Here is a 130,469-nt window from a genome sequence, read left to right as displayed (position 1 = left end):
TATAAGCACACAGATTCCAGGGCAGAAAAATTACCATACCTGATATGTGTGCACGTATGATGTTTGCGCTTTAAAACCTTTCGATGAGTATTCCCTTCCTGGCAGTTTTGTTCATGGATTTCTAAAGACAAAAGAAATAGTATCGAAAAGTAAATTTAAATCTGAAATTCAACCAGAACAATAACTAAAGTCATGCTTGGTTAGCAATCTGTTACACATGTTTGCATCGTTCTATGATATTCATTGTATTCATAGAAGATATCAGCGCATATGTCACTGTCACTATTAGTTCTTCTGTTTTGACAATTTGTAATAGGCTACAGCGCCATTTTCTACTGCAGCATACATATACATCCCGCAACATACAGTAATTTGAGTGATTATTCTGTCTGTCATGTACGTTATTAACTCCAGTATTTGTGTTACCGTCGTGTACATTATTAACTCCTGTGCTTGTGTTACCGTCGTGTACATTATTAACTCCTGTATTTGTGTACGTTATTAACTCCTGTACTTTTGTAACCGTCGTGTACATTAACTCCTGTATTTGTGCTACCGTTGTGTACATTATTAACTCCTGTACTTGTGTTACCGTCGTGTACATTATTAACTCCTGTATTTGTGTACGTTATTAACTCCTGTATTTTTATAACCGTCGTGTACATTATTAACTCAAGTATCTGTGTTACCGTCGTGCACATTATTAACTCCTGTACTTGTGTTACCTTCGTGTACATTACTAACTCCTGTATTTGTGTACGTTATTAACTCCTGTATTTTTATAACCGTTGTGTAAATTATTAACTCCTGCATTTGTGTTGCCGTCGTGTACATTATTAACTACTGTATTTTTGTAATCGTCGTGTACATTATTAACTACTGTATTTTTGTAACCGTCGTGTACATTATTAATTCCTGTATTTGTGTTCACGTTGTGTACATTATTAACTCCTGTATTTGTGTTACCGTCGTATACATTATTAACTCCAGTATTTGTGTAACCGTCGAGTATATTATTAACTACTGTATTTGTGTTCTCTTCGTGTACATTATTAACACCTGTATTTTGTAACCGTCGTGTACATTATTAACTCCTGTATTTGTGTTCCCGTCGTGTACATTATTAACTACTGTATTTGTGTAACCGTCGTGTACATTATTAACTCCTGTATTTTTGTAACCGTCGTGTACATTATTAACTTCTGCATTTGTGTTACCGTCGTATACATTATTAACTCCTGTATTTGTGCTACCGTTGTGTACATTATTAACACCTGTATTTTGTAACCGTCGTGTATATTATTAACTCCTGTATTTGTGTTCCCGTCGTGTACATTATTAACTCCTGTATTTGTGTAACCGTCGTGTACATTATTAACTCCTGTATTTTTGTAATCGTCGTGTACATTATGAACTCCTGTATTTTTGTAACCGTCGTGTACATTATTAACTCCTGTATTTGTGTTACTGTTGTGTACATTATTAACTCCTGTATTTGTGTTACTGTTGTGTACATTATTAACTCCTGTATTTGTGTTACTGTTGTGTACATTATTAACTCCTGTATTTGTGTTACCGTCGTGAATTCAAACGAGCAGCACATCACAGAAAACAAACACAAGCAAGAACATATTAATAATCAAATACACCCTTAAAAACTTTAATATCACGGTAAAGAAATTACACCATAACTCATTCAGAAAATCTCACTGGGAGAGCTCACATCGCAGACCCGTGTACACCAGCAAACCTTACCAGGATACTCTACACCTGACCCAGAGCCATGGACACCTGCAAACCTTACCAGGACACACTACACCTGACACATGTCCATGTACACCAGCAAATTTTACCAGGACACACTACACCTGACACATGTCCGTGTACACCAGCAAGCCTGAACAGGACACACTACACCTGACACATGTCCATGTACACCAGCAAATTTTACCAGGACACACTACACCTGACACATGTCCATATACACCAGCATACCTGACCAGGACACACTACACCTGACACATGTCCATATACACCAGCAAATTTTACCAGGACACACTACACCTAACACATGTCCATGTACACCAGCCAATTTTACCAGGACACACTACACCTGACACATGTCCTTTTACACCAGCAAATTTTACCAGGACACACTACACCTGACACATGTCCATATACACCAGCAAAGCTGACCAGTACACACTACACCTGACACAGGTCCATGTACAACAAAAAACCTTACCAGGACACACTACACCTGACATATGTCCATATACACCAGCAAACCTGACCAGGGCAGACTTCACCTGACACAGGTCCATGTACACCAACAAACCTTACCAGGACACACTTCACCTGACACAGGTCCATATACACCAGCATACCTGACCAGGGCACACTTCACCTGACACAGGTCCGTGTACACCAACAAACCTGACCAGGACACACTACACCTGACACATGTCCATATACACCAGCATACCTGACCAGGGCACACTACACCTGACATATGTCCATATACACCAGCAAACCTGACCAGGACACACTTCACCTGACACATGTCCATATACACCAGCATACCTGACCAGGGCACACTACACCTGACACAGGTCCATGTACACCAACAAACCTTTCCAGGACACACTACACCTGACACATGTCCATATACACCAGCATACCTGACCAGGGCACACTACACCTGACACAGGTCCATGTACACCAACAAACCTTACCAGGACACACTACACCTGACATATGTCCATATACACCAGCATACCTGACCAGGGCACACTACACCTGACACAGGTCCATGTACACCAACAAACCTTACCAGGACACACTTCACCTGACACAGGTCCATATACACCAGCATACCTGACCAGGGCACACTACACCTGACATATGTCCATATACACCAGCATACCTGACCAGGGCACACTACACCTGACACATGTCCATATACACCAGCATACCTGACCAGGGCACACTACACCTGACACATGTCCATATACACCAGCATACCTGACCAGGATACACTACACCTGACACAGGTCCATGCACTACGGCAACCTAAGACATTTGATTTTTTTTATTTGGTGTTTTACGCCGTACTCAAAATCATCCATTTGTTGCTAGCAGACTTTTTGCGTTCGACCGGAAAGGAAGCCAGCACGAGCTGGACTTGAATTAATACCGACTTCATTGATGAGAGGCTTCTGGATCATGGATTATCGGGGAAGCTTAACACCTCGGCCACGGTGGCTCCCAAGACACTCTGCACCTAATACAGATGCGTACCGACGATATTTATTATAGGTTTTTAATTTCTCTAACACAAAAATACGAGGTAAAAAGTTTTTTGTAGAAATATACGGCTGTTAAAGTCAAGTTTTACGGTTTAATGTATGACTATTGATAGATGTGAAATGAGTAACTGCATGCAATGTATATTCAATTGAAACTGTCCATGAGAATTTATAACTAACAATTTTTAGGAGCTATGAAAGGCAGTTGTTAAAGCACACCCTCGAGTTGGGGTGTCACCTGGTTAACTCAATGGTGTGAAATGCTGCTTTTCTGGAGTTGTCCAGCAACCATTCAAATGCTTTTCACTAACCAACCAGTACTGGGTGATTATGCATACTTGCGCCACGGCTTGTATACCAATGCGAACTCAAGCTCTTATCATAACCACATTCCTACTGTCATAACAACTTACTAAGCTGTACATGCCTAACAACCACTCTCTGACACAAATACTCATTTTATTTGGCAGGGTGGACAGCTTCTTTATGCATTTTGAAGTGAAAATAAATAACGTGCACTGCATGACCTTACAACCTGTATGCTGCGTCATGTGAGAAGGTGTCTGATTCCCCGTAGGCCTGCTGTCGTCCTCAGGTGTGCTGATGTAACCATAATCACATGTATGCATATAACCCATGGTATTTATCCCCAGTATTTCGAGCCTGTCGTGAAAGAACTGAGAGAGTTTCGGGCAGCAGAGGAACACCTGCAGAGGCTTACACAGACAATTTATTCAAAATTATATGAAAGACAGTTATCTTAATGGTTACTCAAATGCCAAGTTCTTGAACACTGCTAATACGTTCAATGGTGACAGAGCCTACAATAAATCTTACTTCAGTTTGGAAGAAAATGACAGTGTATTAACGGGTGCATGGCGTTTTTTCTATATGCACTCTTTTGGACAATATCGGTTAAGGTGACACGCATGTGTACCTCCAAATACACTGCTGATGTCAGAGATAGGTATGGCTAACCGCATGTCACTCGGAGATATTCAAAAAGTATCAGGAAGCCTGTGATATTAGCCCTGAACAAGCAGTTGAAAAGTTGAAATCTTTTAACATTAAGAAAGCTTCTTGTCCAGATAACTTATAGCCCAAGATAACCAAAATGACGGCCGACACAGTTTTACTTGAGTGTGCAATATAATAAGTTAGTACATTAAGCACAGAAGACATTTGAAAATTTGTAAGTGCTGTTTCTGTCAAATGTTAGCTATAGTACCATGACATGATGCTTTTGTTCCTTAAATAAACCGACGTCACGAAAGAGCCATACGCTTTGTATCCTCTGACCCTACTCCTTGTGGAGAACCTACACGTATTTAGTTCACAACATCAGTACATGCACGGAATTTCAAAGGAATGACATTAGCTCTGACGCAAACGTTTATTTTCTGGCATTTTATATCTTTATAATCTTTCAGACTGTCAGTAAATGTATGTCTTAAGTGCTATACCATAGTCTATTTCTTTTAGCCAGTCGCCCATATTCAGCTGTGTGTAAAATCAGTCACACTCGCTACCCAAATTGCCCTTGGTCAGTGACACGTAACATCACAAGCTGCACACGTTGATATGCTGTAGACCTACCTTTATATTCCGAGTAAAATGCGGTTAGAAAACTTTGTCTAATTCATTATGTGAAACTCCATTAGCCTGTTTTGACGTCAAGAACTCATTGCCTCGGGTGACATCATAATTATTTAAAAGCAAGTGGCATACTAAACAATGGGAGTGGAGTTAATTGCACCAACAAGCGGTGGAAGCACACTTCACTCAGTAACACAGCCTACACGGCTGCCTCAGAGAATAGACTGCACTGTTTTTACAGCATCCAGTTCTACAATTATACTGTCCTGACATCATATACTACAGGAAATAAAATTCATTTATGAAGGTTGTATTCACTAAAACGTGCGAATAGTGCCAAATATGGCAATGTCAGAAACAGGGTTTAGATTAAGTTCGATAGCAGTTTAGGAAACTGCTATCGCCTGTCCTCTAAACATATTGAAATTCGCCCAATGCCCAGCATGCCACTAGTGTTTTAATAATTATGACGTTTACTTCATGAATTAGAGTGAGTGAGTGGGTGAGTGATTGAGTGAGTGCTTGCGGTTTAACGTCGCATGAATTAGAAAAAGTGTTCTAATTTCGTTGTGTGTGCAAAAATATGGTCTTCTAGCATATCCATGCGTATAGCGTGTGTTACATGTGACTGACGAAAGGCAATTTTGGTAGCATTTTTACAGACAGCTGAATATAGGGGAGTGGCTAAAAGAAATAGACTATGGTACAAAACACTGTTTTTGAAATAATCTCAGCGAAGGTTGTACAAAATCCGCCTAGCCATTCGGTTTGGTACGGAGGCATGCAGTCTTCTTGGTATTGAATGTACAGTCATGCTAAACAGATCGTGCCAAAAGGGAGAGAAACGAGTAATAGAAAATATATGAGGGTTTAAAAAAATACCTCGAATGTTACCTCCTATTTTCGGGCCAATGAAAGATGTGTCAATGTGAAAGATGCATGCAATGAAATATCAGTATCCGTCACTCAGCAACAGCAGAGCAAATCTTAACAGCACACGCTTGGGTATTGAACCATATAAAGAGTAATTTCATAATAAACAAGACCTTGTGAGGAATGTACAAGTACATAACCTGGTAGATATACTGATTGTTAACATCTCTGGTTGTCCAAGAAAAACGCATGAATAAAAATCTCTTAGTTCCCAGGGTGCCAACTATCGAACCATTTCCCAAGTAACATGAAAATGGCAACCATTGTTGATGAATATACTGGAACTGAAACTGTACCTATTGGGTGGAGGTATAGTATCATTATCATATGCATACGCTTAACTACCTTACCTGCCCCCGTGCCTATCATATCCAACATCTACCTACCATACCCTGTCCGCATACATACCTCATGTGCAATCACTTACCTATCACCACGTGTACCCTATACCCGCCCGCATACCTGTCCTCATATCTATCCTATACGCAACAGCCTACCATCAGACTTAGGCCTAACCTATATACCATCCCGCATTTCTGCCCTCATACATACCCCATGGCCACACACCAATCTACCACACCTGTCCTCATACATACCCCATGTGTGCACACCTATCTACCACACCTGTCCTCATACATACCCCATGTGCACACACCTATCTACCATACCTGTCCACATACATATCCCCCTATCACCACGCGTATCCTATTCCCTCCCGTATCCCTGCCCGCATATCTATCCTATAAGCACATGCCTATCTACCATCAATCATAGGCCTACCCTATATACCATCCGGCATATCTGCCCTCATATAAACCCCATGCGCAACCACCAACCACGCATACTCTATATACCAACCCGTACACCTTACACATTCCCTACACAAAACCACTTACCTACCACCACAAATACCTTTTATAGGCCAACCCCAGCACCCCACTCCCGCGCATACATCCCTCAAAACTACCTTATGCAGATTACGTCATTACACGCACCCTATACGATCCCGCACACAAGTATGTACCCTGCCAGTGGGATGCAAATAGGAGGACAAGTAAACTTCGGCTTTAAGGTATTTGTACTCCTACTTTGGATTTCAGCTTGAAATGAGATAAATAAAAATGTGAACTAAAATATTTACCCCTTAGGGGTGTAGTGTCTTTAAATTCAAAAGTTTATTATTTTTTTCCAAAGTATCAGGCCGATTTTTACTTAGACAAAACACAACTGCAGCTATAACACTTTTTAATTTTTTTTTTTTTTGGTAATTTCTAGAGGGTTCGATTAGTGCAATTATAAGTTGTCTCCCTTGAATGATACACACACGTACAGTTATACCTGGGTGAAGTTGGTTACTACCGTTCCGATACATTACCTCCCCCGTGCCTTTCCCTAATCTCTCTGCCGTGAGGCTCAGGAGGATGAAGTCACATACCGGTGGTTTTCTGTTATAACATTTGCGTTTTCATTTTACGTGAATATGAAATCGGCCCCTAATTTGCCGTTGTTACATGGAAGCAACAATGCCTCAAGGACTTCAGCAAAGTTTTGTTAAAACAATTTATATTTAGTTTAAAGAAAAATGTTTGCGCTACCGAAGGTATGTTTACACGGAATATATTCCAGATATCACTAACCGTCCAGACATCCGTGGCTGTAGAGACACCACATGTACTTTGTATAGACAAATAACCTTCAAAGTTATTTTATTCAAATTCTTAACTGACCACAACAATAACGTGTTACACCAAATATTCCAATCCATTTCCAAACTAGAATACCGCTGTCTTCCAAAATATAGTTTTCCTTTCTTGACGTGTCAATATAGAAACATTTATTTGACACAAATTACACTAAAATGTATAAATAAAAGTATAAATAAGGTGCTTTTCTCTGCATTTAAAAATATACGATAAAAGAGTAGCGTTCCGTGTGCATATAAAATGTTCTCTCTTAAATTTAACGTTAACACTTGTTAAAACACAGGTTTAATAAAGTATCCACGAATGTATAACACAGACTGCTAACGTCACAGACTGCTAACTTCACAGACTGCTAACTTCTGCCATTCAAACAATGATTTTAGCTCCTCCATTCTAAAATGGTTACTATTTTAACCTTTTAATTAAACGTCTAACATCAAAACTCCCCACCCCACCCCCAACTCCGCACTCAACCCCCATACACACGCTCCCTTTTACACACATTAATATACATCTATTGTTCAACACAGAACTTCAGACCAGATCACATTGTAAACTCTCTATCTCGGGTGACGCCAGGGGGCATGTGCGCTGACTTGCTCTGGTGTTGTAGCGTCGACCGAGAATGTGTTGTTTCAATGACAGAATCGATATACGGGCCCGATCCGGCGTTGTTATCCGGGACTTATCCCTGTTTCCCGCAAAGGTGTAAAGGTTGGACAGACACCAAGGTTTCTGTCGACGGCTTCTTGATCGACGCCTCGTCGTTTGTCTGCACGGGAAACACCCACTGAATGTAGAACTCTCCGCCAGAGTTGGGAGACTTAAGTTAGGGCCGGAATTGAGACACTTCCAAATGCTCTGTTAAAGCGTATACGGCTCTAGGTGCGGACGCAGCCCCCACCGTGTCCCAGGCCGTCCCGAATTGCCCTCCTATGCTCGGAGACTCACAGGTCCATATCAATCCCATCCTCTATGTCAGGAATTTCAAAGTGTTCCTATTGCGACCAACCTTTCCTTTTTGCCATCAAAAAAAACAAACAAATGAAATAATGTTTTGGTTACAGGCAATAACAGTACATCGCCCTCAAACCATTAACCCAAAACACTACAGTGATTAATACAGAGTAACTCCAGGGTTATACAATATTGCTCAACTTTAACGCACGCGACTAAACAGAGAGTAGTATTTGAAGAACTGACAACAAACACCGAGCGTGTGTGTACTTTAAAAACCTAGCAAAGTATGCATCTAACAGAATGCAACAATCAACAAACCCTTACAGATTTAACATACAGAATTAAAATAGCAATCGCCATTGGAATTCACATATTTTACACCATGTCCCTTCACAGTGTGAATTACTATCGCAGTAGACGTAACCAAATGCATAACCTGGGATCTCAGGTATAAAAATCACAGACGTGACCCTGTGCCTACTCAGTGTGTAAAACCCGAGATCCCAGAAATATTAATCACACACGTGACCATGTGTCTACTCAGTGTGTAAAACCTGGGATCTTAGGTATGAGAATGAAAGAGGTCAGCCTGTGTCTACTCATTGTGTATAACTTGGGATCACAGGAACAAAAATTACACACGTGACCCTGTATCTACCCAGTGTGTAAAACCTGTGATCTCAAGTGAAAGAATCACAAACGTGACCCTGTGTCTACCCAGATCTCTGAAATATTAATCACACATGTGACCCTGTATCTACTCAGTGTGTAAAACCTGGGATCTCAAGTGAAAGAATCACAAACGTGACCCTGTGTCTACCCAGATCTCAGAAATATTAATCACACACGTGACCATGTATCTACTCAGTGTGTAAAACCTGGGATCTTAGGTATAAGAATCACAGGCGTGACCCTGTATCTACTCAGCGTGTAAAACCCGAGATCTCAGAAATATTAATCACACACGTGACCATGTGTCTACTCAGTGTGTAAAACCTGGGATCTCAGGTATAAGAATCACAGGCGTGGCCCTGTATCTACTCAGCGTGTAAAACCCGAGATCTCAGAAATATTAATCACACACGTGACCATGTGTCTACTCAGTGTGTAAAACCTGGGATCTCAGGTATAAGAATCACAGGCGTGGCCCTGTATCTACTCAGCGTGTAAAACCCGAGATCTCAGAAATATTAATCACACACGTGACCATGTATCTACTCAGTGTGTAAAACCTGGGATCTTAGGTATAAGAATGAAAGAGGTCAGCCTGTGTCTACTCAGTGTGTATAACTTGGGATCTCGGGAATAAAAATCACAAACGTGACCATGTGTTTACTCAGTGTGTAAACCTGGGATCTCAGAAATATGAATCACAGAGGTGACCCTCTGTCTACTCAGTGTGCATAACCGGGGTTCTCGGGAATAACAGTCACAAACATCACCCTGTGTCTACTCAGTAGGTAGACCTGGGGTCTGAGGAATAGGAAGTCAGAGGTCACCCTGTGTCTGCTCAGTGTGTTCAACTTGAGATGTCAGGGAAAAGAACCACAGAAGTGACCCTGTGTCCAGTCAGTGTGCATAACCTGGAATCTCAGAAATAAGAACCACAGACGTTATCTTGTGTCTATTCAGTCTGCATAACGTGGGATCTCAAGGAAAAAAATCATAGAAGTGACCATGTGTCGACTCAGGTTGCATAGCTTGGGATCTCAGGAATAAGGATCATAGACGTCACCCAGTGGGTACTCAGTGTGAATAACCTGTGATCTCAGGTGAAAGAATCACAGACGTGACCATGTGTCTACTCAGTGTGTAAAACCTGGGATCTAGGGAATAAAAATCACAAACGTGACCATGTGTCTACTCAGTGTGTAAACCTGGGATCTCGGGTGTAAGAATCACAGACGTGACCCTGTGTCTACTCAGTGTGTAAAACCTGGGATCTCGGGAATAAAAATCACAAACGTGACCATGTGTCTACTCAGTGTGTAAACCTGGGATCTCGGGTGTAAGAATCACAGACGTGACCCTGTGTCTACTCAGTGTGTAAAACCTGGGATCTCGGGTGTAAGAATCACAGACGTGACCCTGTGTCTACTCAGTGTGTAAAACCTGGGATCTCGGGAATAAAAATCACAAACGTGACCATGTGTCTGCTCACTGTGTAAACCTTGGATCTCAGGTATAAGAATCACAGACGTGACCCTGTGCCTACTCAGTGTGTAAAAGCCGAGATCTCAGAAATATTAATCACAGACGTGACCCTGTATCCACTCAGTATGTAAACCTGGGATCTCAGGTATAAGAATCACAGACGTGACCCTGTGTCTACTCAGTGTGTAAAAGCCGAGATCTCAGAAATATTAATCACAGACGTGACCCTGTATCCACTCAGTATATAAACCTGGGATCTCAGGTATAAGAATCACAGACGTGACCCTGTGTCTACTCAGTGTGTAAAAGCCGAGATCGCAGAAATATTAATCACAGACGTGACCCTGTATCCACTCAGTATGTAAACCTGGGATCTCAGGTATAAGAATCACAGACGTGACCCTGTGTCTACTCAGTGTGTAAAACCTGGGATCTCGGGAATAAAAATCACAAACGTGACCATGTGCCTACTCAGCGTGTAAAAGCCGAGATCGCAGAAATATTAATCACAGACGTGACCCTGTATCCACACAGTATGTAAAACCTGGGATCTCAGGTATAAAAATCACAGACGTGACCCTGTGCCTCCTCAGTGTGTAAAAGCCGAGATCTCAGAAATATTAATCACAGACGTGACCCTGTATCCACTCAGTATGTAAACCTGGGACCTCAGGTATAAGAATCACAGACGTGACCCTGTGTCTACTCAGTGTGTAAAAGCCGAGATCGCAGAAATATTAATCACAGACGTGACCCTGTATCCACTCAGTATGTAAACCTGGGATCTCAGGTATAAGAATCACAGACGTGACCCTGTGTCTACTCAGTGTGTAAAACCTGGGATCTCGGGAATAAAAATCACAAACGTGACCATGTGCCTACTCAGCATGTAAAAGCCGAGATCGCAGAAATATTAATCACAGACGTGACCCTGTATCCACACAGTATGTAAAACCTGGGATCTCAGGTATAAAAATCACAGACGTGACCCTGTGCCTACTCAGTGTGTAAAAGCCGAGATCTCAGAAATATTAATCACAGACGTGACCCTGTATCCACACAGTATGTAAACCTGGGATCTCAGGTATAAGAATCACAGACGTGACCCTGTGTCTACTCAGTGTGTAAAACCTGGGATCTCGGGAATAAAAATCACAAACGTGACCATGTGTCTACTCAGTGTGTAAACCTTGGATCTCAGGTATAAGAATCACAGACGTGACCCTGTGCCTACTCAGTGTGTAAAAGCCGAGATCTCAGAAATATTAATCACAGACGTGACCCTGTATCCACTCAGTATGTAAACCTGGGATCTCAGGTATAAGAATCACAGACGTGACCCTGTGTCTACTCAGTGTGTAAAACCTGGGATCTCGGGAATAAAAATCACAAACGTGACCATGTGCCTCCTCAGTGTGTAAAAGCCGAGATCGCAGAAATATTAATCACAGACGTGACCCTGTATCCACACAGTATGTAAAACCTGGGATCTCAGGTATAAAAATCACAGACGTGACCCTGTGCCTCCTCAGTGTGTAAAAGCCGAGATCTCAGAAATATTAATCACAGACGTGACCCTGTATCCACTCAGTATGTAAACCTGGGATCTCAGGTATAAGAATCACAAACGTGACCCTGTGTCTACTCAGTGTGTAAAACCTGGGATCTAGGGAATAAAAATCACAAACGTGACCATGTGTCTACTCAGTGTGAATAACCTGTGATCTCAGGTGAAAGAATCACAGACGTGACCATGTGTCTACTCAGTGTGTAAAACCTGGGATCTAGGGAATAAAAATCACAAACGTGACCATGTGTCTACTCAGTGTGTAAACCTGGGATCTCGGGTGTAAGAATCACAGACGTGACCCTGTGTCTACTCAGTGTGTAAAACCTGGGATCTCGGGAATAAAAATCACAAACGTGACCATGTGTCTACTCAGTGTGTAAACCTGGGATCTCGGGTGTAAGAATCACAGACGTGACCCTGTGTCTACTCAGTGTGTAAAACCTGGGATCTCGGGTGTAAGAATCACAGACGTGACCCTGTGTCTACTCAGTGTGTAAAACCTGGGATCTCGGGAATAAAAATCACAAACGTGACCATGTGTCTGCTCACTGTGTAAACCTTGGATCTCAGGTATAAGAATCACAGACGTGACCCTGTGCCTACTCAGTGTGTAAAAGCCGAGATCTCAGAAATATTAATCACAGACGTGACCCTGTATCCACTCAGTATGTAAACCTGGGATCTCAGGTATAAGAATCACAGACGTGACCCTGTGTCTACTCAGTGTGTAAAAGCCGAGATCTCAGAAATATTAATCACAGACGTGACCCTGTATCCACTCAGTATATAAACCTGGGATCTCAGGTATAAGAATCACAGACGTGACCATGTGTCTACTCAGTGTGTAAAAGCCGAGATCGCAGAAATATTAATCACAGACGTGACCCTGTATCCACTCAGTATGTAAACCTGGGATCTCAGGTATAAGAATCACAGACGTGACCCTGTGTCTACTCAGTGTGTAAAACCTGGGATCTCGGGAATAAAAATCACAAACGTGACCATGTGCCTACTCAGCGTGTAAAAGCCGAGATCTCAGAAATATTAATCACAGACGTGACCCTGTATCCACACAGTATGTAAAACCTGGGATCTCAGGTATAAAAATCACAGACGTGACCCTGTGCCTCCTCAGTGTGTAAAAGCCGAGATCTCAGAAATATTAATCACAGACGTGACCCTGTATCCACTCAGTATGTAAACCTGGGATCTCAGGTATAAGAATCACAGACGTGACCCTGTGTCTACTCAGTGTGTAAAACCTGGGATCTCGGGAATAAAAATCACAAACGTGACCATGTGTCTACTCAGTGTGTAAACCTTGGATCTCAGGTATAAGAATCACAGACGTGACCCTGTGCCTACTCAGTGTGTAAAAGCCGAGATCTCAGAAATATTAATCACAGACGTGACCCTGTATCCACTCAGTATGTAAACCTGGGATCTCAGGTATAAGAATCACAGACGTGACCATGTGTCTACTCAGTGTGTAAAAGCCGAGATCTCAGAAATATTAATCACAGACGTGACCCTGTATCCACTCAGTATATAAACCTGGGATCTCAGGTATAAGAATCACAGACGTGACCCTGTGCCTACTCAGCGTGTAAAAGCCGAGATCGCAGAAATATTAATCACACACGTGACCCTGTATCCACACAGTATGTAAAACCTGGGATCTCAGGTATAAAAATCACAGACGTGACCCTGTGCCTCCTCAGTGTGTAAAAGCCGAGATCTCAGAAATATTAATCACAGACGTGACCCTGTATCCACTCAGTATGTAAAACCTGGGATCTCAGGTATAAGAATCACAGACGTGACCCTGTGTCTACTCATTGTGTAAAAGCCGAGGTCTCAGAAATATTAATCACAGACGTGACCCTGTATCCACTCAGTATATAAACCTGGGATCTCAGGTATAAGAATCATAGACGTGACCCTGTGTCTACTCAGTATGTAAAAGCCGAGATCTCAGAAATATTAATCACACACGTGACCATGTATCTACCCAGTGTGTAAAACCTGGGATCTCAGGTATAAGAATCACAGACGTGACCCTGTGCCTCCTCAGTGTGTAAAAGCCGAGATCTCAGAAATATTAATCACAGACATGACCCTGTGCCTACTCAGCGTGTAAAAGCCGAGATCTCAGAAATATTAATCACAGACGTGACCCTGTGTCTACTTCATGTGTAGACCTGGGGTCTCAGGTATAAGAAGACAGAGGTCACCCTGTGTCTGCTCAATGTGTTTAACCTAGGATGTCAGGTAAAATAATCATACAAATGACCTTGTGTCTACTCAGTGCTCATAACCTGGGATCTCAGGGAAAAGAGTTGCAGAACGCTGCTCTTTTATCGTTCCGCTTAAATAATCGCAGGAGACTTCAACATTCGGCGAGGGATTGTAATGCTTTTATAATGGGACAATAGCATTTTATAATGAGTACAAAGGGAAGAAAAGCACCATATGGACACATACATTTGGGGCTTTTAACGGTTTAAAGCTTTATGAAATGGGAAGCTTAAGTCATCATATAGCATTACAATTTTTTTCTGTAACTTAGTAACCATTACAATGAATTGCTGTAGTCACGCATGGATATTTTTTTATTACACGAACGCCACAAACATTGCTTAAAAGAAGCAATATCGAAAGAGGCTTTATTTCATAAGATAGTACCATCATGAAATTTCACAATAATGACATTCTCTCTGATGCGAAACTTTATTTTCTGACATTCTATATCCTTATAAACTTTTACATTGTCAGTAAATGTATGTTGTAAGTACTTGTAGGAGACATTGACAAGACTTTTTGTAAGTAGTCTCAGTGAAGATTGTACAGAATTCGTATAGCCCTTGAGTTTGGCACAGAGGCATGCACTTCTTTGTGTTCAATGTACAATCACGATTAACAGAACATGTCAAATGGGAGGGAAACGAGTGGCAGATAATGCACAATTGGTAAAAAAATATATCTCTGATGTTACATTCTATTTTAGCCAAAGATGTGTCAAATGTATGCATATTAACAGAAAATAATGACGGGGGGAAGTTTCCGACCCTAATTAACACCAAAACACTCAGAAGTTCACAACAGAGCAAAGGTCTACAGCAAATGCTCAGGTATTAAACCATATAAAGAGTAAGTTCATGATACACAAGGCCACACCCTTGTTAATCAGCTAATTCCAATTAAGCGCAGTCCATATTATTTCATTATATAAATTCAGTGGTCAGTAGATCTGCGTGACTTGAAACTAAACTGGTAATTAAAAGTATGGAGTGCATACTGCGGGGCAGCCATTCAAACTAATTTACCCAATTAGCCTAGAAATTATTACAACAGCTATACGGCTATAATCATCAGAAAACGCCATGTTGCAAGTTTTATTTTTAACAACAACAAAGCTCTGCTGACAGATAACAATAACTAAATAAAGTATTCATACACTATGCCAGAGGACATTATCTCTTTATCCGTAACAATTACGTGTAAAACTAATCAAAAATTTTTTTCGAATTTCTCGATTATTTAATCACTTGGTAAGTAAGATTTTTTCTGTTGTAAAAATTTTCGTTTGGAACGTCCCTTCCATGGCACCGTATGCATCACTCGCCCTGAAGTCTGAAATTTCAAACATGTACGCCTCAAAATAAGACATTTTTATTACTTTCCTCTAAACATATGCATAATGATTTAGTAAAATATTGTTCCTCAATAGGTAGGACACATTGTATAATAAAATACGCGGTTATTTTTTGTATCTTGAAACTATTTTTGTTTCTTCGAATATTTGTACTTGATCAGTTAAAGAATATAAATCAATAATTTCATTAGTTCAGTATGTGGGCGTTTGACGCTAAACCGTTCTTTATGCACCATCAAAACGCATCCACTGAATGGTTTAACAGGATGTCACTGGTTGGCGTAAGTTTCAAACATCATCTCTACACCAGCCATGATTAGATCACAGTTTAATCATATGAGTTGACAAAAGACATGGACGTCTGAATTTAAAACTGCATCAGTGGAATATGCCCGTATTGTTAAGCAACTGTAAAGCCTGGCATATCTGTTCTATCTATCCCCATGCAGACGCTATCCTGAATGGAACTATTGCGTTTTTCATACGTCTCTCGTGTAAGCGTGTGTGTACGTGACCTCATCAAAAATGGCCTACATGATGCATAAGTGATCCGCTTTTATGCCATTGGCGAAGAATGCCATCTGAGAGTGATACTGACTACAGTCGCAGAAGGCAGCTAAGGCACCAGGGCGGAGAGCCCTTTAAGACCAAAGACGCATTAGTTTTTCAAAGGTGTTATCAGAAAGCGTTGAATCTTTTTCCGATCTGCCTGAAATGGTAGCCGCCCGCTTTTGAAAAGCAACAAGTGTGGGAGAGTCCACTCGAGTAGCTTTGCTTCTCTTGAGGAATCGTGTAAAATGCATTTAAAGCTATATTATGTCTGAAAAGGTGAAAATTGTGTTTTGTGATTCAGACAAACATTTGGTACATAGACCTTTGTCCTGAGTGTACATGGGTCGTATGACTGCAAGCTTAGACCTATATAAACTTTTACACATTCACCCAGATATACACTGTATTATTTGTGACCGTGTTAACAAAATTATAGTCAGTATATTTGCACGAATCATGCATCAAATGCACTATATGAAAGGCTACCATTTGAATAGAAGAAGCAAAAGCGCTCAGAAAACACACCCGAGTAGCCCAACAAATTTCTGCATGAATGTCATAGATTTCCTTTTCACACTCCTATTTTTTGACATACGGAGATTTCTTCTATCCCAAATACATGGTACAAGATAGTTCGACAGCTTAAAGAGAAGACAATATGCTGGCAACTGACTGATTCAAAAAAATATATTTATAAAAACTTCCTTAATGATACATGTACGAATAGCTTTATGTTCACGGTGATATATGAACGGATACCCTGAAGCTCACGACAATACATGCACAGATACCTTGATGTTCACGATGATATAAGTACGGACACCTTGATGTTCACGATGATATATGGACGGACACCTTGAGGTTCACGATGATATATGTACGAATATCTTGGTGCTCACGATGATACATGTACGGATACCTTGATATTTTCAGTTTGATATTCAAAGTCCCGGAATAACAATTGTCATATCACCGTGTGTCATCAAGAAACCAAACCCTAAGAAACAATGTATCCCTGCAAATTTATATAGAAAGAAATCAATAAAGTAGACCCTGATGTGTATATGTAGCTTACTAGTTAGATACGACATTTGTTCTGTGGAAGATGGTACATGTAGGTTATCACCACAACGTCAGTAATAAATATACAATTTTTCCAGGGCAGAAGTTATATCTGGCTTTCGAAACTGCCTATAGTGCATATGAAAACGATAGCGTTTGGCCATGGCCACAGTTATGGGCCATTTCTGAATATGCAGATATTGCAATACGCAGATGCAATTCCCATCAAACAGGCTTTAGTAAGCAGCTTAAGGAGGTAAAATACGTAGACACATGTAACCCACATGCGACAGCCCTTGTAAGCACCTATTAAAGTCACCTTCGAGTTCGAGCCCCGTCCATGTGGAGACGCAATAAAAATACACGTCTGTAATATACACGGTCATCTCTGACTGGATAGTGGTGTAGCTCGGCTTCCTGACTAAGTACACATATAGTATACACTGTTGTCTAACGGCTCTTGCTACTGGAACCTTATGCTACACATATCTGCTGTGGACACTGTCACTTTATCGTATTCTGCAGACACGTAACAAGTACGCAGAAATCTGCATATATACTTTCACTCAAGAGGCTTTTCTAGGCACCTCAACAGATACGCAGATATCGGCAAAATACGTATACACTGTGACTCAACAGGTTTTCGAGGTGGTTAGAGTGCCAGCACGGGATAATGACACCGGAGCTTCCCGAAAATCAGGTCTGCCAATAATCTGTGGATGGCGGCGGATTTCTCCCGAGATTAATCCAGTTTATGTTGAATAAAGTATGCCCATATCTATAATAAACACCGCCACCTCAAACGCTTTGGTAGACACAAAACAAATATGTAGGTATTTGCAATATACACTGTCACCCAACAGACTTTTGTAGTCAGCTTAAATAAATACGTACATGTTTGAGGACACCTTAAATAAATACGTACATGTTTGCGGATACCTTAAATAAATACGTACATGTTTGCGGACACCTTAAATAAATACGTACATGTTTGCGGACACCTTAAAAAAATAAGCAGATATCTGCACTGTTAACTTAAATGAATTTGTAAGCATATTAGCTAAGTACATACATATCTATAATCCATATTGTCGCTAACGAGTTTTTTTATTTGTAGCTTCGCTGAGACTTGTCCAATACCATAGGGCTTTCTGTTGCAATGGAGTAAAACTGGTGGACCATTGTATTATTTCATCACTGGAGCAGGTAAAACTTGGCACTGGTTTGCAAAATATTATAGCTTTATATAGCTAAATTATAGTTTTATAGCTAAATATAGAACTAATCGTAAGGAATCGAGCGGCTGGTAAGCAAATTGTGATAAACATCAAATGCGTTTTCTTTGGGTAGAGCCACCGTACCACTAAGGCAGACATCAAATGTGTTTGCGAGGGGTAGAGCCCACCGTATCACTAGGCTAGACATCAAATGTGTTTGCGAGGGGTAGAGTCCACCGTACCACTAAGGTAGACATCAAATGTGTTTGCGAGGGGTAGAGCCCACCGTATCACTAGGCTAGACAGCAAATGTGTTTGCGTGGAGTAGAGCGTACCGTATCACGAAGCTAGACATCAAATGTGTTTGCCGACATCAAATGTGTTTACGGAGTCCGCCATATCACGAAGCTAGACATCAAATGTGTTTGCGAGGGGTAGAGCCCACCGTATCACGAAGATTTCTCTATTCTGTTGAATGTACCACGCCTGACATGTTGATAATCCAGGTCTACATGTAGCACATGTTTCAAATTACTATTAAAGATGGTAATTTTACCCAAAATACCTGGCCACTCACACCACGAACAAATAAACGTATGTTTGCATATATAGACTACAACTTCGACATCTCACTGACTGATAGTTGAAAAATTAATTGAAATTTCAAAAACGAAAATAAAATTATCGTTTCTTTCATTTACGTTGTCTTAAACACAAGTGTTACGTATTAAACACTTACATTTTGGGACTGTTCATAGTACGATGGTACGACGATGGTCTTAACCGGCACCTACATATGTGAGTTTCTCTTAATGGAGTATTGTTGTTGAGAAATCGTCGTTTAAAACTATCCATTTTCATGAGCGTTAGCACTATTGACGGGGCCCCGATGTCCTGTCACTATGTTTTAGTAACCCAAATTAAGCTAACTATGCATATCATATCTTTTTTTGATTGCATATATATCATACAGACTTTTAAAGTCCAAAAATCTCAACCTTTGGGAAGCTATAGTTCTGCCGATGTCTACTGATATAGCACAAACTTATATAGCATCCTCACCTCGTGCCACGAAACTTTTGCCGGCTTTTCATCTTCTCTTTACAACTAACTCTCTTTATCAAAAACTCAATTTCTCAAGACTTAAATTTGTATAGGCCTCATTCCGACCCAAACTTGGCGTATAATTTTTTCAAAGAAGTTGAAAAAGCATAACTTTTTTTTGATGCTGCACCAGTTTTATCCAATCAGTTGCGAGTTATTTCTGTAAAAAAAACCTGTGTGATTCTATTTAGTTGGTTTTTTTTATTTCATCATGACCTGTTATTTCAAGTCTTAAATTAAAGCTTATCTTCTCATTTATTAAATTTAGACCTACGTATACTGCTGGCAGGCGTGACATGCGAAAGGCATAATAAGGCCTACAGAAACCTCTGATAGGCGTGAGACATAAATAGGCCTACATATACTGCTCACAGGCGTGAGACATAAATACACCTACACATACTGCTGGAAAGCGTGGGGCATAAATACGCCTACATACACTGCTGACAGGCGTAGGACATAAATACGCCTACATATACTGCTGGCAAGCGTGGGGCATAAATAGGCCTACATATACTGCTGGCAAGCGTGGGGCATAAATACGCCTACATACACTGCTGACAGGCGTAGGACATAAATACGCCTACATATACTGCTGGCAAGCGTGGGACATAAATAGGCCTACATATACTGCTGGCAAGCGTGGGGCATAAATACGCCTACATATACTGTTGACAGGCGTGAGCTATAAATACGCCTGTATATACTGCTGGCAGGCATGAGGCATAAATAGGCTTACATATACTGTTGACAGGCGTGAGCTATAAATACGCCTGCATATACTGCTGGCAGGCATGAGGCATAAATAGGCCTACATATACTGCTGACAGGCGTGAGGCATAAATAGGCCTACATATACTGCTGGCAGGCATGAGGCATAAATAGGCCTACATATACTGCTGGCAGGCGTTGGGCATAAATAGGCCTGCCGTTCATTGTTTATATGCTACTCTGCCGTTCATTGTTTATATGTTTACTCTGCTGAGTTCTCCTACTCTTTACTTATTCGCTCTTAAAATTTAGAATAAATTGTAAGATAAATTTTAATATCTTAAAATATTTAGTTTGCTTTTCTCTTTGTTTCCATGACTCTCGTTCTAATAGAAGCAATTCGCCAATTATATATGTATGCTAGAAACCTACTTTTGCTCAATTCTCCTGTTATTACAGGGATATCAAGTCCTGGTGTCTTCCACCACTTTAAAATTCCTCTGCACGTGCATTTGTAAACATCATTTTTTGGGGGGGCCTCCGTGGCTCAGTCGGTTAAAGCGCTAGCGCAGCGTAATGACCCAGGAGTCTCTCACCAATGCGGTCGCTGTGAGTTCAAGCCCAGCTCATGCTGGCTTCCTCTCCGGCCGTACGTGAGAAGGTCTGCCAGCAACCTGCGGATGGTCGTGGGTTTCCCCCGGGCTGTGCCCGGTTTCCACCCACCATAATGCTGGCCGCCGTCGTATAAGTGAAATATTCTTGAGTGCGGCGTAAAACACCAATCAAAAAAAAAAAAAAAAAAAAAAAAAAAAAATCATTTTTCTTCAGTGAATAATAAGAATAATGATTATCTCCGAGGAAGGTATTCACATGATATGCCGATGACACGACCAGGACGGCTACGCCATATTCACACGATATGCCGATGACACGACCAGAATGGCTGTGCCATATTCACACGATATGCCGATGATACGACCAGGATGGCTGCACCATATTCACACGATATGCCGATGACACGACCAGGATGGCTATGCCATATTCACATGATATGCCGATGACACGACCAGGATGGCTGCGCCATATTCACATGATATGCCGATGACACGACCAGGGTGGCTGTGCCATATTCACATGATATGCCGATGATACGACCAGGATGGCTGTGCCATATTCACATGATATGCCGATGACATGACAAAGATGGCTGTGCCATATTCACATGATATGCCGATGATACGATCAGGATGGCTGCACCATATTCACATGATATGCCGATGACACGACCAGGGTGGCTGTGCCATATTCACATGATATGCCGATGACACGACCAGGATGGCTGTGCCATATTCACATGATATGCCGATGACATGACCAGGATGGCTGTGCCATATTCACATGATATGCCGATGACACGATCAGGATGGCTACGCCATATTCACACGATATGCCGATGACACGACCAGAATGGCTGTGCCATATTCACACAATATGCCGATGATACGACCAGGATGGCTGCACCATATTCACACGATATGCCGATGACACGACCAGGATGGCTATGCCATATTCACATGATATGCCGATGACACGACCAGGATGGTTGCGCCATATTCACATGATATGCCGATGACACGACCAGGGTGGCTGTGCCATATTCACATGATATGCCGATGACACGACCAGGATGGCTGTGCCATATTCACATGATATGCCGATGACATGACCAGGATGGCTGTGCCATATTCACATGATATGCCGATGACACGATCAGGATGGCTGTGCCATATTCACATGATATGCCGATGATACGACCAGGATGGCTGTGCCATATTCACATGACATGCCGATGACACGACCAGGATGGCTGTGTCATATTCACATGAGATGCCGATGATACGACCAGGATGGTTGTGCCATATTCACATGAGATGCCGATGATACGACCAGGATGGCTGTGCCACATTCACATGATATGCCGATGACACGACCAGGATGGCTGTGCCACATTCACATGACATGCCGATGATACGACCAGGATGGCTGTGCCACATTCACATGACATGCCGATGACACGACCAGAATGGCTGTGCCATATTCACACGATATGCTGATGAGACGGCCAGGATGGCTGTGCCATATTCACATGAGATGGCGATGATACGACCAGGATGGCTGTGCCATATTCACATGAGATGCCGATGACACGACCAGGATGACTGTGCCACATTCACATGACATGCCGATGATACGACCAGGATGGCTGTGCCACATTCACATGACATGCCGATGACACGACCAGGATGGCTGTGCCATATTCACATGACATGCCGATGACACGACCAGGATGGCTGTGCCACATTCACATGACATGCCGATGATACGACCAGGATGGCTGTGCCATATTCACATGAGATGCCGATGATACGATCAAGATGGCTGTGCTATCCCAGTATGATTTTCTATACGACAAACTCAATAACCTGGTTATGGCTTTGTCGAAAAACAACCGGTTTTCTGGTATAAGAGGTGATTGACACAATTATTGTTAGGCAATGTACACTCCAAACAAGCTGAAAACCTTCGCGTAAGATATCAGATTTTTTTCGTAGAGGTGGAGGCGTGTCTTCATTAATATTCATGATTAACAAAGAAGTAAGACGTTGACCACTGAGCACTGAATTAAATAAATTCGAGCCTCCATGGCTCAGCTGGTTAGCGCTAGCGCAGCGTAATGACCCAGGAACCCGCCACAAACGCAGTCGCTGTGACTTCATGTGGCTTCCTCTCCGGCCGTACGTGGGAAGGTCTTGCGGCAATCTGCGGATGATCGTGGATTTCCGGCGGGGCTCTGTCCGGTATCTTCCCACCATAATGCTGAAGGCCGTCGTATAAATGAAATATTTGTATTCGTATTTGAGTATGGCGTAAAACACCAATCACTAGAGAAGCTGACGTTATTATTTGTGAGAAATTGACGCTCAAATAGCATATTCTTTACGGCAAATTCATTTTCTATTAAAGAATCAGAGACACTCCTTTGCTTGACCAGGCTGTAGTGTTTGTCCAGCGGTCCCAGAGCTCGACAGAGAGTCCGTCCTATAAGCAGATGTGAGGTATACAATTAATCCCCAACAAATGCCAAAATAATTATACCGAAACCTGCATTGACAAGCCCCCCTCTAACAACATGCAGAGGTTCAAACAGGTCAACTCATTCAAACCGACTTCTGCCAAAGAAATGAAACAACAACGACGATCTGTCTGAGCTTAGTGTCAGTGGGTTCGTTTCTACTGCATGGTCAATCTGAATTAGCGGTCTCTAGATCCCCATTTAACGGTTCACAGGGTGTTTAAGCAGGGCGTAGGATCCGACCCGCAATTTTGGCATGTTGATTAAATGCAAAATTTGTGATAACAATGTTGATAACAGCAAAAAGGAAGGGGTGGGGGTGGGGGTGGGGGGTGGTAGAATGCTTGCAATAAATTCTTAACATTGTGTATGAAGTTTTCTGTCGCTAACATTTAAAAAACCCGTGAAATGCGAAAAGAAAAATCGGAAACCTAGAAATCGGCAAGCTACCTTTGTTCTCGTCTAAACAGTGATAACTGGTCGAATGGAATCCTATTCAATAATAATAATCTCTTCAATAGGCCTCGTTACCAGGAAAGCAGACGTGATTAAAATGTATCTTGCATGATTTATTTATTTTATTTATTTATTTATTTATTTGATTGGTGTTTTACGCCGTACTCAAGAATATTTCACCTATACCACGGCGACCAGAGTTATGCTGAGCGATTACTGGACAGAGCCAGGGTGAAACCCACGAACATCCGCAGGTTAAACGGGTTATAAGCTGTAGTTATCAGAGTGGAGAAAATATGACAAACAGAAGTGAAAAACAGGATACAGAGGTTAATGTGAAAATCTTTAATCGTAAGACTAAAGATTAACAGGATGCAGTTCGTTTTATACGCACTAGTAACATTTTATACGCACTAGTAAAGATAAACGTGACCAGCGTTAAGTAGTAAGTCAGCATGAGCTTGATTTGAACTCACAGAGTCCGCACTGGTGGAATGTGATTTTGTACATGCAGTACAATAGCTATATGTACCCACAGGTGTAGCGTTTTAAGTCATTTGGCTTCAAGGTTAGCGGTTACATGACTCAGCATTTAGTAAGCCATGTATTAACATATTTTGCGAATTTAACAAGCCTGAATCTCAATGTTGATTTCCGCAAAGGTTCACCAAAGGATTGAATTGTTTTATTGCAATCCATGTAACTAGAACGATAATCCTTTCTGTAATTAAGTAATCATCGCATTAAATTGTTGTATTGATGGTTTCCTTATTATGCGAGGCTCGAAAGACATGTTTTCCACAAGCACAAGCACTGAAACACCGAGAAGAACATTAGCTCTGGTAAATAATTTTTTTCTAACATTCTATATGCTTATTATCTTTCAGATCATCAGAAATTATAAGACCTAAATGCGAGTAGGCATAGGCAAGAAAAGGAATTAGCTCACCCCTGCTAATTAACTTCTTCAGAGCCCAGTGATTGACGCGGTCAAGTGCCTTGCTGGCATCCAAAGAACATATGAATAAATGGCTACCATGAGAGCAAAAAAAAACTCATTAGTTCTTTCATAATATACAGTGGTCAGTAGACCTGCCTGACATAAAGCCAAGCTGGTATATTCACATGTACGTTTACATGCATCAAGGGCAAACTGACATTTATTCAAAATAATTTGCTCAGTCAGCTTAGAAATGATAACAGCTATAGGTCTCTAATCATCAGAACATGTTAAGCCGTTATAAGGTGCTGTTGACGGGAGTGCTGTTTCATTTGAGTTACGGACAATACATCACAGCTATAGTTAAAAGAAATCCCTAGCACCTTTGGAAAAAGCCGTTGTAATTTGGATTAGCCGGACTAGGACTAACGGGTGATTGTAGGCGGACACTCTGCTATTTATGAACTGTGACAATCTTGTATGCTTGCTAGAGGCTTTGTCGTATATTATCCTGTGCATTGCTATTTGCAGTTTAAATCATTATTTTCTGTTTGGTTTATTAAATTGTTAAATCGACCATTTGAGTGTTTCAGAGTGTTACTCTGTTTGACCCAGGTTGGGCTCGTTATCGGGAATTGATTTTGGCTTATTATAGCGATACCCCAACAAGACCATATTATCAAAAGGTTTGATTAGGCTGACGTGAAGAATACACATTACAACTTACCCCAAAAAGATCTGCTTTAAATGTCGGCGATTCTATGTTTATCAAGACTATTTAATTTTATAATAACATCAGGCTTGGTACATTTGGGTATACTGAATTAATCAAGCTTAGGTCAAACGTGGAAAGGTAACGAATGGTACAATGTGACCAACCAAAATTCTGTCATAGTATTTTGTTTATTTATTTGATTGGTGTTTTACGCCTTACTCAAGAATATTTCACTTATACGACGGCGGCCAGCATTATGGTGGGTGGAAATCGGGCAGAGCCCGGGAGAAACCCACGACCATCGCAGGTTGCTGCAGACTCTGTCATAGTAAGTTACTGCTGACTTGTCCGTATAATAAGGTGTCGTCAGGTGGAACTTCTCGCCGATTATTCCTTCCAGGGCAGAAATGTTGCCACTGTTGCAATTTATCCACATTGCAACTCTTCCCTGTTTACCTCATTTATTTTGACCGCATGGGTGGGGAAATAGTTAGGGCGTCCGCCTCAAGTCAGAAAATCCGGGAATTAAACCCGAGGTGGGTCATACAAAAGAGTTTAAAATGGTAATTTCTGCAGGCTCGTTTGGCGCTCAGCACTGAGGGACTAAAGCAAGGAAACAGGACTGATTGCCAGGTATAAGTATGATGTGACTGGGGATACCTAATGACTATACTCGGCTTGTATTGTAAAACCAGCCATACTCGCTTCCAAAATTACCTTCAGTCAATTACACTTAACAGCTCAAGCTCTACATGAGGATATATTGGAAGTCCCTATTATTGCACATAAAATGAAATTAGAACAATTTCGTAATTCATAATGCTAAATTGCATTAACTCATTGCCTCGGGTGACGTCACAAAAACAGTGCTATGCGCGATACGTTAAACCCTGTTTCTGACACTGCCGTATTTGACATTGGTTTGCACGTTCTTGCATAATATAATCTTCATAAACGAGCATTATTTTATCTCTGGCAGTATATGATCTCAGTATGATTTTAAAGTTGGATGTTAGGAAATTCTGTTATAAAATGTTGTTCGTTTCTCTGAGACAGTCGTGTAGGTTGTGTACCTGTGTGGAGTTCTGACAGCATGTTCATGCAGATAGTGTAAAACAATCTCCACGCCCCATTGTCCACTGTGTTTGAAAAATCACTCGAGGAGTTCTTGCCGTCAGAGCCGAGCTTATGCAGTCTAATATTATGAATTCTATAAAGTGTTCAGGCTTCACTTTCTTTGCAAGAATATGATCTTGCAGCATAGAGAGATGTGTAGATGTGATGTGTAGAGATGGTGTTGATAGGTGCCTCTAAAGATAATTTTGTACGCGAATATGACTGATTTTACAGTTGAAAAGCCACTTGAAAATAGGCGGCTGGTTAAAAGAAACAGACTATAGTTACATCAGAAGCAAAGTTGAATCTGTTTTCCACCTCTCCATAACCCATGCGCAAAAACAAAGTGTACAGAAGACCATTAAGTCCGCGCATGCACATGGATATTTCAATAAATAAAACTAACAGTCCATGTGCGTTAAGGGCATTTGCAACCAATATTTCATTACGCTCACAATGAAAAACACATCCAGAATGTTTTACTGGACATTGTATTCTGATCATTAAAGTTTACTGTATCCATTATCAAACACTGGTAATGTACAAAGTTGATATCAGGTATTTGCAAAGTATTTACCAAGAGGGTTCTGTATATAAGTGAGAAATAATGTCAGCAAAATAATAAACATTGTTTGCTGGTGACGTGTAAATATTGACGCACGTTGTTGGCACGACGTGTAAATATTGACGTACGATGTAGGCACGGCTTGTAAATATTGACGTATGTTTTAGGCACGGCTTGTAAATATTGACGTACGATGTAGGCACAGCTTGTAAATGTTGACGTATGTTGTAGGCACGGCTTGTAAATATTGACGCACGTTGTTGGCACGACGTATAAATATTGACGTACGATGTAGGCACGGCTTGTAAATATTGACGTATGTTGTAGGCACGGCTTGTAAATATTGACGTACGATGTCGGCACGGCTTGTAAATATTGACGTATGTTTTAGGCAAGGCTTGTAAATATTGACGTACGTGGTAGGCCATATAAAACGTGAGGCACGGTGCGTAAATATTGACGTGCGTTGTAGACACGATGTGTAAATATTGACGTGCATTGTTGACACGATGTGTAAATATTGACGTGCGCTGTAGGCACGGTGTGTAAATGTTGACGTATGTTGTAGGTCTTTAAATAGCGAGGTCCGGTATTGATGTAAAATTTGTACATATTGCGGCAGGGTGAATAATAAAATATGTGATATGGCGTGGGTGTAAAAACACTGGCGTACGTTGAAGGCGTATACATAGTGGGGTAGGTTAAAGGCGTAAACATATTGGGGTAGGCTGAGGACCTATACATAGTGGGGTAGGTTGAGATCTATACATAGTGAGGTAGGTTGAGTCCTATACATAGTGGGGTAGGTTGAAGGCGTATACATAGTTGGGTAAGTTGAGGCCCATACATAGTAGGGTAGGTTGAAGACCTATACATAGTGGGTACGTTGAAGACATATACACAGAGGGGTACGTTGAGGACCTATACATAGTGGGGTACGTTTAGGCGTATACATAGGGGGTAGGCTGAAGACCCATACTTAGTGGGGTACGTTGATGACCTATACATAGTGGGGTACGTTGAAGGGAGGTGTGGTGTCTAAACAGAGAGGTGTAGTGTGTAAACAGGGAGGTGTGTGTAAACAGAGAGGTGTAGTGTGTAAACAGGGAGGTGTGTGTAAACAGGGAGGTGTGGTGTGTAAACAGGGAGGTTTGGTGTGTAAACAGATGTGGTGTGTAAACAGAGAGGTGTGGTGTGTAAACAGAGAGGTGTGGTGTGTAAACAGAGGTGTGTGGTGTGGAAGCAGGGCGATGTGGTGTGTAAACAAGGAGGTGTGTTGTGTAAACAGAAAGGTATGGTGTTGAAACAGAGAGGTGTGGTGTGGAAAAAGGGAGGTAAATGGAGCGTAAGGTGTGGAAATTGTGTGTGCCTACAAATAGTTGGGTACGATATACATACATATATATATATATACAGGCGTATGAAAAGTGAGATATGGCCTATACATAACAGGGTTGGGTGCCCAAATAGAGGAGTACGGTGCTGAACTAAAATATTAAAGAGCGGTGTATCTCTATGTATAGTGAGGTGTGGAATAATGTATTGCATCACTGAATCAGACAACGCGATGTGCTATCTTTCACGTGCGGCTGCTTAGCACTCTCACTCCTTCGCAGGATGCTGCTGTATGCGTCAATACTTTTGATATTATTCGCTATCATTTACCATCGCTTAATCGTTATTATCATATATTGCTAAATAATTTCCAGTCATTGATAACTGAGTTATGACAACAATCAAAAAATATCACCAACGGTGACAGATCGATATAACACTCCTAAAACAATTCCCATCACCTTTTAAAGCAAACTCGAAGAGGACTACATAGCTTGATCCATGGTCATCTATGAAACAGAATACAAAGAACCAGAACCAATACCACTGATGTACTGACTAAACCGTACACATATCCACGGGACCAGAACCAATACATGTGCTGTACTGGATGAACCATCCAAATATCTACGAGAAAAGAAACAATACCGGTGCTGTACTGGATGAACAGTGCACATGTCTACGGGACCAGAACCAATACCACTGCTGTACTGACTAAACCGTACACACATCCACGGTACCAGAACCAATACCGGTGCTGTACTGGATGAACAGTGCACATGTCTACGGGACCAGAACCAATACCACTGCTGTACTGACTAAACCGTGCACATATCCACGGGACCAGAACCAATACATGTGCTGTACTGGCCGAACCATCCAAATATCTACGAGAAAAGAAACAATACCGGTGCTGTGCTGGTTGAACGGTGCACATGTCCACGGTACCAGAACCAATACCGGTGCTGTGCTAGCTGAACGGTGCACATGTCCACGGTACCAGAACCAATACCGGTGCTGTGCTAGCTGAACGGTGCACATATCCACGGGACCAGAACCAATACATGTGCTGTGTTGGCTGAACCATCCAAATATCTACGAGAACAGAAACAATACCGGTGCTGTGCTTGTTGAACGGTGCACATATCCGCGGTACCAGAAACAATACCGGTGCTGTGCTAGCTGAACGGTGCACATATCCACGGGACCAGAACCAATACTGGTGCTGTGCTAGCTGAACAGAGCACATATCCACGGGACCAGAACCAATACTGGTGCTGTGCTGGCTGAACATTGCACATATCCACGGTACCAGAAACAATACAGGTTTTGTACTGGCTGAACTGTCCAAATAACTACGAGAACAGAGACAATACCGGTGCTGTGCTGGCTGAACCGTGCACATATCCACGGTACCAGAACCAATACCGGTGCTGTGCTGGGAAACTGCGCACAATAAAGGTGCGCACAATAATAATACATATCTGCGCAGAATAATGGTGTAAGATAAATGGTCATTAACGGTTGTTAGAAAGTGCTATCGGGCCACAAAGAGAATGTCATGGAATCTTCAAATTGCGTGTTCAGTTAATGCCTGGTTTGAGCCTGTATATAAAATCTAACACTTGGCAGTGATGTTTATGGATAATTTTCGTTTTAAGGCACAATTCATCAGTCACATGAGAGTGTTGGGTTACAAATACAGGTATAACTTTTGGTCTAGCGTTTGGGTTTGGATCTGCGTCACAAGTGTGGTATTATAGTTAGAAATCTATGAAATACGTTCATGGTAAAATGGCAATAATCCGCCTCATTCGTATTTTGTGTCGCATATTCAATTGTTGATACTACAGGCCTTTTTGACTACCTATAAAGCAGGTAAAGTCACCTTTTCACATGTGTTTTAGTATTCGCACCTTCTTCTATAAACAGTGTAGGTGGCGAATATCACAGAGATGTGGCCACGCACCCTGGTAATGTCTCATCCACATTGTATACAACTAATCTTCCTATAATGAACACCTACCGGATGATATCAGCTTTTACATTTCAGTTTTTCTATTCTGAACACACACCGGAAGAAAGCAGCCTCTACATTTCAGTTGTCCTGTTCTGAACACCTACCGGAAGAAAGCAGCCTCTACATTTCAGTTGTTCTATTCTGAACACCTTCGGAAGGATATCAACTTTTACACTTTTGTTGTCCTATTCTGAACACCTACGGGAGGATGTCAGCCTTCACATTTCAATTTTCCTGTTATGAACACCTATCGGAGGGAATCAGCCTCTATATTTTTGTTGTCCTGTTATGACTACTTACCGGAGCTTTTTTTTATTTTCGTTATCTTACCGGAGGATATCAGCTTCTACTATTCAGTTGCCCTGTTATGACTATTTACCATGGATATCACCTGCTTCATTTTCGTTGTCTTACCTGAGGATATCAGCTTCTACATTGTTTTGTCCTATTTTGAACACCTACCGGAGGATATCAGCCTCTACTATTCAGTTGTCCTGTTATGGCTTCTTACCGGAGAATATTAGCGTCTTCACTTTCGTTGTCGTATTATAAACATACACTGGAGAATACCTATCCCTAAATTTCAGCTGTCCCAGATTTATTGCCCTGGTGAAAGCTAAAACTTTCTGACTTGGTGTCGTGTACTGAGGCTGTCCTTTAATCTCTTGATCCTAAATATCTGTGCATATTTTCACAATTCTTACAATGATTTAATGATATTAACAGCAATTACCCTGAATTCCAACGAGGGTTGATATGCATAGTTATCAACTTAAATTTAGGCTTAATTTTTAAACTTAAGGCAAGCTCAAAATCTTCCCTTGAGGTGATCGGGGTCGCAATGACTCCCGTAGTTATATGTTTTGTGTTGAATATGATCTGTGCATAAGAGCTGAGCTTGTGTTCATTATAAACACGTTGGCAACCCAGGTAAAACTTTCTGTATGGAGTCCATGTATATATATGGTGGATAAGCTCCATATCCCAACATTAAGTTAACCTGCAGTTGGGTTATTATATAACATACGGTTAAAGTGCTACATGTCTTGAGTCCATAATTCCATAGAAAATACGGAAAGCGCAAAACGAGTAGTTGGTTCGAAAAACATGATTTCCTATGTACAGGGGGATTCACCCGCAAAGACCATTTCTTTCTGTATCTGTCAGCCTATTGTTATCAGTCGTCAAAACTGAGCATTAAATGGTACTGTGTAAACAGTCTAATACAATCAGTCTCGATGCATTTAAATGTGTTGAGATGTTAAATTTAGACTGCTTAATTCAGGCATGAAGGTGTGCCTCCCAACATAAGTGTTTCATTTTCCCAGCGAGTGCGCTCGTCACGCTCTAATATAGGCTAAAGCGAGAGACGGCCCATTCCGCAAACTCTCTCAATACACCCAGTTAGGTGTGTCATGCGCTTTCACGTCCTGCCTTTTATCTGAGCCTCTCAGAGAAGCTGGTGAACCACTCTTTTTCTCTCTCTGTCTTTGTATTTTTCTTTTTCTGGATACACCCTCTATAAATCTGTTTGATGTCTGCACTAAAGGAAATATTTTCGTTTTGCAAGAAAACTATGAAACGATTGTGGACTCGTTGTCCCACCCAGTTGCGAGTTAACGAATCGCTGACCTCTTTAAGGATACAGTTGTCAATCAACATCTGGAGAGTAGCAGTTTTGCTTAATTCCCCAAATCATAGGGTTATAATAGACGATTTGGTGATTTGGGGGAGATAATATTTATACAGCTATTTTACCTGTCCTCGGTCTCTTTCCAACATATCCCATAAAGTTACGGGCTCGTATCGAAGAAAACATGTACACTACTGCGCTGCTTTACCTGGGTATATTGTGGATTGCCTGTGCCTATGGCCGTAAGTATTAAAATATCCATATAAATTGGTATGTGGCTGGGTATTAAGCTTATCTGCTACACTGGACTATGGCTAAATATTAAACTTACCTGACACACTGGACTGGGGATAAATGTTAAACTTACCTGACACATAGGACTAGGGATAAACATTAAACTTGCCTGATGTATTGGACTGGAAATAAATAATAAACATACCTAATGTATTGGGCTGGGGATAAATATTAAACTTACCTGATGTATTGGACAGGGGATAAATAATAAACTTGCCTGATGTATTGGACAGGGGATAAATAATAAACTTGCCTGATGTATTGGACAGGGGACAAATATTAAACTTACCTGATGTATTGGACTGGGAATAAATGTTAAACTTACCTGATGTATTGGGCTGGGGATAAATATCAAACTTGCCTGATGTATTGGACTGGGCATAAATATTAAACTTAGCTGATGTATTGGACTGGGAATAAATAATAAACTTACCTGATGTATTGGACTGGGAATAAATAATAAACTTACCTGATGTATTGGACTGGGGACAGATATTAAACTTACCTGATGTATTGGACTGGGAATAAATAATAAACTTACCTGATGTATTGGACTGGGAATAAATAATAAACTTACCTGATGTATTGGACTGGGGACAGATATTAAACTTACCTGATGTATTGGACTAGGAATAAATAATAAACTTACCTGATGTATTGGACTGGGAATAAATAATAAACTTACCTGATGTATTGGACTGGGGACAGATATTAAACTTACCTGATGTATTGGACAGGGGACAAATATTAAACATACCTGATGTATTGGACTAGGGACAAATATTAAACTTACCTGATGTATTGGACTGGGGACAAATATTAAACTTATCTGATGTATTGGACTGGGGACAAATATTAAACATACCTGATGTTTTGGACAGGGGACAAATATTAAACTTACCTGATGTATTGGACTGGGGACAAATATTAAACTTACCTGATGTATTGGACTGGGGATAAATAATAAACTTACCTGATGTATTGGACTGGGGACAAATACTGAACTTACCTGATGTATTGGACTAGGGATAAATATTAAACTTACCTGATGTATTGGACTGGGGACAAATACTGAACTTACCTGATGTTTTGGACTAGGGATAAATATTAAACTTACCTGATGTATTGGACTGGGAATAAATATTAAACTTACCTGATGTATTGGACTGGGGACAAATACTGAACTTACCTGATGTATTGGACTGGGGACAAATACTGAACTTACCTGATGTATTGGACTAGGGATAAATATTAAACTTACCTGATGTATTGGACTGGGAATAAATATTAAACTTACCTGATGTATTGGACTGGGGACAAATACTGAACTTACCTGATGTATTGGACTAGGGATAAATATTAAACTTACCTGATGTATTGGACTAGGGATAAATATTAAACTTACCTGATGTATTGGACTGGGGACAAATACTGAACTTACCTGATGCATTGGACTGGAGATAAATACTGAACTTACCTGATGTATTGGACTGGTGATAAATAATAAACTTACCTGATGTATTGGACTGGGGACAAATACTGAACTTACCTGATGTATTGGGCTGGGGATAAATAATAAACTTACCTGATGTATTGGACTGGGGACAAATACTGAACTTACCTGATGTATTGGACTGGGAATAAATAATAAACTTACCTGATGTATTGGACTAGGGATAAATAATAAACTTACCTGATGTATTGGACTAGGGATAAATATTAAACTTACCTGATGTATTGGGACTAGGGATGAATATTAAACTTACCTGATGTATTGGACTAGGGATAAATATTAAACTTACCTGATGTATTGGACAAGGGATAAATATTAAACTTACCTGATGTATTGAACTGGGGACAAATACTGAACTTACCTGATGTATTGGACTGGGGACAAATACTGAACTTACCTGATGTATTGGACTAGGGATAAATATCAAACTTACCTGATGTATTGGACTGGGAATAAATATTAAACTTACCTGATGTATTGGACTAGGGACAAATACTGAACTTACCTGATGTATTGGACTAGGGATAAATATTAAACTTACCTGATGTATTGGACTGGGAATAAATATTAAACTTACCTGATGTATTGGACTGGGGACAAATATTAAACATACCTGATGTATTGGACTAGGGATAAATATTAAACTTACCTGATGTATTGGACTAGGGATAAATATTAAACTTACCTGATGTATTGGACTGGGGATAAATATTAAACTTACCTGATGTATTGGACTGGGGATAAATATTAAACTTACCTGACACATTGGACTGGGGATAAATATTAAACTTACCTGTTTTTGCCAAATCAAAAGTAGCATACTTTAAATTGCACTTTAATCCTCTGAAACACGTTTTTTTATGTTTTGTTTTTGTTCTATGCTCATGGCTTTGTGCCAAACGGAGATTTTGTCATGTTGGAAAGCTGCCTTCTGAGACCTTATTATCTTGCAGTTAGGTCTCATGAAGTGGAACATCCTCCTCATGGTGGTAGAGACCGGCCTCCGATGGTTCAGTTTGTAGAGCGTCCGCTTCGCAGGCGGTAGATCCAAGGTTAATCATGGGGCGAGTCACACCTAAGACCTTCAAAGAGGAAGTTGTAACTTCCTCGCTTAGCGTTCATCATTAAGGGGATTAAGGGGGGACACGCTTTGGTCTTCCTGTAGACACAGTTGGTGGAGCGTCCGCTTCGGGACCGGTAGATCCAGGATCAATCCTTGATCGAGTCACACCTAAGACTTTAAAAGAGAAAGTTGTAACTACCTCGCTTAGCGTTCAGCATGAAGGGGATAGTGCAACGACTGGTTGACCCGTATCAGTATAATGGCTCGAGAGGGGCGGCTTACTTACCTTCGGTAAGGTGTCTCAGTGTGAAGCAGTATTAGATAAAAGAACTACGGAAATCTGTCCTGCAACAAGGAGGCACATAAGACTTACATACACTCTAAGGTCTCCTTCGTCGTCAATTGACTAAGAATTGTTAAGTATGACGTTAAACCCTAAGCACTCACTCACTCACTCCTGGCGGTAGAAATTTTGACACATTTGAAATATACCCCTGCTAGGTAGGGTATTTCGACAAAGTGAAAATATTGTTTAGACATCAAAGCTTTGTTGGGGGACTGCAGGCATATGGTGCTCTAAAATGTTATGGATTGTTAAGAACGAGAATCAATATATGCATATAATTATTATGTCGAACTTGGAAATATTCTATTCTACATCGACATTTCGGTGTGATATGAGCTTGAATTCTGACACGTAAACATCTAAAACCAGCAAAACGTACAATTGAAACAACCTCATTTGCGGCTATTTTGATATTTTATATGTAAATGTACATGTGAACTGGAAAAAGATTGCATCTGTGAGAGACCTTTATACCTAAGTATGACTTCCCTTAATGGTTTACTGAGCAAGAAGAAGTCAGAAGGGCTATTTTGTCACTGGCTGAGAAAATGGTGCAACTGTAGACTCTACACTGACTGGCGATTGTGAGTTGCTCAATAATTTTCTCGATCTTTAACGTGCTTTACCTTGGATTTACAATCATTTCGTAAAGAGAATCCAAAAACTCACTCAGGTATCTCTTTTACTACACATTCAAAATTGACACCTACAAATACTCCAAATGTGTTAGAAGAGGCTTAGTAATGGCTTTTGTAGAAAAAGTGAATGTTCCTTTTCATGAACATTAGGATAGATATTTCCACTGTGCGAAATAAAATTACAAAGAGCGAAAAGTCTTGCTTCTTGTCAACGTGTCTTCGAAATTCTCTCAGAAAAATATTTTTAATTTTTAGATAATTTCCCGCATAACACTGTGTTTTTGTTGACATTTTGACAGTTTTAATAATTGTTATTCAGTTGTTAGATTTGTACTTGTTATAACTTTGTTTAACAGAAAGTAGTTTGACAGTTGCTAATGCTAATATGTTAAGTCAAGATGATGGTTATATAGGGCCTACGCATCGCCTATTATTTAATGTTTGTCTATATTTTTCATGCACCTTGAACAGCTACCTGATATAGCTCCAGTCACTATTTCCCATGTACTTTTACAGTTGCTACATGTGTGTTTGCAGAACTTCCACAGTGCCAACAAGGCGCGCCCGAAGGCTATGAGCCCATACCGGACATTGAGAGGCGCGGTGTAAATATTCTGAACACGGGGAATCCAATCTGTGACGACGATCTGACAGACGGATGGTACCGGATTGACGAGGATTTAGTGGTGGGCAAGGTGGAAACAAACCTATGTGGGACTTTTGCCACAGCATATCTTGAAGGTATTGTATGATCAAATAAGTTGTACAATATAAGTTTTGAAAAATCGATTTACGTGTATATGTCTATGTAATCACATGAATGTGAACAAAGATAATGCTTTAAGGTGTAAATAACTCCCTTCAACATTCTTGTAAATGTCCTCATATAATACCCACCAGAGAACAATGTAAGACTACCTCAGTAAAACGAAATCTCATTGGCGCGTGTACATTATTTTGTAGACTGTTCAGAAATCTAAGAACAAATCATGACTTCAATTTAGCGATTGCTATTGCTTTGCTATGCCCAGGTGATCAGTGTAGACAGGTAGGGAATGGTCACCACAGTCATTAAAACCAGCAGTCTTCTAGATGCTATTTATTTCAACGCTCCAGAACCTTGGCAACACAGGGATATTCTGTGAGCAATGATTTCATGTAAACAAGTTCAAGGTATTTGGGAACATTTTCTCAAATAAAGCCCGCTCGTGCCCTACTCCTGTTTATCTGTCTGTCTCCATATACCCCACCGCCCAAAGAACAAGCTAGCATGGTGTGCACAGTTAAATGATCACGCACTATCTAGCAATTGATACCAGCATTATGATATAGTCATTCTAACAGATTGCTGAAGAAGGTTATAACCATAGCCAATTAGGATATCACGGACGTGGTTTACTTATGATAGTATTTCGCCTTACAATTACAAGACACGATACCGGATCACACAATAGATTCAGTACCTGACTGATCAATATCAGTCTGACTTCTGTCTGACCCGTACCTGGCTGAACGTCAAGTAACAAAATGCTTGACCGTTACCTGACTGACTGACCGACTGACCAGTAACAAAATACTTGACCGTTACTTGGCTAGCTGACAAGTAACAAAATGCCTCACCGGTATCTGACAGGCCCGACCAATAACAAAATGTCTGACCGTTACCTGACAGGTCCACCTGTAACAAAATGTCTGACCGTTACTTGGCTGGCTGACCAGTAACAAATGCCTCACTGGTATCTGACAGGCCCGACCAATAACAAATTGTATGTCTGGTGTCTGACTGGCCTACCAGTAACAAAATGCATGACCGGTGTCTGACTGGCCCACCAATAGCAAAATGCCTGACCGGTGTCTGACTGGTCCGGTCAATGAAAAAAATGCATGACCGGTATCAGACTGGCTCGACCAATAACAAATGCATTACCGGTGTCTGAATGGCCCACCAATAACAAAAAAAAATGCTTGGCCGGTGTCTGACTGGCTAATAACAAAATGCTTGATCGGTAACTGATTGGCCCGGCCAATAACAAAATACATGGCCGATGTCTGATTGGCCTACCAGTAACAAAATGCATGACCGGTGTTGACTGGCCCACTAGTAACAAAATGCCTGACCGTTACTTGGCTGGCCGACAACTGACAGAATGCCTCACCGGTATTTGATTAGCCCGGCCAATAACAAAAGTGCATGACCGGTGTGTGACTGGCCCGGCCAATAACAATATGCATTACCGGCACCTGACCGGCTGACCTGTAACAAAATGTCTCACAGGTATCTGATTGGCTCGGCCAATAACAAAATGCATGACCGGTGTCAGACTGGCCCGGCCAATAAGAAAATGCCTGACCGGCACCTGACTGGCTGACCTGTAACAAAATGCCTCATCGGTATCTGATTGGCCCGGCCAATAACAAAATGCATGATCGGTGTCTGACAAGCCGACTAGTAATAAAATACCTGACTGGTACTTGATTGGCCGACCGATGTCAACTGAATGACCTGCTCCTGGTTCACTGACTAATGCCTAACTAACGGACCACTGGCTGACTGGCTGACCAGTGCCTTAACGCATGACAGCTTTATTTACTGCCTAGCCAGATCAGGAATTTCTGACAAGTACCTGACTGGCTAGCCGGTACCTAACTGGCCGACCGGTGTCTCTCTGGCTGATTGGTACTTGACTGGCTGACCAGTACCTGACTGGCTGATCGGTACTTGACTGGCTGACAATTAGCTGACTGGCTGACTGGTACCTGACTGGCTGACCGGCACCTGTCCGGCTGACCGGTACCTGTCTAGCTGAACAGTGGTCGACTGGCAGACCGGTATCTGTCTGGCTGATTGGTACCTGACTGGCTGGCTGGTACCTGACTGACTGATTGGCTGATCGGTACCTGACTGGCAGATTGGTACCTGACTGGCTGATCGGCATTTGACTGGCTGGTTGGTACCTGACTGGCTGATTGGCTGATCGGTACCTGACTGGCAGATTGGTACCTGACTGGCTGATCGGCATTTGACTGGCTGGTTGGTACCTGACTGGCTGATTTGCTGATCGGTACCTGACTGGCTGATTGGTACCTGACTGGCTGATTGGCTGATCGGTACTTGGCTGGCTTACCAGTACCCGACTGGCTGACTAGCGTCTGACTGGCTGACCGGTACCTGACTGGGTGACTGCCAAAGCTTCATTACTTCCTTGTACTTTAAATAAACATCGAAAATTACCACTAACTTAAGAATTTCACTAAAATCAGACGTTACTAAACATGTTCAAACCAGACATATAAAACAAAGATGAACATGAAGTATTTAGTGGCGTGTATTGACGGTCTAGGAGTAGTTTGCTCTTGAGGTGAACATACCTGGAGTCACTCGCCGAACGTGCACGTTATGTACCGTGTGACGTCAAAACTATACAGCAAATCAGAGCATACAGTTGGGCTGAACTAGGCAGAGTGGAGCACGTGCATGGTGCCAATACATTTACATAAAACGCATTAAATGACATGAATGCCATAAAAACTTTGACATTCCAGTACATAGAAGGATGGCCTTTTAGAAAAGTATAATGCCAATAGATCTCAACGTTCTGTAGTTCAAGAAGTTCTCTGCAGATGTAAGCAAACAAGGAGTAAAAGTATTTATTTAATTCTAAATAACGCATTTCAATACTATATACCTATATATATTTGGTTGTCCAGCACTTATTTCATCCCCATTTGTTCTTGCGATGTGCGCCATTTACATTGACACCGTTTGTCCGTGCGGTCTGTGATTTGTTTAATACGTCGTTTGTCTATACGTACTATGACATTTATTAAAAACATTTATGCTCACGTTCTGTCTCATTTGATTCAGGGGCTGTGAGTTCAAGTCCAGCTCATGCGTGGCTTCATCTCCTGTCATATGTGGAAAGTTCTTGCAGCAACCTGCGGATGGTCGTGATACAAAAAATACAGTTTAGAAAAGTACGATATTGATGATTTAGTGCATGTAAAAATTGACTTACATTAATAACATTAATTAATAGTTTGTTTTGCTTTTTTAATCTAGACCCAACACCCGAAACCTTCGAGGAAACACAGGAACTCAAGGCATGTCGGAATCTTGGTTTTGGTGATGACTGTGATGTAAGCTTTAAGATAAATGTGACAAACTGTGGACAGTTCCGGGTATATTTCCTGATATCATTGGAATGTCCAAGTGCCTACTGCATTAGTAAGTATATCAGTCGTAATTGGTGTCTTATATGCACCTTATTCTACGTCAGCTGCATATTAAACACACAACATAGGCGTATTATTCATTACAATACCTGTGCTGCATTAATAAGGCCTTTCTACCTCCCTACGTGGCTATTTTCGTATTATAGTGTTAACAATTTGGTTTTGTTTGCACAGCTTACCGGAATAAACAATGAAAATAACCAGATTAAACTGCCGTCTGAATGTAGCACAGGGAGTCTCATTATTTATTATGATATGCTCCCTCCGCACATCAGTCCTTACTCAAGTTGTGCACGAAAATGCCAAGAGAACAAAGATGAATGTTAAAACATTACTTATTACTCAAGAATACACATGTATACATGTAAGTACAAATTCGTGCACGTTAAAAAAATAAACAATATATAAGCCCTTCGTTCATTCTTGTCACATTGCAGACGCCAATACTACAGGTAAGTTTACACATTTACTTTTATCACGGTTATCTTTTAGTACGTGTATCTACATTTTCATGTTTAAGCCTCTAACTACGCCTATCACACAGACCACTACCATTGTTATGCTTATAGTCTCATTGGGATTATGGGTTTATCATGTTTAGCACTGTCTTTTATCACGTTTGTCTCTACATTTATCATCTTTGTCATTACCTTTTATCACGTTTGTCTCTACACTTTCAATGTTTATCACGTTTGCCTCCACATTTATCATGTTTATCGAGTTTGCCTCTACATTTATCATGTTTTGCCTCCACATTTATCATGTTTATCACGTTTGTCTCTACATTTACCATGTTTATCACGTTTGCCTCCACACTATATATATATATATAACATGGTTACCTCCCTTATTGCACAACAGAGACTATAACGTAACCCGAGACCATTTTTTGAGGAGCCAAACTATGAAAAGCGGGACCTCGTCTATTAAAGCATGCTGTATGGTGGTTATGATACGATAATGACAAATATTTTCTAAGCAACAGGAAATGTGAGAAACATTATATCAGTTTTCAAGTTTCACACAGATGTCGAGAACTTGCCATTGCCTAACCACAGCTTACTCCTGATAACGCACACGTTTAACGGGATAACATTTATAACTATCGCTTATTATGCTTATCTACTCTAATAACGTTTTAATCACTGCTAATCGTCCTGTTCATCTCTACTCTTATAACGTGCATAATCATCGCTGATTACGTTTATCTTTATTAGAACGTATGAAACGTTTATAACCAGCTTCATCTTGTTTATCTCTAGTCTTACGATTAACGATTTTCCCGATAACTTCTGTATCCTGTATCACTACTGTTTGTCATATTTTTTCCACTCTTGTAACAACAGTTTATAACCCGTTTATAACCCGTTTAAACTTGTGGATGTTTGTGGGTTTCGCCATTGCTCTGCCCGGTCTCTTCTCACCATAACTCTTGTCGCCGTCGTATAAGTGAAATATTCTTGAAAAAGGTGTAAAACATCAAATAAATAAACAAATTAATAAATATAGCACGTTTAATTACCCGTTGTTTACGTTTACCTCTTTCCAATGACGTTTATAACTACCATTCCCAAGGTTCATCTGCACTCATGGCACGTGCGAGTTAAAGGCAAGATTGTGACTATTGACCCTTGTGTCAACCCAACGACATATACATGTAGCACAATTCGGCCGTACGTGTGAAGCTCTGTCAACAACCTAAAGCTCGTCGTGGGTTTCCACCGGCCGTTCTCCCTCCACCATCAATCAAGTAAAAAAAAAAAAATAAAAAAATAAATAAATAAATAAATAAATAAATAAATGTAGCACAATTCTATTCCTGATTTTAATAATAGTTTCCAAATCAGAAAAACTGCCAAAGCCATTGGCTTGACGCTTATATAGCTATCCACAACAGGAATATTCTGTTCGTTAAAGCACTCGCTAGCATGCGTATGCATAAGATATACTGTTTGATGGGGCGTTTTAAATGGTCAGTTCGAATCGTTAAACCACAAGATTTTGTCGCATATCCGGCGTTCAGGTGCCAACTACAGACTACATCTAGCAAGGCGGGTGGACGAGTCAGATATTTGTGGTACACAAACATTGGGAATTCACAACTACAAAACAAAGACATTTACATATTCGTATCTGAAACAGAGGTCAAGTCTGGTTCAGTTGTACTTTTCTTTTCGGCTAGGAGGACAGCTGCACTCTAAAAACCGATCTATTAAATCAACAAAATAAAGTGCTTTGTTCGTGATGGCAAAGTAATCGTTGACTTGACCCACAAATAAGGTAATTCAGTGGTATTTCTGTCTCCACTGAGATCTTTTTCTCATCTCCAATTGCATGAGCCCAAATTTGTCACGTAATCTCCATCACAATATGTTCCGTGTTGATATGTTCCGTGTTGTTCAGATTTTATTAAGCACCCTGAGCAGCAAACCAAAATTAAAACAGTTTTGGCTTTTTGAAAGCTCAGTAGTTTGTGGTGTTATCTAGGTGTGGCCAACGTAACAGCATCATTCAATGATGAAAATATTACTGTTACCACTGAAATGCCGACGACGACGGATGCTGATACAACGGCCACAACGGCTGACTCAACAACGACGGATGCTGACACAACGGCCACAACGGCTGACTCAACAACGACGGATGCTGACATAACGGCCACAACGGCTGACTCAACAACGACGGATGCTGACACAACGGCCACAACGGCTGACTCAACAACGACGGATGCTTACACAACAATGCCGACCAACAGTAAGTAAATGTGTGTTATGATAATGATATGTTACATCTGTTACATGTAAGATTAGTCCTAGATATCTGTTACATGTAAGATTAGTCCTAGATATCTGTTACATGTAAGATTAGTCACAGATATGGAGCCCGGGAGAAACCCCCAAGACCATCCGCAGATTGCTGGCCGACATTCCCACGTACGGCCGAAGTGGAAGCCAGCATGAGCTGGACTTGAACTCATAGCGACCCTCTGTTACATATAAGATTAGTCACAGACATCTGTTACACGTAAGATTAGTCCAAGATCAATCCTAGATTTCTGTGACATCGTGTTTAACGTCGTACGACAACAATTTTTCAGTCATATGGCGACGAAGGAATCCTTAGAGTGCATATATGTGTAATGTGCCACCACTCCCCACCGCTCTTTTATCTAGTGCTGCTTCACCGAGCCATTACGGTGATCACCGAACTGATACGGGTCTACCAGTCGTTGCACTATCCACTTCATGCTGAATGCCCAGTTACAACTTCCTATTTTAAAGTCTTAGGTGTGACTCGATCCAGGATTGATCATGGATTTACCGGTCTCGAAGCGGATGTTCTACCAACTGTGCTATCCGGGCCGGTGTCTTACGTGTAAGATAAGCGCTAGATATCTGTTGCATGTAAGATAAGCGCTAGATATCTGTTACATGTAAGATTAACCTTAGATGCTGCACTGATATCATCTATTGGGGTAAACATTAAATACTGACATGTGTTCGGCGAGCCAAAGATATCTATATTTATGGTGCCTCTGACACAGGCCCTAGATTTTCTATCTATGGCCCATCCATGGGTAAAACACAGGTACGTGTGTATTAGGCCACTAGAAAGCAAAATATGTGTACAAAAGACAGCAGTAGGCCTATATATGGCACTAGGACGGAGTATATCTGTGCAACAGATATCAGTTTAAGTGAGCACTAGACAGCAATATATATGATTAGTAGAAAGCAGCATACGTACATAATAGATAGCAGCAGGCCTTTATGTTGGCACAAGGAAGCCGTATACGTGCGCAGTAAATAGCAATTTATGTGAACAGCACATAGAAGTATATCTGCCACGCCTTAGGACAAGCCCTAGAAGTCGGTAGGCCTACATGTGACACTGTTATTGTAAGCCCAAAGCTTCGTTACATGGGATACCTTGGAGGCGAGCCCTGGATTCTACGGACTACACCCCGTGGTAATCAGACAAGTAGTGCCGGTGACTTACCGATATGACTCGTACAACTGTAGACACTTGACAAAATTCCATTCTAAGGGGCAGTCCTTCGTACCTTATCACTCTGACACCGTGTTACTTCACGTCCAGACCATGTAAAAACGTCTCATTTTGACATTTTAACCTAGAATACAGCGTTATTTATATCCGTCACACCACGTCACTTAGTTCATCTAATTTCCTCGTTTCAGGCAGCTGTTTAGCGAGTGAGTTTCGTCCGTGGGTGATCGGTTTTGACGGCGGGCCTTTCTGTGACATGAACGGAGGAGCAGACTGCTACCGGCCAGTGGTTCACCTGTTGTCGACTAGCCCTGTGCAGGACAGTTCTGAATTAATGTGCAGATTTAGGGAAGTTTTGGTAAGACTGTAATAACTTGTAACATATAAGAACCAAGTTACTTAAGGCTGAACTGTCAGGCAATTTCCATTCCGTACGTGTGGGTTAAAAGATGTATATTATTTTAGAGGCTCAACTTGTGTGCATTACCGTTTAATCTGACAAATCAGAGAAAGTCTTCAATTTGGCCTCGCACGATAGCAAAATAAAGAGATTTTGTGTACATCGCACTATCTCATCCCTGACTCTACACCAAAACCCCATACCGACTAAATGACTGTGTTCTTGCAGATTGACGATGCTGGGCCACTACAGACTGACAGAGAAACGACAGCACCGGCTATACACGTGGACTGTCACACAGTCATATGTCCCATTCCACGTGCTATGATGGAGGCAGCAGAAGGTCCTTACATTACCGCCTGGTTCGTGGCTGTTAGCAACCAGAATGAACTGTATGGAAAAGAGATGCTGTATTTCCCATTTGACAGCCGGTGTATTTCGTGCGAGTTCTCTCCAGAGGATATCCCTATGTGTCACATCAATGTCAGTATCTCCACCTCTTCATTTCTGATTTTAATCCTATTACAAGAAATTTTCTACACATATACATGTATGTCTAATCAGAAGTGAAACGCAAAATAGCTTATCGGCCTAATTGTTCTCCTTTCCATTGCAGAGTTCACACTGCTATATAAATGGGGAATGCTGGCTTGATGATGAGGTTAATCCGGACAACTCTTGTGGACTCTGCAACGTTAGTGCATCCACGTCTAAGTGGTCTCCAGCAGGTACATAGCGCCCTTATGATAGTCGTAAAGTTTGTTGATCGTATACTGAATGAATTCCACGTGCTCTTCACATCTTTTGTCGTGATTTTGGTAACCATAATCTGCCTAATTTTTTTTGGTAATAGCCTGCTATGCTCATAAGCAATCACCACAATGCTGATGCGCGTAGTCGTACATTTTACCAGAAGTTGTGAAAATCATGTTACACCCTTTGGTCTTCCTGTAGACACGGTGGAGCGTCCGCTTCGGGACCGGTAGATCAAGGATCAATCCTTGATCGAATCACACCTAAGACTTTAAAAGAGGAGGTTGTAACTACCTCGCTTGGCGTTCAGCATGAAGGGGATAGTGCAACGACTGGTTGACCCGTATCAGTATAATGGCTCGGGCGGGGCGTCTCAGTGAAGCACTAAATAAAAGGGCGGTGGAAATCCGTCCTGCAACAAGGAGGCACATTTCACGTACATGCCCCCTAAGGATTCCTTCGTCGTCACATGACTGAAAAATTGTTGAGTACGACGTTAAACCCCAAGGACTCACTCACTCACTCACTCTTCCTGTAGATATCTTGTTAAGAAAAATGACGTGGATTATGAACTTCATCTCATTGCTGTACGCCATTTTGTATCCAATATACATGTGAAGTATTTCCCTTTTAGGTGATACCGTGTGTATGGTCAATGGCACGTGCTATGCCCACGGGGCGATGGCCAACTGGACAACGTGTAAAGTATGCAACACTGATTTATCTACAACGTCCTTCTCAGCGGCCGGTAAGTCATAAGATAAGCTCCATAGTCATCTTTAGCCCTTTTCCTCGTCCCATCTGGCTTTGTTAAAATATAGTATGTATTTCCATCTCTTGTGTCCGCCAGTGATACAGCACGCTCAATTAAGACAATGTGCTCGAATTCACAAATTAGTCAGCGTTCTCGAGTCCACCAATAAGGCAATGTCCTCAGATCCACCAGTGAGACAGCACGTTCAATTAAGACAACGTGCTCAAATCCACCAGTGAGACAGCACGCTCAATTAAGACAACGTGCTCAAATCCACCAGTGAGACAGCACGCTCAATAAAGACAATGTGCGCAAATCCACCAGTGAGACAGCACGTTCAATTAAGACAATGTGCTCGAATTCACAAATTCGTCAGCGTTCTCGAGTCCACCAATAAGGCAATGTGCTCAGATCCACCAGTGAGACAGCACGCTCAATTAAGACAATGTGCTCGAATTCACAAATTAGTCAGCGTTCTCGAGTCCACCAATAAGGCAATGTGCTCAGATCCACCAGTGAGACAGCACGTTCAATTAAGACAACGTGCTCGAATTCACAAATTAGTCAGCGTTCTCGAGTCCACCAATAAGGCAATGTGCTCAGATCCACCAGTGAGACAGCACGTTCAATTAAGACAATGTGCTCGAATTCACAAATTAGTCAGCGTTCTCGAATCCACCAATAAGGCAATGTGTTCAGATCCACCAGTGACACAGCACGTTCAATTAAGACAACGTGCTCAAATCCACCAGTGAGACAGCACGCTCAATAAAGACAATGTGCTCAAATTCACCAGTGAGACAGTTGTTTATACCTTGTTTCACTCGGCATGATTCATGACTTCATTCACGTAAATTAAGATAAAAGGTGGCTGGTTACCAACCCTCTCCAGCATGACTGTGTGATCAGTTCACGCAAACTAAACTGAGCCAATGGTGTAACTTTTGTGTTGTTTTTCTTCAGACGGATACTGTCTTATTAATGACGAGTGTTTCGCTAACATGGAAAGGGACCCAGTGGACGAATGTCAATTGTGTGACACTGACCGGTCCACTAATGCCTTTGTAGCCGGTGGGTAACTCATAATTCTACACGTCTCTAGTCAGCATATACTTTTTTTGAGATAAGCATATCTGTTATGTTCTGTTATGTGTGTGTGCTTCAGTTTAAATAATTCTTGTATTTCAAAGCAACTTTCCATCAGTGGTTATTAAGTAAGATATTAATGGTGAGATGTCTGTCAGTGCAAGGGTGTGTAATGGTGAGGTGCTTGTGAATGCTATGGTGCGTAATGGTGAGTTGCCTGTCAATGCTAGGGTGTGTAATGGTGAGGTGCTTGTGAATGCTAGGGTGCGTAATGGTGAGTTGCCTGTCAATGCTATGGTGCGTAATGGTGATGTGCCTGTCAATGCTATAGTGTATAATAGTGAGGTACCTCTCAATGTTCTGTTTCGTAATAGTGAGGATTACACTGGTGAGATGCCTCTCAGTGCAGTGTCCACAGGCCAATACATGTGCATTGTTGTTTTTTTATAGCATTTGGTGTATACCTACAAGAGGCTTGTATTTTGTTAAAGTATACAGTTGTATACTTGTGTCTTGTTCGCGCAAAGTATTATGTGCATACTTGTGTCTTGTTCGGGAAAAGTATTGTGTGCATACTTGTGTCTCGTTTGTTGCAGAGGATCTTGTTTCTGCTTCTAGTTTATCAGTTCGAGGAACTTTTTTTTTCGTGAGGAGTATTTTGTGTATACCTGTGTCTTACCAGGAAGGGGCATTTTTAAATACGCGGCAGCATACAGTATTTTCTCTGACGTACATGTACGTCATGTGGAACTATGCCTTCTGGCGTATTTACGTAAACTTGTGGCTTGTCTCTGTCAGTGCGACGTTTTGTGCATTCTTTTCATTTATCTGCGTTTTGCCAGTTTTGTATGCATGTGACTTTTTTTAAGTATACTGTATGGGATTAAAGTTTATATGTTACACTGGGCATATGCCTAATATCGTTTATCTGTTCAATGCAATATATAGTGTGCTACCCGCGTATATGAATGTCCCAGCGAGCATGTTGATAGCAATGTTTCACCTCTTCACCGTGTTTCATGTATCTGCCTATAGTAGTGGGCCTAAGCCTAGCGAATACGGTAGTGCATTATAAACTAACCATCTACAACTGATATTGCACACATATGAACTTCACGCGTGAGAAAGTTCTTGAGTAACTTGGCAGATTGACCGCTGGTGTTTTCCTCCGGACACTGACCGTCGCCCTTGTAAGTGAAACATTTCCGAGCACGTCATTGCTCGGCAATCAATACGTAAGAGGATTACACTGGTACATTAGTAGAATGTGCATTGGCTCTGAGCGAGTTCATTTTTACAGTATATGGTGTAAGCTGCTTAGTTGTGGATTGATTACTTATGGCGTATTAATTGTTGTTATGGCAGTGCGTGTTGATTGTCCTGTGTTACAGCATTGTTGTTATGGTAATACGTGTTGATTGTCCTGTGTTACAGCATTGTTGTTATGGAAATGTGTGTTGATTGTCCTGTGTTACAGCATTGTTGTTATGGTAATGTGTGTTGATTGTCCTGTATTACAGCATTGTTGTTATGGTAATGCGTGTTGATTGTCCTGTGTTACAGCATTGTTGTTATGGTAATGTGTGTTGATTGTCCTGTGCTGCAGCATTGTTGTTATGGTAATGTGTGTTGATTGTCCTGTGTTACAGCATTGTTGTTATGGTAATGCGTGTTGATTGTCCTGTGTTACAGCATTGTTATTATGGTAATGTGTGTTGATTGTCCTGTGTTACAGCATTGTTGTTATGGTAATGTGTGGTGATTGTCCTGTATTACAGCATTGTTGTTATGGTAATGTGTGGTGATTGTCCTGTGTTACAGCATTGTTGTTATGGTAATGTGTGGTGATTGTCCTGTGCTGCAGAATTGTTGTTATAGTAATGCGTGTTGATCGTCCTCTGTAGCAGCATCGTTGTTATGGTAATGCGTGTTGATTGTCTTGTGCTGCAGCATTTTGTTATAGTAATGCGTGTTGATTGTCTTGTGCTGCAGTATTTTGTTATAGTAATGCGTGTTGGTTGTCTTGTGTTGCAGCATTGTTGTTATGACAATGCGTGTTGATCGTCCTCTGTAGCAGCATCGTTGTTGAGGTAATGCGTGTTGATTGTCTTTTGTTGAAGCATTGTTGTTATGGTAATGCGTGTTGAGTGTCTTGTGTTGCAGCATTAGTGTTATGGTAATGCGTGTTGATTGCCTTGTGTTGCAGCAGTATTGTTATGCAGTGCGTGTTGATTGTTCTGTGATGCAGAATTGTTGTTATGTTAATGCGTGTTGATTGTCTTTTGTTGAAGCATTGTTGTTATGGTAATGCGTGTTGATTGTATTGTGATGCAGCATTGTTGTTATGGTAATGCGTGTTGACTGCCTTGTGCTGCAGCATTGTTGTTATGGTAATTCGTGTTGATTGTACTGTGATGCAGAATTGTTGTTATGATAATGCGTGTTGATTGTATTGTGATGCAGCATTGTTGTTATGGCAATGCGTGTTGACTGCCTTGTGCTGCAGCATTGTTGTTATGGTAATGCGTGTTGATTGTACTGTGATGCAGAATTGTTGTTATGATAATGTGTGTTGATTGTCTTGTGTTGCAGCATTGTTGTTATGTTTATGCTTGTTGGGGGCCTCGGTGGCTCATTTGGTTATCGCGCTAGCGCAGCGTAATGACACAGGAGCATCTCACCAATGCGGTCGCTGTGAGTTCAAGTCCAGCTTATGCTGGTTTCCTCTCCGGCTGTATGTGGAAAGGTCTGCCAGCAACCTGCCTATGGTCGTGGGTTTTCCCCGGGCTCTGCCCGGTTTCCTTCCACCATAATGTTGGCCGCCGTCGTATAAGCGAAATGTTCTCCTGTACGGCATAAAACACCAATCAAATAAATAAATAAATAAATTATTGCGTGTTGCTTGTCTTGTGTTGCAACATTGTTGTTATGATAATGCGTGTTGACTGTCTTGTGTTGCAGTATTGTTGTTATGTAATGCGTGTTGATTGTACTGTGTTGCAGCTCCTGACGTGTGCAATATCAACGGGAACTGTGTCGCAGAAAATACCTTGAATACGGATAGTCCGTGTCAGATTTGTGATCCCAACAGAAGCCAATCGTCATTTTCGCAACGGCAATTTATACTTCGAAACGGTAGGTTGCATATTCCCAGAAAATGTCCAATTGCAACACACGTTCATTTTTGGGCGTAGAATCTGAACTCACAAATAATAATCTCCAGTCTCTTTTCAACTTTGTATCTGCCTACTGTTCCAGTAGTATAACTATGGTGCGTGTATAACACATAATCAAAGTTATCTATGAGGACACATTGGTTTGGCGTGTTATCCAATTTTCCCGACCATAAATGAGAGAAAAGTACTCCAATACTGAGAGAAAAAAGGATACCACTAAACAGATTTCCCATACCACTCGTGTCTATCCGTAAATGCCGTCAGTAATTTCAGCTGTTAAGAATAAACTGCAGTGGTTTTGTATTTATGGTAAAGATACTATAGAACCCTTCTCAAGCAAGATTCCGAATTTTGTATTCTGTAGCCAAAAATATCGACAAAAAAGTCATCTGTATAGCTGAAAAACTTTCTCTCTTTTTGGGGGTCTAGTTGAATACCTTGATTTTTAATCCAGAAAAACAGTTTTCACAGAATTTAATATTAAATTAAAACTTTTTTGAAAAATTTTGAAGTTGTTGATTACTACTAATACCTTTTGAAGCAAAATATATCAAATAGTTGTGGTTCAGGATAAATAGACAAAGCATTTATCTCCTTGTGTGCTAAAATTCAAAGAATTATGTTGAAAAATAAGTGAGAAAAAATGTTCGGCCACACGATTATCTCAAAAACAGAATGACAGAAAGTGGGTAAATGTCTCGAAAATGCTTACGTTTGAGGAGATTCGACATTAATTCGTTGGTTGGTTCTCACGTAACTCTGACTGAGAATGTTTCACTGGCTATCTGTATATGTTACTCTGACTGACAGAACATTTGATTGGATGTCTGTGCATGCAATTGACTGAATTGATATCTGACTGACTGCCAGTGTATGTGATACTGGAAATTCCACACTTACAATTTTGATTTAAAATCTTTTTTCTTTATACTTTCCTTAACAAAATAAATCAGGTTAGACTGATACACATTTCTTAACTTAGTTGTATAATTTTGGTTAAATATTGCATTGATAGGCATAATACATGTGCTGAAAGGCAGAGAAAACACTAAAATGAAATGTATTTCAGGTGAAAGGCCATTAAACACTGTCCATGAAAATAGTGCGATTTATTTTTTTGGAATTTTTCCAACCCAGTAAAATGGATTTAAAGACATTGAATTGAAATAGATCTACATGTATATGCATCTCGAACGGTGAAACCAGGCGGTGTATGCGTGTGATGTGGCAATAACTTGATGTGACATCACCTGTCCCAATATGGTCCCATAAAGTCTCCGTAGAATCAAAAGTTTCAAAAGGACTTTTCTGGCTTAAAAAAAACGAAAAAACAAATCCAACTGTTTTTGAGGACAGTATTATTGTTTTTGTTTTGTGTTGTGTTGTGTGTGTGTGTGTGTGTGTGTGTGTGTGTGTGTGCGTGTGTGTGCCTCTAAGCAGTTTATGTCATATATGTCAGATATAAGTGTAAACTATAACTTTGTTTTCTTTTAGGTAACTACATTTCCTGCGCTGACCTCTGCATGTTACTGACACACACTGACAGCCTTTTTGATAGCATTTGTGTTGTGGGTATGGCCTATGCTGCTGACTTCCTGAGACAGGCGTGTGCACTGAAGAATACGAGTGATCTGAATGAGGCGCCATGTGTTTCACAGGGACCTTCCATTACTCGTTACCAGAACATTTGTATTCACTATCCCAGTGACATAAACGCCGCGCTCAGAGCTGCATGTAACTAAATGAGGCACTAAGTGAGCGTACAGACGTAACTGTCGTCTCCTTGTATGTCTGTACATTATAGCATAATTTCATTGACATAATTTTAGATGTGTTTAATTCTTATTCTAATGAATAAATGACATCGCATCACTTCCTTGAGTCCGCCCACCTTACAGTTTAACTTTGATTGAGCCTTATAATTACTGTTGTCGGAAAACAGAAGTCCTTGGCCACTGAGATCGCCTCTTTACACAGTACACCTGGTGAAGTACGATGTTAACACAAGTCACCAGGTAAAGTGCGATGTTAACACAAGTCACCAGGTAAAGTGCGATGTTAACACAGTTCACCTAGTAAAGTGCGATGTTAACACAGGGTCACCTGGTAAAGTGCGATGTTAACACAGGTCACAAGGTAAAGTGCGATGTTAACACAGGTCACCTGGTAAAGTGCGATGTTAACACAGGTCACCTGATGAAGTTCGATGTTAACACAGGTCACCTGGGAAGGTGCGATGTTAACACAAGATACGTTGTAAAATGATGTGTGTTTTATTATTGTTGTGTTGTTATTGCTGCTCGTTTTTTTTTTAAAACCTACTTGAAGCTGTTATAAAGATATAGTTTTCAGTATACCAAAGGAACGATACACTAAACGTTGGTATATTGCCCAGAAAACTGGATGCATGACAAAATACCTAGAACACTCAATCTATGGTATATTGCCCAGGAAACTGGCTGCATGACAAAATACCCAGGGCACTCAATCTATGGCATATTGACTAGGAAATTGTATGCATGGCAAAATACCCGGGGCACTCAAGATATATATGGTATACTGCCCAGGAAACTGGTTGTATGACAAAATACAAAAGCACTCAATCTATGATATATTGCCCAGGAAACTGGGTGCATGGTAAAATACCCAGGGCACTCAAGCTATGGTATATTGCCCAGGAAACTAGGTTCATGTGAAAATACCCAGGGCATTCAATCTATGGCATTTTGCCCACGAAACCGGGTGCAAGGCAAATTACCCTGGGAACCCAAGCTATGGTATAATGGCCTTGGAAACTAAGTGAATGTCAAAATACTCAGGGCATTCAATTTATGGCATTTTGCCCAGGAAACCGGGTGCATAGCAAAATACCCAGGGCACCTAAGTTCTAGTATATTGCCCAGGAAACTAGGTGCATGGGAAAGTACCCAGGGCATTCAATTTATGACATATTGCCCTGAAAACTGCCTATATGACAAAATACCCAGGGCACTCAATTAATAGTGCCAAGGAAAATGGCTGTGTAGCAAAATATCACGGGCACACAAGCTATGGTATATTGCCTTATACCCGATGGCATGGACAGATCGGTTCCTATCAGGGCATTGTGTACGGTACTTAATAGACGAATCAGTTCCTCCCATAGCATTAGGTACTCAATGGACAGATCGGTTCTTCTCATGGCATTGTGTACGGTACTTAATGGACGAATCAGTTCCTCCCATAGCATTAGGTACTCAATGGACAGATCGGTTCCGCTCAGGGCATTGGCTACGGTACTTAATGGACAGATTAGTTCCTCTCAGAGCATTGTGTACGGTATTTAATGGACAAATCATTTCCTCTAGGGGCATTGGGTACGATACTTAATTACCTTAGATGGATAACATTTTCCGAAATGTTTACCGCTGAAACCAAATATCTACTCCTAGGCCATAGCCCCGAGCAGATCGTCCTATATACGAATCTATCACCATAGAGAACATTTGTCCCGAGGTAAAATTAAGAGAACTGAACAAACGTAACACTTTCGAGGCAAGGTGATGTTTGCAAGTGTTGTCGCGGAGTTACCAGAACATTCCAACGTTCCGGCAAAGGCATAATTGCAATTCATGACAGACGAAAGTTAAAACTACCTCACAAAATGCAGTATTTACATCTGTACCTACGTATAAGTGGCGGATGTGCCTTGCCTTGTCACACTAATATCATGTATGCAACGCTCGGTGCCGAGCAACAGAGAGTTGAAATCCGCCTGTTTTTACAGCCAAACAGTTTCATCAGCAGTTCGTGTCGGCGGTTGGAGCCGATCTCGGAGGTACTGGAGAGGCATTTGACGATCATGTAGTCACTTGTGATCGTCGACCATGTGGGTGGTTTATGGTGCTCCCAGTTTCTCAAAAGAGTCCTTTTGAGCGACTGATGGTGGAATGGCTCTCGTTCAAGTGTGCCGCCACTCCTGTGACTGATCTTCCGACATTGAACATACCAGTGGCTCGTTTTTAGCGAGACAGAGACAAAACATTGCCACATTTTGTCCACAATTGTGAGACGCGCGATACATCTGTTTCCGATCATGATGAAAGCAGGCGAATTTTTTTGTTGGAGCATAGTTGTCCTCGTTTATCTCGCTTTTACTCTAGGGATATATGGAAACTGAAAGCGTCTATATCGTTCAATTCAGAATCGAGTCAGACGTTGTCCTTTCACGGCACTGGCAATCTTGGAACTACGTATCCTGACCTACAGGTGCTGTAGGGAGGTCCACTGTCAGTATAATATTACAAAGTGAATCATCGTGTTAGCGCGATTGGGTCCGGTCTGCTACGCGGAAACACCGTGGTGATATTTGTATATGTGTGACAGAAGTAATGTTGAAAGCAACGTTATAAAGACACATTAAACAAAATGATGAACCTGTCACATCAACAGAAGTTTCGCTGAATGGTGATAAAGGCTTGTGATATATGCGTGCAGTCATAAAATGCTGTACTATAGTACACATAACGCTTAGTGTAGAGCATTTAATGTTTTGCGGCATTGCGGTAATACAATTCAGTGTCAATATCAAGGACATAACAAGTCAACAACAGCAGTAGGAATAAGTCGGCACTTGTATTTATTCATGGTTAGAATTTTGTACAGATTAATTTTCGGATAATGTAAAAAGAAAGAATGCTGAAATTAAGTAACAAGACTCCAAAGTGGCGATGATGTAGAGGAGACTGCGGAAAGAAAGCTGTTGCCATGGTTACGGCGGGCAGACGATAGGGTCATTCGAGGCGCTTATGGCGTTGGAATACTGACACATGGCCTCCCACCTCTGAATAGTGTTTTCGTTCCCATGACAAACATCTTGTGGGAGAGCGCTTAAATCGTCCACTCTGCACATATCCATAAGATTCTGGTTTGTGAACGCAGCTGGGGAGGAGCAGAGGAAGGGCAAGGTTGGCCCAATGAAAGTCGTAACGAAGACGCATAGATTTTCACATGTCATTGCTTGACCTGAAATAAACAACACACAATTTAGAGACAGGTAACTTTCATACTGCAGCAAGTTCACGCTTTCAGTGAATACATACATTCAGTACAATGTTATCAAACGCAGAGTATCATGGTTCATATTCTTACCAGGTCTTTTGAAGAAACAGGTTAAAATCCCACCATTCACTGATGGTGTGCAAAACATACACAAATCGCACACAGGCCGAACATTTTTTTCTAAAATACGACAGAGCGAGATGACTAAAGTACGTTCTTTTCCTTTGCACTTTCATGCTTTCGTCTTGCCCTTTCAAACTTTTGTTTTGTCTTCCGGTATTATGGCCTCACAATTTATCATCTCTCCTCTTTCTTTCGTTGTTTCGTGCTTTTCGCATATTTTTCTTGTACAAAGCATCAAAAGATACAAGCATGAGTGTACAAAAGGCAAATTTCCAGCAACAGACATATATTTGAGATTGTTCACATATTATGCGTCTTAATTCGCAAACATCCCATGCATAAAATGTATATGAATGCAATTTTTCACAATGGCTTTCATAATAACGAAAACATATTTCATCTTTAATTTATCTTCAATTTACTCATTTATATGATCGGTGCTTTATGCGTTACTCCACCTCAGTATAAACTAGAAGAACTTGGGATGAATCTGACTAGGTAAATATGTTTACTTTATATTTTCTGACGGGATTTTGTCAACTACTTCCACAACACAACTTAATCTAGATTCAGAATCGTTTCTCCGCGTTCTAGTGGATATATGTTTGCGCCATAAGGAACCCGGGTAAGTTGAGCTAAGTGGCATGTTGTTTAAGCTTTAAGTTTGTGATATGAAATCTGTTATAGCGTTACCAGTTTTGTAGGTCTCAGGAAAAGAAATAGTTGTGTGACAAAATGGGGGTAGGCTGAGCCATTCAACATGGGGTAAGATGAACTATGGAACAATTTACCACTTATGCTATTTTGAACTATTTCGACGTAAATATCTCAGTAATTTGTGGAACACCGTCAAGCAGCTTGATTTGTATTTTCTTATTTGACTGTCAAATATGCCTAAAATACCTAGTTTAGTTATTTCTCGAGTTGAGGGTAAGTGCGACCAATTCCGATCATGTCTCGTGAGTATGGGTATAAGAAAAGCAGAGGAAAAGGGCATAAATGAAGATGTACTTCCACAGAAAAAGTCAAGGCAGGTGGACACTGTTTTCCTTGTTCACAAGAAGGACGAAGCTGGATTCATAAATGAGGATATTGTTCGAAAACTCCTTTCTACCACCACACTTGAGGGAATGCCTGAAAATCTACTCTGCTCAAACTTCCGTGCTACTTACAGATGTGCAAAAGCTGCATGCATATTATCCAGTCATTGTCACACTCATAAATAGAAATCTGATTATTACAGGCAGATATCCAGTCATTGTCAAACTCAAGCACAGAAATCCGATCATTACAGGCAGATATTCAGTCATTGTCAAACTCATGAATAGAAATCCGATCATTACAGGCAGATATCCAGTCATTGTCAAACTCGTGCATAGAAATCTGATTATTACAGGCAGATATCCAGTCATTGTCAAACTCGTGCATAGAAATCCGATCATTACAGGCAAATATCCAGTCATTGTCAAACTCATGGATAGAAATCCGATGATTACAGACAGATATCCAGTCATTGTCAAACTCGTGCATAGTAATCCGATGATTACAGGCAGATATCCAGCCATTGCCAAACTCATGAATAGAAATCCGATGATTACAAGCAGATATCCAGTCACTGTCAACTCGTGCCTAGATATCCGATGATTACAAGCAGGTATCCAGTCATTGCCAAATTCATGAATAGAAATCCGATGATTACAGGGAGATGTCCAGTCATTGCCAAACTCATGAACAGAAATCCGATGATTACAAGCAGGTATCCAGTCATCGCCAAACTCATGAATAGAAATCCGATGATTACAAGCAGATATCCAGTCATCGCCAAACTCATACCTAGAAATCCGATGATTACAGGGAGATGTCCAGTCATTGCCAAACTCATGAATAGAAATCCGATGATTACAGGGAGATGTCCAGTCATTGCCAAACTCATGAATAGAAATCCGATCATTACAAGCAGATATCCAGTCATTGTCAAACTCATGCCTAGAAATCCCATCATTACAGGAAGATATCCAGTCATTGCCAAACTCATGCATAGAAATCCGATCATTACAGGCAGATATCCAAACAACAGTCCGAGTTTATGCACATTAAACTCACTATAGTCCATTTGTTTTAGAAAATCGCCTATATTCAGCTGCCTGTAAAATCAGTCACACTCGATATCAAACTTGCCTTTAGTCGGTGACACGCAACAAGATAAGCTCAAACACACATTGATACGTTTAAAAGTCACATTATTGCAAGGAAAATGAAGTTAGAACACGTTTTTTAATCCATGATGTTTCAACTCCATAAGCTCGTATAGATTGACAGAGGCATTACTTATGGATAACAACTCCTGGATTTATTGTGTTGGTGACGTTTCGATGTAGGTTCTTACATCGTTATCAAACCATATGAACATACAGAGATACAAGACAACATATATACAGTAAGAGAGTGAGTGGTGTCAACAACAGGCAACAATGTAACACAGATAGCAACTTCACGGTTAATGGCTTCAGGGTTTCAGGCGGTCACTGTCTAATCTGATGAGGTCATTGTAAGCGCTCGGTAGGTGGTACCCGCTGTCTCGGTTAAGCTGTGGATTGTGTCGTCGGATCATGATGGCTTCCAGCAGTTTCCTTCTTTTATAGTCTGACTGGTTGTTTTGTAGGGTATGAACTGTGTTCCATTGGAGTTGGTGTTCTGGATGGGCTATGATGTGGTCACTGAGGGCTGATTTTCCATCTAATTTTTCTGTTGAGGCCTTGTGCTTTGCAATTCTGATATTGAGTGGTCAACCGGTTTCTTCAATGTATTGCTGTCGACAATCACAATTAATGCAGTACACAGATCCTTTGGGTTCTTCCCTATGGGTCGGCTGTTTCTTTCCATAAGCTTGGTTTCGACGTCAAGAACCCATTGCCTCAGGTGACATCATAGTTATTAAAAAAAACACCTGAATATAGCCGACTCTTTAAAAGAAATAGACTACAGCAGTCCGACATTACTCCATCTCCACTTGCCAGCAGATGGACGCCAATAAAATCTAACTTACCAGCAGTTAGATATTATTTGTATCCGACTCCCATTTGCCAGAGAGGTCTCAAGGACAATAACACGCCAATGACCACAGACTTACCATCAGCCAGAAACTAAAGACCTCGGTCTTACGAGCAGTAGGACGTTAATGACACATGAGACCATTAGTGAGAGATCAAGGACTTCGGACTCACGATCAGTCAGACGCTAATGACCACAGGCTCACCATCAGCCAGATACCTAAGACCTCGGTCTTACGAGCAGTAAGACGCTAATGACACATGAGTCACCATTAGTGAGAGATCAAGGACTTCGGACTCACGATCAGTAAGGCGCTAATGACCACAGACTCACCATCAGCCAAACACTAAACACCTCGGTCTTACGAGCAGTAGGACGCTAATGACCCCCACACTCACCATTAGTCAGAGGAATCCGGATATCGCTCCAGGCGATGGTAGACTTGGTGACGTCACAGACTTGGCAGTCATCTGCAGCATTTATGGTGCCGTCGGTCAAGCAGGTGGTACTTGGGGGTATAATACAACCGCCTTGTCCTGCAGAACAAGATGGAGATAATTAACATTTGATTACGTTTGTCACAATAGTGGATAATATAGGCACGCAATATGTGTACATTCCGGGAATAATATTTTTGAAGCTGATGGTACCGGTTTTACGAGAAGACATTGCATTAACAAAAACCGTTACACAGCAGGAGGCTCTCTATCAGGAACAAAATTTTTTTTCGTACACAAAATAAAGCGATGGCAAGGGCTAGAAGGATGTGTTGGACGTGTCACGCTGTTCGTGCATCTAACTTCAACAAGTTAGCTAAGTTCTCAGCAGCCACATTGGCCACACGTAATCTTTGCTGAACATGTCACGTTGTTGGTGTGTCTAACTTCAACCGGTTAGCTAAGTTCTCAGCAGCCACATTGGCCAACCGTAATCTTTGCTGGACGTGTCACGTTGTTGGTGTGTCTAACTTCAACCGGTTAGCTAAGTTCTCAGCAGCCACATTGGCCACACGTAATCTTTGCTGGACGTGTCACACTGTTAGTGTATCTAACTTCAACCGGTTAGCTAAGTTATCAGCAGCCACATTGGCCACAAGTAATCTTTGTTGGACATGTCACGTTGTTGGTGTGTCTAACTTCAACCGGTTAGCTAATTTCTCAGCAGCCACATTGGCCACCCGTAATCTTTGCTGGACGTGTCACGTTGTTGGTCTGTCTAACTTCAACCGGTTAGCTAAGTTCTCAGCAGCCACATTGGCCACACGTAATCTTTGCTGGACGTGTCACGTTGTTGGTGTGTCTAACTTCAACCGGTTAGCTAAGTTCTCAGCAGCCACACTGGTCACCCGTAATCTTTGCTGGACGTGTCACACTGTTAGTGTATCTAACTTCAACCGGTTAGCTAAGTTCTCAGCAGCCACATTGGCCACACGTAATCTTTGCTAGACATGTCACGTTGTTGGTGTGTCTAACTTCAACCGGTTAGCTAAGTTCTCAGCAGCCACATTGGCCAACCGTAATCGTTATTGGACGTGTCACACTGTTAGTGCATCTAACTTCAACCGGTTAGCTAAGTTCTCAGCAGCCACATTGGCCACCCGTAATCTTTGCTGGACATGTCACATTGTTGGTGTGTCTAACTTCAACCGGTTAGCTAATTTCTCAGCAGCCACATTGGCCACCCGTAATCTTTGCTGGACATGTCACGTTGTTGTTGTGTCTAACTTCAACCGGTTAGCTAAGTTCTCAGCAGCCACACTGGCCACCCGTAATCTTTGCTGGACATGTCACGCTCTTGGTGAAAACAAATAAACAATAAAATTTAATACCTCCAAACGTTGTCGAGAGAAACCGAATCTAGCTTAGTCACAGAGCCCTGTAATCAAAAATGGCGGTTTGACGAATAATGGAAGGCCGCAGTCATATGGAATGCTGAGGACGGCACACTTCAAAAGGAAGAGCTGCACGTTTGCTGATGCAATAATGCAAAGGAATTTAAAGCAGCAAAGGAATTTAAAGCAGCAAAGGAATTTAAAGCGGCAAAGGAATTTAAAGCGGCAAAGGAATTTAAAGCAGCAAAGGAATTTAAAGCGGCAAAGTACATTTGTACCTAACTCTGAGCTGCAGTAAATCTTGGACTTAAATAAACTAAGTAAACTAAACAGCTCACCACTGGTTGAGAACACGGTCTGACTCTGTGTTACATCACAAGCAGAGCAGCTGTCCGCTGGGTTCACTTGACCGTCGGTGTAGCATGAACCGTAAATGTAACATTTGTTCGCAGTAAAACATTACACGCACCTTTATATTTAACGTATCATGACATGTAACTTCAATGGAACAATTCAGATACCTTTTAAAGACATGTAACAAGCGATAAGAAGGGAATGGCTGTTTAGACATATAACAAGAGGTAATGGTGGATCTATATATGTAGTGAGTTAAGACAATGTTAAGTTATTTATTATTTATTTATTTGATTGGTGTTTTACGCCGTACTCAAGAATATTTCACTTATACGACGGCGGCCAGCATTATGGTGGATGGAAACCGGGCAGAGCCGGGGAAAACCCACGATCATCCGCAGGTTGCTGGAAGACTTTCCCACGTAGGGCCGGCCAGACAATGTTAAGATAACACACGAACTGTAGTCTACACAATGTAAAGATAACAAAGGAACTGTAGTCGAGACAATGTTACGAGCTATCACACCGCTATCACATACATTGTACGTGTTTGTACATGAGGTGATGTTTCAAGCAGAGGTCACACACAGTAACACCGGAGTTTATGGTACGTGCTTTGGCAAAGTACAATATACCGCTAAAAAAATATAAAACATTTACTTAATCTATTTCTCTCACGTGTCTCTAACTTTTATTAAGCTGAGTACAAACTGACCTCACATTCAGTCGTATAGGCTAAAATACATGTATTATTACACTGGACACTGAGTACACAACATACAGTTAATTTGGGGTTTTTGGTCAATGCAGGTTCAAATGATATTCAACAAAACCTACTGTCCAACGAGTGTGCATATATCTTCGTGAGTGTATCCATGTCGTTGCACACCTGTATACACGTGCTGAAGTGCTCTTATGTGTACATATATCTTTGTACTGTAGTTTTGCATTCATAGGAGTATTAATGTGGCTGTACGTAAACGTGTACATGATGATTGTTACAATATTTCAGCCTAATCAGGTTGTCCCATGTGGCTAACCATATATATGTGTACTGATCTGGTTGTACGTGTATGTATACTATTTTGATATGTGTATATCTGTACCGATGCGGATATACTCTTATATGTGTCTGAATACTGATGTGTTTATACGTGCATGCATATTTCTCTACTGATGCGGTAATATGTGAATGCACATTATATCGGGTGGACCACAAAAAAGATGGGCCGTAGTTCGATGCTGCATTGCTCTATTAACCTTTGTTCAAATCCTTTCAAACTTTAAACATTCAAATGGCATCCTTTTCGTAATATACTGACCAATTTCTAAGGTCATAGCTTGAGTAGTCTATGCACTGGGTTAAAATGAAAACATAGCCTCGAAAACGCACGTTACGGTGACCCACATTGCATCCCCTGTCAGGTGTCATGAGTAGAGTGCGCGTTGCACCTGTGTGACACGCGTTAATCAAGTGTCGTCTGGAAACAATGCCTGGCTATAGTGTTAGAGAAACCTTTCTGCCAGATAAGTTTTGCTGAATCAAAACGTCTTCTCTGCGGACAAGGCATTGATCGCAACATGTTTCACTGAAAAGGGTTGGAGAGGAGAAAATTGTGAAAGAATTCAAAGTGAAAAACTGGAAAAAGTATCATTAACAATGTGATCAGGAAGTTAGAAGTACAGGTTCTCCAGAAAGGAAGGCAGGCAGTGGATGACCAAAAACTGCTCCTCGGAAGAAAATCTACAGTATGTGGAAGAGGCACTTTGTTCCCAGGAAGACAATCCCGGAACTCACAAATCGTAGAGACAGATTGCAAAGAACTTTGGAGTATCTCGTAATTCTATGAGAAATATGACAAAAGAAATCCCAGAATATGGGATTAAAATCGTACAAGCAAATATTGGTCTGTATTCTTAAAATATAATGGATTTTGAGTGTGTAAATCTTTAGAAGCTGATAAAAGAGGGTTTAGGAGGTATTGAGTGTCAAAGTACGGCCCATTTTTTATGGCCACCCGTTATAGTGATGTGATTATATATGTATGTGCACTGAATGTGTTCGTGTGTGTGTATCTGCACCAATGTGGTTATACTAGTACATATATACTGATGCGCCTGTACGTGTGTAGTTTTACGGTCATATGTACACTATAAACTGTTGTGGTTGTATACATGTGTGCACCAGTATTCAATACGGTTACGTGTGTATACCTGTGCCGATGTGGTTGTATGTGTTTATATGTACGGGTGTGTTTAAACGTGCACATCTCTACTCATACCGTTATACGTGTATACATGTGTACCAATGTGGTTGTACGTGTAAATATGTCTGGTTGTGTCTATACGTGTATATCTCTACTGATACTGATACGTGAATACATGGGTATCGATGTAGCTGTGTACATTGATGCGGTCATATGTGTATTTGGGAACTGAAACACTGCTTACCACAAAGATATCGGTTTCTCCGTGAAAACAGGAACTGTTACAATTAGTACCCTGTAGTGACCAGGTTGTATATAGGAACTGTTACAATACGTACCCTGCAGACAACCAGCTTCTCTTAACTAACCCGGTTGTACATGTACATGTACATGTATATAGGGACTGTTACAATACGCACCCATCTAGTGACCAGGTTGTCTGTCATGGTTTAGTTCTGCATGTACGTGTATATAGAACTGTTACAATAAGTATCCTGTGGTGACCAGGTTGTATATACGAACTGCTACAATACGTATCCTGTGGTGAACAGCTTCTCTGTACTAGTCTGGTTGTACATATACGTGTATATAGGAACTGTTACAGTACACACCCCTGTAGTTACTAGGACGTGTGTATTGGTGTGGTTGTACATGTAGGAACTGTTACAATAGGTACGTTGTGGTGACCAGATCGTATGTATTGGTCTGGTTGTACATGTACGTGAATATAGGAACTATTACAATACGCACCCAGTGGTAACCAGCTGTCTGTACTGGTGTGGTTGTACATGTACATGTGCAGAGGAAGTGTTATAATACGTACCTTCTGGTGACCAGGTTTTCTGTACTGGTGTGGTTGTACATGTATGTGTATATAGGGACTGTTACAATACGTACCCCGTGGTGACTAGGATGTCTGTACTGGTGTGGTTGTACATGTATGTGTATACAGGGACTGTTACAATACGTACCCCGTGGTGACTAGGATGTCTGTACTGGTGTGGTTGTACATGTATGTGTATACAGGAACTGTTACAATACGTACCCCGTGGTGACTAGGATGTCTGTACTGGTGTGGTTGTACATGTATGTGTATACAGGGACTGTTACAATACGTACCCCGTGGTGACTAGGATGTCTGTACTGGTGTGGTTGTACATGTATGTGTATACAGGAACTGTTACAATACGTACCCCGTGGTGACTAGGATGTCTGTACTGTTGCTGTTGTACATGTACGTGTATATAGGAACTGTTAGGTCTAGAACCCTGTGGTGGCCATGTTGTATACACGAAGTGTTACAATACTTACCCTGCAGTGACCAGGTCGTCTGTACTGGTGTAGCTGTACATGTGGGTGGATATAGGAAATCCCACAATACTTACCTTGTGGTAACCAGATTGTCTGTATTGGTCTGGTTATACATGTACGTGAATATAGGAACCCCTACAATACGTACCTTGTGGTAACCAGATTGTCTGTATTGGTCTGGTTATACATGTACGTGAATATAGAAACCCCTACAATACTTACCTTGTGGTAACCAGATTGTCTGTATTGGTCTGGTTATACATGCACGTGAATATAGGAACTGTTACAATACTTACCCCGTTGTGACTAGGATGTGTGTATTGGTGCGATTGTACATGTACGTGTGTATAAAACTGTTACAATCACTACCCTGTGGTAACCAGGTTGTATATACGAACTGCTACGATACGTACCCTGTGGTGAACAGCTTGTCTGTACTATTCTGGGTGTACATATACGTCTATATAGGAACTCCTACATTACGCACCCCTGTAGTGACCAGGTTGTCTGTACTGGAGTGGTTGTGCATGTACGTGTATATAGGAACTGTTACAATGCGTACCTTGTGGTGACCAGATTGTCTGTATTGGTGTGGTTGTACATGTAACGTGAATATAGGAACTATTACAATACGCACCCAGTGGTAACCAACTGTCTCTAGTGGTGTGGTTGTACATGTACGTGTATATAGGAACTTTTCCAATACGTACCTCGTGATAACCAGGTTGTACGTACTGGTGTGGTTGTATATGTACGTGTAAATAGGAATTATTACAATTAGTGTCATGTTATGACCAGGTCGCATATACGAACTGTTCCAATACGTAACCTGTGGTGAACAGCTTGTCTGTACTACTCTGGTTGTACATATACGTGCATATAGGAACTGTTACAATACGCACCCCTGTAGTCTGTACTGGTGTGGTTATACATGTACGTGTATATAGGAACTGTTACAATTATTACCCTGTGGTGAACAGGTTGTATATACGAACTGTTACAATACGTACCTTGTGCTGACCAGGTTGTCTTTACTAGTGTGGCTGCAGATGTGTGTGTATATAGGAACTATTACAAAGTGTACCCTGTAGTGACCAGTTTGTCTGTACTGGTGTGGTTGCACATGTTTGTGTATATAGAAACTGTTACAATACGTACCCTGTGGTGGCCAGAATATCTGTACTGGTGTAGTTGTTTATTTATTTTTTCATAGGAACTGTTACAATACGAAACCTGTGGTAACCAGGTTTTCTTTACTGGTGTGGTTGTACATGTATGTGTATAGAGAAACTGTTACAATATGTACCTTGTGCTGGCCAGGATGTCTGTACTGGTGTGGTTGTACATGTACGTGCATGTAGAAACTGTAACAATAAATACCCTGAATGGACCATATGTGCATATAAAAACACTGAGATTACGTACACTGTAGGGATCAGGCTGTCTACACTGATGTGGTTATTTGTGTAGATGGGAACTGTGAGATTACGTACCCTGTAGGGATCAGGCTGTCTACACTGATGTGGTTATGTGTGTATATGAGAACTATGAAATTACGTACCCTGTAGGGATCAGGCTGTCTACACTGATGTGGTTATGTGTGTATATGAGAACTATGAAATTACGTACCCTGTAGGGACCAGACTGTCTACACTGATGTGGTTATGTGTGTATATGAGAACTGTGTTATTACGTACCCTGTAGGGATCAGGCTGTCTACACTGATGTGGTTATGTGTGTATATGGGAACTGTGAGAATACGTACCCTGTAGGGATCAGGCTGTCCACACTGATGTGGCTATGTGTGTATATGAGAACTGTGAGATTACGTACCCTGTAGGGGTCAGGCTGTCTACACTAATGTGGTTATGTGTGTATATGGGAACTGTATTATTACATACCCTGTAGGGATCAGGATGTCCACACTAATGTGGTTATGTGTGTATATGAGAACTCTGAGAATACGTATCCTGTAGGAATCAGGCTGTCTACACTGATGTGGTTATGTGTGTATATGAGAACTGTGAGAACACGTACCCTGTAAAGATCAGGCTGTCTACACTGATGTGGTTATGTGTGTATATGGGAACTGTGTTATTACGTACCCTGTAGGGATCAGGCTGTCTACACTGATGTGGTCATGTGTGTATATGAGAACTGTGATATTACGTACCCTGTAGGGATCAGGCTGTCTACACTAATGTGGTTATGTGTGAATATGAGTACTGTGAGTTTACGTACCCTCTAGGGATCAGACTGTCTACACTGATGTGGTTATGTGTGTATATGGGAACTGTAAGATTACATACACTGTAGGGATCAGGCTGTCTACACTGATGTGGTTATGTGTGTATATGAGAACTGTGAGAACACGTACCCTGTAGGGATCAGGCTGCCTACACTGATGTGGTTATGTGTGTATATGAGAACTGTGAAATTACGTATCCTGTAGGGATCAGGCTGTCCACACAGATGTGGTTATGTGTGTATATGAGAACTGTGAGAAAACGTACCCTGTAGGGATCAGGCTGTCTACACTGCTGTGGTTATGTGTGTATATGGGAACTGTGAGATTACGTACCCTGTAGGGATCAGGCTGTCTACACTGATGTGGTTATGTGTGTATATGAGAACTGTGAGATTACGTACCCTGTAGGGATCAGGCTGTCTACACTGATGTGGTTATGTGTGTATATGGGAACTGTGTTATTACGTACCCTGTAGGGATCAGGCTGTCTACACTGATGTGGTTATGTGTGTATATAGGAACTGTGTTATTACGTACCCTGTAGGGATCAGGCTGTCTACATTGATGTGGTTATGTGTGAATAAGAGTACTGTGAGTTTACGTACCCTCTAGGGATCAGATTGTCTACACTGATGTGGTTATGTGTGTATATGGGAACTGTAAGATTACATACACTGTAGGGATCAGGCTGTCTACACTGATGTGGTTATGTGTGTATATGAGAACTGTGAGAACACGTACCCTGTAGGGATCAGGCTGCCTACACTGATGTGGTTATGTGTGTATATGAGAACTGTGAGAACACGTACCCTGTAGGGATCAGGCTGTCTACGCTGATGTGGTTATGTGTGTATATGAGAACTGTGAGAATACGTACCCTGTAGGGATCAGGCTGTCTACACTGATGTCGTTATGTGTGTATATGAGAACTGTGAGATTACGTACCCTGTAGGGATCAGGCTGTCTACACTGATGTGGTTATGTGAGTATATGAGAACTGTGAGAACACGTACCCTGTAAAGATCAGGCTGTCTACACTGATGTGGTTATGTGTGTATATGGGAACTGTGTTATTACGTACCCTGTAGGGATCAGGCTGTCTACACTGATGTGGTTATGTGTGAATATGGGAACTGTGTTATTACGTACCCTGTAGGGATCAGGCTGTCTACACTGATGTGGTTATGTGTGTATATGAGAACTGTGAGATTACGTACCCTGTAGGGATCAGGCAGTCTACATTGATGTGGTTATGTGTGTATATGAGAACTGTGAGAACACGTACCCTGTAGGGATCAGGCTGTCTACACTGATGTGGTTATGTGTGTATATGAGAACTGTGAGAAAACGTACCCTGTAGGGATCAGGCTGTCTACACTGATGTGGTTATGTGTGTTTATCGGAACTGTGTTGTTACGTACCTTGTAGGGATCAGGCTGTCTACACTGATGTGGTTATGTGTGTATATGAGAACTGTGAGAACACGTACCCTGTAAAGATCAGGCTGTCTACACTGATGTGGTTATGTGTGTATATGGGAACTGTGTTATTACGTACCCTGTAGGGATCAGGCTGTCTACACTGATGTGGTCATGTGTGTATATGAGAACTGTGATATTACGTACCCTGTAGGGATCAGGCTGTCTACACTAATGTGGTTATGTGTGAATATGAGTACTGTGGGTTTACGTACCCTCTAGGGATCAGATTGTCTACACTGATGTGGTTATGTGTGTATATGGGAACTGTAAGATTACATACACTGTAGGGATCAGGCTGTCTACACTGATGTGGTTATGTGTGTATATGAGAACTGTGAGAACACGTACCCTGTAGGGATCAGGCTGTCTACACTGATGTGGTTATGTGTGTATATGAGAACTGTGAAATTACGTATCCTGTAGGGATCAGGCTGTCCACACAGATGTGGTTATGTGTGTATATGAGAACTGTGAGAAAACGTACCCTGTAGGGATCAGGCTGTCTACACTGCTGTGGTTATGTGTGTATATGGGAACTGTGAGATTACGTACCCTGTAGGGATCAGGCTGTCTACACTGATGTGGTTATGTGTGTATATGAGAACTGTGAGATTACGTACCCTGTAGGGATCAGGCTGTCTACACTGATGTGGTTATGTGTGTATATGGGAACTGTGTTATTACGTACCCTGTAGGGATCAGGCTGTCTACACTGATGTGGTTATGTGTGTATATAGGAACTGTGTTATTACGTACCCTGTAGGGATCAGGCTGTCTACATTGATGTGGTTATGTGTGAATATGAGTACTGTGAGTTTACGTACCCTCTAGGGATCAGATTGTCTACACTGATGTGGTTATGTGTGTATATGGGAACTGTAAGATTACATACACTGTAGGGATCAGGCTGTCTACACTGATGTGGTTATGTGTGTATATGAGAACTGTGAGAACACGTACCCTGTAGGGATCAGGCTGTCTACACTGATGTGGTTATGTGTGTATATGAGAACTGTGAAATTACGTATCCTGTAGGGATCAGGCTGTCCACACAGATGTGGTTATGTGTGTATATGAGAACTGTGAGAACACGTACCCTGTAGGGATCAGGCTGTCTACACTGCTGTGGTTATGTGTGTATATGGGAACTGTGAGATTACGTACCCTGTAGGGATCAGGCTGTCTACACTGATGTGGTTATGTGTGTATATGAGAACTGTGAGATTACGTACCCTGTAGGGATCAGGCTGTCTACACTGATGTGGTTATGTGTGTATATGGGAACTGTGTTATTACGTACCCTGTAGGGATCAGGCTGTCTACACTGATGTGGTTATGTGTGTATATAGGAACTGTGTTATTACGTACCCTGTAGGGATCAGGCTGTCTACATTGATGTGGTTATGTGTGAATATGAGTACTGTGAGTTTACGTACCCTCTAGGGATCAGATTGTCTACACTGATGTGGTTATGTGTGTATATGGGAACTGTAAGATTACATACACTGTAGGGATCAGGCTGTCTACACTGATGTGGTTATGTGTGTATATGAGAACTGTGAGAACACGTACCCTGTAGGGATCAGGCTGCCTACACTGATGTGGTTATGTGTGTATATGAGAACTGTGAGAACACGTACCCTGTAGGGATCAGGCTGTCTACGCTGATGTGGTTATGTGTGTATATGAGAACTGTGAGAATACGTACCCTGTAGGGATCAGGCTGTCTACACTGATGTCGTTAGGTGTGTATATGAGAACTGTGAGATTACGTACCCTGTAGGGATCAGGCTGTCTACACTGATGTGGTTATGTGAGTATATGAGAACTGTGAGAACACGTACCCTGTAAAGATCAGGCTGTCTACACTGATGTGGTTATGTGTGTATATGGGAACTGTGTTATTACGTACCCTGTAGGGATCAGGCTGTCTACACTGATGTGGTTATGTGTGAATATGGGAACTGTGTTATTACGTACCCTGTAGGGATCAGGCTGTCTACACTGATGTGGTTATGTGTGTATATGAGAACTGTGAGATTACGTACCCTGTAGGGATCAGGCAGTCTACACTGATGTCGTTATGTGTGTATATGAGAACTGTGAGAACACGTACCCTGTAGGGATCAGGCTGTCTACACTGATGTGGTTATGTGTGTATATGAGAACTGTGAGAATACCGTACCCTGTAGGGATCAGGCTGTCTACACTGATGTGGTTATGTGTGTTTATCGGAACTGTGTTGTTACGTACCTTGTAGGGATCAGGCTGTCTACACTGATGTGGTCATATGTGTATATGAGAACTGTGATATTACGTACCCTGTAGGGATCAGACTGTCTACACTGATGTGGTTATGTGTGTATATGAGTACTGTGAGAACACGTACCCTGTAGGGATCAGGCTGTCTACACTGATATGGTTATGTGTGTATATGGGAACTGTGTTATTACGTACCCTGTAGGGATCAGGCTGTCTACACTGATGTGGTTATGTGTGTATATGAGAACTGTGAGATTACGTACCCTGTAGGGATTAGGCAGTCTACATTGATGTGGTTATGTGTGTATATGAGAACTGTGAGAACACGTACCCTGTAGGGATCAGGCTGTCTACACTGATGTGGTTATGTGTGTATATGAGAACTGTGAGAATACGTACCCTGTAGGGATCAGGCTGTCTACACTGATGTGGTTATGTGTGTTTATCGGAACTGTGTTGTTACGTACCTTGTAGGGATCAGGCTGTCTACACTGATGTGGTCATGTGTGTATATGAGAACTGTGATATTACGTACCCTGTAGGGATCAGACTGTCTACACTGCTGTGGTTATGTGTGTATATGAGTACTGTGATATTACGTACCCTGTAGGGATCAGACTGTCTACACTGATGTGGTTATGTGTGTATATGGGAAGAGTGTTATTACGTACCCTGTAGGGATCAGGCTGTCTACACTGATGTGGTCATGTGTGTATATGAGAACTGTGATATTACGTACCCTGTAGGGATCAGACTGTCTACACTGATGTGGTTATGTGTGTATAAGAGAACTGTGAGATTACGTACCCTGTAGGGATCAGGCTGTCTACACTAATGTGGTTATGTGTGTATATGGGAACTGTGTTATTACATACACTGTACGGATCAGGCTGTCTACACTGATGTGGTTATGTGTGTATATGGGAACTGTGAGATTACGTACCCTGTAGGGATCAGGCTGTCTACACTGATGTGATTATGTGTGCATATGAGAACTGTGAGAACACGTACCCTGTAGGGATCAGGCTGTCTACACTGATGTGGTTATGTGTGTATATGAGTACTGTGAGATTACGTACCCTGTAGGGATCAGGCTGTCTACACTGATGTGGTTATGTGTGTAAATGGGAACTGTGTTATTACGTACCCTGTAGGGATCAGGCTGTCTACACTGATGTGGTTATGTGTGTATATGAGAACTGTGAGAACACGTACCCTGTAGAGATCAGGCTGTCTACACTGATGTGGTTATGTCTGTATATGAGAACTGTAAGAATACGTACCCTGTAGGGATCAGGCTGTCTACACTGATGTGTTTATGTGTGTATATGGGAACTGTGTTATTACGTACACTGTAGGGATCAGGCTGTCTACACTGATGTGGTTATGTGTTATTACGTACCCTGTAGGGATCAGGCTGTATACACTGACGTGGTTATGTGTGTATATGAAAACTGTGAGAACACGTACCCTGTAGGGATCAGGCTGCCTACACTGATGTGGTTATGTGTGTATATGAGAACTGTGAGAACACGTACCCTGTAGGGATCAGGCTGTCTACACTGATGTGGTTATGTGTGTATATGAGAACTGTGAAAACACGTACCCTGTAGGGATCAGGCTGTCTACACTGATGTGGTTATGTGTGTATATGGGAACTGTGAGATTACGCACCCTGTAGGGATCAGGCTGTCTACACTGATGTGGTTATGTGTGTATATGAGAACTGTGAGAATACGTACCCTGTAGGGATCAGGCTGTCTACACTGATGTGGTTATGTGTGTGTATGAGAACTGTGAGAACACGTACCCTGTAGGGATAAGGCTGCCTACACTGATGTGGTTATGTGTGTATATGAGTACATGAGATTACGTACCCTGTAGGAATCAGGCTGTCTACACCGATGTGGCTATGTGTGTATATGAGAACTGTGAGATTACGTACCCTGTAGGGATCAGGCTGTCTACACTGATGTGATTATGTGTGCATATGAGAACTGTGAGAACACGTACCCTGTAGGGATCAGGCTGTCTACACTGATGTGGTTATGTGTGTATATGAGTACTGTGAGATTACGTACCCTGTAGGGATCAGGCTGTCTACACTGATGTGGTTATGTGTGTAAATGGGAACTGTGTTATTACGTACCCTGTAGGGATCAGGCTGTCTACACTGATGTGGTTATGTGTGTATATGAGAACTGTGAGAACACGTACCCTGTAGAGATCAGGCTGTCTACACTGATGTGGTTATGTGTGTATATGAGAACTGTAAGAATACGTACCCTGTAGGGATCAGGCTGTCTACACTGATGTGTTTATGTGTGTATATGGGAACTGTGTTATTACGTACACTGTAGGGATCAGGCTGTCTACACTGATGTGGTTATGTGTTATTACGTACCCTGTAGGGATCAGGCTGTATACACTGACGTGGTTATGTGTGTATATGAAAACTGTGAGAACACGTACCCTGTAGGGATCAGGCTGCCTACACTGATGTGGTTATGTGTGTATATGAGAACTGTGAGAACACGTACCCTGTAGGGATCAGGCTGTCTACACTGATGTGGTTATGTGTGTATATGAGAACTGTGAAAACACGTACCCTGTAGGGATCAGGCTGTCTACACTGATGTGGTTATGTGTGTATATGGGAACTGTGAGATTACGCACCCTGTAGGGATCAGGCTGTCTACACTGATGTGGTTATGTGTGTATATGAGAACTGTGAGAATACGTACCCTGTAGGGATCAGGCTGTCTACACTGATGTGGTTATGTGTGTGTATGAGAACTGTGAGAACACGTACCCTGTAGGGATAAGGCTGCCTACACTGATGTGGTTATGTGTGTATATGAGTACATGAGATTACGTACCCTGTAGGGATCAGGCTGTCTACACTGATGTGGTTATGTGTGTATGAGAACTGTGAGATTACGTACCCTGTAGGAATCAGGCTGTCTACACCGATGTGGCTATGTGTGTATATGGGAACTGTGAGATTACGTACCCTGTAGAGACCAGGAGGTTGGCGATTGCGATGGTTCACAAGTTTCACAGTCAATCATAGGATTCATTGTTCCTTGGTGATAGCATAACCCTTTAATGTAGCAATAACCGGCCTGCAAAAAAAAACAAAAAAAAACAGTGCTGTTGTTTCTGTTTTCTTTCTAATCGACAACCTATTCCACAAGGACAGCGGATACATAAGAAGGCCAACAGAGCCAGACCAATTCCACGTTAATATTTATAATGTTGTGGCAATTTGGATATTTTATCGGCACCAGTTTTTGTCACGCTTTCGCCTTCAAAAGTGAGTACGATATGACTTGATACGCCAGTCTTTGGTTTTATACCTAATTATAGGTTGGAATCAACCACACAACTAATCTAACACTTTCACCAAAACACGTGCGTGATGAGAACTAAGATGATCAGCAGTCCACCCAGCAGTATTCTTCCGTTCCGTGATGCACCTTTCACTATGCACACCTGTGGGGTATTGATAATTGGGCGTACAAATGACACTCTGCTGTCTATTAAAGCTTTCAACAAACACAGCACCCACGGTTCCGGCTTTAAGATGTAGAACAACATCAATATTTCACCTTAATCAAACGTTCCCATTTCCAGTCCCTAACAAGGGGATGTTTGGCGGACAATATGAAAGATCTTGCTGGATCTCTCTTTTCAAGAGGTTGGAGACGGCCTATAGATATTGCCGCTCATCTTTCAATTCGCCCACACTAGCAGTAAGTTTTTGGGGTTTTCTTTAAGCTTAGCTAATACGTACTAAATTACCCACCACACTAACCGTCCAGCTGAACACCAGTACCGAAGTTGGATTTTTACAAGTCACATAATAAGCTTTACTGACACTATGCTCACCGTCCAGCTGAACACCGTTACCGAAGTTGAATTTTCACAAGTCACATAACAAGCTTTACTGACACTATGCTCACCGTCCAGCTGAACACCGGTACCGAAGTTGGATTTTTACATGTAACATAACAAGCTTTGTTGACGCTATGCTCACCGTCCAGCTGCACACCGCTACCGAAGTTGGATTTTTACAAGTCACATAACAAGCTTTGCTGACGCTATGTTCACCGTCCAGCTGCACACCGCTACCAAAGCTGGATTTTTACAAGTCACATAACAAGATTTGCTGACGCTGTACTCAACGTCCGGCTGCACACCGGTACCGAAGTTGGATTTTTACATGTCACATAACAAGCTTTGCTGACGCTATACTTACCGTCCAGCTGAACATGGGTAACGAAGTTGAATTTTTACAAGTCACATAATAAGCTTTGCTGACGCTATACTCACCATCCAGCTGAACACCGGTACCGAAGTTGGATTTCAGAAGTCACATAACAGGCTTTGCTGACGCTATACTCACCGTCCAGCTGAACACCGGTACAGAAGTTGGATTTTAGAAGTCACATAACAGGCTTTGCTGACGCTATACTCACCCTCCAGCTGAACACCGGTACCGAAGTTGGATTTTACAAGTCACATAACAGGCTTTATTGACGCTATACTCACCGTCTAGCTGAACACCGCTACCGAAGTTGGATTTTTACAAGTCACATAATAACCTCTGCTGACGCTATGTTTACCGTCCAGCTAAACACCGGTACCGAAGTTGGACTTTTACAAGTCACATAACAAGCTTTCCTGAAGCTATGATCATCGCCCAGCTGAACACCACTACCGAAGTTGGACTTTCACAAGTCACATAACAAGCTTTGCTGAAGCTATGCTCACCGTCCAGCTGAACATCGGTACCGAAGTTGGACTTTCAAAAGTCACATAACAGGCTTTGCTGACGCTATCCTCACCGTCCAGCTGAACACCGGTACCGAAGTTGGATTTTCACAAGTCACATAACAAGATTTGCTGACGCTATGCTCACCGTCCAGCTGAACACCGGTACCGAAGTTGGATTTTTACAAGTCACATAATAAGCTTTGCTGACGCTATGCTAACTTTCCAGCTGAACACAGGTACCGAAGTTGGACTTTCACAAGTCACATAACAAGATTTGCTGAAGCTATGCTCACCGCCCAGCTGAACACCGCTACCGAAGTTGGATTTTACAAGTCACATAACAGGGTTTGTTGACGTATACTTACCGTCCAGCTGAACACGGTTACCGAAGTTGAATTTTCACAAGTCACATAACAGGCTTTGCTCACGCTATACTTACCGTCCAGCTGAACACCAGTACCGAAGTTGGATTTTTACAAGTCACATAACAAGCTTTGCTGAAGCCATGCTCACCGTCCAGCTGCACACCACTACCGAAGTTGGATTTCAGAAGTCACATAACAGGCTTTGCTGACGCTATACTCACCGTCCAGCTGAACATCGGTACAGAAGCTGGATTTTACAAGCCACATAACAGGCCTTGCTGACCCTATCCTCACCGTCCAGCTGAACACCGGTACCGAAGTTGGATTTTTACAAGTCACATAACAAGATTTGCTGACGCTATGCTCACCGTCCAGCTGAACACCGGTACCGAAGTTGGATTTTTACAAGTCACATAACAAGCTTTGCTGACGCTATGCTTACTTTCCAGCTGAACACAGGTACCGAAGTTGGACTTTCACAAGTCACATAACAAGCTTTGCTGACGCTATGCTCACCGTCCAGCTGAACACCGGTACCGAAGTTGGATTTTACAAGTCACATAACAGGCTTTGCTGACGCTATACTCACCGTCCAGCTGAACACTGTTACCGAAGTTGAATTTTCACAAGTCACATAACAGGCTTTGCTCACGCTATACTTACCGTCCAGCTGAACACAGGTACCGAAGTTGGATTTTACAAGTCACATAACAAGCTTTGCTGACACTATGCTCACCGTCCAGCTGCACACCACTACCGAAGTTGGACTTTCACAAGTCACATAACAGGCTTTGCTGACGCTATACTCACCGTCCAGCTGAACACCACTACCGAAGTTGGACTTTCACAATTTACATAACAAGCTTTGCTGACGCTATGCTCACCGCCCAGCTGAACGCCGGTACCATATTGGCTCCTGTACAGGGTAGAATTATGACCTGATTGATATTTTACTCACCATCCAGGTGCACATCGGTAGCGTATTGACACCTGTACAAGTCACACAGCGGCTATCATACGGCAGGTATATCGCCTCGTTACCGAACATGATGCCGTCGTCGCTGACAGACACGTACCACCCAGCCACAGCTCTACCGTCCAGCATGGGGATCGTGTCGTTTGGTATCAAGCAGGCAATAAGATTACAGGTAATGTAATGACCAGGTACTAGGGTCGTCGGTCCTGTGAACAGCGGGCCCATCTCATCCACCTGCAAACGGAGGTCACCATACTTGTAATTTGTTTTACAGTAGCTGCACCAACAGGGGGTTAGAACAAACTGCACTCAGTAACACAGCCTACACGACTGCCTCAGCCAAAAGACTACATTGTATTTTATAATAGAAACCCTAAAATCCAACGCTAGAACAAAACTATCATATATAACAAGAGACAAAATAAAATTCCTTTATGAATGTTATGTTATACTAAAACGTGCGAACATTGTCAAATATAGTAATGTCAGAAGCATTGTTTAGATTAAAGTCGATAGGAGTTTAGGTAACTGGTGACGCCTGCATCAGACATATTGAACTCCGCCCAATATCCAGCACGACACTGTTGAGGAAATGAGTTCTTTCCGTCGAAACCGAGCATATGCCGTTTAACGTTATGAATTAGAAGAAGTATTCTAACTTCATTTTTGAGCAGGAATATGGACTTCCAACACATCCCTGTACAGAACTTGTGTTGTTACGTGTCATTGACTAAAACACCATTCCCACATGTTTTGAAAATTCTGATCATTACAATGTGGGCTTGATAATTTAAGGTTTATGACAATTACTGTGTCAGTTACATGCCTTGAACTGGAATGTGATAGACACTGTGACATTTCCAAAGACATAGGTCGGGTGCGCTAAATGGACACATGAGATTGTTGCATATGACCATCTTAGATGTGAGAAACAAAAAGATATTTGCACTCTCTAACCCATGTCTTTGTCTCAGCACATAATTATCCTCCCCCCCCCCCCCCCCACTCCTCGGCCCCCCACCACTATCATCGATCGTTTCATATATTGTAAGCATTTTTGTTGTTTGATATTATGAGATTTGAGATTATGTTAACCTGTTAAGATATATCTGTGGTTGATTCCATATTTGCAAATATCAGACATCAGGAGACCCTTTACTAAAGTGCTGATTTGGAAACATTTCTTGACTTTAAGTTCTTTAAGTTACAAAATTCATTTCTTTTAGGCCCTACTGCACATATTTTCAAGTTCCGTCAACGACAGCGTTTGACTCAACTGGTGTGACGCCATCTACTTTGGGGGTATAATATGAACACACGATTAATCTGGTGATTCTGTTAAAAAATCTTTGCAAAAAAGATATTTTCTAAATTCCTAAAGGACCACAGTCGTAGCGGATCCGAGGTCACGTAAAAAAAGCGTAAACATGAAAATACACGGATTCTCACCACGAACTGCCTAAATCTACAGAGCAGGTCGGAGGTGTTGTGAACAGGTGTTCTCTCCAAAACTTCAACCACCAGCTCAACACACGACGATGAACTTGTGTCGCACGTACCACCACTGAGGACTTCAATGATCCAGGGGGCAGAACCAGTTTCACTACAGGTAACTTCTACTGGGGAGAAAAACCCAGACACATAGCATAACCAAATTACAATGTACGTTTGTAGAAACCCTCATATTGATCTGTCAACATTGCATATGGAGCTTTCCTGACTTCTCAGTCGTGAAAAGCATGGCTTCTAAGTCGTGATATAAGCCTGACTTCTCAGTCGTGATATAAGCCTGGCTTCTCAGTCGTGATATAAGTCTGTCTTCTCAGTCGTGATATAAGCCTGACTTCTCAGTGACGATAAGCCCGACTTCTCAGTCGTGATAAGTCCATGACTTAGCACGTTTATATTCATTCAGCGCTGATTCCGTTTTTCTTTTAATCGTAAGAGGTGTTCTACATGTACATGTAGTGACTGGCAAAATGGACCTTTGACGTACAAAACCAATAAAAGGGTGATTTTACACATACATGTGAAGGTGGTCAGATTTATTGATAAGCGAGACCAGTGAGCCCAGAGTTAATAATCCTCCTTGGGCACCTGAGAAACGTCCTGACTTAAAGCCACAACTTCATGCAGGTAGTAAGTAATGGGCCTTTGCAGACAAAATGCCTTACCAAATGCCTATCAAAATATACGTAGCATACATTATATGCAAACAGTTCGTATGGTAGAGGTGTCATATTGATGAAAAATCATACCGGTAGTAGTCCCTGTGGAGCCAGTGGGGGTAGTCGTGATTGTACCGTCAGTGGTTGTGGCCGTAGTTGTGGCGTCAGTAGTTGTTGAGAGATCAGTGGTTGTGGCTTCAGTGGTTGTGGCGCCTGTAGTAGTGGCGTCCATAGTTGAGGAGTCCGTGGTTATGGCGTCTGTAGTTGTGCCGTCAGTGCTTGTGGCGTCCATAGTGGTGGCGTCAGTGGTTGTGACGCTCGTAGTGGTGGCGTCCATAGTTGTGGAGTCCGTGGTTATGGCGTCTGCAGTTGTGGCGTCAGTGCTTGTGGCGTCCGTAGTGGTTGCTTCCATAGTTGTGGGGTCCAAGGTTATGGCGTCTGTAGTTGTGGCGTCCGTAGTGGTGGCGTCCGTAGTGGTGGCGTCAGTGGTTGTGGTGTCAGTGGTTGTAGTGTCAGTAGTTGTGGCGTCCGTGGTCGTGGCGTCTGTGGTTGTGGCATTAGTCGTAGTGGCATCAGTTGTTGTGGCTTCGTTGGTTGTGGTTTCGATGGTTGTGGTTTCGGTGGTTGTGGCGTCAGTGGTTGGGGCGTCAGTGGTTGGGGCGTCAGTTGTTATGGCTTCGGTGGTTGTGGCGTCAGTGGTTGTGGCGTCAGTAATTTTAGAAGTTGAAGTTATTATTCTAAATTCGGCACATGTTTCGCAGCAATCCATATACAATGTTGTGGAGTTGTAATTGGGACACTCTTCTTCAACGCAATCTTCAATCCGGTCTCCGAATTCACAACCTTTAAACAAAGAATGGTACAGTGATGTTGTGCTATAGTCGATTTCTTTTAGCCAGTACCAAAATTACCTTTAGTCAGTGATAGGTAACAACCCAAACTCTACACATCGATATAATGGAGGTGCATATCCTTAGACAAAAAACGAAGAACATGTTTTTCTAATTCATAATGTAAAACTGTATATTTCGGGCGACAGCATAATTATTAAAAACATCAAAGGTTCGCTGGATATTGGCCAGAGTTCAACATATTTTGACGAAGGGTGACACCAATTACCTAAACTGCTATCGACTTTCATTTAAACCCTGTTTCTCACACTGCCACATTTGACATTGTCCACACGTTTTGTATCATATAACCCTCATAAATGAATTTTATTTTGTCTCTTGTAGTATATGATCTCCCGGCAGTATAATTTTAGAGATGTTACAAAATTTTGTTGTTATTGTATAATTCTTTTAGAAAGTCGCCAATTTTCAGCCACCTGTAAAACCAGTCATACTCGCTACCATAACTGCCTTTAGTCAGTAATGCGTAACAGCATATACTCTACACATTGATATGTTTGAGGGTCACATTATTACATGGAAAATGATGTTAGAACATTTTCTCTGATTCATTATGTTAAAGTCCATAAGCTCCGATTTAACGGGGGGCGACACCAGTTTTGTAAACTGCTATTGATCTTGCTGCAAACTGTTTTTGCCATATTTGAAATTGTTTACACGTTTTAGTATAATATAGTCTTAATAAAATAATATAATTTTATCTGTTGTAGTGTATTATCTCACAGCAGTATGGTTTTTAAGGGGCCTCCGTGGCTCAGTCGGATAGCGCGCTAGCGCAGCGTAATGACCCAGGAGTCTCTCACCAATGCGGTCGCTGTGAGTTGCTGGCTTCCTCTCCGGCCCTACGTGGCAAAGTCTGCCAGCGGATGGTTGTGGGTTTCTCCCGGGCTCTGCCCGGTTTCCTCCCACCATAATGCTGGCCACCGTCGTATAAGTGAAATATTCTTGAGTACGGCGTAAAACACCAATCAAATAAATAAATATGGTTTTTAAAGCTGGATGATAGGTAAGTTTGTTATACAAAAACAATGTAGTCTGTTCGCTGAGAGTGTGCTGTAGGCTGTGTTACTGCGTGGAGTTTGTTCTTACCGCATGGTGGTGCACGTATTGTGAAACAAATTATACAAAACAAAGTCGAAACAAAGTTTTATGGAGTTTAACATTATGAATCAGAAAAAGTGTTATTTGATTTTCTTTGCAAGAAAATAAAGATATCAGTGTTTAGAGCGTGTGTTGTTACGTGTCACTAGGAAATTTTGGTAGCCAGTATGACTATGATTATATACTAGAATCAAAATTAGTCTATTCTCTAGTCAGTCGTGTAGGCTGTGTTACTGCATGGAGTTTGTTTTGATCGCTTGATGGTGCAGATATTGTCAAAGAGATGATCCCCAAGCCCATTGTCCAGCATGCCACTGGTTTCTGAATAATTATGACATCACCGGAGATAATGTGAGTGTGTGGTTGAAAACAGGCGTATGGAGTTAAAGGCGACTGGCTAAAAGAAATAGACTATAGCCAGGATGCTGTACAAGTAAGTATACTGTACCATGACAGGTTGGCTTATGTCTCAGTAAAATATAAAAGTATTCCCCCCAAACTAATAAGCTTATTCTCTTTGGCCTTGACTATTTTACCAGACTTGTTAAAAGTGGAAGATTAAAAGTAAACTATTCCTGCGTCTAACCTTCAGAGGACAAACTCGCACTTATTGTGTTGTTATTATTTTTTGTTTCATGATCAGGTCCCGCTTGATGTTTACCAAAGATTAGTGGCCGGTTGATGGCATAAAGTGGAACACATCAATCTAGTTACCCAGTCAGAATGGGCAAATGGGTGCAACAGTCCAATCCAATATACGAGAAAGCTAGATGAAGAACTACGCATCGCTAACTCTATGGCATTGCTCACTTTCCGATCCCTGATTAACTGCTACCACTCAAGTATTGCTTTCATCAAGTATTGTATTTGGTGAACTAGATAGCTAAAGACGACAGATGTGTGCGTAGTGGTGAAGAGTTCTGGTATTCGGTGCACTAGTTCCCTACAGACGGCAGATGTAAGCGTTGTGGTGAAGTGTTCTGGTATTTGGTGAACTAGTTCCAGACAGAAGGCAGATGTAAGCGGTGTGGTGAAGTGCTCTGGTATTCGGTGAACTAGTTCCCGACAGACGGCAAATGTAAACGTTGTGGTGAAGTGTTTTAATATTCATTGAAATAGTTCCCAACAGACGGATGTAAGCGTTGTGGTGAAGTGTTCTGGTATGCAGTGAACTATTTCCCGACAGACGATGGATGTAAACGTTAAGATAAAGTGTTCTGGTATTCGGTGGACTAGTTCCCGACAGACGACAGATGTGTGCATACTGGTGAAGTGTTCTGGTATGCGGTGAACTAGATCCCAACAAGCAGCAGATGTAAACGTTGTGGTTAAGCGATCTGGTATTCGGTGAACTAGTTCCCGACAAACGGCAGATGTAAGCGTTGTTGTGAAGTGTTCTGGTAGTGAACTAGTTCCAGACAGACGGCAGATGTAAGCCTTAAGGTGAAGTGTTCTGGTATTAGTTGGTTTAGTTCCCGACAGACGAGGCACTGTCTGCTGTGGTATTCGGTGAACCACTTACCGACAGGACCAGATGTAAGCCTTGTGGTGAAGTGTTCTGGTATCCGGTGAACTAGTTCCAGACAGACGACAGATGTAAGCCTTAAGGTAAAGTGTTCTGATATTCGGTGAACTAGTTCCCGACAGACGACAGATATAAGTGTTCTGGTATTCGGTGAACTACTTCCCGACAGGAGCAGATGTAAGCCTTGTGGTAAGTTGTTCTGGCATTAGGTGGCTTAGTTCCCGACAGACGACAGAAATTAGTGTTGTGGTACTCGGCGAACTAGTTCCCGACAGACGGCAGATCTAAGCGTTCTGGTGAAATGCTCTGGTATTCGGTGAACTAGTTCTCGACAAACGGCAGATGTAAGCGTTGTGGTTAAGTGTTCTGGTATTAGGTGGTTTAGTTCCCGACAGACGACAGATATAAGCGTTGTGGTATTCGGTGACCAAGTTCTCGACATGAGCAAAGGTAAGCGTTGTGGTGAAGTGCTCTCGTATGCGGTGACCTAGTTCTCGACAGACGGCAAATGTAAGAGTTGTAGTGAAGTGTTCTGGTCTTCGGTTAACTAGTTCCAGACAAACGACAGATGTAAGCCTTGTAGTGAAGTGTTCCCGACAGACGACAGATGTAACCGTTGTGGTGAAGTGTTCTGGTATTAGGTGGTTTAGTTCCCTACAGATGAAAGATGAAACGCGGTGGTGAAGTGCTCTGGTATTGGGTGAACTAGTTCCAGACAGACGACAGATGTAAGCCTTGTGGTGAAGCGTTCTGGTATTAGGTGGTTTAGTTCCCCACAGACGAAAGATGAAACGCGGTGGTGAAGTGTTCTGATATTCGGTGAACCAATTCTAGACAGACGACAGATGTAAGCGTTCTGGCGAAGTGTTCCCGACAGGCGACAGATGTAAGCCTTGTGGTGAAGTGTTGTGGTGTTAGGTGGTTTAGTTCCCGACAGACGACAGATGTAAACGCGGTGGTGAAGTGGTCTGGTATTGGGTGAACTGGATCCCGACAGACGACACATATAAGCGTTGTGGTGAAGTGTTCCCGACAGACGACAGATGTAATCCTTGTGGTGAAGTGTTCTGGTATTAGGTGGTTTAGTTCCCCACAGACGACAGATGTAAGCGTTGAGGTGAAGTGTTCCCGACAGACGACAGATGTAAGCATTGTGGTGAAGTGTTTTAAAATTCGGTGAACTAGTTCCCGACAGACGACAGATATAAGTGTTCTGGTATTCGGTGACCTAGTTCTCGACAGACGGCAGATGTAAGCCTTGTGGTGAAGTGCTCTGGTATTCAGAGACCTAGTTCTCGACAGACGGCAGATGTAACCGTTGTGGAGAAGTGCTCTGGTATTCGGTGACCTAGTTCCAGACAGACGGCAGATGTAAGCGTTGTGGTGAAATGCCCTGGTATTCGATAACCTAGTTCCCGACAGACGGCAGATGTAAGCGTTGTGTTGTAAGTGTTCTGGTATTCGGTGAACTAGTTCCCGACAGACGGCAGATATAAGTGTTGTGGTATTCGTTGAACTAGTTCCCAACAGGAGCAAATATAAGGGTTGTGGCGAAATGCTCTGGTATTCGGTGACCTAGTTCTCGACAGACGACAGATGTAAGCGTTGTGGTGAAGTGCTCTGGTATTCGGTGACCTAGTTCTCGACAGACGGCAGATGTAAGCGTTGTGGTGAAGTGTTCTTGTATTCGGTGACCTAGTTTAAGACAGACGACAGATGTAAGCGTTGTGGTGAAGTGTTCTGGTATTAGGTGATTTAGTTCCCTACAGGCGAAAGATGAAACGCGGTGGTGAAGTGCTCTGGTATTGGGTGAACTAGTTCCAGACAGACGACAGATGTAAACGTTGTGGTGAAGTGTTCCCGACAGACGACAGATGTAAGCGTTGTAAGTGTTCTGGTATTCGGTGAACTAGTTCCCGACAGACGACAGATATAAGTGTTGTGGTATTTGGTAAACTAGTTCCCGACAGGAGCAAATGTAAGCGTTGTGGCGAAGTGCTCTGGTATTAGGTGACCTAGTTCTTAACAGGCGGCAGATGTAAGCGTTGTGGTTAAGTGTTCTGGTATTCGGTGACCTAGTTCTCGACCAACGGCAGATGTAAGCTTTGTGGTGAAGTGTTCTGGTATTCGGTGAACTAGTTCCCGACAGACGACAGATATAAGTGTTGTGGTATTCGATGAACTAGTTTCCGACAGACGACAGATATAGGTGTTGTGGTATTTGGTGAACTAGTTTCCGACAGGAGCAAATGTAAGCGTTGTGGTGAAGTGTTCTGGTATTCGGTGACCTAGTTTCAGACAAACGACAGATATAAGCGTTGTGGTGAAGTGTTCTGATATTAGGTGGTTTAGTTCCCGACAAACGACAGATGTAAAAGCTGTGGTGAAGTGTTCTGGTATTGGGTGAACTGGATTCCGACTGACGATATATGTAAGCTTTCTGGTGAAGTGTTCCCTACAGGCGACAGATGTAATCCTTGTGGTGAAGTGTTCTGGTATTAGGTGGTTTAGTTCCCGACAAACGACAGATGTAATCGCGGTGGTGAAGTGGTCTGGTATTGGGTGAATTGGATCCCGACAGACAACAAATGTAAGCGTTGTGGTGAAGTGTTCCCGACAGGCGACAGATGTAATCCTTGTGGTGAAGTGTTCTGGTATTAGGTGGTTTAGTTCCCTACAGACGAAAGATGAAACGCGGTGGTGAAGTGTTCTGATATTTGGTGAACCAGTTCTAGACAGACGACAGATGTAAGCATTGACATAAAGTGTTCCCGACAGGCGACAGATATAAGCGTTGTGATGAAGTGTTCCCGACAGGCTACAGATGTAATCCTTGTGATGAAGTGTTCTGGTATTAGGTGGTTTACTTCCCTACAGACGAAAGATGAAACGCGGTGGTGAAGTGTTCTGATATTCGGTGAACTAGTTCCAGACAGACGACAGATGTAAGCGTTGAGGTGAAGTGTTCCCGACAGACGACTGATGTAAGCGTTGTGGTGAAGTGTTCTGGTATTCGGTGAACTAGTTCCCGACAGACGACAGATATAAGTGTTGTGGTATTCGGTGAACTAGTTCCCAACAGGAGCAAATGTAAGCGTTGTGGCGAAGTGCTCTGGTATTCGGTGACCTAGTTCTCAACTAGTGGTGAAGTGTTCTGGTATTTGGTTACCTAGTTCTCGACAAACGGCAGATGTAAGCGTTGTGGTGAAGTGTTCTGGTATTCGGTGAACTAGTTCCCGACAGACGACTGATATAAGTGTTGTGGTATTCGGTGAACTAGTTCTCGACAGGAGCAAATGTTAGTGTTGTGGTGAAGTGCTCTGGTATGCGGTGAACTAGTTCTCGACAGACGGCAGATGTAAGCGTTGCGGTGAAGTGTTCTGGTATTCGGTGACCTAGTTCCAGACAGACGACAGATGTAAGCGTTGTGATGAAGTGTTCCCGACATGTGACAGATATAAGAGCCTTGGGTGAAGTGTTCTGATATTAGGTGGTTTAGTTCCCGACAGGCGACAGATGTAAAGGCGTGGCGAAGTGTTCTGGTATTGGGTGAACTGGATTCCGACTGACGACAGATGTACGCGTTGAGGTGAGGTGTTCCCGACAGGCGACAGATGTAAGCCTTGTGATGAAGTGTTCTGGTATTAGGTGGTTTAGTTCCCCACAGACGGCAGATGTAAACGCGGTGATGAAGTGTTTTGGTATACTGTGAACTAGTTCCAGACAGACGACAGATGTAAACGTTGTGGTGAAGTGTTCCCGACAGGCGACAGATGTAAGCGTTGTGTTCAAGTGTTCTGGTATTAGGTGGTTTAGTTCCCGACAGACGACAGATGTAAACGCGGTGGTGAAGTGTTCTGGTATTGAGTGAACTGGATCCCGGCAGACGACAAATGAAGCGTTGTGGTGAGGTGTTCTGGTATTCGGTGAACCAGTTCGCGACAGACGTAGCGGTTATAACTTTTACTGCGAATTTATATATTCAAAAGCTTACCTGGTTGAGTAGTATTTTTTAGCGGAGGACACGTCTCACAGCACACCAGTTCCTGCAGATAGCAGCCCGCTCGTGTAATGGACTGGCAGGTTTGAGCAACGTCCCCATACTCACAGCCTGACAGAACAAACAGCATGCTTTTAGACGACATTCCCGTATAATGATAACTGTCTATATTACAGCCACCCAGAAGTTACAGTTATCCAAGCTTAGAAATCCATCATAGGCAATTATTGGACGGTTCAGATATTTTTAATCATTATACTCTATTTAAAAGTAGCGTTCTAAGAACAATGTCTGCCAAAATGGATCGTGATGACAAGATCAGTGATCGTCTCCAAGTATAAGCCGGTACTAATAGGCAGATTGCCTCGTCATGTCGAGCACTGTAGAATCTCTATTAGTTTTCGCTACAAGAAAGTTTTATAAAATTACCTTTGCTCTATATCAAACATCGTAATAATATGACCCAACCCACCGATATTCTAATTGGGAAACAGTAACGATAGGCTTTTCAAGCTTTTTTGTCGAAATTTAACCTTTTTTTACAGAAGTTTTTCAATGCTGTACCACGTGTACTGGCATCTTGCCAGGCATGAGTGCAATTGTCTTACCAGGTGTATTTTTCCCTTACAGTATGTACTAGTGTCTTATCAAGTGTAATTTAGTGTCTGACCAATTGTGCTAGTGACTTACTAACTGTAGTAGTGTCTTACCAAGTGTACTAATATCTTACCAAGTGTACTAGTGCATAACTGAGTGCCTTACCAGGTGTTCCATTGCCCTACCAGGTGTATTAGTACTTTAGCATGTGTACTGTTGCATTACTAAGCGTAGTATTACCTTACCAAGTGTACCACCGCCTTACCATGTGTCCTCGGCTTTTACCAGGTCTATTAGTGTCTTACCAAGTGTACTATAGTGTCTTACCAAGTGTACTATAGTGTCTTACCAAAAGTACTATTGTTTATCAGGTGTAGCACTGCAATACCAGGTGTACTATTGCCCTACCAGGTGTATTATTGCCCTACCAGGTGTACTATTGCTCTATTAAGTGCACCATTGCCCTATAGATGAAGTGAACTATTGCCTTACTAGGTGTACTGGTGTCTTACTATGTGTATTTTACTGTCTTACCAGCGTACTGTTGCCTTTCCAAATGTACTGTTCCCTAAGCCAACGTACTAGTGCCTTACCAAGTGTACGATTACCTTACAAGTGCACTAAGGTCTTATCGAGTGTCTGTGTTGCTTACCAAGTTTATAGTATGTACTAGTATCTTTCCAGGCGTATTATAGTGTCTTACCAAGTGTACTAGCACCTTGCCGAGTGTGATACTGCCTTACTAAATGTGCTAGTGCCATACCAAGTTTACAGTTTGCTTTGCCTCGCCAGATGCACTAGTACAATACCAGTTGTACTAGTGCAATACCAGTTGTAATAGTGCAATACAAGTTGTATTATTGCTCTACCAGGTGTACTACTGCCTTACCAGGTAATCCTGTAAACACAGACTCACACGCTTCACAGCACGCCAACCGGTATAAATCACCGTAACAAAGAAGGGTGAGGTTGGCGATATCAGCACAGGTGAAGGAGCCGATAATACCTCTGGGCTGGTCGCCGTGCGGGCAGGTATCTGAAAACATGAGAGGATGTACACATAGTATCGTACTAGTGGGGTAGAAAAATATGGGAGCATGTACACATAGTATCGTACTGGTAGGGTGGAAAACACGGGGAGCATGTACACATAGTATCGTACTGGTAGGGTTGGAAAACATGGGAGCATGTACACATAGTATGGTACTGGTAGGTAGAATGGTAGGGTAGAAAACATGGGAGCATGTACACACAGCATCGTACTGGTAGGGTAGAGAACATGAGAGGATGTACACTTAGTATCGTACTGGTAGGTTGGAAAACATGGGAGCATGTACACGTGGTATCGTACTGGTAGGGTGGAAAACATGAGAGGAGGGACACATAGTATCGTACTGGTAGGGTAGAGAATATGAGATGATGTACACTTAGTATCGTACTGGTAGGGTGGAAAACATGGGAGCATGTACACATAGTATCGTACTGGTAGGGCGAAAAGCATGAGAGGGTGCATACATAGAGTCGTACTGATAAGGTAAAATCATTATGTATGGATGTTACACATTTGCTACACATGAGCGTACGTGTTTCCACCAATATGGCGTGCATATCTGTATAACATGTACATGTGGGGAATGAGCGTACGTGTTTCCACCAATACGGTGTGCATATCTGTATAACACGTTCATGTGGGAAATTTGGTCAGTAGCTTACCAAAGGGTCGGTGGGCACTCTGGTTTCCGCCACCCGTAAAACAATAATTAATAGATAATCATTTGGATGCCGTTTGTTGGCCATGAAAGGACGTTCGTGCTGAATAATCTAAACAGTTCCTAAAGGAATGTCGAAGAAGCAAAGCAGCTGGTTACAGGTAAGAGAGAGGCAGTTATCAGCTGCCATTGATACAGGTAAAAAATTCCATATTTAGGGACACATCCAAATCAAATTTCAAATTTATGGCTAAAGGGTCATTAAATATAAGACCAAGTATTTCACTGATACGTCGACGGCCAGCATTATGGTGGGAGGAAACCGACAACCATAACCATCCGCAGGTTGCTAGTAGGACCTTCCCAGTTACGGGCGGAGAGGAAGCCAGTATGAGCTAGGGAAACTGTTATAGGTCTGTCAAATGTAGTGCGTAGTAGTAATTGGAATACCTATGCACTGTTGCGAAATGGTACACTTTTTGGACGTTACCTATTCGTTCATTTATTTAACGAATGGGGTTTAAGTTTGTACTCCAGTTTAGTTCTGTAGCTGGTGCATATCGTAAACCACCAGCGTTTAACCAGTAACAGACGATCTTTACCAAATGTGAAGAACCGATTTCACAGTATAGAACGGACTCGGTATTGCACGAGGCACAAGGGAGACCACCAAACGGCCATAATGAGCATTGCCAACTGCTTGTTGTCACCCAGTCCCTTGGAACAGCGGATACTGGGGCATCCACCTCCGATGTCTGTCTTGTGTCAACATTCCTTGAAAACTGTCGAAAGCTCGTCTTTGCATGGTTCCGTCCAAATCTGTACCTTCGCCTTGAAATGGCTCCATATTTGCCCATGGGGCGTCAAGCCGTAATCGTCCATTAATTTTGTACTTTAAATAATTACCTAGCTCTTTGATGATTGGGTTTTGGGAATCGGCCTCGTGATTATTGACTTGGGGACGCACATTTCGGCCGGCGGCTGGTATGCAAAAGACACACAGACTGAACCGTCGTATATATACAATATTCTCGAGTACGGTGTAAAAAACACGTCACCATCGCCTCGTTGTCACGGTGATATGAACACCATGCAAACTTGTATTTAGTCACTATATTTTATTTGCTGGTTTACGCCTACTTAGAAAAATTTCATTTATACGACGGCATTATGGTCATAAGAAACCTGGCAGAAACCTAAGATCATCTGTAACTTGCTTCCCCCATGCGGGCAGGGAGGGCTTGCGCTCAAAGCAACCACAATGGTCCTTGAGTTATGTTCACCACCCGGCCAGGAAGTCCCACGAGAGCGAATGCCCACCTTACCTGATACAGAGGTAGCGTTATCATCTGATACACACAGTCCGTCGATGCACCACTGAAAAACAATCGGCAGTTTAACAGGAATTTTGTATTGATGTCTATGTACAGAAGCTTCATTTGCTTGCAAAGAATCTGAACATACTATTACATGGTGTCACCTAACATGGACCTGTAAAGACTATCATATTACTGTGTGTGCATTGCAAAGACGCTTAACACGCTGTGACGACGATCGCATAGATGTCTGAGAGTGTTCGAATTTACGTCTTTATCTCCCACAACAATCAGACAGAATGTCAGTACTGTTTGGAAATGTTAATTAAGGCTTACCTCTTTGTCTCCACACGGTGTTTCTTGACCTGGCAGAATAGCAGTGCAGCTTTGAGAACCGGGAATAGAGCAAAGTGCTCCAGCACAAGCCTCTCCGTATTGATCTGGCTGGTAAAACGCCTTGGTAAATGAAGAATAAAACTAGTTCACCTCACTTATTAAATTATCAGGGTCACACTGCCTTGTTCACCCCAGCTTCACTTTCTCCCCTAAGACTAAACATTGCAACAACTGCGATGGGGATATGTAAGTGAAACACATCAGAAGTATAACATGTTGCCGACTAGAAGCATGCAGGGAATCATCACATCTCACGGATCTCCGCAATCGGCGACTCGTAAGGGCATGATCGACCCAATGAAAGCAGTAGTAAAAGTAGGACGAGTCAAGTATGGCAGCGTTGTCAGGAGCAGTCTTAACTTCTATTCAGTGGGGAAAAAGCGAAGGCGAAGATGCATTTAATTCCTTAGGGGATTTAGGAGTCAAATGACGCCTACACAGCTATGTATACACAGCTACGTATTGCCATATTATAGCCTCGACTAGCTAACCACGATTGTGATTCATCAACAACGGCCAGCCTAGGTAACAGTATCCAAAGGGACGTTGGAGAAATGAAAATGTTCTTGAAGCTTTTTCTTTGTTAATACTCCATATGCTTCTGTCCTTTCTGAGGATGTATACACACGATTACTGATACAGGTATTTTCTTTGCTTGATGATTAGTTTTGTTTAACATCAGCCAAAGAAATTATAGACATGAGTAGTTACTAGCAGTGAAATAAAATACCATCAGCTGAAGGAATTATGGAGTAGTTACGAGTAGTTACTAACAGTGTCTTGAGTAGTTACTAGCCGAGACATGAGTAGTTACTAGCCGTGACATGAGTAGTTACTAGCAGTGACATGGGTATAAAATACCGTTGAAAAAAAATTCTCAGATTGATACACGCAATGTCCATTATTTTTTGTTATTGTTTAAATCTATTCCTGATTACAAGGGAAAAAATAGTACGTCACTTACTCGGCAGAAGTAAGATGTTTCACCCAATGACAGCTGGCACTGTTCATCCAGAGTGTATACTTGGCCAGGTGAGATACTCAGCAACGGCTCAAATTCTGAGGCATCCACTACCGTGTCATCAGACAACAAGCAGCTTTCTATCCCCCTGAAAACAGCAGAAATATTAAACTGAGACCCTAATGCTAATTTTGGCCTTACCCATGGCTAGATATTAAAAATTCGCGTTTGCTGGGTTATAGACGAAACCGTTGTTCCGTTTCACAGTGAACAATGACATCCCTGGAATATTATAATTTATCTGTCATGTTAAAATGTCTCTTGTGCAAGCTGCTTCTTGCAGATGGATACTGAGGTCGTTAAAAAGCGTAGTAACGTAGGTTTGTGGTGTCAATTTTCAGCATCCGTCAATCACTGGTAAATCCAGCTCTAGGGATTCAGTGCGCACTCGTCACAGCACACCCTTATGGACTGCACACACTTGTGGATGGCACACACTTGTAGGCTGCACACATTTGCGGACAGCACACACTTGTGGATGGCACACACTAGTGGACTGCACACACTTGTGGACAGCACGCACTTGTGGACTGCACACACTTGTGGACAGCACGCACTTGTGGACTGTACGCACTTGTGGACAGCACACACTTGTTGACGGCACACACTTGTGGACTGCACACACATGTGGACTGCACACACTTGTGGACGGCATACACTTGTGGACTGTACGCACTTGTGGACAGCACACACTTTTTGATACTTGGTCAGTATATGTGATCAATTAAAGTCCAATAAACAGCGTGGGGAGAAGGTTTAAACACATACAGTTATTAAATCGCATGTATGGTCATGTATGTGCCGTGTCTATAACTATGAAGAGACAGGGACATCTACAGGAAGTATATTAATACTATTGTCTACACTGACTCTTATATTTCACCTGTTACTTTTGGTTTGTATCAATTGCACACGACAATACCTGTAACTGTACACTATTGTACTTACAATGCAGCCATTTTGTCTCTAAAGTCATCCAATGAGCAGTTGGAAAAATGCCAAGGGTTGACGTCATTAGAAGGAGCGCTCACCGGCGCCATGATGAATTTGTCTTCAGGGTCGCACAGAATATCCACTCCGTCATAATTAGCCCCCAGTCTGAAATTAAACATCAGATTAAACAATTTAAAGATATTTATTGAGCAGTTATTGGGAAAAAGCTTTAAATAAAAAACCTTCGTATTTAGAAGAATGTATAGCACATCTACATTGTGGATATAAGTTACTATTTGAGGTGTACATTGTAGCTATAAGTATGTATTTGACGTGTACAGTGTAGTTACAAGTATGTATTTGACGTGTGCATTGTAGTTACAAGTACGTACTTGACGTGTACATTGTAGATGCAAGTATGTATTTGACGTGTGCGTTTTACACGTATGTATCTGACGTCAGCATTGTAGCAACAAGTACGTACGTGACGTGTACATTGTAGTTACAAGTATGTATTTGACGTGTACATTGTAGTTACAAGTATGTATTTGACATGTGTATTGTACTTACAAGTACGTATTTGATATGTACATTGTTGTTAAAAATATATACTTGGCATGTGCATGGCAGCTACTACTATGTATTTGACGTGTACATTTTTGTTACAAGTACGTACTTGACATGTACATTGTCGTAAAAAGTATATATTTGACATGTACATTGTGGCTACAAATATGTATTTGACCGGTGCAATGTGGCTACAAGTACGCTATTTGACGTGTACATTGTAGTTACATGTATGCATTTGACGTGTACAGTGTAGTTACAAGTATGCATTTGCCGTGTACACTGTAGTCAAAAGTATATATTTCAGATGTACATTGTATCTACAAGTAAGTATCTGACGTGTTCATTGCCGTTAAAAGTATATATTTCACATGTACATTGTAGCTACAAGTACGTATTTGACGTATATATTGTAGTTACATGTATGTAATTCACGTGTGCAATGTACCTACAAGTATGTACTTCACGTGTGCATTGTAGTTACAAGTATGTTTTTGGCAAGTACATTATAGTTACAAGTATGTATATGGCATGTACATTGTAGTTACCTATTGGTATTTGACATGTAGTTAGAAGAATATAGATGACATGAAGTTGACATGAACATTGTAGTTATTAGACATGAACCTTGTAGCTATTAGCATATAATTTAATTTTTCCGAATTTACGCTTGTTTGGCGCAATCCGATTGATCAAATTTTTTTGCATTTAAACTTCAGTAAACCGATCACCAATTTCATTGGCCCAAAGAATCTCATTCATAAATCAATCTATTAACATTTGTCACAGTTTGGAATGAAACTAAAACATTAGATAACATCGTTTTATTCTTTAAATTAAATTATTAGTATTGACTGTAATATTTTAGGTTTATTGGGGTATAAACGAAAAGATCGCTGTACAAACTATGCACAGTGGTTTTTTCGTTTATACCCTAATAAACCTAAAAACATATTACAGGCAATTCTTAAGTATTTGACACGTACATTCTAGTTACAAGTATATATCTGACATGTACATTTTACGTGGCCGTAGACAACGAGGAGCATTGTCTACGGCCACGAAAAAAAGATAAAAAAAAAAACCACCGACCACCCCAACACAGACACTGTTTTGGCTAGACTTTGTGGAGATCTGGAGAAAATATTTATCACGTGAATAAACAGAACTTTAACGCAGGTTCAGACAAACCAAAACTTTTAATTTTAATCTGCGCTACTTCTTACGAAATTCAGTCCTTTTTCGATTTTTTTTATGTTGTTTAGTTTTCATGTACTCTGGCAGAATCGTTTATCGCCAGCGTGCGCCTCCTTTGCCCTTGTGGTACACAGCGTACGTATGCACTGGTTGCAAGTACTGAGTTATGCACTTTTGTGCATGACCTATTGTGTACTTACAATCACGATAATCATTCATGGCAACGCTAATATCGTTTTCGTAAACGTAATAAATGAGAACCGATCTTGAGCTATCGTAGCAGACGGCACAACTGAATTAAATATCAAATAAAGGATCTGAGGCAAAAACGAAAAATCGCGGACGGCCGTCTTTATTAATTGGAACATACGCTTTAATATTTCTCAAAAAAAAAGATAAAGTTGTTGGGACAAGGAATTAAACACTTACTAATCTGATTTACAAACGGACATTTTTCGTGTTATATGGAGGTGACAACAACATGTGATCAGGAGATGAAGTCATTCCGCATGCTTTAAAAAGTAGTAGGCCTATATAATAATAGTAAGCGAAGAGTCCAAATAACGAATTTTATTTCTATTTGCCATAAGCAGCAATTTCAAAACTGACGCTAGGCGATACATGATTTCAATATTTCAGTATTATTTAAACAATTTTTAAGATTGATAAAGAATCTACGATTAGGCAGATGTACACAGAAAAACTGTTTATTACAGAACGCATGAGTATAAGATTTTAGGTTAAAGATTTCAAAGCTAAAACAAGTTCATTGTACAGGAATTTAATGAAATTAACAAGATTATAAGTCGTTACTTTTAACTGCACATACAGTGCAAACAGTCGAGCAATTATTTTGAAAAAATAAATAAATAAACGAAACACAATATATGATAGACTATTTACGTAGGGTGGGTAACATTGTTTGTAATATTAACACAGTTGTGTGACATGTCCACCGAGACGATACTTATGAGCTGGATCTGGAAGGAATAGCCAATCAATTCATTGGTAGAAACACAAGTCGGCAGTCAATGTTTTCCGGACGATCCTAATCTGCGCAGTTGATACCTAGTGTTTACTCACTTGCACACCTAAATTTTAATTATTTGTACCCATTTGCAAAAAAAGAACAAAAAAAGGCTGAGTTGACTTAGTACAACCTTAATTACAAAAAGTCCACTGAACTTCTTGACTTTTTTCACAAGAGAAAACACATGCACGGTGTGATAAAAGTTGCCTTTTGGCAATAGAAGTTTAGTCACTGTTTGAGTGCGAGGTTGCAGCTCCAGCCGTCTAGGACCCTGGAGTTTCCGGGGCCTAGGCGGCCCCTGGGCCCTCGCATAGTTTGAATTGTGATAGTCAATCCGCCACTGTAGTTATGTGTATGTATTTGACATTTAAATATTCTGGAGTACGGCGTGAACTACCAATAAATAAATACATATTTTACATGTGCATTTTAGTTATGTGCATGAATTTGACATGTACATTGTACAGACATTCGCTGAACCCATATGAATCAGTACATCTTCCATATTTCCATGTTTGTGAAGTCTAAAAAGACATGATGACACAGAATATAACATTTTATTTACACAGCAGATCATTAAGTCAGTTCAACTTACCCACGTCCTAATTCTCGGGCAGCTATTACGATAGTGATAAAATCAAAGAAGTCTTCACATACGGACACTCCAAAATCTGTGCACACTGTGCCTAAGTAGGATGAACCTAAATATGGCAAGGAAATCGAAGTATATTTTGAAAATGACACATAGCAGGTAAAAATGTTCTAACAAATAAAACTTAGCAATAAGAAATGCAAATTACAGTCGGAGAAAAAAGGTCAAAAAGCTCCTGAACGGATATCAAGAATTTTTCGGTTTTGGTTTGTTTTGGTTAAAACACGTTACACAACTCAATGAATTTTACCGTCTGATCTCTTAATGTATGCAGAAGACGCTTACCCACTTCCGCCGAAGTTCCACCGCGTGATAGGTCAGCTCTGTCAACAGATCGTAAACATGAGATCACATCCTCCAAATTAAAAACACAACCTTGTTCATGGTCGTACAATAAGTAAAGGAAAATCATTTCTTTTTGAATGGTTTGATTTTTAATCACAGAATATACACAAACGCGCCCTGAAACTTAAATATGTACCGCTATGTAAAAGCTGTATAACCTACAAACTATTTCAAATACTTGTACAAAACTGAAAACACTGTCTACACCTGGGAAGAGTTTTACATTTATAAATCCCCACTGTCGGCTCTTCGGCAGGCCTGTTCTATCATGTCTGTAGCTCTTCCTGGTCTAGGTTACATACCCTGCCAAGTTTTCGGTCCATATTTAAATATGTTTAAGGTGTATTCTGAGATCAAAGAGAGCAGTGACGCAGCGGCCAATATTGTCTGAAACTGCCCCTAATAAATGAGAACATTAGGCACAGCCTTTATGCGAAGCATCATGGGCTAAATAACATGTGGATTTCATCAACCCAATTTTTGTGTATAATGATGTTAAGTGATATCTTCACCACGAAAATGGTCTCATCACATCTCATTTATATTTGAATTAAACGATGGTAATTTACATCCACATAATATGTGACTGTGAACATGTGATTCGTTGGAAGAAAATTTACAGGGAGATAATGATAAGCGATATCTTCATTCAAAGTCTGTACACTTCAGAAACATAAATTTACACAAACGAAATTAAACTCTTCATATAAGAACATAGAACCGACTATTTCTTCGTTTTCTTCATGAACGAAATGACTATTTTGGCGTACGTTTTCCAAACAGTTAAAACATTCTTTTTAGTCTTTTTAAATAATAGTCGATGTAGCGTACGACTGACTGACACACATGTCGATTATAGTCAGCTTTGTATCATTCATCAATAATAACTTTTCCATGGCACATGGTTAGTACAAGTTGGGGGATATAGCCAACGACCCTATATCTACTGGAAGGTGTTGGATATAGCCAACGACGCAATATCTACTGGAAGGTGTTGGATATAGCCAACGACGCAATATCTACTGGAAGGTGTTGGATATAGCCAACGACGCAATATCTTCAAGATGTGTCTATATATCAATGGTATATGACGACATATCTTTCTTCCGAGAAAATGGTTGAAATCATTAACGCGATTTGGTCTATGTGCAAAAGGAAAGTGTCTCCTCATACACACACAAGTAAATATACCTTCTCTTGCCACGACAGGACTACATGCTCCGTCCAGAAGTACATGTATATATACCCACTCTCGTCGCCATAGGGCAATATCCTCCGTCCGCGAGTAAATGCATCTATACCTACTCTCGTCACGATGGGCCCACATTCTTGTCCACAAGTAACTATACCTACTCTCGTCACGAAAGAGCCACATGCTCTGTCCACAAGTATATGTATCTATACCCACTCTCGTCACGATTAGCCTACATCCTCGCCCACAAGTAACTATACCTACTCTTGCCACGATAGGGCCACATCCTCTGTCCACAAGTATATGTATCTATACCCACTCTCGTCACGATTAGCCTACATCCTCGTCCACAAGTAACCACACCTACTCTCGTCACGATAGGACCACATCCTCCGTCCACAAGTATATGTATCTATACCCACTCTCGTCACGATTAGCCTACATCCTCGTCCACAAGTAACTATACCTACTCTCGTCACAATAGGGCCACATCCTCCGTCCACAAGTATATGTATCTATACCCACTCTCGTCACGATTAGCCTACATCCTCGTCCACAAGTAACCACACCTACTCTCGTCACAATAGGACCACATCCTCCGTCCACAAGTATATGTATCTATACCCACTCTCGTCACGATTAGCCTACATCCTCGTCCACAAGTAACTTTACCTACTCTCGTCACAATAGAACCACATCCTCTTTCCACAAGTATATGTATCTATACTTACTCTCGTCACGATAGGCCTACATCCTTGTCCACGAGGAACTATACCTACTCTGGTCACAATAGGGCCACATCCTCCGTCCACAAGTACATATATCTATACCTACTCTCGTCACGATAGGGTCACATCTTCCGTCTACAAGTAACTATACCTACTCTCCTAACGATAGGACCACATCCTCTGTCCACAAGTACATGTATCTATACCCACTCTCGTCACGATAGGCCTACATCCTCGTCCACAAGTAACTATACCTACTCTTGCCACGATAGGGCCATATTCTCCGTCCACAAGTAACTATACCTACTCTTACCACGATAGGGCCACATCCTCTTTCCGCAAGTAACTATACCTACTTTTGCCACGATAGGGCCACATGCTCTGTCCACAAGTACATGTATCTATACCCACTCTCGTCACGATTAGCCTACATCCTCGTCCACAAGTATCTATACCTACTCTCGTCACAATAGGGCCACATCCTCCGTCCACAAGTACATATATCTATACCTACTCTCGTTACGATAGGGTCACATCTTCCGTCTACAAGTAGCTATAGCTACTCTCCCCCACGATAATCTACCACTTCTCGTCACGATCCTGCTTCTAGTACATGTGTCTACTCACTTGGTAAACAGCATGGAGTAGTCGCTGGTGGGGACTGTGAAGACATCTCGCCGCCACTGCCTAAAGGTGTTAAGTGCTGAATCTGTGTTAACAAACGGTCTCTCTGGATTGGCCGGGTTTGGAGTGGCGATAGCAGAAGTCCAGGGTGATGTTCCCGCTTCCTTGTAAATATTTCCACAGAAAATTGTTAAAATCAGTCACTGTTGCCGAACCAGTCGCTATGTAAATGGTGTTTCACTTAGGCACTATGTGGGTATTAGCTCTGTAAATGGTGATGTATTGTTGGGATTATGTGGGTATTAGCTCTGTAAATGGTGATGTATTGTTGGGATTATGTGGGTATTAGCTCTGTAAATAGTGGTGTATTCTTATGCAGCATGTGGGTATTAGCTCTGTAAATGGTGTAATGTTAGAGACTATGTGGGTATTAGCTCTGTAAATGGTCATGTATTGTTGGGACTATGTTGATATTAGCTTTGTAAATAGTGTTGTATTGTTACGCAGTATGTGGGTATTATTAGATACCATGTGAGTATTAGCTCTGTAAATGGTGATGTATTTTGAGACACCATGTGGCTATTAGCTCTGTATATGGTGATGTATTGTTAGATACTATGTGGGTGTGAGATCTGTAAATGGTGATGTATTGTGAGCTACTATGTGGGTATTAGCTCTGTAAATGGTAATGTATTGTGAGACACCAAGTGGGTATTAGCTCTGTAAATGGTGATGTATTCTGAGACACCAAGTGGGTATTAGCTCTGTAAATGGTGATGTATTTTGAGATACTATGTGGGTATTAGCTCTGTAAATGGTGATGTACTGTGAGATACTATGTGGCTATTAGCTCTGTAAATGGTGATGTATTGGGAGGCACCAAGTGGGTATTAGCTCTGTAAATGGTGATGTATTCTGAGACACCATGTGGGTATTAGCTCTGTAAATGGTGATGTATTGTGAGATACTATGTGGGTATTAGCTCTGTAAATGGTGATGTACTGTAACATACTATGTGGGTATTAGCTCTGTAAATGGTGATGTATTGGGAGACACCAAGTGGGTATTAGCTCTGTAAATGGTGATGTATTGTGAGATACTCTGTGGGTATTAGCTCTGTAAATGGTGATGTATTGTGAGAAACTATGTGGGTATTAGCTCTGTAAATTGTGATGTATTGTGAGATACTATGTGAGTATTAGCTGTGTAAATGGTAATGTATTGTGAGATACTATGTGGGTATTAGCTCTGTAAATGGTGATGTATTCTGGGACACCAAGTGGGTATTAGCTCTGTAAATGGTGATGTATTCTGAGATACTATGTGGGCATTAGCTCTGTAAATGGTGATGTATTGTGAGATACTATGTGGGTATTAGATCTGTAAATGGTGATGTATCCTGGGACACCATGTGGGTATTAGCTCTGTAAATGGTGATGTACTGTGAGATACTATGTGGGTATTAGCTCTGTAAATGGTGATGTATTGTGAGATACTATGTGGGTATTTGCTGTGTAAATGGTGATGTATTGTGAGATACTCTGTGGGTATTAGCTCTGTAAATGGTGATGTATTGTGAGACACCAAGTGGGTATTTGCTCTGTAAATGGTGATGTACTGTGAGATACTATGTGGGTATTGGCTCTGTAGATAGTGATGTATTTTGAGACACCAAGTGGGTATTAGCTCTGTAAATGGTGATGTATTGTGAGATACTATGTGGGTATTAGCTCTGTAGATAGTGATGTATTCTGAGACACCAAGTGGGTATTAGCTCTGTAAATGGTGATGTATTCTGAGACACCATGTGGGTATTAGCTCTGTAAATGGTGATGTATTGTGAGATACTATGTGGGTATTAGCTCTGTAAATGGTGATGTATTGTGAGAAACTATGTGGGTATTAGCTCTGTAAATTGTGATGTATTGTGAGATACTATGTGAGTATTAGCTGTGTAAATGGTGATGTATTGTGAGATACCATGTGGGTATTAGCTCTGTAAATGGTGATGTATTGTGAGATACTATGTGGGTATTATCTCTGTAAATGGTGATGTATTGTGAGATACTATGTGGGTATTAGCTCTGTAAATGGTGATGTATTGGGAGACACCAAGTGGGTATTAGCTCTGTAAATGGTGATGTATTGTGAGATGCTATGTGTGTATTTGCTCTGTAAATGGTGATGTAATGTGAGATACTATGTGGGCATTAGCTCTGTAAATGGTGATGTATTGTGAGATACTCTTTGGGTATTAGCTCTGTAAATGGTGATGTATTGGGAGACACCAAGTGGGTATTAGCTCTGTAAATGGTGATGTATTGGGAGACACCAAGTGGGTATTAGCTCTGTAAATGGTGATGTATTGTGAGACACCATGTGTGTATTTGCTCTGTAAATGGTGATGTATTGTGAGATACTATGTGGGCATTAGCTCTGTAAATGGTGATGTATTGTGAGATACTATGTGGGTATTAGCTCTGTAAATGGTGATGTATTGTGAGATACTATGTGGGCATTAGCTCTGTAAATGGTGATGTATTGTGAGACACCAAGTGGGTATTAGCTCTGTAAATGGTGATGTATTGTGAGATACTATGTGAGCATTAGCTCTGTAAATGGTGATGTATTGTGAGATACTATGTGGGTATTATCTCTGTAAATGGTGATGTATTGTGAGATACTATGTGGGTATTAGCTCTGTAAATGGTGATGTATTGTGAGATACTATGTGGGTATTAGCTCTGTAAATGGTGATGTATTGTGAGATACTATGTGGGTATTTGCTCTGTAAATGGTGATGTATTGTGAGATACTATGTGGGTATTAGGTCTGTAAATGGTGATGTATTCTGGGACACCATGTGGGCATTAGCTCTGTAAATGGTGATGTATTGTAAGATACTCTTTGGGTATTAGCTCTATAAATGGTGATTTATTGTGAGATACTATGTGGGTATTAGCTCTGTAAATGGTGATGTATTCTGAGATACTATGTGGGTATTTGCTATGTAAATGGTGATGTATTGTGAGAAACTATGTGGGTATTAGCTCTGTAAATGGTGATGATGTACTGTGAGATACTATGTGGGTATTAGCTCTGTAAATGGTGATGTATTGTGAGATACTATGTGGGTATTAGCTCTGTAAATGGTGATGTATTGTGAGATACTATGTGGGTATTAACTCTGTAAATGGTGATGTATTGTTTTGCAGTAGGCCTATGTGGGTATCATGTAGTCACACTAGTTATGAACCAGTTATGAACAGGATTGAGCCTGGATCTACCACCCACGAAACGGACGCTCTACCAGCTGAACTATCATGACCAGTAACAACATTTAGAACAAAATGTGACCATTTATATGCCAATGATAATATCCAAATTGTTAACCAAAAATGATGTTACTGCCTCAGTAAATTATATGCACTTACCGTTGAGATAAAGATGCCAGCAAATTGAACGCTAAACTGCATACTGGGGTCCATGATGCTTTTGTAACGCAGATCGATCTGTATAAGAATATAGGTGTGATGCTTGAATTCCTTTCTCTTCCTTTCCTTTGACCTTTTGGACTGGTTATATTTCAGGCAGTTTTAAACCGACTGGTTTCTGTTTTCTTCTGACAACGTTAGCTCGGGCGACCATCATGACCATTCTACGATTATATCTCTTTTATCTCTCAGTTACATCCACTATAACTTGATTTATGCGCAAAAGGTAGCAAACTTTAATTGTTGGCAGCGTGACTGTGCGGTCTTGCGACTTGCTCACTTACGGAATCGTATTCTGTAATTATTAACATTCTCCTGCTAATTATGCCAGGAATTTTAATAATTTTACCGATTTTGAACTTCATGCTGATGCTGATGAAAATCGATTTTAAAATAATATTTTACTGATTTTGAGCTTTGTGCTGAGGAACATGATGTTTAAGATGATATTTAAAACAGTGAGCTTTTTCGTTAGACTAACAGTATATAATAAACAAGGTGGTAGATCTAAAGACGTACCCCATTGAGAACAAAGGCGTAGTATTGCTGGATGGAATCTAACGCCGCATCCTTCCTTGCCACCGGGTCAGCGATGTTCGTTCTACTGTACCAGCTAAAAATCGTGAATTTGGCATTCAAATGACAGGCAGAAAGATAATACATGCATGTAAGTGACTATCTGGATTGTAATGTTTGCTCCATCAACAGAGAACTGTAAATCGATATCATGTCTGTCCAGGTATTACATTCAAATTTGCTATAGGTAAATAACTTATCCGGTACAATTATAAAACGGCCGTGAGCACACACCGGGGTAGCAAACATCTTCCTGGAAACATGTGTTATACGCGGAAAGTTATTCTGTTGGAAACTATGTCGGTTAAACATCCTGTGCAACCATGTTACTTTATTCAATAGAACCTGGTGTAAATTTACTAGTTACATTTCACACAACTGGAGTAATTGCTAGGTGAAAACAAGTCCCATAACCAGAGCAAGCGCTGGGTGAAAACATGTCCCATAACCAGAGCAAGCGCTGGGTGGAAACATTTCACATAACCGGAGTGATCGCTAGGTGAAAACAAGTCCCATAACCAGAGCAAGCGCTGGGTGAAAACATGTCCCATAACCAGAGCAAGCGCTGGGTGAAAACATTTCACATAACCGGAGTGATCGCTAGGTGAAAACAAGTCCCATAACCAGAGCAAGCGCTGGGTGAAAACATGTCCCATAACCAGAGCAAGCGCTGGGTGAAAACATTTCACATAACCGGAGTGATCGCTAGGTGAAAACATGTCCCATAACCAGAGCAAGCGCTGGGTGAAAACATTTCACATAACCGGAGTGATCGCTAGGTGAAAACAAGTCCCATAACCAGAGCAAGCGCTGGGTGAAAACATGTCCCATAACCAGAGCAAGCGCTGGGTGAAAACATTTCACATAACCGGAGTGATCGCTAGGTGAAAACATGTCCCATAACCAGAGCAAGCGCTGGGTGAAAACATTTCACACAACCGGAGTAATTGCTAGGTGAAAACAAGTCCCATAACCAGAGCAAGCGCTGGGTCAAAACATTTCACATAACCGGAGTGATCGCTGGGTGAAAACATGTCCCATAACCAGAGCAAGCGCTGAGTGAAAACATTTCACACAACCGGAGTGATCGCTAGGTGAAAACAAGTCACATAACCAGAGTAAACGTTGAGTGAAAACATGTCCCATACCCAGAGCCCACGTTGGAGGTTTATTTATTTATTTTATTTGATAGTTGTTTTACATCATGCTCATATGGTGACCATTTGACTTATACGACGGCGGCCAGCGTTATGGTGGGAGGAAATCGGGAGGAGCCCGGGGGAAAACCATGCTCAGGTTAGGCAGACGTTGGAGGTAATAATGTTACATATTTAAGGAAATCATGTCACACAAGCAGAAAACCATGTGACACAACAAAGATAGGCAGAACACACCTTATGAGAACCATTTCAACCATCCAAAGCAAAGGTTACATGAAATCATGTCATATATACTAAGCAAACCCATGTCACATACATGCAGCACATGATGGGGGTACCCATGCCACATACATACAGCACACGTTGTTGGTATCCATGTCATACGTACAGCACACGTTGATGGTTCCCATGTCATATACATACAGCACACGTTGATGGTACCCATGTCATATACATACTGCACATTTTGATGGTACCCATGTCATATACATACAGCACACGTTGGGGGCACCCATGTAACATACGTACAGCACACGTTGGTGGTACTCATGTAACAATGTAATTGTAAATCTAATGTAAAATCTAACAGAAACCATGTAGGACTGCGTGTAAACGTCTGGGATGGTGGGTGGTGGTCGATAGGCATGTGGGATGGTCGGTAATTATGTGGGATTGTCGGCAAACGTATGGGGAGGTCAGTAAATGTGGGATGGTTTATTAAAAATGTGGGACGGTTAGTAAACATGTTGGGCGGTCAGTAAACATGTGGGGCGGTCAGTAAACCTGGGGCGGTCAGTAAACATTTGGGGCGGTTAGTAAACATGTGGGGCGGTCAATAAACATATGGGACAGCTGGTAAATATGTGGAACCGTCATTACACTTGGGTGAAGGCCAGTAAACAAGTGGGGCAGTCAATACACATATGGGACGGTCAGTAAAGATGTGGCACGGTCAGTGAACAAGTGGGTCGGTCAGTAAACATCTGGGCGGTCAGTGAACATGTGGCGCGGTCAGTACACATGTGGGACGGTCAGTAAACAAGTGGGGCGGTGAGTAAACATTTCGAATAACGCGATTTTGCAATATTTGCAGAGGTTGCAAGTGAGTGTTTGCCCACAAAAAATTCCCGTATGAAAAATAAGGGTAGATCAAAGAATAAGAATAAGAAGGATAAAAAGTGTTTTTTGTTTTTGAATATACCTAGATTCCTTGAGACCTCTTTAGGAATACAGTCTATGTGTGACGTCCGATTTAGCCTTTCGTTAAACATAAAACCAAGAAATTTGAACTCCCTGACTCCTTTAACCTCTGTCCCAGAAAGAGTCAAGGGAACAGTAATTTGCGGTCTATGGCTACTCGCATAGAGCTGGACTTTTAACTCACAGCGACTGCATTGGTGAGAGTCTCCTAGGTCATTGCGTGTTGCTGGAGATTACCTTTAAACATACGAGATACTCACAAGTCATATACAAGACTGTCGACAGCTAGGAACAATTCTATGTTATACAAAGTGGCAGCTCGTCGCTTTCGTGCAGAGTTTGGCACCTTCGATCTGGAATCTCTATGACTGACTGTGTACACAAGAAAACGTGAAGGCATACTGAGAAATATAGCACTGGCTGTGTACATTAGAAAGCGTGAAGACATATTGAGAAAAGATTACATGCATGACAGAAAATGACAGCTCAATGGTTCTTTCAACAGTTATCATGAAGAAACGGCACCGAAACTTTCACGATGATTAACTCTGTCAAACACGTGAAAATACATGTACCGGTATACAGTTGTGTTTTACATTAAACATAGTTCAGTGTTATTACGAACTGAAACATCTCACCGGGTAAAGTGTTGGGCTGGTGAAAGTGTGACGTGTCGTCCACACGATGAACTTCGTGATGAAGTACCGTGTCTGTACCATGCCTCCGAGAGGGATGAATAACATAACCACTCAGATCTGTTGAAAATGTTCCCTCCTGTCAACAAAAATGGCCAACACATTAAAACTCAATGTGTAAATAGCCGCATCGACCTTACCTTCACTAATCCCTCATTTCATTCCATACTTTTTCCATGCATTGTCTTTTCATTCTCTTGTTGTTGTTGTTGTTGTTTTTTGTTTGTTTGTTTTTTTGTTCTTTCTTTTGTTTTTTTTTATTATTTTTTTAAGGCATTAAAATGGCATTGTTTAAACCTTCTTTCACTGTTCGGTGTTACCCTAATGTATGTTGTTACTTTACTGTGTAATGTTGCCACACGTAATGGTGTAACTTTATGCAGTTACCTGACTGTATGGTGTTACCTCAATGTATGTTGTTACATCTCGTATGTCGTAACTTCACTGTCTGGTACTATGTGTACGGCGTTACCTCACTGCATAGTGTTACCTGACTGTTTGGGAGTACCTGATTGTATGGTGTTACCTGACTGTATGGTGTTACCTGACTGTATGGTGATACCTGATTGTATTGTGAATACCTGACTAAAAAGTATTACCTGGCTGCATGGTGTTACCTGACTGAATGGCGTTACCTGAATGTATGGCGTTACCTGACTGAATGGCGTTACCTGACTGTATGGTGTTACCTGACTGTATAGTGATACGTGATTGTATGGTGATTCCTAACTGTATGGTGTTACCAGGCTATATTGCGATGCTTAATTGTGTGGTGGTATCTGAATGTATGATGATATCTGACTGTATGGTGATACCTGACTGTACTGTGTTACCTGACTGTATGGTGTTACCTAACTATATGGTGATACCTGACTGTATGGTGTTACCCAACTGTATGGTGATACCCGACTGTATAGTGTTACTTGATTTTATGGCGATACCCGATTGAATGGTGATACCTGACTGTATGATGTTACATCACTCTATGGTACTTGGCTGTATGGTGTTGCCTAACTAATTGGTGATACCTGATTGTATGGTCTTACTTCATTCTGTGGTAATAACTCATTTTATGGTATTACCTAACAGTATGTTGATGGTGACAGCATGGTGATAGGCCTACTTGATTCTGTGGTGATTCCTGATTGTATAGTGAATCTTAACTGTATCGTGTTACCTTACTCTATTGTGTTACCTAACTGTATAGTGATACCTGATTTTATAGTGATACCTGATTGTATAGTGATACCTGATTGTAGAGTACTACTTAACTGTATGGTGATTCTTGATTGCATGGTGATACCTAACCGTATGGTGTTACCTGCGTGTATAGTGATGCCTGAATGCAATGTGATACCTGGCCGTATGGTGATACCCGATTATATGGTGTTGCCTGACTGTTTAGTGTTACCTGACTGTATATTAATATCTGACGGTATCGTGTTACCTAACTGTATTGTGTTACCTGACTGAATGTATGGTGATGCTTGACTGTATAGTTATACCTGATTGCATAGTGATAATTGATTTTATGGTGATACCTGATTATATGGTGATACCGGACTGTATGGTTACACCTGAATGTATTGTGATACTTGACTGTATGGTTATACCTGATTGTATGGTGTTATTTGACCGTATGGTGATACTTTGTTGTATGGTGATACCTAACTGTAAGGTGTTACCGGAATAACTGGTGATACCTGACTATATAGTGTTACCTTATTGTATGCTGGTACCTTAATGTATGATGTTACCTAATTGTATCGTGTTACCTGATTGTATGGTGTTACTTGATTGTATGGAGATACCTGATTGTATGGTGTTACTTCACTATAAGGTGACTATATGGTGACACCTGATTGTATAGTGTTACCTGACTATGTAGTGTTACCTGACTGTATGGTGATACCTGACTGTAGGTGATACCTGACTGTATTATGTTACCTCCTGTATGTTGTTACTTCACAGTGGGATGTTACATGGGGTTACGCCACTTAACCCATTGCCTGATTGTATGGTGTTACCTTACTGCATGACGTTACCTCACTCTGTGTTGTAATCTCACTTCCCCGTGTTGCCTTGCTGTGTGGTGTTATTTCACTATATTGTGTTACCTGGTTTTACTTCACCTCCTGTATGTTGTTACTTCACTGTCTGGTATTAAATGTACCTCACTGGACATCGTTACCTGGTTGTATCGTGGTGTGTGTTGTTACCTCACTGTCTGTTATTTCATGTACCTCACTGTACGATGTTGCCCCACTGTATGGTGTTATCTCACTGTATGGTGTTAACCCACTGTGCGGCGTTACCTCACTGCATGGTGTTACCTCACTGAATAGTGGTACATGTACCTTCCTGCATGGTGTTACATTTCTTAGCAAGCAGTGTTCAACAAGCATTAAATGGTCTTGGCCTCACTGTACGGTGTTACCTCACTGTATGGTGTTACCTCACTGTATGGTGTTATCTCACTGTATTGTGTTACCTCACTGTACAGTGTTACCCCACTGCATGATGTTACCTCACTGTATAGTGCTACATGTACCTCACTGCATTATGTTACATTACTTGGCAAGCAGTGTTAAACAAGTGTTAAATGGTCTTGGCCTCACTGTACGGTATTACCTCACTGTATGGTGTTACCTCACTGTACGGCGTTACCTCACTGCACGGTGTTACCTCACTGTATAGCGCTACATGTACCTCACTGCATTATGTTACATTACTTGGCAAGCAGTGTTAAACAAGTGTTAAATGGTCTTGGCCTCACTGTACGGTGTTACCTCACTGTATGGTGTTACCTCACTGTACGGCGTTACCTCACTGCATGGTGTTACCCTCACTGTATAGCGCTACATGTACTTCACTGCATTATGTTACATTACTTGGCAAGCAGTGTTAAACAAGTGTTAAATGGTCTTGGCCTCACTGTACGGTATTACCTCACTGTATGGTGTTACCTCACTGTACGGCGTTACCTCACTGCACGGTGTTACCTCACTGTATAGCGCTACATGTACCTCACTGCATTATGTTACATTACTTGGCAAGCAGTGTTAAACAAGTGTTAAATGGTCTTGGCCTCACTGTACGGTGTTACCTCACTGTATGGTGTTACCTCACTGTACGGCGTTACCTCACTGCATGGTGTTACCCTCACTGTATAGCGCTACATGTACCTCACTGCATTATGTTACATTACTTGGCAAGCAGTGTTAAACAAGTGTTAAATGGTCTTGGCCTCACTGTACGGTATTACCTCACTGTATGGTGTTACCTCACTGTACGGCGTTACCTCACTGCACGGTGTTACCTCACTGTATAGCGCTACATGTACCTCACTGCATTATGTTACATTACTTGGCAAGCAGTGTTAAACAAGTGTTAAATGGTCTTGGCCTCACTGTACGGTGTTACCTCACTGTATGGTGTTACCTCACTGTACGGCGTTACCTCACTGCATGGTGTTACCCTCACTGTATAGCGCTACATGTACCTCACTGCATTATGTTACATTACTTGGCAAGCAGTGTTAAACAAGTGTTAAATGGTCTTGGCCTTGGGTATGCCCGTGTGAACTACAGTGTTGACAATATGTATGTATTTTTATTTCTATTAAATCTTTTTATTATTTTATTAAAAGTTTCACGGACACTTATAAACAGAACTGGTCACAACAACTATACAGTAGCACTAGATACGAAATATACCAGCAATACAACACATCTATGGAATAGGAAATATACCTACAGGGACCTTTCCAAATTCAGAAAGGGGGCTTCCGTGGATCAGTTGGTTAGCGCGCTAGCGCAGCGTAATGTTTTATTTATTTGATTGGTGTTTTACGCCGTACTCAAGAATATTTCACTTACACGACGGCGGTCAGCATTATGGTGGGTGGAAACCGGGCAGAGCCCGGGGGAAACCCACGACCATCGGCAGGTTGCTGTTAGATCTTCCCACGTACGGCCGGAGAGGAAGCCAGCATGAGCTGGACTTGAACTCACAGCGACCGCAAAATAAATAAATAAATCAAATTCAGAAAGCAACCAGTCAAGTTGAGGGTGGGTACTGCAGGTCTCGTGAACGATATAGGCAGATTAACTAATACCCGAACAGAACACAGAAGGTAAAGTATGATCAGCAAATGTGGTTAAAACTCAGTTTGATTTTGTTATGCAGTTTTCCTCTTGTGAGAAACTACGTCGGGATCTCATACCACCTAAATTCTGTGGAAAGGGTCAATTTTCCGGTTTACAGCTCTGATGCACACAAACCACTTTACTGTGATACAAAACCTTGCCAAGCTTTGTCTTTTAGCATATGGCTTCATATACTGCTCACAAACAAAATTAATGTCATTGTTACACTAATACTTTGCATTCCCTCACTGTATGGTGTTAACTCACTGTATGGTGTCACCTCACTGCATGGTGTTACCTCACTGTATGGTGATACCTCACTGTATGGTGTTACCTCACTGTATGATGATACCTTACTTTACAGGGTTACCTTACCACATGCTCACTGTATGGTGATGCCTCACTCTCTGGTGTTACCTGACTGTATGATGTTACCTCACTGTATGTTGTTACCTCATTGTATGGTGTTACCTCGCGGCATGGTGATACCTTACTTTTCAGGGTTACCTTACCACATGCTCACTGTATGGTGATGCCTCACTCTCTGGTGTTACCTGACTGTATGATGTTACCTCACTGTATGTTGTTACCTCATTGTATGGTGTTACCTCGCGGCATGGTGATACCTTACTTTTCAGGGTTACCTTACCACACGCGCACTGTATGGTGATACCTCACTCTATGTTGTTACCTCACTGTATGGTGTTACCTCACTGCATGGTGATACCTTACTTTACGGGGTTACCTTACCGTGTTCTCTCACTGCAAACCAGGTCAGTGCATTCATGTACCACTGCAAACCAGGTCAGTGCATTCATGTACCACTGCAAACCAGGTCAGTGCATTCATGTACCACTGCAAAGTGGTAAGCGCAATGACAGAATACATATTTGTAATAGCCTTTACCATGAGAACTTACTAAAGTGTATCCACATTTCCCATCGACGATGCTGTGCGCTGCTACACTGAGTGCCGCGCTATTCTCCAAGCCGTGGTAAAACCTTGTTTCCTGAACAATAAAATTGTGATATTAAGGTAGTTTGTAACACTCAGATTTATTCAAAGATACAAATTTTATGAAGTTATGCTTGCTTTCATCACAAACCCGTTCATAAAAACATATTTTATACATAAACTGAAGTGCAAAAAATGTTGCTACAATGATAATGAGACGCGAGTACCAGTTGTAGAGACAAAACGAGAATACCTGGACTGGCAATGAGACGCGGGTACCAGTAGTAGAGACAAAACGAGAATACCAGTACTGATAATGAAACGCAAGTTCCAGTTGGACACACAAAACGAGAATACCTGGACTGGCAATGAGACGCGGGTACCAGTAGTAGAGACAAAACGAAAACACCAGTACTGACAATGAGACACGAGTATTAGTTGTAAAGACAAAACGAGAATACCCGTACTGACAACGAGACGAATGTACCAGTTTTAGAGACAAAACGAGAATACCGGTACTGACAATGTGACGAATGTACCAGTTGTAGAGACAAAACGAGAATACCAGTACTGATAATGAAACGCAAGTTCCAGTTGGATACACAAAACGAGAATACCTGGACTGGCAATGAGACGCGGGTACCAGTAGTAGAGACAAAACGAAAACACCAGTACTGACAATGAGACACGAGTACTAGTTGTAAAGACAAAACGAGAATACCCGTACTGACAACGAGACGAATGTACCAGTTTTAGAGACAAAACGAGAATACCGGTACTGACAATGAGACGAATGTACCAGTTGTAGAGACAAAACGAGAATACCAGTACTGATAATTAGACGCGTGTGCCAGCCGCAGAGACAAAATGAAAATACCAGTACTGAAAATGAGACACAGGTACTAGATGTAGAGACAAAACGAGAATACCAGTACTGACAATGAGACGAATGTATCAGTTGTAGAGACAAAAAGAGAATACCAGTACTGATAATGAGACGAATGTACCAGTTGTAGAGACAAAACGAGAATACCAGTACTGATAATTAGACGCGTGTGCCAGCTGTAGAGACAAAGTGAGGATACCAGTATTGACAATAAGGCGCGAGTTAAAGCTATGGAGACAAACCAGAACACCAGAAAGTCCCTACTGATACAGAGATGCGAATGCATGTACAGTCACCACAGTTAAAGGAAGATGGCAGCACGTGTACTTATGACATGCGAGAGCTCTAACCAGCTCTAACGGGAATTTGAAAATGCCATTATTGATGATGACATACCAGTTCCGGCTGTAAAATGCAAAACAAAACTTCTAGTACTGATAGATAAACATGGTTTTCCAGTTTTTAATACTATCATTATTAATAATGATGAGGTTTCTACCAGCTATCACGGTAAAAGAAGGATGAACAGAATATGAAACAATAAACATTAAAGGGTCGGGGGGGGGGGGGGGGGGGGGCACAGGTACAACAAGCAATATGATAAGATGCCATTCCAAGTTATGGTGAAAAAAGCACGCCTGGAATTAGCGGTTAGATAAGCTCTACAAAGACAATATTAAAAGTTGAAATCACCACATAAGCATAAACCTATGACATGAGTGTCTTTAGTCACATTGAGCAGGCAGTACTGATCGAGGTGATATGACATGAGTGTCTGTGGTAATACTGAGCAGACAGTACTGGTCGAGGTGATATGACATGAGTGTCTGTGGTAATACTGAGCCGACAGTACCGACTGCGGTGATATGACATCAGTGTCAGTAGTAATATTGCGCAGACAGTGCAGATCAAGGTGATATGACATGAGTGTCTGTGGTAAAACTGAGCAGACTATACCAATAGCGGTGATATGACATGAGTGTCTGTGGTAATATTGAGCCGACAGTACCGACTGCGGTGATATGACATGAGTGTCAGTGGTAATATTGAGCAGACAGTACTGATCGAGGTGATATGACATGGGTGTCTGTAGTAATATTGAGCCGACAGTACCGATTGCGGTGATATGACATCAGTGTCAGTAGTAATATTGCGCAGACAGTGCAGATCAAGGTGATATGACATGAGTGTCTGTGGTAATATTGAGCAGACAGTACCGATTGCGGTGATATGACATGAGTGTCCGTAGTAATATTGAGTAGACAGTACTGATCGAGGTGATATGACATGAGTGTCTGTGGTAATACTGAGCAGACTATACCAATAGCGGTGATATGACATGAGTGTCAGTAGTAATATTGCGCAGACAGTGCTGATCAAGGTGATATGACATGAGTGTCTGTGGTAATATTGAGCAGACAGTACCGATTGCGGTGATATGACATGAGTGTCTGTAGTAATATTGAGTAGACAGTACTGATCGAGGTGTTATGACATGAGTGTCTGTGGTAATACTGAGCAGACAGTACTGATCAGGGTAATATGACATGAGTGTCTGTGGTAATACTGAGCCGACAGTACCAATTGCGGTGATATGACATGAGTGTCAGTAGTAATATTGCGCAGACAGTGCTAATCGAGGTGATATGACATGAGTGTCTGTGGTAATACTTAGCAGACTATACCAATAGCGGTGATATGACATGAGTGTCTGTAGTAATATTGAGTAGACAGTACTGATCGAGGTGATATGACATGAGTGTCTGTAGTAATATTGAGTAGACAGTACTGATCGAGGTGATATGACATGAGTGTCTGTAGTAATATTGAGTAGACAGTACTGATCGAGGTGATATGACATGAGTGTCTGTGGTAATACTGAGCAGACAGTACTGATCAAGGTGATATGACATGAGTGTCTGTGGTAATACTGAGCAGACAGTACCGATTGCGGTGATATGACATGAGTGTCAGTAGTAATATTGCGCAGACAGTGCTGATCGAGGTGATATGACATGAGTGTCAGTGGTAATATTGAGCAGACAGTACTGATCGAGGTGATATGACATGGGTGCCTGTAGTAATATTGCGCAGACAGTGCTGATCAAGGTGATATGACATGAGTGTCTGTGGTAATATTGAGCAGACAGTACTGATCGAGGTGATATGACATGAGTGTCAGTGGTAATATTGAGCAGACAGTACTGATCGAGGTGATATGACATGGGTGCCTGTAGTAATATTGAGCAGACACTACCGATTGCGGTGATATGACATGAGTGTCTGTAGTAATATTGAGTAGACAGTACTGATCGAGGTGATATGACATGAGTGTCTGTAGTAATATTGAGTAGACAGTATTGATCGAGGGGATATGGCATGAGTGTCTGTAGTAATATTGAGCTGACAGTACTGATCGAGGTGATATGACATGAGTGTCTGTAGTAATATTGAACAGAGAGTACTCATAGCGCTGGTATGACATGAATGTCTGTAGTAATGTTACAGACAGTACTCATAGTGGTGATATGAAATGAGTGTCTGCAGCAATGTTGAGCACACAGGGCCGATTGCGGTGATATGACATGAGTGTCTGTATTAATATTGAGCAGACAGTGCCGATTGCCTTGATATGGCATGCGTGTCAGTAGTAATATTGAGTAGACAGTACCGATTGCGGTGATATGACATCAGTGTCAGTAGTAATATTGAGCAGATAATACCGATAGCGGTGATATGACATGAGTTTCTGTAGTAATATTGAGCAGACAGTATTGATCGAGGTGATATGACATGAGTGTCTGTGGTAATACTGAGCAGACAGTACCGACTGCGGTGATATGACATGAGTGTCTGTAGCAATATTGAGCTGACAGTACTGATCGAGGTGATATGACATGAGTGTCTGTACTAATTATTGAGCAGACAGTGCCGATAGAGGTGATATGAAATCGGTTAGCAACGTTAAGCAGACAGTACCGATAGCGGTGATATAGCATGAGTGTCTGTAGCAATATTGAGCAGATAGTACCGACAATGATAATATGAGAAATGTGTTAGTAACAGTAACCAGACACATGAAAATATGGCAAGCCGCATACAGTCGCATGGCCAGGTTAACTGAGAAAAACAAATAGCTGAAGACCGTACCAACAGTGATGGCCGAGCCATTGGCATAATTTGTCCTTTGGTATCCGTGAACGCAGGTTTTCTCATGTCGATGTTCGTATTCTCCGTTAACCTCAGAACCATATCTCTACCATCAACGGTTAAACTGAACGTCATTTCGTCCGCAAAACATTCCCGTGTCCCTCTTTTTGCACGACCATCGTGATTTCGAGCTGCCTTGAGAGTCACGACCACTTGCTCTGTAAAAGTAATCAGTCGTCCAACCAAATTACCAGTAGAACATATCGTTACCACGCATGCTTTTAAAGACCAGATTGCATTTTAATCATAGTACCGCTGTTAAACGCTGATTCACTTTTGTAATCCACTCGAGGGACAGCATTTTAACCCAAGGAATTTAATGGAATCTGTTGTACGTTTCATCCATTCTTCATATGCTAACTCACCAACTTAGCCCTCTCTTTGAATACCCATTGTAATCCATATACGTGTTATGTGACCCTCGGAATCCCTGACAGGTATGGTGTCTTGTTATAAATACCCTTCATACAACATGCCTGTAAGGATAGAGTTATGATTCAAGTTACAATTTCATGTCATCGTGTATACGCGAGTATATGTATCTCGCCACAGACGTCTCTGTTCAGTTGTGTACCTTGTCTGTGCCAATACAGGTCACTGATGTCTCCCATCTCTTACTAGTCTGTGCTCTCACAATATGACATTTCGCGACGACTGATGTAATTTATTCTACCGTTCTACTAGCAAAAAAGAACTGTGTTATGTTGCGGTGAACTGCTGATCGCTGCCTTCACCAACTAAGATTGTGACCGCTGCCTTCACCAACACAGATTGTGATCGTTGCCTTCACCAACAAAGATTGTGACCGCTGTGCCTGCAATCCCCTATTTTTCAGTTAATTCCAAACTGAACCGCAATGTTCAGTCGATGGACAAAATAGCTCTCTCATCTAGAAAATCTATTCCTGGCCATGAGCATAACAAACGCTACACGCAAACAAGCACTACTATACTATGTTACTAATCCCATCTTAAAACATTGTAGTGCTATTATTTTTTTTTTATTTTACAAGGTCAGTGTCTGCATTCTCTCGTTTGTGTACGTTATAGCCTACACTGTAATTCAGTCGAGCGTTCTCGAGGCTTCGGTGTTTATTTCGTGTCGTTGTAAATAGAGTATACTTTCTAGAAATATGTATCGGTGTTTTAAACATGTTTACGATCAAACCATCCAGAATTTTCTTTACGTTAGTCTATAAACATGAGCGACGGAGCTGTGAAGCTCGTAATCATTTACTCAAGTTCACTTGAGAGCACTCATATTTACTGTCATTGTCATTTCCATTGTGGAGAACTGTATCGGGTTAGGAGATATCGGCTTTCACGTCATTCGACATTCGTCATTTGTACTCAGTTTTCTGTTCGCAGCACTTTATGAGCTTGTATTTCGCCACTTGCTATTTTTGAAGACGTTGTTTTGGAGCTTTTATCGCTCATTGTCTGTGAGATTACCTACATTTCATCCCAGTTAATCCCAGGGTGACTTTTGACATACATCTCCAGCTCGGCATCAAGGATAGTAGGCTGTCAACCGATCAGCCCAGAGAAGCCACATCTTCACAGGCAACTGTGGACCAACCACTATCAGCGTGCTGTCCTTATTACTTGGACTGTCATCCTTCGATTGGAGAATTCTGCTTAACTGTGGGTTCTTTATTGACGTGGACTGACTTGCCTGTGTAAGCCGGAATATTCCATCCGGATTTGGACGCTGTCATTAGTAAGAGACTATATATTTTTGTAACTATATGTATTGTTTCGTATATTATTGTCAGTTGTATTATTTGTTAAGTTTGTTCAAATATATGTATTGAACTTTTTCAAACGTCTTCGAGTTTCTTTGTTTGATCTTGCGTAAGGCCTATCGCTGAAATGAAAGTTGAACAAGCCAGTTTTTTCTCATAGCAGTACCCTTACAACTACACTGGGGAAGAGCTACACAGCAGATCTGACACCTTAGAAAGCACAGGCGCTGATGACAATACAACCACAGAGAGACAACTCAGCAAATAGAGGCCTTAGGCGAATAGAGAAGCACAATAACTGACGAAAGCTATTCATTCTGCAGTTGTTTAAGCCAAGCTATGGAAACGGGGGCTCTTGTGTGTTCTTGAGAAGCTGCCTTGCAACACCACACCCCACAGCAGTACATACCCCATCCCAACTTTTTTCAACCGTTTGGTATGTATCAGTCTTCTTAAACCTGTTTCAGCTCCGGACTTGAATGATAAGACTTCGTCAATGTGACAGTATGAAGAAACACAACACGAAGGTCTATCCTGAGCAACGCAGAAGAGTGAAAACTGTGACATTTTCGCGTGGAGAGTCCTTTCTTTTGGGGCAATCCCAGAAAAAATAGGTCTCAGCTCCACACTAAACCTTACAGAGTGATAAGTGTCAATGCTAGTATGGTCACAACAAAATCGCTGGATGATAATCAGAAATCGATAGTTCTGCAAATCTGTCACAGCTTCCCAGGATTCACACTTCGCGGAGGAGGAAGAAGAAGATGAAATAACATCGATTCACGCTTTTGACAAACAGCTGTGATGTTTAGCACAGGGTGATTCCTCCCCGCATCCGAAAGCCCAGCAGAATCTCCATTCGGGAAATGTGAACTTTTAATGTTGCTTCATGAACATGTGTGTCACTTTTTATTACGTGGTTTTGACAGATTCGTGACCGTCTATTCATTATAAATTAACAATTTTGTTCAAGTTTAAGATGTCCAGTGAATTCCAGGAAGTGACTTTAATTTCAGTAGCATTGTGTATGTGCATGACACCTTTCTTATTTGATTCTTTTGAAGATATTCGTTCACTCCAACTGTTTCAACTGTTTGCACTTTACAATGATTAAGAATCGTTTCTTAACATACTGTTTTGGTGAAAGCACATTTGAGTTGGTGCAATGTATATAATTCTAAAGAAGGGCACATTGTTTTTAATTCCATCTTTTTTTATCAAGACAAAACTTTTGAAATCTTAAATCTCTTAGCTCTTATCTAAAAGTGTTGAGAGATGTGGAGATCAGAGCTATGATTCATGTTACTATTTACACGCCACCGCGACAAAAGATCTACTTATTGGTGTTAAAAGAAAAACAAATGTTACTTATCTACTTACCCCTGGTTTGAGTGAGCGGGTGCCTAAGGTTCAACGCCGTACGTAACAATTTTTCAGTCATATAACGATGAAGTGCATGTGATGTGCCACCTTGTTGCAGGACGGATTTCCACCGCTCTTTTATATAGTGGTGCTTCACTGACGACCTACCGAAGGCAAGTAAGCCGTCTTACCCAAGGAATTATACTAATTCAAGTCATGCAGTCGTTACACTATTCCCGTAAGGCTGAACGTCAAACGAGGAAGCTACTACTCTTTTAGGGTCTTAAGGTGTGACCCGAACCAGTAATGACCCTGGATCTACACCCTCGTGAATCTCACATGTAAATAATATGAAGGCGAATTATAAGTAAATCAAACACGATTTTTATCGATAAGGTATATCGTAATTATATCGTAATTCCCAACGATAGTTCTTTAAGGTAGACCATATAATTACAACACTACCGTGACTGTGCTAGCATGAGATCTGGAGACGATACGGGGAGGTAGTCCAATCAAACAAGTCAGCCTTTGCGACTTTTCTGAATACAGCGATGTGAGTGAGTGGATGGAAGGGAACCCCCAATAAACTGAATATTCGTTTGTTCGCTCAAATCCAGATTCGTGTCAGCAGACATATGGAAGCCTCAGCTTTATGTAGATCAAAAATAAAATAGTCTAAAATAACAGCACAATTTTTTCCGTCGTCGGCAATATGCCTTTTTTACTCCGAGGTATTTTTGTCACAGAAGTGGGCCTTCTCTAATCACTTTCTTGAAAGCATCTTGTCTCTCTCCAAAAGTTGCGTTACGGGATTAATGGAGGAAAATGACTTAATCCCAAACAGAGTTATGTAACTGTCGACGAATTTTATATCTCAGCTAACGTGTTGTGACTTTTCTTCACTGGGTTCTGGGTCTGATTGTAAGAAATTCTTAAGCTGATAATGGTTTTTCAGAATATATTTGATAAATGTATCCATCTATACATTTCATAAGTTACGTCATTTTCGATACAATACCACTGACAAGTGAATACAGCAGGTTTATAAGCCGACAACAACGATTTAGACAGGAAGCGTCGGGGGTGTCTGGTGATCCCGTCAAGATGTGAATCTCTGCAGACTAACCAGCAGGCTTTACTAGCGGACAGTAATGAGTGAACAAAACGTTTATAATCCATAGTTATTTCTTTCATATTCTTGAAATTAGTGGGGACATCTTACCCGGAACCCAGAAATTCAGCGATGATGATATGCTTTTCTAACAGTCTGTAGTGTTTTAGGTCATTTACGACAGGCCAACTCTTACGTACCTAATTCAACCCGCAATTGTTATGGAAAGATTTATGGTCCTCACTGTGTCATGAAAACTATAAAAATAACTTCATTGTAAAAGACGTACAATCATGCACATGTACAGTACAAAGTGATGCGTTGCACATGACACCGGTGTTCTCTAGCTTACATTTGCACATGTACAAAGTACAGAGTAATACGTTACACATGACACTGGTGTTCTCTAGCTTACATGTGCATATGTACAGTATAGAGTAATGCGTTACACATGACACCGTTGTTCTCTAGCTTACATTTGCACATGTACAAAGTACAGAGTAATGCGTTACACATGACACCGGTGTTCTCTAGCTTACATGTGCATATGTACAGTACAGAGTAATGCGTTACACATGACACCGGTGTTCTCTAACTTACATGTGCGTATGTACAGTACAAAGTAATGCGTTACACATGAGCCCTGTGTACTCTAGGTTACATGTGCGTATGTACAGTGCAAAGTAATGCGTAATGAACCATAAAAACAACAAAAGGAAACAAAATATTTAACTTTCATATGAAGTTATAGATCGCAGACTTTCCACGATCCTCACAGATACACACTGTGGACCTCTCTCTCCTGTATTTAGGTAATTGGTATTAAGTAAGCTGCGAGTACTAGCAGTCTCGGTAACTACTGGGTTAAGGTGGCCTGGAATGTCTTACCGGAAGGGCTGAATTCTAGTCCTGGGAAGGCCTTTTCCAGAAATGATTCGACCACTAAAAGTTTCCCCGTCAAAATCCAAATGAATAGGAAAAACCTAAAAGTTGCACTTCTCTTCATTTTCACGTACTGACTTGACGATTCGTCTATCACTGGAAATTTATACGTATTGACCTAACACTTTATACAACGGTTGTTTCAACTAGACATCCATAGTTCATGTGACCGTATAGGACTATGAAAATGGTGGAAATTTTTATTGAAACATTTTTAAAAGGCAGAGCCATGAAAACATTCTCAGTTCTTAGTTTTCAAAAAGTCGATACTAAGGTGCTATCGGTTCTACCGGTACGCCTGGGTGTGGGAAGCTTTGTTTGCGAATATTGTTAAGTACTTAATAATGTTCGATGCGGATGACTAGACAAATATAAACAGACGTTGCTTATTTACAGCCGTAAAACATACATGTTGGGCGGTGGTGTACAATATACAAAACAAAGAGCTCCATCATTTAAACACTATTTTATTTAAAGCCATTTTATTAAAAAGGACATTTCATCAATTAATAGGAATGCCAAAACGACGGCGTTTGAAGTTTTGTGCTCCTTAGGTGTAGAATAAGCAAACTATGCATCGTATAGTGCATAGCCTGTGACGGTTCTGACAAAATAGCCTGTGCACTTCCATTAGGGTATTTCTGTGACAAAACTCCCCAACCATTAACATCGTGATCACAACAAGTTCACACAAGATCTAACTATTGAGCTTTCACTGAAACTTTTTCGTTTACGCTGAAAAAACCTTATCCAACAGATAACAAACAAAATAGTAAGTTACTTGTGAAAACATCTCAAAATACATGTGTTTAAATTTTTACACGCGTGTTCAGTTCTCTTCAAAAGTAAAAGCAAGATAATAAAATTGATACGCCACAAATACACACTATCATAGGATTAGCTCAAAATAAATGATACGCCACAAAAGTACGCTATAATAGGATTATCTCAAAACAGCTGTGGGGGGGGGGGGGGACGGGGTTATGGCGGCTCCGTGGCTCAGTTGTTTAGCGCGCTAGAAGCCTCTCACCAATGCGGTCGCTGTAGGTTCAACTCCAGCTCATGCTGGCTTCCCACAAAAGCACAACCTGCGGATTGTCTTAGGCTTCCCCCGGGCTCTGCCCGGTTTCCTTCCACCATAATGCTGGCCGCTATCGTATAAGTGAAATATTCTTGAGGACGGCGTAAAACACCAATCAAATAAATAAATAAATAAAAAAATAACAAAACAATTGATACACCACAAAAGCACACTATACTAGGATTAGCTCAAAACAACTGATACACTACAAAAGCACACTATAACAGAATTAACTTAAAACAATTGGGGATCAACACAGAGTAAATGCACACCAAACACTCAGGTCACGATGATAGGATTAGTACAAAGTAAATGCACATCAAACACTGAAGTTACGACAATAGGATTAACACTCAGTAAATGCACACCAAACACTCAGGTTACGACGACAGGATAACCACACAGCAAATGCACACCAAACACTCAAGTCACACCAAACACTCAGGTCACGATGATAGGATAACCACACAGTAAATGCACATCAAGCACTCAGGTTACGATGATAGGATTAAAACTCAGTAAATGCACACCAAACACTCAGGTCACGACGATGGGATCAACACTCTGTAAATGCACACCAAACACTCAGGTCACGACGATGGGATTAACACTCTGTAAATGCACACCAAACTCTCAGGTTACGACGATAGGATTAACACTCTGTAAATGCACACCAAACACTACGGTTACGACGACAGGATTAACACTCAGTAAATGCATACCAAACACTCAGGTCACGATGATAGGATTACAGCAGTAAATGCACACCAAATACTAATGTCACAACGATAGGATTAACACTCAGCAAATGCACACCAAACTCTCAGGTCACGATGACAGGATAACCACTCTGTAAATGCACACCAAACACTCAGGTCACGACGATGGGATTAACACTCTGTAAATGCACACCAATCTCTCAGGTTACGACGATAGGATTAACACTCTGTAAATGCACACCAAACACTACGGTTACGACGACAGGATTAACACTCAGTAAATGCATACCAAACACTCAGGTCACGATGATAGGATTACAGCAGTAAATGCACACCAAATACTAATGTCACAACGATAGGATTAACACTCAGCAAATGCACACCAAACTCTCAGGTCACGATGACAGGATAACCACTCAGCAAATGCACACCAAACACTCAGGTCACGATGACAGGATAACCACACAGTAAATGCACACCAAACACTCAGATCACGATGATGGGATTAACACTCAGTAAATGCACACCAAACACTCAGGTCACGATGATAGGATTAACACTCAGTAAATGCACACCAAACACTCAGGTCACGATGACAGGATAACCACACAGCAAATGCACACCAAACACTCAGGTCACGATGATGGGATTAACACTCAGTAAATGCACACCAAACACTCAGGTCACGATGATAGGATTAACACTCAGTAAATGCACATCAAACACTCAGGTCACGATGACAGGATAACCACACAGCAAATGTACACCAAACACTCAGGTCACGATGATAGGATTAACACTCAGTAAATGCACACCAAACACTCAGGTCACGATGATAGGATTAACACTCAGCAAATGCACACAAAACACTCAGGTCACGATGATAGGATTAGCACTCAGTAAATGCACCCTAAATCTGCTCATATGATCGACCAAACGCGCTTTAACGGCACAGCAAAATAAGACCAAGAGGATGACATTATCCCAGCAAAACAAAACACTACAGGATTCCAACCACAGGCAATTTGATGGGTATGCAGACAAAATCTGCAGAACCTGGGAGACACAAAATGGGGAATTAAGATAACTACATAGGGCCTGCTACAGACTTGACATGGGATGAAGTTACCTATACAAGACCAGATACAAATCTGACAGCTGATGAGATTACCTAAGCCAGACCAGATACACATCTGACGGGGGACGAGGTTACCTATGCATGATCAGATACACACCTGACAGAGATGAGATTAACCAGGCGAGACCAGATACACACCTGACATGGGATGCAGATACATAGGCAAAAACAGATACACACCTGACTGGTGATGAGGTTACTTAGGCAAGACCAGTTATACACCTGACATGGGATGAAGTTTCCTAGGCAGCACCAGATACACACCTGACATGGGATGAAGCTACCGAGACAAGACCAGATACACATCAGACAGGGGATGAAGTTACCTAGGCAAGATTAGATACACACCTGACAGAGATGAGATTAACCAGGCGAGACCAGATACACATCTGACAGGGGACGAAGTTACCTAGGCAAGATCAGATATACACCGGACAGGAGATGAAGTTACCTAGGCAAGACCACAAACAAACCTGACTGGTGATGAAGTTACCTAAGCAAGACCACATACACAGTAGATAGGGGATGAGGTTATATAGGCAAGACCAGATACACACCTGACATAGGATGAAGTTACCTAAACAAGACCAGATACACACCTGACATTGGATGAAGTTACCTAAACAAGACCAGATACACACCTGACATTGGATGAAGTTACCTAAGCAAGACCAGAAACACATCTGGGATGGAATAAAGTTACCTAGACAAGACCAGATACACACCTGACATTGGATAAAGTTACCTAGGCAAGACCAGATACACAGTAGATAGGGGATGAGGTTATATAGGCAAGACCAGATACACACCTAACATAAGATGAAGTTACCTAAGCAAGACCAGAAACACATCTGGGATGGAATAAAGTTACCTTGGCGAGACCACATACACACCTGACATTGGATAAAGTTACCTAGGCAAGACCAGATACACAGTAGATAGGGGATGAGGTTATATAGGCAAGACCAGATACACACCTGACATAGGATGAAGTTACCTAAGCAAGACCAGAAACACATCTGGGATGGAATACAGTTAGCTTGGCGAGATCAGATACACACCTGTGACACTTTCACAAACACCCTGGCTATCATTTTTACAGTCACTCTGGCAGACACCCCACAGGACACCCTCACAAACACCCTAGCTGTCATCTTTACTGTCACTCTGGCAGACACCCCCTCTGACACTTTCACAAACACCCTAGATATCATCTTTACTGTCATTCTCGTAGACACCCGCTGACACCCTCATGGACACCCTAGTTTTCATCTTTAGTGTCACTCTGGCAGACACCCTCTATGAAACGCTCACGGACACCCTTGCTGTTATCTTCACCGTCACTCTGCTAGGTTACATCAGCATGATGCCTTTATGAACAGCTGCAATGAAAGCGCGACTGAGATACTTGTTTAGCTGTTATTTGACATGGAACCATTCACGGACTACAAATTTGAACTTTCATATGGAATTCATGCCTGGAATATTCATTGTCTGTCCGGCATCATTGAAAACTGATGACCGCTTCTCTCTTGTGTGTTACCGGCTTTATTTCTTATTTGTATAATTTCTTACATACCTTTGTCTTCGGGAGTTAGTGTTAAACGTTGTTGTGGAAATGGATCTTGCGATTATCGACTTGGAACGTTCTTTACAGACTACGAATGGTATAGGGGCCTCCGTGGCTCAGTCGGTTAGCGCGCTAGCGCAGCGTAATGACCCAGGAGCCTCTCACCAATGCGGTCGTTGTGAGTTCAAGTCCAGCTCATGCTGGCTTCCTCTCCGGCCGTAAGTGGGAAGGTCTGCCAGCAACCTGCGGATGGTCGTGGGTTTCCCCCGGGCTCTGCCCGGTTTCCACCCACCATAATGCTGGCCGCCGTCGTATAAGTGAAATATTCTTGTGTACGGCGTAAAACTATTTATTAATTATTTATCAAATAAATAAATCAATCAAATACGAATGGTATAGGAAGGTCGGACATGACGCTTATATCCCTACACCACCCTCCAGAACACCTTACCTATCATCTTTACTGCCAATCTGGCATACACCCTCTATGACACTTTCACGAGCACCCTAGCTATCATCTTTACCGTCACTCTGCTAGGGGTATTTAAAAAAAAACCCTCACGAACACTGTAGCTATCACCTTTACAGTCACTCTGGCAGACACCCCACAGGACACCCTCACGAACACCCTAGCTATCATCTTCACTGTCACTCTGCTAGGCCATCCCTTTACCGTCACTCTGCTAGGGTATTTTAAAAAAAAAACCCTCACGAACACCGTAGCTATCATCTTCACTGTCACTCTGCTAGGCCATCCCTTTACCGTCACTCTGCTAGAGTATTTTTAAAAAACCCTCACGAACACCGTAGCTATCATCTTCACTGTCACTCTGCTAGGCCATCCCTTTACCGTCACTCTGCTAGGGTATTTTTAAAAAAAAAACTCACGGACACCGTAGCTATCATCTTCACCGTCACTTTGCTAGGCCATCCCTTTACCGTCACTCTGCTAGAGTATTTTTAAAAAACCCTCACGAACACCGTAGCTATCATCTTCACTGTCACTCTGCTAGGCCATCCCTTTACCATCACTCTGCTAGAGTATTTTTAAAAAACCCTCACGAACACCGTAGCTATCATCTTCACTGTTACTCTGCTAGGCCATCCCTTTACCGTCACTCTGCTAGGGTATTTTAAAAGAAACCCTCACGAACACCCTAGCTATCATATTCACTGTCACTCTGCTAGGCCATCCCTTTACCGTCACTCTGCTAGAGTATTTTTAAAAAACCCTCACGAACACCCTAGCTATCATCTTCACTGTCACTCTGCTAGGCCATCCCTTTACCGTCACTCTGCTAGGGTATTTAAAAAAAAAACCCTCACGAACACCCTAGCTATCATCTTCACTGTCACTCTGCTTGGCCATCCCTTTACCGTCACTCTGCTAGAGTATTTTAAAAAAATACTCACGAACACCTTAGCTATCATCTTCACTGTCACTCTGCTAGGCCATCCCTTTACCGTCACTCTGCTAGAGTATTTTTAAAAAACCCTCACGAACACCCTAGCTATCATCTTCACTGTCATTCTGCTAGGCAATCCTTTTACCGTCAGTCTGCTAGAATATTTTTAAAAAACCCTCACGAACACGGTAGCTATCATCTTCACTGTCACTCTGCTAGGCCATCCCTTTACCGTCACTCTGCTAGAGTATTATAAAAAAAAAAAACCCTCACGAACACCTTAGCTATCATCTTCACTGTCACTTTGCTAGGCCATCCCTTTACCGTCACTCTGCTAGGGTATTTTAAAAAAAACCCTCACGAACACCGTAGCTATCATCTTCACTGTCACTCTGCTAGGCCATCCCTTTACCGTCACTCTGCTAGAGTATTTTTAAAAAACCCTCACGAACACCCTAGCTATCATCTTCACTGTCACTCTGCTAGGCCATCCCTTTACCGTCACTCTGCTAGGGTATTTTAAAAAAAACCCTCACGAACACCGTAGCTATCATCTTCACTGTCACTCTGCTAGGCCATCCCTTTACCGTCACTCTGCTAGAGTATTTTTAAAAAACCCTCACGAACACCCTAGCTATCATCTTCACTGTCACTCTGCTAGGCCATCCCTTTACCGTCACTCTGCTAGGGTATTTTTAAAAAAAAAAACCCTCGCGAACACCGTAGCTATCATCTTCACTGTCACTTTGCTAGGCCATCCCTTTACCATCACTCTGCTAGAGTATTTTTAAAAAACCCTCACGAACACCGTAGCTATCATCTTCACTGTCACTTTGCTAGGCCATCCCTTTACCGTCACTCTGCTAGGGTATTTTAAAAAAAAACCCTCACGAACACCGTAGCTATCATCTTCACTGTCACTTTGCTAGGCCATCCCTTTACCGTCACTCTGCTAGTGTATTTTTAAAAAACCCTCACGAACACCTTAGCTATTATCTTTATGGCCACTCTGGCATATATCCCCTATGACACTTTTACGAGCACCCTAGCTATCATCTTCACTGTCATTCTGCTAGGGTATTTCTACAAAAACCCTCACGAACACCCTAGCTTTCAGTCACTCTGGCACACACCCCACAGGACACCCTCCGGAACACCCTAGCCATCATCTTTACTGTCACTTAGGAGGCACCCACTAGGAAACCCTCACGGCCACCCTTCCTATCATCTTTACTGACACTCTGGCAGGCACCCCCTAGGACACCCTTACGAACACCCTACCTATCATCTTTTCTGTCAATCTGGCAGACACCCCTAACACACCCTCACAAGCACCCTTGCTATCATCTTTACTGACATTCTGGCAGGCACCACCAGGTCACGCTGATACTCCATAGGACACCCTCACGCACACCATAGCTTTCATCTTTACTGACACTCTGGCAGGCACTCCCCAGGGCACCCTGATGAACACCCTAGCTGTCATCTTTACTGTTACTCTGGCAGATACTGCCTAGGACACCCTCACGCACACCATAGCTTTCATCTTTACTGACACTCTGGCAGATACCGCGTAGGACACCCTCACAAACACCCTAGCTATCATCTGGCAAATACCACCCCCAGGACACCCTGATGAACACCCTAGCTATCATCTTTACTGACACTCTGGCAGATACCACCCCCATGACACAGTCACGAACACCCTAGCTTTCATATTTACTGACACTCTGGCAGGCATCCCCCAGGACACCCTCACGAACACCCTAGCTATCATCTTTACTGTCACTCTGGCAAATACCCCCTAGGACACCCTCACGAACACCCTAGCTGTCATCTTTACTGACACTCTGGCAGACACCCCCATGACAATTTCACTAGAACTCGTACTATTACCCTCACTGACAGGAGTACAGCGTAAAACACCATAAAAATAAATAAATAAAGAAATAAATAAATGAAGATGAGAATAAGCTCAGCAGGTTGAACAAGGAGTTAATACTGCAACATTCAAAACAGTTTTTGTCGAAACAATCATTCGAGAAGAGTCATTAGCGTGTAGCGGTTAGTACATGGCTTGAGTGCAATCGTATCGTGTTCACCAGATCGTCTTCATTGTCTTGATTTTAGCCATGGCCTTTCGTTTGCAAACTACTCTATATAATTGTATCGGTCCATCTCTCATATTTTTGTAGATGAACCATCTACGTTCGTGTCATGTTCTAAATACCCAGTATCTCATGAACAAGGCCTGACCTCGTTTGGTATTGATGTTTTTTTTTGGGGTGCCTCTGAACGCCTGAGCTATTCATTGTGGGAAAGTGCAAGGCGAAGGGCGTGGTGATTACCAGACGTGCGTGACGGTGGTGGACGAGCGTCTCGTTTATCTGGTCTTTAGCCAACACACCTCTGGTTCCTATTGTACGACTTGACAAACGCTCCACAAACTCTTTCTGACTGCATGAAAGCACTCACTAAATGTTGAGAGAGATGATTTTACTGCGGAATTTTCAGAACGCAGTAAGTCAGTCAGTCGTGTATAAGTTTGTAGCGCATGAGAATTAGCTCGCTACAGTCTATTTTCATTTGATCTGCCGCCAACATCGTTTATTCAGATATCTGTAAAACAACTCCCCGTAACTGCTAAAACAGCCTTCCGTCAGCGACATTGAACAGCTCTATACAGATGTATTGGACGTCTACATTATAGCAAAAAATATTGTAATTGTATTTTTCATGCAATAAATTGGCTATCCAATATAATGATGTGTAAAGTTTACGGTTTTAAATGCACATGTCACTGGCTAAATCCAATTTGAGTACTGAACATGAGTGATTTTACACATAGCTGAATATATTTATTTATTTTATTTGATTGGTGTTTTACGCCGTACACAAGAATATTTCACTTATACGACGGCGGCCAGCATTATGGTGGGTGGAAACCGGGCAGAACCCGGGGGAAACCCACGACCACCCGAAGGTTGCTGCAATATAAGCCAAAGTTAAAATAAACAGGCTATATTGCTTGGAAGTTTTAATCTGGGCTCTCTCACAACTTACTACTGGCCGCCATCGTGTAAGTACAATATTTTTTACTATAGCGTAAAACACCATATAAATAAACGAATAAATAAATAAATAAAGATCAGGATGAGCTGTGCATGTTAAGCAAGGAGCTGATACTGCTACAGTCAGTATTGTAATACTGCTAAAACAGAATTATCCCGCGCATCACACGGGAAGACTCTCAGAATTCACAGAACACAGGGACAAAGTGACTTCTCAGTGATCTGAAGAAAAAGTAATCGAGATGTTCAAAAGCAAACTGCTTATGTCAATAATATGTGTTAAAATAAGCATTGCACATGGTCTAGTCTGGGTGCAGGACAACATCCATGGAAACCTGAGGGGAATCATTGTCATGTTTAGGTACAGGAAGACTAAAATTGAAACCAAAGGAACAAAAGTAGCTATAGAAGAAAACCATATACGGAGAATACAACCAGCAATTATTCAAAACTGCCGCTATACGCACCCACTAAATAATTTAGCTTGGTCACATGACGGAAAGTAGTCGCAAAATCTAATGAACAAATAAGACTAGTAAAATCAACAAAATGTACTGACGACTTAACTAGTATGTCTACTCCATCCCCAGGGCTCACGTGAATATTCCACCATTCTCCTACCCACGACATCGAGACAACCCTAGTCCATACTCAAAGGAACGGCAAGATATGAAAAGCATTTTATCCCCTGCCAGGATACTTGGTGATTTTCTCATTTCTTGTTATCAGTTCACATATTGATCATAAATCTATGCATGCTGGGAAGGTGATAAGGGCTTTTCTATTTCCGCATTGCTCTAATCGCTTACTGAAAAGTTCGCATAGCCCTAATTGCTTACTGAAAAGTTCGTATTACCCTAATCGCTTACTGAAAAGTTCGTTTTACTCTAGTCGCTTACTGAAAAGTTCGCATCACCCTAGTCGCTTACTGAAAAGTTCTTATTACCCTAGTTGCTTACTTAAAAGTTCGTAATACCCTAGTCGCTTACTGAACAGCTCGTATCACCCGCACAGTCGGTGTTTTTGATTGGTTACCATATTAAAGAATGCGGTTCGTTGATTCCCCTTGTGAATTTCACTGTTTCAGCTCATTTACCAGGTTTCCTTCACAGGCTGATTTGTTGTTTACAGGTAGAGGTCTTCAGTTTATGCCGGTATTATTGGAAATTAGCGGTTTTCAGAGCTCCAATTTAAGCCCAGTGTACCTGAGCAAACGTGCCATTAGAGATAGTGATCTGAAGGGAGGTAATTCTCTGC

At 41.6% G+C, this 130,469-nt stretch overlaps 3 protein-coding genes across 3 annotated transcripts; 1 reads left to right on the top strand and 2 right to left on the bottom strand.

The window, feature by feature from the left end:
• The first annotated feature begins 32,589 nt into the window (after window positions 1-32,589).
• LOC135461652 (uncharacterized) lies at window positions 32,590-52,576 on the top strand. The gene is made up of 12 exons (XM_064738838.1): window positions 32,590-32,680; window positions 36,830-37,033; window positions 40,353-40,517; window positions 40,963-40,977; window positions 43,013-43,279; window positions 44,725-44,891; window positions 45,162-45,416; window positions 45,550-45,661; window positions 46,321-46,434; window positions 47,404-47,511; window positions 50,530-50,661; window positions 52,197-52,576. Exons 1-12 carry the CDS (start codon window positions 32,623-32,625, stop codon window positions 52,442-52,444), a joined length of 1,845 nt encoding a protein of 614 aa, XP_064594908.1. The 5' UTR covers window positions 32,590-32,622; the 3' UTR covers window positions 52,445-52,576.
• A 2,739-nt stretch (window positions 52,577-55,315) lies between these two features.
• LOC135466677 (uncharacterized) lies at window positions 55,316-73,729 on the bottom strand. The gene is made up of 3 exons (XM_064744312.1): window positions 73,624-73,729; window positions 59,315-59,452; window positions 55,316-55,706 (listed from the first exon to the last, which is right to left on the bottom strand). The coding sequence occupies exons 1-3, from the start codon at window positions 73,688-73,690 to the stop codon at window positions 55,453-55,455; spliced, it is 459 nt and encodes a 152-aa protein (XP_064600382.1). The 5' UTR covers window positions 73,691-73,729; the 3' UTR covers window positions 55,316-55,452.
• Window positions 73,730-74,012: 283 nt separating this feature from the next.
• LOC135465797 (uncharacterized) lies at window positions 74,013-124,391 on the bottom strand. Its single transcript, XM_064743146.1, has 13 exons — window positions 124,227-124,391; window positions 105,811-105,946; window positions 95,797-95,902; window positions 92,423-92,572; window positions 91,418-91,562; window positions 90,394-90,513; window positions 90,067-90,118; window positions 87,922-88,068; window positions 86,430-86,546; window positions 78,989-79,741; window positions 78,180-78,349; window positions 76,713-76,964; window positions 74,013-74,105 (listed from the first exon to the last, which is right to left on the bottom strand). The coding sequence occupies exons 1-13, from the start codon at window positions 124,389-124,391 to the stop codon at window positions 74,013-74,015; spliced, it is 2,406 nt and encodes an 801-aa protein (XP_064599216.1).
• Window positions 124,392-130,469: the final 6,078 nt, after the last annotated feature.

This window comes from Liolophura sinensis, chromosome 1, assembly GCF_032854445.1.
Source record: "Liolophura sinensis isolate JHLJ2023 chromosome 1, CUHK_Ljap_v2, whole genome shotgun sequence".
Taxonomy (NCBI): Eukaryota; Metazoa; Mollusca; class Polyplacophora; order Chitonida; family Chitonidae; genus Liolophura; species Liolophura sinensis.
This window is presented reverse-complemented; position numbering and strand designations above follow the sequence as displayed.

What these genes read in the sequence shown, in the direction of transcription:
- LOC135461652 (XM_064738838.1), top strand. Translation starts at nt 32,623, where the DNA reads ATGTACACTACTGCGCTGCTTTACCTGGGTATATTGTGGATTGCCTGT. An exon ending in CACAACAATGCCGACCAACA is followed by an intron (nt 43,280 to 44,724) that starts GTAAGTAAATGT and finishes TCCTCGTTTCAG; the next exon opens with GCAGCTGTTTAGCGAGTGAG. An exon ending in TCCCTATGTGTCACATCAAT is followed by an intron (nt 45,417 to 45,549) that starts GTCAGTATCTCC and finishes TTTCCATTGCAG; the next exon opens with AGTTCACACTGCTATATAAA.
- LOC135465797 (XM_064743146.1), bottom strand. Translation starts at nt 124,391, where the DNA reads ATGACAGTAAAGATGATATCTAGGGTGTTTGTGAAAGTGTCAGAGGGG. An exon ending in AGAGACAAAATGGCTGCATT is followed by an intron (nt 91,563 to 92,422) that starts GTAAGTACAATA and finishes TGCTGTTTTCAG; the next exon opens with GGGGATAGAAAGCTGCTTGT. An exon ending in TACCGATGTGCACCTGGATG is followed by an intron (nt 74,106 to 76,712) that starts GTGAGTAAAATA and finishes AATACCCCACAG; the next exon opens with GTGTGCATAGTGAAAGGTGC.
- LOC135466677 (XM_064744312.1), bottom strand. Translation starts at nt 73,690, where the DNA reads ATGAATCCTATGATTGACTGTGAAACTTGTGAACCATCGCAATCGCCA. An exon ending in AACCTCCTGGTCTCTACAGG is followed by an intron (nt 59,453 to 73,623) that starts GTACGTAATCTC and finishes CTTGTTCTGCAG; the next exon opens with GACAAGGCGGTTGTATTATA. An exon ending in CCGGATTCCTCTGACTAATG is followed by an intron (nt 55,707 to 59,314) that starts GTGAGTGTGGGG and finishes TGTTTATTTCAG; the next exon opens with GTCAAGCAATGACATGTGAA.